At 43.8% G+C, this 144,179-nt stretch overlaps 1 protein-coding gene across 1 annotated transcript; it reads left to right on the forward strand.

Moving 5' to 3' along the window:
- Nucleotides 1–25,303: 25,303 nt before the first annotated feature.
- LOC130119766 (uncharacterized) lies at nt 25,304–87,787 on the forward strand. Its single transcript, XM_056288367.1, has 4 exons — nt 25,304–25,670; nt 25,815–26,086; nt 85,312–85,467; nt 87,491–87,787. The coding sequence occupies exons 1-4, from the start codon at nt 25,304–25,306 to the stop codon at nt 87,785–87,787; spliced, it is 1,092 nt and encodes a 363-aa protein (XP_056144342.1).
- The last annotated feature ends 56,392 nt before the right edge of the window (nt 87,788–144,179 follow it).

The raw sequence follows: 144,179 nt of genomic DNA on the forward strand, positions 1-144,179 counted from the left end.
GCATCTGGGTTGAACTCCACAACCCTCACATCGCTCAACAGCAGGGCAGCACAGTGATAATGTGAAGGACAAAGATTGAAACAAGCAGCACAACCACACTAACTCCAACATTTAATACGCATCTCAAGCTCGGGTGCACAAGGCCACTTGGGACGAAGTGTTTTGTTTGGCTTTACGATCTAAATGGCTGATAGGCAACAAATTAGACGAATTAGCACGGAATTATGCTCTTATTTTTATTTAATTTGATTTTTTGTCCCCCTTTTTCTCTCCAATTGCACTTGCCCAATTACCCCACTCTTCCGAGCCGCCCCGGTCGCTGCACCACCCCCTCTACCGATCCGGGGAGGGTTGTAGACTACCACATGCTTCCTCCGATACATGTTGAGTCACCAGCCGCTGCTTTTCACCTGACAGTAAGGAGTTTCGCCAGAGGGACGTGGCGTGTGGGAGGATCACGCTATCCCTTACCCAGTTCCCCCTCCCCCCTGAAGAGGCGCCCCGACCGACCGACCGACCGACCGACCGACCGACCGACCGACCGACCGACCGACCAGAGGAGGCGCTAGTGCGGCGGCCAGGACACATACCCACATCCGGCTTCCCACCCGCAGACACGGCCAATTGTGTCTGTAGGGACGCCCGATCAAGCCGGAGGTAACACGGGGATTCGAACTAGCAATCCCCGTGTTGGTAGGCAACGGAATAGACCGCTACGCGACCCGGATGCCCCACGAATTATGCTCTTTTAAGTATATACCTTGAATGACTGCCAGCCACGAACCGAAAGTAAGGTTGGGTTAAATGTTGTGGGGTGGAGTTTATGCGCGTGCAGTCTTCCAGACATACGGCACATTCTAAGTGACGTCACTTTGGAGACTAAAGACTCCGCTTTCTTTCCTTCTGCGATGTCAACGCGATGTGATTCTGTTGCTCAGCTTTGGCCAGGTAGTTTTCCACATCATTTACGGAGTCACAGTAAATCCAAAAAAAACTACCCCCACCGCCCCCACACCGCCCGACACTACCGATGCAAGGTGGCCCACAGAACCGGGACGCTTTTAAGGTGTTACGGTCGAGTGAAAGAAAACAATAAAGGATGACAGGAAAATACTGCGGGAGGAGGAGAGCAGGCTTTCTGCAGGGAAGCTGTGAAATTATAATTACTGGCTCCCCGGATAAAGCAATGTGAGAGACAGGGAGAGAGAGAAAAGCGAGACAGACAGACAAAAGGAAAGAGGAAATTAGGAGAGACAGACAGAAAGAAAGAGAGATAGACACAGATGGTGAGAGATAGAGAATGACCATATGTGGCTAATGTTACACTTAAATAATGCGAGTAATGAGCTGTGTTCTCAGACATTAAACCATAAATATATATCTATTTTTCTCATTTTGAGGCAATTGCAAAGAAAAGACATTTGTTAAGTGTGCTGGCCTGTGTGCAACAAAACAGATAGAGGTTAATTAGCCGTGGCTTTGGATACGAAGCTAATTGTTTAATTAACGTCCACATTTACACAAGCACAGATGCGGAGATACAGACGCAAACATAGACACAAATAAACAGACGAAGACAGAGTAAATACACAGACACACGTAAGCCCCCCCCCCACACACACACACACACAAACACACACACATACACACCATCTTCGTCATCGGCGGTCACTCGGGGTCGAGCATGACTGTCCTCCCTCTGGGTCTTCAGGTGGGCGTTGAGGCCGATCCTGGAGCCGCATAACGGGAGGACGCCAGCGCGTGACAGCTTTTTACGTGGGGAGGCTGATGCCCCTGCAGCCACCACACGGTCCTTGGCAAGGGGGATGGTCAGAGTCCAGTGGCATGGAGAACCAAGACGATTGGGGACCACCCTCTGTTGCAGCCTTCATCCGCCTTCACAGCTGGAGACATCTTCCGCCACTTCCGCCGTTGAGGTCTTTGCTGGATCTTCTCCTGGACATGTCTGTGAATATTCTCATTCAGCCAGGTCATGGTTATCCTGGACCGCCATCGTGCTGTGGTGGAGAAGCTAGAAAGATCCCAAAAGCTATGCCGTCTGGAGCTTGGCTCCTGGTTAGTGCGATGCAAGACACACAAGATAGACCCTTAGCATAGAAATTTATTCCCATTAGGATAGAAAAGAATGGAGTGCACGTGCACACACATCCACGCACGCACGCGCACGCACACCCACACACACACACACACACACACACACACACACACACACACACACACACACACACACGAGCAGCTCCAGCCCTGAGAGGGAATACAATCAGGCCAACCACTTTTAGCAACTATAGAGGTGCTCTTCAGCAAGGCACTGAATGCCCAGGGGCAATTTCGGGTTGCTGAGTTTCGGATGCTGTCCTGTGGTGAGCAGCAGCCGTGAACGTGTGTGTAAGTGTTTGAGTGTGAAGCAGAATGTTGCTGAGATGGAAGAGGAGGGCTCGGTAAATATTCCCTGAACAACCGGAGTTAAATACAACAGAACACATACAGTATCTGACTCTCTCTCTCTCTCTCTCTCTCTCTCTCTCTCTCTCTCTCTCTCTCTCTCTCTCTCTCTCTCTCTCACACACACACACACACACACACACACACACACACACAGTAACCTGCAGGTAGAAAGACATCCATGCTAGCCAGCCACAACTTAACACTGCTGACTTCTCTGTCTCACACACACACCATGTCTTGCTATCGTTTCGTCTTTGTCTCCGTCTCCTTGTCATCCTCTCTCAGTCCCTCTGCCTCTTTTTTCTCTTTCCGCTTCTTGGTCATACAGTTTTTCTATTCTCTTATTTCCTCTATTTCTGTCTCGATATGGTTCTATCTCTTTCTCAAGCTTCCCGTGTGTTTTGAAACAACATGAAGCAGATAAACAGCAATAAAACAGAAAGAAAGAAAGAAAGAAAGAAAGAAAGAAAGAAAGAAAGAAAGAAAGAAAGAAAGAAAGAAAGAAAGAAAGAAAGAAAGAAAGAAAGAAAGAAAGAAAGAAAGAAAGACAGGTCAGTTTTATTTGTGTAGCCCAATGTCACAAATTACAAATTAGCCTCAAGAGGCTTTACAGCAGCTCAACATCCTGCCCCTAGACCCTCACGTAAGCTCAGCTGGGTACTGGTTGCGAGGGTCCCTTGTATCAGTGGGGTCATGATCTGTCTGTCCCATCATCAGTGTGTGTTCAGTGTGCACTTCCAGGCAATCCCTGGCCACAGCCTCTGCACCTTTTGGAGAAAGAAAGAAAGAAAGATAAAGAAACAAACAAATAACTAATATAGCCACTTTAAAGGTCACTTATTGCCGAGCATTTTTTGGTTTCTGTTCACATCAACATGTGTGAGTGTGTGTGTGTGTGTGTCTGTGTGTGTGTGTGTGTGTCTGTGTGTGTGTGTTTGCATGTATCTGTCTTCTCTGTATGTGTACATTAGCTTGCACTGCATGCCTGATTGTGCATCTGTGTGTGTGTGTTTGTGTGTGTGTGTGTGTGTGTGTGTTTGTGTGTGTGTGTGTGTTTGTGTGTGTGTGTGTGTGTGTGTGTGTGTGTGTTTGTGTGTGTGTGTGTGTGTGTGTGTGTGTGTGTGTGTGTGTGTGTGTGTGTGTGTGTGTGTGTGTGTGGGCATAAATGAAAGTGTGTGTCCAAACATTCTATTCTTTCACTGCATGGTCATTTTGTACATGTGTGTGTGTGTGTGTGTGTGTGTGTGTGTGTGTGTGTGTGTGTGTGTGTGTGTGTGTGTGTGTGTGTGTGTGTGTGTGACGGGGACTGTGCAGATCCAACCCCCTGGGGTGTGTGTGATACAGGCAACGTGAAAAAAAAGATGGAGAGTGGATGACAAAGGCTGATGGGGAATGAGGACAGGGAGAGGGAGAAGGAAAGACAGGGAGAGAGAGAGAGAGATCCGTACGAGATGAAAGGGATGATATTTTGTTTTTAAAAAGGGGAAGGAGATAATGGACAGAGCAGAAAAAAAAACTGGGACAGAGAGGGGGGCAGTACAGAGACCAAGCGAGGGAAAGAGAAGTAGAGAGAGAGATGGAGAGGGAGGGAGGTGAGGAAGACTTTGATTGTCGGTTCATATTGTCAAACACAACCTGGGAATCAGACGAATTCGCAATTGCTAATTAGTCTGGCTCCTCTCAGTTCATTTTCAATTACCGAGAGTCGTTATCAACGGGCACAGACTAAAATGCATCTGGACACAATCGGCTCTGTGCATAACTGTAGTCCACTGACTTCCGGTTTCTACTGCAGCGGTCATACCAGTTTCCTGTTTGTTGGCGTGTGCTGTTGACAATGGCATATTTTTCGCGATGCCTGAATGACGAGGAGAAATGCTGGGTATACTGGGAGAAGGATGCTGAATATGGAGCTGCCAGGGAAGAGGAAAAGAGGAAGGCCAAAGAGGAGGTTTATGGATGTGGTGAGGGAGGACATGCAGGTGGCCGGTGTGACAGAGGAAGGTGCAGAGGACAGGAAGAGAGGAAAACGGATGATCCGCTGTGGCGACCCCTAACAGGAGCAGCCGAAAGTAGTAGTAGATATTTTTCGCGATGCCTGCACGATTTACCATGGACATGTCAACGACATTGGTACATATAAGTTCCATCAGTCTGGACGTAACTTGATATGTACAACTTGAAACTTTTTACCCGTTTGCTGGTAGGTGTAGGTGAAAGTTTGTCCACAGTTCTGTGCATGTCGTTGACATTTATCCATGATAAATCTTGCAAGCATCGCGAAACATATGCCTGATATGATCGCCGGAAACCGGAAGTGAGTGGACTACAGTAATGCACAGAGTGGATTAGATAGTTCTACAACCAATCAGAGCAATGTAACGTGTGACGCAGCGCTTAAACTTCCTACCAGAAGCACGGCGAACACATCTTTCTTATCAACACGAGTTTTAAGTGCAGTTGTTTGTTCTTTTGGAGAAAATGTACCATCCAGTTCGTTTAATATGTGGCGGTAGCGGAGGATTCCACAGACCGTTCCGCACCAGCGGCGTTCCTCCTCTGAAGGCACGGCCCCTTCATATGGGCAGATGGGGCAGCACCCCAGTAAAAAAAAAATTCATCCACCCAAAAACATAGCTCCTCCTCATAAACTTTTTTTTGCCACGTTAATACATCATAATTTACATAGCAACAAATATTAAATGAATCAAACTAGTCAACAGCTTTTGCTCTTTGAAAGTTAAAATGGTCATTTCAGTGATGCGGTCTCAATTTAATGCTTTGCGCAATATTGGGGCAGGAGACCTCAGCGCCCCACTTTCGCTGGCAGATTTAATATAGCACCTTGTGGTCAAAGATGGGAACTGCAATAAATGCCAATAGCGACTCATTGGGCCAGAAATGAGTCTGCCCTACTCCCGTGCTCTGCAGCCCTCTACCGTTTTCTTGACTAAGTCCGCACGTTAAGATTACTGCAGACAAGTCAACCAGGATTGCTGCACCTGCTGTGGCTAACAGTGTAGAGTTTATTTAAAAATATATATATATGAATGACTACAATTACAAGACAAGTTGCTGTATGTCATCGTATCAAACACGCCCCATATAAGATAAAGGGTTGTGATTGGCCCGACCCAGGCCAGGTCGGCTGGAGATCTGTCTGAACGGGAGGGTGGCCAGATGTAGGTATATGCCAGAGCAAACGTAAAACATGAGCTCACAGATTCATCTGGTTCCCAGGCTTTCAAACAAAAGGATTGGACAGGCAGACAGAGAGAGGCAGACAAGAAAGCTGTCAGATAGACAAATAAGAAAAAACATAAATGGATGGAAACTCGTATGGTCAAAAAGACAGACGCAGAGCCACACAGACAAACAGGTGCTCAGACAGACATGCAAACAGAATGAGAAACCGATAAAGATGCAAACAAGATTTTGCTCAGATAGACAAGCTGAAAGCAACACAGAGCAAGAAGTATAATACCTCAACCAAGAGGTCCACAAACAGATGGAGCGACCCTCACACAGATGGTTGATTAAGGAGAGTAAAAGATAGGCAGAGAGAGACGGCAAGACGGAGAGACAGGCAGATGTAGTAAGAGAAAGGGGGAGTCTGTAAGGCAGAGCGCAAAGGAGAAAAAGACACCCAGATAGACAGAAAAAGAGGTAGAAACAGAGAGAAATTGAATTTTAGTTATGGAGCTATTCCGGGCAGTGTTTCCAAACTACTTTTTTCTTTCAATACGTGCCTGAAAGGATGAGTATGTCCTAAACCATTTTAGGCTGAGGAATCAATGCAATAGTATTATATAAGTTATCGTATGTGCGACTCTATATTTTTATTCATACATGTGTAGTGACTACACTCACAAGACACCAGATGTTCCCCTATATGTAATCTGCAATGTCTGCACATTAGATTTTATACAGCTCGATGTGTTATATAGCCTGCTATGTTCTCGTGTTTGCATGATCCACACAGAGCCCGATACCCATGTGATTCTATTAGTACCACGTTTAAAATTACATTCTGGTCTTCACTTTATGGAAAGCCGAAGTTGTGACCTGACCAACTGCACAACTGTGAGTGTGCATACTGCCAAGGACTGTGAAAATATTAGACTAATAACACAAACAAAGAAAACTGCTTTCACCAAAAGTGCAAATGCAGCTTCTATGGGCTTATCTTCCTGAGCCTCAGTCAACACCCTCCAAGTCAAGTCGGGAGGCAGCTGTTAAGAAAGGCATCTACAGGACCACCTTCCTTCCAAAACCTCTAATTCTGAACACTCCTGATCTGCAAATGAGCTCTTCATCTAAATGTTCTGGGTCGTAAACACTCTCACCACTGACTAGCTGTTGTTTTGTCCAGATGCTGCTACATAAAAGGTCTGATGTAGCACAACGCTGACTGAAGAGCATTGAAATGTGTGTAATTTTGTGTGGCTCTGCAAAGATGGATTTCTGCTTCAAGAAGCTGTACAACTCACCACTGTGATGCTTGCTTACAGCTAGCCAGCACTGTAATCTCAAACAGTAATTGCTTCTAAGGTGACCAACCCTCCCTGGCACATCTCTGCTCTCCCGAGCTTTGGCCTAACCCAAACGTGATTTTTAGCTTCCCGTGTCAAACTACACCTCAACTCGGCTAAGTTGCTCCCGCTGAGAGCTTTAACAAAGACGACACCGATTCACCAACATGGCCAGATGTCTGTCAACGGCAATCTGCAACCATCACAGCTATCCCCTCCAGCGGACATTGCCGTGAGCCGAGCACTTCAGAATGAAGACAGTGACTCCTTTCCAACCCAGCTGTACTCACCATTGCTATACAACAGCTTTCTAACCTACGGACATGTGAATAAACAAGGTACTCCATAATGGATGTGTGACTGGCACTGACACGTAATTGAAGTGTTTGTTGTCTACATGCATTCCTCTCTATTCGCTTACTTAACCATTTGCATTCGATTGTGTTGGAAGTTGGCTGCCTTAAGCAATAAGCAAAACATGCTTATTACTAGCCAAATGCCTTAACACCAGTCTACTAAGATTATCTTCCAGTAAATGGTAAATGAATGGTAAATGGACTGCATTTATTTCATGCTTTTCTAGTCTGCCGACCACTCAAAGTGCTTTACAATGTATACCTCACATTCACCTAGTCACACACGGAGGCTGCTATGCAAGGCACCAACCTGCTCATCAGGAGCAGTTAGGGGTTCTGTGTCTTGCTCAAGAACACTTCAACATGCTCTCTGGAGGAGCAGGGGATCAAACCAGCGACCTTCAGATCACTAGACAACCTGCTCTACCTCCTGAGCCATGCCTCCCGCCGGGAGGAGCAATGTTGTAATTTAGGTCATATGTTGCCGGTGAAATCATATGCCGTCATGTTTCCTTTGTCAAGACATTGCATTCATCTATTTCCCCAATTTATCAATTTCTACAATTTAGCCCTTGTATGTATTTATTTTCAGACTCAGAATCAGAATCATGTTTATTGGTCATGTAGGTTTGCACATACATGGAATTTGACTCTGGCTTCATGGCTCTCTCATTGTACTTTAGAATAACAACACAACAATCTTCACATATGTACACAAGAATTGACTTAGACAGGGGAAATAAGCAGTGATAAAGTGCAATGGTGCAGAGAATATATCAGAGATGCTGAAATAGATGTGAGCAGGTTACTTGCATACATGCCTGGGGTAGATGGACATGACACAGCATACCAGTATATGTACAATGTACAGTATAGTTTGAACAAAATGGTTGTATTTATTCGACAATGTTAAGTGTTCATTCATTTGGCCACCTCACAACATGAAGGCCCTGGGTTCAAACCCCGGGGTTGTCCAATCTTGGGGGTCATCCCAGGTCGTGCTCTGTGTGGGTTTCCTGTGGGTGCTCCGGTTTCCTCCCACAGTCCAAAGACATGTAGGTCAGGTGAATCGACCTTACTAAATTGTCCCTAGGTGTGAATGTGTCTGCCCTGTGATGGGCAGGAGGCATGTCCAGGGTGTCTCCCCGCCTGCTGACCAATGATTGCTGGGATAGACTCCAGCATCCCCTGACCCGAATTTGGATAAGCGGCTTGTATAATGGGTGGATGGATGCATTCATTTGAATGACAGCCCACAGAAAGAAACTGTTTTTATATCTGGTTGTATTGGGGTACTGTGCTCTGTAGCGCCTGCCTGAGGGGAGGAGTTGGAATGGGTTGTGACCAGAGTGTGATGGGTCTACAGTGATATTGCCTGCCCATTTCCATTCTGGAGGTGTATAAGTCTTGATAGGAGGGCAGGTTGGCACCAATGATTTTCTCTGCAGATTAACTGTCTGTTGTAGTCTTTCCCTGTCCTGTTTGGTACCTGAAACAAACCACACAGTGATGGTTTTGCAGAGGACAGACTGGATTATTGCTGCGTAGAACTGAATCAGCAGTTCCTGAGGCAGGTTGAATTTCTTGCGCTGGCAGAGAAAGTATATCCTCTGCTGGGCCTTTTTGATGATTGTGTCTGTTGGATGCCCACCTTAGGTTGCTGGGAGACTGTGGAACCCAGAAATCTGTAGGTTTTCACCATAGACACTGTGCTGTTGAGTATAGTGAGGGAGGGCAGTGTTGGGGGACTCCCCCTGAAGTCCACTCTCATCTCCAAAGTTTTGAACGTGTTCCATTTCAGGTTGTTATGGCTGCACCAGAGGGCCAGTTGACCAACCTCATGTCTATATGTAGACTCGTCACCATCCCGGACACAACCATAATTGTGTGCATCATTGCGGATGACACATCCAGACCTGGCCAATAAGGCCAATGATGGATGACACAACCATCATTGGCCTTATTGGCCAGTGCTGATTGTCCAGGTGCTGGATGTTATTTTCCCTAGCCTCATCAGCTACCTCCTGTCTGTCAGGACGTTTTTAATCCACTGGCAGTTGGGGGCTGGTACAGTGAGCCAGGTCAGTTTGGAGTGGAGGATATCTGGGATGATGGTGTTAAACACTGAGCTGAAATCCACAAACAGGACGCTCGTGTATGTCCCTGGGGAGTTGAGGTGTAATCCCATGTTGAATGCATCATCCACTGACCAGGCAAACTGCAGAGGGTTGAGCAGGGAGCCTGTGATTTCCTTCAGGTGGGCCAAAACCAGTATCTCAAAGGATTTTATGATGACAGACGTAAGGGCAATGGACCTGTAGTCATTTAATCCTGTGATACAGGGTTTCTTGGGGACCGTGATGACAGTGGAGCTCTTGAAGCAGAAGGGGACTTCACACAGCTCCAGTGATCTGCTGAAGAGCAGTGTGAAAATGGGGGCCAGCTGGTCAGCACAGACTTTAAGACAGGAGGATGATATGCCATCCATGCACGGTGCCTTCTTGGTCTTCTGTATCTGGAAGAGCTGGTGCACATTCTCAACGCAGATCCTGAGTGCATGTGGTGGTTTGGTGGGGAGGGGAGAGTGGCTGGCAGGGAGTGCAGTTGGTTGTGTATTGTGGCCGGAGAGGGTGAGGGGTGTGAAAGTTTGCTTTTCAAAGCTACAGTAAAACCCATTTAAGTTGTCAGCCACTTGATGGTTCCCTGCAGTGTGAGGGGGGGGGGGGGGTCTCCTGTAGTTGGTAATGTTTTTCAAACCACTCCAGACTGATGATGGGTCGTTGGCGGAAACCTGTTTTTCAACTTCTCAGAGTAGCACCTTTTTTGCCACTCTGATCTCCTTTGTGAGTGTAATTCTGGCTTGGTTGTACCGGACCCTATCTCCACTCCTGTAGGCATCCTCTTTGGCCTGACGAAGCTGCCTGAGTTTTGTTGTGAATGTGGTGTATGAAAACACTAATACTGTTCTAAACTGTTTAAGTAGATAACTGGAAAGTGCACACGGCAGACTTATGACAGTAAAGTAGTATATGTATTATTACGCTGTAACAACCTAGCTATCCCGAGTAGAGCGGAGTACCAAGAGAACGCCCTGGTGGCGATTCTGCCTTATATACTCTTCAGGAACAACCAATAGCTGACCTCCACCTCATTCAGCACCAATCCCATTGGTCTGTGCACATTCAAAACCAACCAACCCACACTGGTTAATATTCTGTGTTGGGAACACCACAGCTCCTCCCCTGTAAATTCAAACTTCTTTTTTTTCTAGGACTCTAACATATCCTTTTTGCTCTTAAGCTCATAACCATGTACAGTATTTCTTCAGCAGTAACCATACATTACATTACAGATTTCTTTTCTCTCTTTTTTTTTCAATAACCAATCTGCATGTCAGTCACAAGTTCAGTCTATCAGGAGGACGTCTGTCTCTCACAGGACGAGTGTTCCTTTCCACAACTGGCAGTGGTGGTTCTACAGGTCGTTCTTCCACAACCTGTGGTTCAGGATGTTCTGACACATCAGTGTCTGCATTGAAATCATCAATCTCCCAAGAAGCTCCATCACAAGAGTCCATTTGAGTCTGATTTGGATTTCCCTTGACACCCAACATCTGGTTCACATGTCTTTTCACACAATTTCCATGTACTTCAACACTGTATGTGACAGGACCCAACACTTCACTTATAACTCCATTCAACCATTTCTGCCCTCCCCTGTAATTTTTTTACCAACACGTGTTGACCAACCTTAAAAGACCTAACACGGGGAAGATTTGGTTCAGACTCGATCTGCATTCTCTGAGAGAACTTTGGTTTGATAAGACACAACCTGGTTCGCACCTGTCTTCTCAGATATAGCTCAGCTGGGGTCTTTCCTGTCTTAGTATGGGGTGTGTTTCTGTACCCAATCAGAAAATTTGCTACACAGTGCTCAAGCGTCATACCACCAATGGCTCTATTCTTTGCAAGGAATTTCTTAAGATTTTGGACCAATCTTTCAGCTAAACCATTACTTGCAGGATGGTATGCAGGTGACTTGATGTGTTTTACTCCATTTTTAGTCAAAAATGACTCAAACTCTTGCGATACGAACTGAGGTCCGTTATCATTTACAACTTCTTTAGGCAACCCATAAGCTGCAAATAAATTTCTCATTGCTTCAATTGTCTTAGATGAAGTAGTAGTGGTCATGGGAACTATCTCTGGCCATCTAGCATAGGCATCCATCACTACTAAAAACATCTGCTTGTGGTCCTCAGCAAAATCAAGATGTACTCTTTCCCATGGACTCGAAGACCATTTCCATGTATGTATCGGTGCGGTAGCAGGCATACTACGCTGCTGCTGACAAATAGTACACTGATTCACTTCACGTTCAATACTGTCATCTAATGTAGGCCACCAGAATAAACTTCTGGCGAGGGACTTCATTTTAACTATTCTCCAGTGGTGCTCATGTAATTCCGACAATAGCCTGTCTCTTAGTTTATCAGGTACTACCACACGGTAACCCCATAATAAACAATCATCCTCAATGCTAAGCTCTAATTTTCTCTGAAAATAAGGCTTCAGTGACTCATCCTGTACATGTTTAGGCCGTCCAGTTAACACCAACTGTTTAACCACTCTTAACACAGGATCTCTGTCTGTTTCTTTGGCTATTTCTCTAGCAGTAAGAGGTAAGTCTTCCAGGTAAGACACTCTGTAAATTGGGTTTGACACCACATCTGCATCAGGCTTCACAGGTAATCTTGATAGAGCATCAGCATTGCTATGCTGCTCTGACTTCTTGTACTGGATTTCGTATGTATACGCTGCCAAAATTAGAGCCCACCTTTGTAATCTAGCAGTGGCCAGTGTTGGCACACCTGTTTTAGGCCCCAGAATTGTCAACAGTGGCTTGTGGTCTGTCAATAACAAGAATTTCCTTCCATAAAGATACTCATGGAATTTCATAACTCCAAAAACAAGACCCAGTGCCTCTTTTTCCAGTTGAGAGTAATTCTGTTCTGCTTTAGTTAACATTCTGGATGCAAATGCGATAGGTCTCTCACTTCCATCTTTCATTTTGTGGCTGATTACAGCACCAACTTCATAAGGAGAAGCATCACATGCTAGTATTATATGTAACTCTGCATCAAAATGTACTAACGATTTATCTGACTGAAGAGACTTCTTTGCACTATCAAATGCACTTTGACATTTCTCTGACCATTCCCAGTTTGCATCTTTATGCAGCAATGCTGTCATTGGATGAATCAGAGTAGATAGATTAGGGATAAACTTCCCATAGTAGTTTAACAGAGCTAAGAATGACTTGAGTTCAGTTACATTTTTCGGAACTGGAGCCCTCTGAATAGCATCTGTCTTTTCCTTCATTGGATGCATGCCCACGGCATCAATGACATGCCCTAAGTATGAAACGCTGTTCTGCATGAATGCACACTTCTCTCTTTTAACCCTGAGACTTTAAGTTTCAAGTCTACTAAGCACCTCTTCCAAGTTAGTCAAGTGCCTTTCTGTATCTTTTCCAGTAATTAAGATGTCATCTAAATAACAGATGACCCCTTCCATGCCCTGAAGAACCTGATCCATAATCTTTTGAAAAATAGCAGGGGCGCTAGCAACACCGTAGGGTAACCTATTGTAGTGATACAACCCTCTGTGTGTGTTGATAGTTAGGTAATGTCTCGAATTGTCCTCTAACAGAACTTGCTGATAAGCCTGCAACAAGTCTAATTTGGTAAACTGCTGACCTCCTGCTAGTTTAGCAAATAAATCTTGGGTTTTGGGTAGTGGATACTGTTCCACATTCAACCATGGATTGATGGTGACCTTGTAGTCTCCACATATTCTCACACTATCATCCTTTTTAGGCACACAAACTATTGGAGCTGCCCACTCACCGTAATTAATGGGTGAGATGACACCTTCAGCTTCCAATTTTGCCAGTTCTCTCTCTACGGCTTCTCTTAATGCATAAGGCACGTTTCTAGGCTTACAGAACTTGGGCACTGCATCTGGAACTACATGTAGTCTGGCTTCAATACCTTTTAACTTGCCTAGCTCAGGTTTGAACACTGATGCATGTCTGGCACACACATCATCCACTGTATCAGGAGCCACTCTGTTGACTCTTGACCAGTCTAGCTTTAATTGACTTATCCAGTCTCTGCCCATTAATGCAGGACCCCTTCCTTTCACGACTAGTTGTTCTAGCTTTTCTGAGCGTTCCTTGCATTTCACCTTTGCTGCGAATTTTCCTATCAACGGCAATGATTCCTCACTGTAGGTTTTCAGCACACAATTTGCAGGACTTAGTTTCACATCTTTAAACCTGCGTTTAAGTAGAGTTTCAGATATCACTGACACGGCTGCGCCAGTGTCTACATCCATTTTCACCCGTGTACCATTTACACTGACATACACATAGTAGGGTTTCACAATGTCACCTTTACCCGTGTCCATTGCAAAAAGTTCGGCCCCTCCACTATCCAATGTCTGACCAGTGTCAATGTTCTGTACAGCATCCACCATGCGCCTTGTCGGCACACAGCAGTCGTCTCTGGCACTGCAGAGCTGAGGCTGGATAGGATCTCCATCTGCCCGAAGACTGTGAGCGTTGCTCTGGTCCACGTGCTTGAGAGCGTGGCAACCAAGTCTTCCCTGCTGCTTGATAGCGCTGGAATTTGTACATGTCCCGTGCTGGAGAGCGTGGCAACATTCCAAATGCCTGGTCCCTTTCGATGCATTGCCATAGCTTCCTTCTTTAGGGGAACGGCATGCTTTTGCGATGTGTCCCTTTTTCTTGCACTGGTGACACTCTGCGTCCTTGAACCTGTATTCATCCGGTCTGTGGCCTTTTCCATTGCAGCGATAGCAGGGCTTTCCATTAGCTGTAGACTTTACCGTAGCCTCTCTATGCTTTATGTTAGCCTTCTTTTCTACCACATTAGCTTTATAGCCTTTCTGTGCAAACTGTTACGCACTGTTGCCTTTTGTTACCTCAAACGAAAACGCCATTTCAACTGCGAGCTGTAACGTTAAGTCTTTTGTGTGAGCAGCATTGAGTAACCGATCTCTTAGCTCACTGCTCTTAACTCCACAGACAAACCTATCACGCAGTGCTTCATCTAAAAATGTTCCAAATTTGCATGTGGCTGCTACTTTTCTCAAACTTGCAATGTACTCACTTATTGTTTCGTTTTCCTTTTGGTTTCTTCCGTGGAACTTGCATCTCTCGGCAATAAAGTTGGTTTTCGGGATGTAGTGCTTTTCTAGCATTCCCACCAGTACTTCATATGTTTTACCCGATGGCTTATCTGGTGCACACAAATCCATCAGCAAGCTATGCGCCCTTTTTCCTACCACCGTAAGAAACACCGCTTTGGTTCTCTCATCTCGAGTGTCCAATCCATTTGCTGCGAAGTACTGCTCTAACCGCTGGCGATAACTATCAAAACTTTCCTCACTTTCCTCGAAGTGGAAATCTTCTGGCTTACCGAATGCCATTTTCTGTTCGACGGTCCTTTCACTCACCGAACGTCTCCCTGGTTGTTCATCGTTTACTTCTGCCTCGCTGGAGCTGCTTGACCTGCTAACTCTGTGACTTTCAACTTAAACATCCCATCCTCGTCGCCAAACTGTCGTGTATGAAACACTAATACTGTTCTAAACTGTTTAAGTAGATAACTGGAAAGTGCACACGGCAGACTTATGACAGTAACGTAGTATATTTATTATTATGCTGTAACAACCTAGCTATCCCGAGTAGAGCGGAGTACCAAGAGAGCGCCCTTATATACTCTTCAGGAATAATCAATAGCTGACCTCCACCTCATTCAGCACCAATCCCATTGGTCTGTGCACATTCAAAACCAACCAACCCATACTGGTTAATATTCTGTGTTGGGAACACCCCAGTGAACCAGTGCTTATTGTTATTAAAGGTACAGAAGGTCTTGGTGGGCACACACATGCCCTCAGAAAAGCTGATTGAAGGTGCAAACCACTGGGGAACTTGGACATGAGCTCCCCTAAAAACATGATTTGTGAATTTCTTTTTTTTGGGGGGGGGGTCTTTGAAATATTGACACTGTAAACTACTAATAAGACACATTAGTCCCAATTTAACCGGTCTGACCCTTTAGCCGAACGGTTAGCGATGTCACCTTGTGGTGCAATACACCCCGTATCGAATCCCGCACCGGGCAAGAAAATAACCGGTTACAACAATATGCAATGTATTTCTATTCTTCTGTGTCCGGGCTTCCCGCGGGGTCTTAAAAAGTCTTACATTTGATAATAAGAATTTTAGGCCACAAAAAGTCTTAAATTTGATCTAAAATGTGTCTTTTGGTCTTGGTTGTTTTACTCAGCCATTATCGAGTCCATCATAATGTAACCGGTCATTTTCTTGCCCGGTGCGGGATTCGACACGGGGTGTACTGCACCACAAGGCGACATCACTAACCACTCGGCTAAAGGGTCAGACCCATTAACCAGGGGCTAACGTGTCTTATTAGTAGTTTACAGTCTTCACCCTCCCCGGAATCGCGCCCGCGCGCTTTGTTATTCCCGCGCTCCGAAGAGACTTCTGAGGATCTGCACATTTCCGGATCCCACCGCTGCCACCAATGTAACCGGTTATTTTCTTGCCCGGTGCGGGATTCGATACGGGGTGTACAGCGCCACAAGGCGACATCACTAATCGCTCGGCTAAAGGGTCAGACCCGTTAGCTAGGGACTAACGTGTCTGATTAGTAGTTTACAATAACATAAATCACTCCCCTCAGCTGAATCTCTACATACTAACCGGGCGAACAAGGAAGACCCCTCACATCCTGCTCATCACCTCTTCAAGTTCCTACCCTCAGGGAGTCACCGTTCACTAAGACTAAACCCTTCACAAAGTTTTTCCCCCCTAGCCATCAAGACTCGGAATTCCTCGCTATAGTCCCCTCCTCATTCACCATTGGCATAGATACCACCATTCACCTAATTGTTATGCGTGATATGTTTATTTCTGTTATTGTGTGACTGTATTGTTCATGATAATATGTGGAGTATCTGTTGTTGTCCATGTGTATATTGTGCTGCAGAGTTTTATGTGTACCAAAAAACAATCTCTCTCTCTCTCTCTCAATATGATTTGGATAGGTATTAAAAATATAACTGTTCTGATCTGTTATTCCCACCTATATGCTTATTTAGGTGTCATTAATTATAAATGATTAGGCACACCGTTATTACGCAATACCTAACGTGGCTTGCTTTATTCCCCCGTATTGCAAGACTGCCCGAACAATATTCCTCGCGCTTCTCCCCACGTCAACAGTTGACGTCACATACATACGGGTGCCCTTACATGCCAAACCGGTACATGACATCCCTCCTTTTCTGGGAAATATACTTCAGGTTATTTTCAATTAAAAAATATGAACCCATATAATGACAGTATCAAAACATTCCTAACCAAAACACATACCACATATTCTGTATGCTTTCACCTTAATTAGAACCATGTATTAATTCTCCATTAACACATATTCACTTATGAACAGTCCGTAAACATATAAGACCTTTTAACATGTTAATTTCACATTTGCATCATCAAACAACAATCGTCACTGAACTTGACCCAACAGTTTTTTTTTTTACATTTATCCAGTCTATGTCATATCATAATCTGCCAGCCTCGATAGCAAGCGTCTCTCTCTTGGAGGCCTGTCTGCCCCCGGGGCGTCATTGCTGGTGTTGCTCCGCTCTGCGTTTTGAGCACCCAGTGTCTCTCTGTTTGATGTGCAGTCCTCGGCATCCTGTGATGCTTCTGTTCCGGCAGGTGTCTCCTGAGTACTGGTGTATCGCTTCACGAATGTTGTGTTCCGTGTGTATCTGGCTCCGGTTGGAGATTCGACGACAACTTGGTTTCCTGATTTGCTCACCACCTTGTGTGGCGTTGTGTTGTTAGTTTATCAGTCTTTTCTTGTCTCACCAGGACCGTGTCACCGACATTGACATCCGAGTACCTGGCGTGACGCCGTTCGTCTGCATAGATCTTTGATTGTCCTTTCTGTTCTGCATCTCTGTCTCTTACCTCCAGATCAGTGTGTGCTGCTGTGATGCTTGGCAGCTTCCCCCTCATCTTTCTTTTGAAGAGCAACTCCGCGGGACTCTTCCCTGTGGTCGCGTGATCGATGCTCCGGTATACCGTCACATACTTTCTGAGTTCTCGCTTCCAATTGAGTCCATCTGAAACAGTGATGCGAATCCTCTTCATCAGCGAGGCGTTTTGACGTTCTACCTCGCCGTTCGCCTGCGCCCATCGTGGCGTTGTTTTCTTATGCTTGATTCCGTTGGTGTCACAGTACTCACTGAACTCCTCTGATTTGAACTGAGTACCCTGTTCCGACCTCAGTGTGACGGGAAGTCCATGTCGACTGAAGATTGTCTCTAGACTGTCTATCACTTTTGACGTGGTTGTGGACTTTAACACGTCATACTCATAGTAGCGGCTGTAGTAATCAACTACAACTAGAATCGAGTCACCTGTCGGCAGGGGTCCGAGTAAGTCAATGGCAATATCTTGCCAGGGCCCCCCTGGTAACTCTGTTGGTCTTAACGGTTCCGGTGCGTCTGGCCGAGCAACAACTTGACATCCGTGGCATGACCTGCAATGTCTCTCGGCTGCTCTGTCCATTGTTGGCCACCAGACTTTGCTCCTGAGGTGCTGTTTAGTTCCGACAATTCCTAAGTGTCCTTCGTGTGCTAGTGAGAGAGCGCGTGCCCGCAGTACTTGTGGCAGCACAATACACGTTCCACGTAGAACCGACTGTCCTATTACACATAACTCACTAGCCACCGCGGCATATGCTGCGCACTTCTCAAAGTGTCCACTCTCAATAGCTTTACACACCTCGATCAGCTCCTCGTCGTGGGCTGATGCCTCCTCCACCTCGCGGGTTGTCAATGCTCTGGGTGTGGCACTCACTGCAACGAATCTCACGTACTTGTCGGATCCGTGTGCATGTTTCTGTTTCAGTGCGCTGGTCCCCGGCAGACGTGATAGTGGGTCTGCTATGTTCTTTTTGCCTGAGATATGTACTACTTTAAAATCATAAGGCTGTAACCTTAGGACCGATCGCTCTATACGAGCGCATGGTTTCGAGTGTGGGCTGTAGATTCAAGAGGTTTGTGGTCTGTAACCAAGTCAAGTCGTCTACCATAGATGTATGGGTGTAACCTTTCACACGCCCATACCAGACCTAAGGCCTCTTTCTCTGTCTGAGAATACCTGCGTTCACAGTCGGTTAGACCACGACTGACATAACAAATGGGAACATTTTCTCCATTCTGGGTCTGTACTAACACTGCTCCTAATCCCACTGGACTAGCATCTGCAATGATTTTGGTCGGTGCATCTTTGTTAAAGTAGGCTAGTGTCCCTGCTTTGGCTAAGCCCTCTTTCAGCACCTCAAACGCTTGTTTCTGTTCTGGACCGAATTCAAACGGAGTGTCTTTTATCTTGGCCTCCACAGGCGCCCGTAGGTTGAAGGGTATACGCCTGAGTGGCTGTGCTACTGGTGTCACCTCTGGGTCTATGTGTAGCTTTATCTGTTTTGTTTTCAGCTTCCCTACCCCCTGAAATACAGTCGGGTACTGCTGCTGAAGTGATTGGTTCATGTCTCTGACGGCTGATATGTTGGCACCTATTTTCAGTACACCTAGTTTCATGGCCAACTCTTTTCCTAGTAGTGGTTCTCCATCACCTCTGATTACTATGAATTCTGCTTGTTCACAGCGTTCTCCTATTTTTACTTTGCATGTGAACGCCCCTTTAATGGGTAGAGGTTGGTTAGATGAATAGGAAAATAGTTTCCTTTCCGGCTTTGGGACATAAGAGTGGCACCTAATTTTCTCTGACTTTAAACCCTCCCAGGTCTTTTCGTCTATCACATTGCAAGTAGCCCCGGAGTCGACAAGCATCTTCAAGCTAACTCCTCCCACATTTATGTTGAGCCTATCTGAGTTGTTTGTATCACTCAATACAAAGGCATAATTATGTTCTTCTATCTCTATTTTATGCACTTTTTCCTTTCCTGTTGCACCTTTTTTTTTGCATTGCTTTGCGAAATGGTCTCTACCATTGCATTTGCGACACGTTTGGCCGCGCGCGGGACAATTGGGGTCTTTCCCAAAGTGGTCTGGATGTCCACATCTAAAACACGTTTTGTCCATTTTGTCCGTTTTTCCTCTATCCGCGCCCGGTCTCCCTTGTCCTCTCTTCTGATATTTCCCTCCTTTCTGTGAGACACGACTCACAGTCGCCTCTGCTTTCCCCTCCCTCACAGGCATCTCCGCCATTTGTTCTTCAATTTGTTCACACTGTGCCGCCAACTCGAGAGCGCGAGCAAGCACCAAACCACGTTCCTCAAGGAGTCTACGGCGAATATAACTTGACGTGCATTTGCTTACAATTGCGTCTCTAATTTGATCGTCTGTGTCTCCACCAAAACCGCAGTCTTTTGCCGCACGTCTCAAGCGTGTAGCGAATTGTTGTACTGTCTCCTCCTGATTCTGGGAGATTTTCTGAAATGTCTGGCGGGCGAATGTAGAATTTACCTGAGGCACGAAATATCGGTTCAAAGCTGCAACAGCGGCATCATAATCAGTCACCTCTCCGGTGCCGTCCAAAGTTGAAAAGATGTCCTGTGTGTCTGGACCTGCGTGATGCAAAAGAAGTGCTCTCCGGCGTTGCTTCACTGCATCCTCGGTGTTATCATCGATGATCAGACCTTTCCCATCAGCAAAGAGTTCAAATGACATTAGCCATCTTGTCCACCGCGGCCCCAAAGTCGCCGGGTCGGAGTAGCAATCAAACGCCGGTACGCATGCTGTCTTTTCCATGCTGCCGCGCTAGCTAGCTACAACTGTTAGCTACACTTCAGATCTAACTAAACGGTACGAACCTAGCTCATCGCTTAGCTTAGGCTCGGTACATCACTCGTCGCCATTGTTCTGATCTGTTATTCCCACCTATATGCGTATTTAGGTGTCATTAATTATAAATGATTAGGCACACCGTTATTACACAATACCTAACGTGGCTTGCTTTATTTCCCCGTATTGCAAGACTGCCCGAACAATATTCCTCGCGCTTCTCCCCGCGTCAACAGGTGACGTCACATACATACGGGTGCCCTTACATGCCAAACCTGTACATGACATCAACTTCTCTGACAGGTTAAATGTGTTTGATAGAAATGTCCGGGCTGCAACGTAAGCGCTACAGTAATAGTCAGTTCCGCTCCAATAATCCGTATTGACAAAAAACAACATGGAACCAATAGTCATTACTTTGCAGCTCCCCAGTCAATTTATGGGAGAACACTGAACCAGGGGTTTGCGTTTGTGTGCTGTAGCGTGTGAGTGTGTCATGCTGTCAGTCCGAGCCAAGAGGTAAATGACTGCTAAAGTTTTTAACTTCTGTCTGTTACTTTTCTAACTTCATTGGGAAGTGCAAATTCAACTACCAGTGGTTGGGGGAAAAGCACGTTTAGTGCTTGGTTGAAACCGGTGCAGGGGGATGTTTTTGAAGCCCGCTGTTATGCAAGAAAACTGTTAAACTCGGGGACATCGCGGGTAAAGGCTTTAGAACCGCATGGCCAGTCAGAGAAACGAGAGCCAACTGAGAAGCCAACGACAAACGGCTGCCATCTGTTCGGTGTTCCCCACTGCTGCGGGAGCATCAAGTGCAGCAGCTCCCGTAACAACATCAGGGATAATCGACCTCCGGACGACGTTTGGGTCTACGCCAACCCTAAAAGCGGATGTGCTCTGGACGCTAAATCCTGTAGCTGAACGCCATTCCTACAGAACCAACGAGGGCATAGGTGAGGTTTTTAGAGGCATGTTCCCGGATTCAGAAATAGCGAAAACATTCGCGAGCGGTGGTGACAAAACTGCCTGCGTCACGAAATTTGGTTTAGCGGAATACACCAAGAGAGACCTCCTCTCTAAAGTAAACAACGGCCCGTTCCTTCTCATGTTTGATGAAAGGTTGAACCAGACGACCAAAGCCAAGCAGCTACGTTTCTGGGAGGAGGGGCAAGTTCAGTCGACGTATCTGGTGTCGCAGTTTATAATGATAATAATACATTTTATTTATGGGCGCCTTTCAGAGCACTCAAGTACACCTTACAGAACACAGTATCAAACAGCATAAAATCAAAACAAAACAGGGTAGACTGGATAAGCGTTTCGGATAATGGATGTGGATGGATGGATGGTCTTAAAAAGTCTTAATTTTAACCTGTTGAAACCTGCAGGAACCCTGGTGTCTTGATCATGGATCATGTGTAAAATTAGGCTATTATTGATGCATGATTCATACCTGATCATCACTAATTCACTTTTAATAAAGATACTGGCATACATGCAATTCTTGCCATCACCATCGAAGCATGGTGGCACAATCAGAAAAAAAAACTATGAAAAAAAGCTCTTTTAGTCTCACTCAGTCTGTGCGCCGAATCACCATTATCATTTTTATTTTGTAGTCAGCATAAAGATTGTTATGGCATAAAGATTGTTATGTCATAAAGGAAACAAGGGAGCTTAGCCGCAAATCTTACGATTTACTAAAAAAACCTAAGCCAATCGATGAGCAACCAGAGCAAGAGGCATCTTCTACAACTTGACACTGATGCTACACCTGCTGGGATTGCTGTCACCATAAACCCACCAACGCCCGGTGTGACAACGCAGGACAAGCCGACAGAAGAAGCTGGAGACGGGGGTAACGGCTCGAAAGAGGAAGAGGCCGATGATGATGCTAACCCCACCTGCCCCTCTCTCCCGCCTAACTGGACCAGCCAGCAGTGGAGGGAATTGAAGACTCGTAACACATGGCTATTCGTTAAGGGTGGAAGCTTGGGATGCACAATATGCAGAGATGCAAAAACCCTTCTACTTTCTGAAAAGGTAACTGGCACACACTTATCTGAAGACTAGATTAACAGGGATGTAAGCAGCCGTGCACAGAACCAGTTACGCAGAAAAATCTACACACATTGTGATAGCATAGCACACAAAAGGGCTTTTGAAGTCGCAGCAACCAAGCAAAAGGAGATTCTGCCAAACAAGGTACTCGAGATCAATTCCAAGTTAATGGAAGAAACAGCAACTTCATTCAGATCCACCTATATGGTGGCCAAGGAAAGGCTGGCTTATAAAAGGTCCCTCCTTTGATGAAGCTTCAGCAGCTCAATGGCGCAAAAGTAGGAACTGTACACAAGTGAGGTCACTTGTGTGCTGAAATTGTAGGCCATATTGCACAGTAAATGCGAAAGAAGTTTGTTTCAAATATTAGAGATCAATTCAAAAATCAGCATCACCATTGATGACGGCACAGTACACGGGTGTGCTTATCTCATTATATATGTGAGGTGAGTGGGAAAGGAGATGTGGACAGTGCATTTTTAGACATTGCAGAACTGACACAGGGCACAGATGCAGAATAAATTTACAACAGCTTGCGACAGAGCTTTCACTGCACGAGATTAGATGAGTTTTTGGGGAAGCACCTCATCAGCATCGCCACAGATAGGGCTTCTCACTGGCATAACCACTGGAGTGATTATAAGGCTTAAACGCAAATTCCCAAACATCCAGTCCATACATTGATTGCCTGGCCCACCGCCTTGAATTAGCAGTCCTTGACTCTCTCAGAGAGGTTGCTGGATGTAACCACTTCAAGTTGTTTATCTCGAAGCTGTACTCTCTGTGCCACCAGTCCGCAAAGAAGACGAGATTGCTCAAGGAAGCAATTGCAGATTCTGATGCTCAGATTCAATGTCAGGTAGTTGATGAGTAGTTGTAATACTGTAAAAGCAGTCTGGAATAACTATCCTGCTTTAGCGCACCACTTCAAAACAGCAAGTTAGGATGCATCTCGCAGTGACAGAGGAAGAAATTCCTGGAGCTACACAAACACCTCACAAACTCTGGGTTTTTACTGGATCTGGCTTGCATGAAAGACATACTCGATGAGCTGCAGGGCCTCTCACTGAAACTTCAGCAAAGAGCCATGTCTAATGGATGCCAGTCACCACATTCAGCAGACTATTGATATACTTACAGCCATGAAAGCGAGCGGAGGTAAATCCACACTGAAGGTCAAACAGCGCAGGTCCTGTTTGGCCTGTTCAAAGATGTTGAACTCCTTGAGGGCAGGGACAAGATTAACGAGTTAGTTTTATCAATCCATGATTAACAGTATCACAAAGTGAATGCCAGAATCAGACCTTGTCCAGATGCTGAAACCTCTGCATATGCACTTTTGGCCACAGGACCACAATGCATTGATCCTGTATGGAGAAAACAAGGTACAGGCACTTGCTAAAACACTTGGCGAACCAGCCAGAGAGGCAGTTGAGGAGTTCTGTGACTGGAAGTTATGATAAAGCACCAGGCAAAATGTTGGAAAAGCTTTGCACAGCAAGCAGTACATACCTTCCTACCCCATCTGAGTGTGAGAGGGGGTTTTCTGCAGTTTATAGTACTGATAGCAGAACCCACAGTAGGTTGCATGAAAACAGCCTCTTATCGCTCATTTTTGTGGATGATAATGGACCCTCTCTGAAGAGATTTGACCCAACGCCCTTTTCACATCTTGGATTAAATCGGGTCATCGCCAGTCCACATCATGGGCTTCTGGACAAACAGTAAAGGCAAGGCAGCTGATCCCAGGCATCTGTGGTCACTTCTGTTTTAAGGTAAGGGCTATTCCCAATTAACTGTATTATTCCCTGTTAGTACTGTATTGTATGTGATGGGTGTTGATGAGGACTTGATCTCTTGTAGACAGCCTGGCCTATTTATGTTGGTATTTACAATGCTCATGCATGTGTGTGTTGTTATAGGCTGGTGTGTTGATATGTGACCCTTGCATTTGATGTCTTAATTGTACCGAGAAATTATTGTGCTCATCTGTATGCGATGGGTAACTTCAACTGTTGTTGATGAGGACTCAATCCCTTGTTGGCAGGCTGACATGCTCTGTTTTTGATTTAATGCTCATACATGTGTGTGTTTTGTTTTGCTATATGACCTATCTGTGTCTTATTTGTGCCGAGAAACTATGCAGAGTATACTGTGCCCTGCTTTAGTTGGCCATATAGTAGCATACTGTAATGTTTGGTTTTGATACCCGTGTGGAGGTTTGATGTGGTCATTAACTGAATACGTTATATTATGTTATTTTCGTTGAATTCGTGGTTCACCTTATCCAGACGATATGGAACTACAAGACAATAAAGCCAGGCCACATTACATCCATCCATACATCCATCAATCCGTTATCCAAACCGCTTATCCTATTCAGGGTACGGGGATACTGGAGCCTATCCCAGCAGTCACTGGGCGGCAGGCAGGGAGACACCCCAGACAGGCCACCAGTCCATCACAGGGCCGACACACGTGCACACAAACATTCACACCTAGGGACAATTTATTACGCCGATTCACCTGACCTACACTACCGTTCAAAAGTTTGGGATCACATTGAAATGTCCATATTTTTGAAGGAAAAGCACTGTACTTTTCAATGAAGATAACTTTAAACTAGTCTTAACTTTAAAGAAATACACTCTATACATTGCTAATGTGGTAAATGACTATTCTAGCTGCAAATGTCTGGTTTTTTGGTGCAATATCTACATAGGTGTATAGAGGCCCATTTCAAGCAACTATCACTCCAGTGTTCTAATGGTACAATGTGTTTGCTCATTGGCTCAGAAGGCTAATTGATGATTAGAAAACCCTTGTGCAATCATGTTCACACATCTGAAAACAGTTTAGCTTGTTACAGAAGTTACAAAACTGACCTTCCTTTGAGCAGATTGAGTTTCTGGAGCATCACATTTGTGGGGTCAATTAAACGCTCAAAATGGCCAGAAAAAGAGAACTTTCATCTGAAACTCGACAGTCTATTCTTGTTCTTAGAAATGAAGGCAATTCCATGCGAGAAATTGCTAAGAAATTGAAGATTTCCTACACCGGTGTATACTACTCCCTTCAGAGGACAGCACAAACAGGCTCTAACCAGAGTAGAAAAAGAAGTGGGAGGCCGCGTTGCACAACTGAGCAAGAAGATAAGTACATTAGAGTCTCTAGTTTGAGAAACAGACACCTCACAGGTCCCCAACTGACATCTTCATTAAATAGTACCCGCAAAACACCAGTGTCAACATCTACAGTGAAGAGGCGGCTGCGGGATTCTGGGCTTCAGGGCAGAGTGGCAAAGAAAAAGCCATATCTGAGACTGACCAATAAAAGAAAAAGATTAAGATGGGCAAAAGAACACAGACATTGGACAGAGGAAGACTGGAAAAAAGTGTTGTGGACGGATGAATCCAAGTTTGAGGTGTTTGGATCACAAAGAAGAACGTTTGTGAGACGCAGAACAAATGAAAAGATGCTGGAAGAATGCCTGACGCCATCTGTTAAGCATGGTGGAGGTAATGTGATGGTCTGGGGTTGCTTTGGTGCTGGTAAGGTGGGAGATTTGTACAGGGTAAAAGGGATTCTGAATAAGGAAGGCTATCACTCCATTTTGCAACGCCATGCCATACCCAGTGGACAGCGCTTGATTGGAGCCAATTTCATCCTACAACAGGACAATGACCCTAAACACACCTCCAAATTGTGCAAGAACTATTTAGAGCAGAAGCAGGCAGCTGGTATTCTATCGGTAATGGAGTGGCCAGCGCAGTCACCAGATCTGAACCCCATTGAGCTGTTGTGGGAGCAGCTTGACCGTATGGTACGCAAGAAGTGCCCATCCAACCAATCCAACTTGTGGGAGCTGCTTCTGGAAGCGTGGGGTGCAATTTCTCCAGATTACCTCAACAAATTAACAGCTAGAATGCCAAAGGTCTGCAATGCTGTAATTGCTGCAAATGGAGGATTCTTTGACGAAAGCAAAGTTTGATGTAAAAAAAATCTTATTTCAAATACAAATCATTATTTCTAACCTTGTCAATGTCTTGACTCTATTTTCTATTCATTTCACAACATATGGTGGTGAATAAGTGTGACTTTTCATGGAAAACACAAAATTGTTTGGGTGATCCCAAACTTTTGAACGGTAGTGTACATGTCTTTGGACTGTGGGAGGAAACCGGAGCCCCCGGAGGAAACCCACGCAGACACGGGGAGAACATGCAAACTCCACATAGAGGACGACCCGGGATGACCCACCAAGGTGGGTCTACCCGGGGCTCGAACCCAGGAACGTCTTGCTGTGAGGCGACCCCGCTAACCACTGCGCCACCATGCCGCCCCACATTACATGAGTCAAAATAAATTCATTTTGAGTGTTTTCAGCGAACAGATCGCTCATAGTTTGCTTTGTTAAGACTCATTTTTACATGCCTAACAGAGCACATTCCTATCAAGATGGCATCCCCCTTGCAACATACAACATGGGTGGCGTACCTTCACATCCCCTATATATCATACATGAAGACATAAAGCAAGTAGACTTACATGCTTGCAGCTATTGCAACAAGAGTCACAGTCAACCCTTTCTTTGAGGCACGTGCAAGCGCCCCCCCCCCACCCCACGGTAAAAAATGTGAACTCCCTCCAAAGCCATGGTATAGTTTGCACACTGCATAAGATGCCAGTGTCAGTAAGTTTGTCCAGATCTGTAGATGTGGCCTCAAAAACACACCAATCAGTACAGTCAAGGCAGGCCTGGAGCTCCAGTTTTGACTCATTGATCCATTTATTTTATTCATATTTTCTTCACTTTCATGTTTTTTTACTATACTTTTATTTCTTTCATTTCTTCACCTGGTTGTTTCTTTTCATGTAGTAATTTCACCAAATATCTAGCTTCTTTTACATCTCGTCTTAAAACATTTCTTTTTATGAGAGCTTTTACAAATGTTTTGATATTCGTTTTTATTTATTTATACTGTTTTTATTTTTACTGTTGGGCTTACTCTTATTTTTGCCTTGTCTTGTTTTATTTCTTTGTAAAACACTTTGTAACATTGTTTTAGAAAAGTGCTATATAAATAAAGTTACTATCATTATTTAGTTAAATTACTATTTGTGTATTTGTGCATCTGTGTTTTGATGTATGGACTGAAGCAATCACTACAGCTCAACTCAATGCACCCTGTGATTATAAGACCTAGTTAAATAAGTGACACTTAAAGGTCTCACTCCCTTTTAGTTAAATTATGATCTCTTAGGTTGAAACACCTCAACACAATACAGTGCTATGGAGTCAAGTCTTACCGCAAGACAAGTACAGCACATTATCAGAGTTTTGTTACTATTGGAGAATTAAGTTAAGCCTTGCTCATTGGTCACATTGACCTGCTGTGGGAATCAGTCGGGTTTCCCTCTCATCAGCAAAAACAAGACAGTCCAATCATAGCTTTGAATAGTGATCCAAGATGCACACAACAGAATTGTATGGGGAGAGGAGAGAAGAAGAAGGGACGGGAAGAGAGGCTGAAGGAGAAGGGGGTAGAGGAAAGGTCTGGGAGAAAACAGAACTGAAAGACGTTTGTAACACAGAGACAGGTACATAATATTCCAGGATCACTGATCTCCAAAGAATACTATGTATAGCGCTCGCTCGCTCTCTCTCTCTCTCTCTCTCTCTCTCTCTCTCTCTCTCTCTCTCTCTCTCTCTCTCTCTCTCTCTCTCTCTCTCTCTCTCTCTCTCTCTCTCTCTCTCTCTCTCTCTTAGTCTCTTTCTGCTTCAGGCTATCTCACAAAAACTATGCAATAGCTAACTGCTATCAAGGGAATGTTGAGATGCAATTTGAAAACAAACAAAAAAATAAAAAAGCTGTTTCCCATTGATTGGTTTAAGCAAAGGATATAGGCTTCTTGAAAATGCGTCTTCTGGAAAAATGAAACTCTTTGAAAAGTCGTGCAAGAGGAGGGCAAGTGTTTTTCTTTTTCTTTTTTGTTTTTTTTTCTCATGTCAGCTTGCATACAACCCAAAAACAAGAGCAAAGGGATGCACTTTACAATATGTTAATGCTGCAGCTAATGGCCATAGAGACCATGGTCTCAAGGAGCATCGGCTCAAAATATACTCTGTGTGTGTATGTGAATACAAATAACTCCAGTTTTGGTTGTTTTTCAGCACAACTAATTTCTCCATCAGTTCAGCTGTTAATCACCTTCTGTGAGGGTTGTAAACCATGCCTGCAAAGGAGAAGAGATGCTCAACTGGTGCCGATGATGGCAAAGTGGTGTTGAATCTCACAAAGAGTAGCTTGATCAGTGGATAGGAATCCAGTGAGGAGAGGTCCTTTCTGAGGTCCTTCAGAAAGTGAAGGGTCTCCAACTCTGCTTTGCTGTGACTGGGCAACATCTCTCTGCCCAACTGGCTCTCAGTTCGTGTTGTTGGGATTGGAAACAGTAGAGGCAAACAGGGAAAGAAGGTTATTATTAATTTACATTAAATTCAAAGATTTTCAGTATCACAAAAATATTTAAAAATGTGATGAAACTAGCTACTAATCTATTTTTTAGCTGATGAATATTCATTTCTAATGATTAATTCATGAAATTGCAGTTTAATCTTAAGACACTGAAGTGAGAGTAGTTTACCCATACCCTGGTCAGAGAAGATGAAGAAATTGTCTTGATTCTTGCCAGCGGTGTTTGATGAGGCAGTCTCACTTTCTGACACAAGCACAAGCTCTTCCACTGAGTGCAGAAAAAGTTGATGTATCCTCTTCTTCACTGCAGCTAATTTGGGGGTCAACCACCTCATCTTGAAAAACGGGTGGGTTGCTGTAGCCAGGATGGCTTCACTGACATCAGTCTTCAGTTGTAAGAAGCTACCGAAACTTTTCTCAAAGCCAGCTATGGTGGCTTGCAAGATATGTGAGCAGTATTGCAGGTTTGAAGCTTGCAGATCATGTAGTTTAGCCTGAACAGCAAAGAGGGTAGGTATGAGCTCACCATAGTAGCATGAGGTCTGACCTTGAAGGTGGTCAATTGCAATGGCAATGGGGTTGAGGACACTGCAGTATTCCTCAAGGAAATCAATGTCTACCTCTTTGAACAGTGGGAGTTACAGGCAGGCATGATTTTAGGAAGCTTCTTCCGAAGAAATGTCAGCTGACTGAAACACTCATAAAGATAATTCCACCTACAAACGCAGGGTGTCTTCAGTTGCTCGTTGGTCAAGTCATTGAGAATTTCCACATATTTTGGTCTGCCAGAAGCATTTCATAGGGCTGAACACTTTGCCATGGATCAATGATTCAGCCTGGAGAGAGTTGAATTATCTTTAATTGCTCTTTTGGCATTAGTGGTTTAAACAAAACTCAGTGTGTGAGTGGAACACCTGACATGAGGCGGTAAAATGATGGCACACTCTGACACTTCTTCTCCCTCTGTATCTGTTATTGCAAATGAAAGATCGTGTTCCCGCTCATCTATCTCATCCTGTTCCTCTGAAATGACTGTGATATTGAACTCTCGAAATGCTTTTGAAAAGTTTGATGCATTGTTAGTTACAGTAACCACAACAGTTTCAGTTGTGAGTCCATATTCTGAATGGATTTCCTCCAGTAGTTCTGCAGTGTGATTGTAGGTATGTGGACTGGGAAAATGTCTGCAAGCAAGAGCAGCTGATTCACGTTCTAGTGTGTCTGTTTGTATGTAATGCACAGTGACTCCCATATAACTTGTTTTTTTATTTGACCTATAGTTTTCAGTTGAATCTGCAGTGGTGCAAACATATTTTATGTACTTAAGTATCTCCTTCAGATTTGCTGTTTTATTATTAAAGTCTTCATCAATTCTTCTTCCAAGTGTCCTCCTAGCCATAACTTTAGCACCTTGGCAAAATCCCTGTACCAACTCTATGAATTCTTTATGTCAACAGTGGCTAACGAGGACATGCCTTTAGTGAGAAAGGCTGTGACAAGAGAGTCAGTTTTATTTTGTGTCAGTGGACCACGTTCAGAGAGAGTAGTTTGTGTGTATGAGGTCCTGGTTTTTTGCTTTTCCCATTGGCAAATTCCTTTTTGTGGTCTTCAAATTCCTTAATTTTGTCAGGGTGCCTTCGTTTCAAGTGGGTTTTAAAATTTGATGTCGCTGCAAGAGAGCCACATATTGTAACCTTTTTGTTAGTGCACAGCTGACACTCAGCCTCTATCTTTCCGTTTGGAAACTGCTTCACTATTTGGAAGTATTCCCCATCCAGCATTGCAAATTTGAGCATTGGTGTGGCTTCTGCAGATGTGGCAGATGATGGGCCAGCCTGGTCAGGCTCTAATGGCTCATTGCCACTCACCCTCTGAGAGGACTGACTTCTGCCTCAAGAAAAAATGTATAAAGATACCATTAAATTGATTAGGCCTACCATTTGTAACTTAAAACCAACAGCATTCAAAAACCACTAACAACTCTCATAATACAAACATAAAATACAGTCATTTATGTGTTACTTAAACATTATTCAGGAATGGAGTCAATGCACTTTGAATTGTATTAACTCTCTATAATCCATATTGTAAAACGTTTTGTACAAAAAGATGAAGAACATTTAGCTTTAAAGATCAGAATAAAAGATTTTTAACTGATACATGCTTTGCTATGTTTTTTTTAACCTAAATATTAACCTGACCTTCCCCTGGCATAGCAAACACTGTAAAATGTTGTACTTATCCTCAAGAGGACTGCACAAGCTATTTCCCTGACAACTATTAAGAATGGCCATTATCCATCCATCCATTGTCTTAACCACTTATCCTGCTCTCAGGGGCGCAGGAATGCTGGAGCCTATTCTTGCAGTCATTGGGCGGCAGGTGGGGAGACACCCTGGACAGGCTGCCAGGCCATCACAGGGCCCACACACACACACACACACACACACACACACACACACACACACACACACACACACACACACACATTAGCGCAGTCGCCTCACAGCAAGAAGGTCCTGGGTTCGAGCCCCGGGGTAATCCAACCTTGAGGGTCGTTCCGGGTCGTCCTCTGTGTGGAGTTTGCATGTTCTCCCTGTGTGTGTGTGTGTGTGTGTGTGTGTGTGTGTGTGTGTGTGTGTGTGTGTGTGTGTGTGTGTGTGTGTGTGTGTGTGTGTGTGTGTGTGTGTGTGTCGGCCCTGTGTGATGGTCTGGTGGCCTGTCCAGGGTGTCTCCCCGCCTGCCACCCAATGACTGCTGAGATAGGCTCCAGCATCCCCGCGAACCTGAGAGCAGGATAAGCGATTCGGATAATGGATGGATGGATGATTAGGCTAATTGTACAGTTTTTTTTTTCCTACAGTTTAAACCTAGGGATAAAAGTTTCTTATTTGGGAATAAAATGACATATTCAATAATGCATTTTAAGTATTTCAAATACACAATTACAAACTATTAACGTATTTTGTTAAAAATTGCATTTTTTTTCCATCCAGCAAAATACAAATTACAAAATACTCAAAAGTAATTAAATATATATTTTATATACATTTAATTGAAAAACTGCCCATCTCTGCCACTAGCTGTTTCCATTTCAATAGTTAAGGGAATTTTACTACAGTTGCAGAAATTAAAATTCACATTAGGTGTGTAGTTCTTCATGTCATATGTCCATACTTCAACACCCAACAGAAAGATGGGCAAGTTGCATTTTTTTTATTTGAAAAATTAATTTCAATCTTCCATTTAGCACATAGTCTTTATTGAAAAAAAAAGCAAAAACCACTTCAAGCAGGCATAAACTTTTTTTGCGATGTTGAGGAAGTTTTACTGAAATTTGTCATTTACATCCAGCTTTTCTAATGTGATGCTTCTTAATGAGCTCAAAATGCTTTGTCAGAAACATGGCTTCTAAATCACTCTTGGTGGACAGATGAGACTCCCTGTATATAAGCCATTTCACCCGGATGACACCACTTTAACCATTTCCGACCTAATCATTTTTAACCTTAACCCTCACCTTAACCTTAACGTTAACCCTAATCTTTACCTAACCTTAATCATTATATTAATGTAATGTTAAATCCCCGGGGCGAGATGTCGCACAAATAGGGGGTCCCGTGGAAAAAGAGGCATTTTTGTTTATTCAATAACAATAAGCAAATGTTCAATCTTGGTAACAAATGCCAACTATATTTTGAATAACTGCAGACACCACTTCAAACCTTCAATGCTCGTGATCAACTTCCTTCATGGCCCTCCTTTACAACACTGCCCCTACAGTATTCTTCTTCTTCTTCTTCTTTCAGCTTGTTTCCCTGTTTCCTGATTCTCAGGGGTCGCCACAGCGGATTGTACAACTCTCATCGGTACCCTGTGAAGGTACAGCACCAATGGCGGCCATTGTTTACATATACATACATAGTACATACATACAAACATATATATATCAGTTTGATATTTGAGACACACAAACAAGATAAAACAAAACAAAAATTAACAGACAAAAAACAAAAAGGAAAAAAAAAGGGGGGGGAAAGCTGCCAGACATATATAGGTACTTGATTCACAGCCGTTTTCAAGAAATTACACAGTTATTACAAGAGTACAGATAAAAGGTAAACATTACCGGGTTGCATCACTACAGTCTGTAATTAAAAAAGACATTTTTCTTTGAGATAGTCAATGAATGGACCCCATATGCTCAGGATTCTATTGGGTGCTTTAGATTTATGGAAGCATATTCTCTCCATCTGTATGATTATGACCATTTAATTGAGCCATTTCTGAAAGCAGGGGGGTGTAGGTGATTTCCAATCTGTTAGGATCATTTTCTTGGCAGCTATCATGCCAACCATCAATGCCGGTTGTTCCTCAGGTGTATTGCTTAAAGCAGTCTCTGAGCATCCAAAGAGGGCCAGTTCTGGATCAGGAGAAATGTCCCTTTCATAGACTCTGGACAACCACTGGAATATTTCACACCAAAATTTGTGTAAGTGAGGACAGAGCCAGAAAGGATGCATGAGAGAACCTTCTTCAACTTTGTATCTATCACACAATGGAGAAATAGATGGGTAAATTTTGTTTAGTTTGGTCTGGGTCTGGTTGAGTCTATGAATGACTTTAAATTGGATCAGTGTATAGCTGACATTGGTTGAGCAAGTTTGGATTCTACTCAAACCTTTATTCCAAATGTTGTCAGACACTCCAAGATTCGGCTCAGTGGACCAGGCTTCCTTCAGATGGTTAGTAGATACAGAGGTGGTAAACAAACACACAAAGTGAGATATCAGAAGTTTGGAGTCCGGAGGAAGCTGCAGGAGGTCATAGAATGAGCAACTCTCTGGCCTGTTTTCAAAAGTTGGAATTTTGTCTTTGACATGATGCTTAAATTGGAGATAATGAAAGAAGTACGAGTTAGGGATGTTGAATTTTGTTTTCATCTGATTAAATAACACAAACTTTTTATCTATATATAAATATCCAAGGGTCGCAATACCTCTGTCCCTCCAGACAGCAAACGCCCCATCCATCTGAGCTGGCAAAAGGGAATGGTTATTACATATAGGAGTGTATATTGAGACATTAGGCAGTTTGTTAACATTTCTGATCTGATTCAGAATCCTAAGAGAGTTTCTTAGAATAAAATTATTACCAATCAATTTATCAGGGGATTCTGTTTGGAAAAAAGAGTACAAAGGGAAGAGTTGTTTTTTTGTACTGCTGTAGTTTCAAAGCTTAGCCACAAGGGGAGTTGTCTCCCTTCTGAGATGCCTTATCTGGGAATCCCCATTGCCAGCAAATCAAAGCCCTTGTGCAATAATAGTTCCTAAATACAGGAAGGCCTAAGCCTCCCTCATTTATTGGCTTTTGCAGATGTGCTTTAGCTATGCAATGAGCTTTATATCCTAAAACAAATGGAAAGAAAAGATAATGGAGCCCAGTTTCTTAAAAAATGATGACACCAGAAAGATTGGCAGATTCTGAAGTAAGTACAAAAAAGTGGGGAGAGACACCATCTTAATTGCGCTGATATGCCCCACCATAGACAATGGCAGAATCCTCCACTTCTCTGTATTCAGTTTAAGCTTTGTGAGCATATCGGCATAATTGAGTTTAAATAAGAGTTTGGTATTCCGTGGTATGATGAGCCCTAGATATTTCTCATGATCGTACTTTAGTTTAAATGGTAGAGCATTAAGGAAATCTGAATCTATACTGTCTGGTAGTGGCATGAACTCACTCTTACCCCATTTAATTGTGTAAACAGGGAGTTTGCCAAACGATTTAACAAAATCTAACAAGGGACGAACAGAGGTTTCTGGGTCGGTGAGACATATCAATGTATCATCAGCATAAAGGCTCACATGGCTTTCCATGTTTCCTATCTGAATATCTCTGATACCGGAATGATTCCTAATTCCTATTGCAAGGGGCTCAAGGGCTATGTCAAAAAGTAAGGGAGATATAGGATCCCCCTATCTGACCCCATTCTGTAAGTCAAAAAGCTCAGATATGTCACTATTGGTGAGGATAGAGGGTGATGGGCAAAGATACAGCATTTTGACCCTTGCAATAAAGGAATCCCCAAACCCAAATCTTTGAAGTGTTTCAAACATATAGGGCCACTCTATCTGATCAAATGCCTTTTCAGCATCGAGGGACAAGATGGCCGCTCCAGAGTCCCCGAATTGGTTGGTATATAAATTGTTCAGAAGCCTACATACACTGCAAAATAAGAATCTACCTGGGATAAACCCTGTTTGGTCAGGGTGTATAATTGACGAATTATGCCTCCCCTATCTGGTAGCTAGTATTTTTGTAACCAACTTTTGATCAAAGTTGCGGAGCGCGATGGGTCTGTAACTTTCGGGGTCTGTTTCCTCCTTACCTTTTTTAAACAAAATACATATATTTGCCTTGTATAGGGATTTATTCAATCTGTTATTTTTAATGGAGTCGCTAATCAGCCAGACTAAAAGTGGGGCAAATGTCTTATGAAATACCTTGTAAATTCACAACCAAACCCATCTGGGCCTGACGCTTTACCAGAGGGAAACGTTTTAATTGTCTCTATTAATTCGCTCTCTGAAAAATGTGAATCTAATTCTAACATAGCTGACTTACCCAATTTTGGCAAATTAAGAGAGTCGAAGAAGCTGGCGATGTCTGCACTAGTAGCCTGAGACTTAGCGGTGTATAATTCTGAATAAAATTCCTTAAATCGGTTGTTTATTTCTCTATGGCTAATTAACAAATTATCTGTTTTGGATTTAATTTTGAGAATTGCACGGCTTGCCTGTGTCCCTTTAATTGTCTGGCCAACAGCCTCTCCGGTTTGTCGCACAACTCGAAATGTCTCTGTCTGAGCTTGAGTAAGTGTTTGCTAATGTTTCCGCTGAGAATACAGTTCCACTCATATTTTAACTTCAATATCTAGGACTGTTCAAGAGTTGAGAGTATATTTTCAATCTCCACCAACCGATGGCGCTGTTCCCTTTTTCGTTTTTCTTTTGGAGGCTTTAAATGAAATTATATAATCCCTCATTACTACTTTGAGGGTCTTCCAGAGTATGGAATCTGACACCTCCCCAGTATCATTAGTCTCAAGGAACTCCTTGAACCGTGCTGCCATATATTTAATAAACCCTTGGTCTGTGAGCAACCATGGGTTAAAGCGCCAGTAATAACTTTGTTTGGGCAAATCAAGCTTCAGTTTTAGTGATACTGGACTATGATCTGATATTAATACATTGTGATATTTAGTATGATCAATGTTAGATACTAATTTTGCATCCACTAGAAAATAATCAATTCTCGTATATGACTTATGGACGTGAGAGAAAAACGAGTAGTCTCTGTCTGTTGGGTGTTGTAGTCTCCAGATGTCAACCACATTTCTTTATTTAATTAGGTTATTTAATGTTTGGACAGATGTAATGGCAGGTGGGATGTGGGAGGAGAGCCTATCAAGATATGGATCAACGTAACAGTTAAAATCGCCTCCCATTAACAGATTGGTGGTGCTGAGATCTGGAATCTGGAATTATATCAAACACTTTACGGAAAAAGTTTGGATCATCAATATTTGGGCCGTATATTATATTTGACCATCACTTGGGTGCAACCTGTGGCGGATCCCATCGTCTTCACTCTTGTGTTGCCATGGAATGAGATCCTCCCAGGCCAAGCAGTGTGGACCAGCGTCGCGACCTGATCACCACTTTAATGAAGGCTTTACCGAATGGCTCCGAGAGTTTTTCAAGGAATTTTTCAAGTATATTCAATAATGTGACAGAGAGTGAATGTATAGTTCCAGTAATCATAATATACGTGCCATCTGGATCTGTGACCATAGAAACAAGCTGAAATTGAATATTCTTGCGAAAAGGAATGGCAACACCCCTAGCTGTTAATGTAAAAGGTAATTGATAAACTTGAGAAATCCAGTTAGCTCTCAGTCGCCTCTGCTCTTTAGCTTTAATATGAGTTTCTTGTAGAAACATTATGTCAGCTTTGAAGGATATTAAATGTGCAGACACTTTACCCCGCTTGACAGTGTGACCAAGCCCCCATACACTCCATGAAACCGGCGTTATATTCAAGTATGTTTCTCTCATCTGCCATAGGCCCTTTTCACATGACGTCAGAGAACTTCCGTTCTGACTCCTTGCAGGGTATGCTAACTTCCGGACGGACTATGGAGTTTACACAGTCGCTCACAAACCTGCCTGAAATACGGCTAGATGATGTACCACGGATTGCCGAAACATTTGCATTAACCAAATGGTCCAAACTCGACAAAGGCTACAAATTCTTCATCGAACGGCACCTGTTTGATTATGCTAAATAACTTATGTTAAAGGCAATAACTTTAAATCATAGTCAGAAAAAAAACGAGATCTTGAGAGAGAGAGAGAGAGAGAGAGAGAGAGAGAGAGAGAGAGAGAGAGAGAGAGAGAGAGAGAGAGAGAGAGAGAGAGAGAGAGAGATCTTGAATCCAACTAAATAACTTATGGAAAGATTGCACCATGTTAACCAATCTGAAACTTAATATACTACAAACAGTCATATGGCCAGTCATGACATACGGAAGTGAAGGATAGACTTTGCCTAAAATAGATGAAAAGAAAATCAGTGGTGCCGAAATTTGGTTTGCTGAGAATAGGTTGGATAGAAAAACAAACAAATGAAAGTGTGCTGCAGCAACTTGGAACAAATATGATCCTTCTGTCGACCATTCAGAGACGAAAACCAAACTATTTCAGCCATGCTATGTGTCATAAGACCTGCAGTATTATGATAGATAGATAGATAGATAGATAGATAGATAGATAGATAGATAGATAGATAGATAGATAGATAGATAGATAGATAGATAGATAGATAGATAGATAGATAGATAGATAGATAGATAGATAGATAGATAGATAGATAGATAGATAGATAGATAGATAGATAGATAGATAGGTAGGTAGGTAGGTAGGTAGGTAGATGGATGGATGGATGGGTCGGCGGATGGACGGACGGACAGTCAGAAAAAAATTACTTTAAAGAAAGACAGACAGAATCATAGTCATAATCATATGACTATGATTAGCTAGTCTTAATGTTACCTTTGGAAATGACTTCAGGCTGAGCATTCCTGCATTTTCAGAAGTCGTCTCTACATCCATGAGTCATCTACGGCGCAAACGGAAGTGAAGATAACCTGCTTCGCGGAAAGGCAGAAGTTAATCGACATCATTGTGAAAAGGGCCTATTACAGTCGTGAATGAGAACGAGCAGAAATCAAAGAAGACAGTTTCCTCCTGCTGTTGCCTGCTATAGCGCCCCCTAGCTGCAACGCTTGAGACTGCCTCTGACACTTGGTCTGAGTTCAGAATGTCAGGTGACACGTTTTAGAACGCAGCCACGCCTGATGTCGACTTTGCGAGAGCTCAAAGCGTCCGTGTTACGTGTAGTATGTTTTGGGCCTTAGTGCTGAGAACAGTTGGTAGTAGATGTGGTTGACAGACACTCTGCCTATGGCTGCAACATCTCAGCATGTCCGAAGAGTGGTTTGGAGATTGCCAGGTCATTCGTTTATTTGACAAATGTGTTTTACTCTCCACAGCTCTTTGTTGCATAAAGACAATCAGCAAAACGTTTTTCACAATGTTGAGCATGTTCAATAAATCTTTGCCATCGTGCCATTGATGTTTGATACTCCATTAATCACAATAGCATATGGATTAAACCCAGCACACGTTTCCCATTTTCTTTTACGAGCACTCCTTATAGTGTTTGTCCCCATGCTGTTATTCTCAGTCAAATCTCGTTTCTGCTCTCTCCTCTACCTCCATTCTCCCTCTTATCACTCTCTTCTCTTCTATCCTCTTTCCCTGGTCTCACTCTCCTCTCTTTCTCTGTAACCCAGTTTCTTACCCCCCCCCCACACACACACTTCACTCTATGTCCCCTCCTCCCCCAATATAAAAAGAGATATCTATCAGGCCGTAAGGCATTCACATCAGACACGTCTATCTGTAGACACACTCTCACATATACACATGTATACATAAACACATTAATGTTGTTGACACATGTCCACACTTTACACACACACACACACACACACACACACACACACACACACACACACACACACACACACACACACACACACACACACACACACACACACACACACACACAGTGAAGGACTTCCCTCCAGAGGGATTTAAAAAGATCTCAGCTAGGAACTAAGAATGTCTATTCAATAGCGCTCCCCTTACAGCCTGTGTATGCTGTTGAAGAAATAATTGCCGTTTGGGTCTTTTCTTCTGCTTTTCTTTTTCCTTCCAAGTTAATTTACCAATAAAAATTAACAAACCACATAATTAACCATGTTGTGAAAAAACAAAAGACAAACAAACAAAAGTCCTCCTTTAAATACTTCAATTGGCAGTTCCCACAATCGAGCCTTCATTTTTTTTTCCCCTTCCTCTCCTGGAGACTATTAGGTTCTGTAGACATGTGGTTTTGCAGTATGTTTAGCTCAGTTTGGTGTAGGCTAATTAAATGGTCCAGCTAATGAGTCATTGTTATCAGTGGAGCCAGTGTCAGTTGGTGGCAAATGTACAATAACAAACACCAGACTGCTGTCGCTCTGCCACAGCCAGAGAGAGAGAGAGACAGAGACAGAGAGACAGACAGACAGAGAGACACAGAAAGAGAGAGAGAGAGACACACACACAGAGAGAAACATAAGAGACACAGAGAGACAGAGAGAGAGACAGAGACAGAGAGACAGATAGAGAGAGACACAGAGAGACACAGAGACAGAGACAGAGAGAGGGTATGTGAGAGTGTAAGTCACTGAGAAAGTACTCATCTTTTTTAGATTAGGGGTTTTTGACCTGACACCAGTTTAAGGGGTCTCAAGAATTGTATATCAAGTCAGAGCTCACTCCCTTTCCCTCTCTCTTTCTGTCTTTCAGCCATTACTCTTCCCATCCATTCCTCCTTCCCTCTTTCTCCCTTCTCTCCTTTCATTTGGTCTTTCCCATGCCATTTCTTGTCTTCACTCTCCTGCCTTCGTTTTCCTTTTTCTTTTTCCTTCCTTCTTTTTCCACTTCTTACCCCCCCCCCCTTTCTTCCTTTCCATCTCCCCCTGTCTGTACTTAAAAGGGGGAAGCCTCCATCCGGTGTACATGTCTCTCCACCATCAAGTCCGGCCAAGAAGCTAAAGGACGTTGACTGCTGATATTTGGCTGTTTGGTGTGTGTGTGTGTGTGTGCGTGTGTGTGTGTGTGTGTGTGTGTGTGTGTGTGTGTGTGTGTGTGTGTGTGTGTGTGCGCGCATCTGTGTGCTTCTAGTTGGATGTTGGGGGAAAAAAACAAAACAAGAAAGCGGTTGTCAGAAAGGGGGCATGCAGTGTTGCAACTGCCTGTGTTCAGAGATGGACAGTATTTTAATCAGAATTATTTGAAACATGCATTTAATTACTTTTGAGTATTTTGTGATTCAAATTTGGTCAGTCTGGAAAAAGTAATAATGATAATGATAATGATTACAATACATATTATTTGTATAGCGCTTTGCAAGGTACTCAAAGATACTTTACATCGGGCAGCACGGTGGCCCAGTGGGTAGCGCTGTTGCCTATCAGCAAGAGGGTCCTGGGTTCGAACCCCGGGGTTATCCAACCTTGGAGGTAAAAAAAAAAAAAGGTGGCACGGTGGCCCAGTGGTTAGTGCTGTCACTTCACAACAAGAGGGTCCTCGGTTCAAACCCCGGGCTTGGCCAACCTTGGGGGTCATCCCGGGGTTTTCTCCGGGTGCTCCGGTCCCCCCCCCCCATCAAAAAGACATGCATGTTAGGGTCAATACTCCTGTCTGTGTCCCTGACCGAGGCATGGCAAGACGAACTGGAGTTGGTCCCCGGGTGCTGCACGGCGGCTGCCCACTGCTCCTAGCTACACAGCCATGATGGCTTAAATGCAGAGCAGAATTTGCCCACGGGGATTACATTAAAGTATATCAAAATCAAAAAAAAAAAGATAAAATAAACATAAAAACGACACACCAACAGCATGTAACACACAATAATCGTACATTAAAAACAATTCTGAAAAGGAGAGTTTTGGTTAGTGATTTGCACGTGGAGAGATCGGTGCAGTCTCTGATGTGATTGGGGAGGGAGTTCCAGAGGAAGGGGTCATATACGGAGAAGGCTCTGTCGCCCCCAGGTCCAGTCCTGTGTGGTGGAGACAGGAGGTTGGCATCGGAGGAGCGAAGGCTGCAAGATGGAGTATGGTAGTGGAGCAGGTCGGTGAGGTCGGAAGGGGCCTGATTATGGGGGGCTTTGTGAGTGAGGAGACGGACTTTGAATTGGGTCCGTTGTGGGACGGGGAGCCAGTGGAAGTCCTGGAGAAGAGAGGTGATGTGGTTGGGGGAGTGGGTGAGCTGGCGAGCAGCAGAGTTCGTGATGTACTGAAGTTTGTTTAGGACTTTGGATGATGAGCCGTAGAGACTGCTGTCTCAGTAGTCAATTCTGGATGTGAAGAAGGCTTGGATCAGAGTCTTGGCAGCAGGGAAGGGGAGGGATGGGCAGAGACGAGCTATGTTTTTTTTGGGGGGGGGTGGAAAAAGGCAGTTCTGGAGCCTCATTTATAAAACTGTGCAGAGGATTCACATCAAAAGGTTGAGTACGGATGAAACATAGAAAGTGCTGAAGCCCAAAAATAGTCTGATTTATAACACAGTGCGTACACACGTCCCATGCCAATGTCCCTTTATAAATCACATGCAACCCAAAATGTGGCACACCTTTGCGAGCTTCATGTCCTACCCTTGTAAAGCCCAGTTGCCTATATATAGTCAGTGAGACACCCCTAATTAATACTCATTTATACTGACGGCATAAAGACGATCATGGCAAATGCAGACAGAAAGGCCAGAAAAATTGAAATTTCACACAGTGTGAAATCAAAGTTCTTGTTGGGGTGGTTGAGACAAGAAAAAAGATCAACCATTGTGTGTCATTATGCATTGTGATTACATGCCATTTTATACCCACCCATTTGATTGTATCTGAAAAGCTACAGGTGTGGGAATTGCGCTGATTGTAAATGACAAACAGTTCTGCGCAAGAATCATGTAACAATAATAATCATAATAATAATAATAATAATAAACTTTATTTGTATAGTACCTTTCAAAACAGTTACAAAGCACTTTACCTCTTTGTCTTTCTGCTGCTCCCGTTAGGGGTCACCACAGCAGATTTTCCATCTCTTTAGGTCCTCTGCATCTTCCTCTGTCAAACCAGCCACCTGCATGTCTTCCCTCACCACATCCATAGACCTCCTCTTTGGCCTTCCTCTTTTCCTCGTCCCTGGCCGCTCCATATTCAGCATCCTTCTCCCAATATACCCAGCATCTCTCCTCTGCACATGAGCAAACCATCTCAATTTCGCCTCTCTTGCTTTGTTCCCAAACCGTCCAACCTGAGCTGTCCGTCTGATATACTCACTCATCTTCCTCACTCCCAACAAAAATCTTTGCATCTTCAACTTTGCCACCTCCCGCTCCACCGCCTGTCTTTTGGTCAGTGCCACCATCTCCAAACCATACAACATAGCTGGTCTCACAACCATCTTGTAAACCTTCCCTTTAAATCTTGCTGGTACCCTTCTGTTGTAAAACACTCCTAACACCCCTCTCCACCCACTGCACCCTCCCTGCACTCTCTTCTTCACCTCTCTTCCGCACTCCCCATTACTTTGTACAGTTGACCCCAAGTACTTAAACTTAGCCACCTTCGCCACCTCTACTCCTTGCGTCCTCACCATTCTGCTTGTTCACGCATATGTATTCTGTCTTACTCCTACTGACTTTCATTCCTCTTCTCTCCAGTGCATACCTCCACCTCTCCCATTTTTGCAAATGATTTCTTCATATATGATAAGTGAGAGGTAGTATTTCGATTTATTTTACACAACAGTATCAATTTTTCACCATTTCTCGCATTTTATCATTCTGCCATCGGAGTCGTACATTCTCATTTCTCCAATATATGTGCGTACATGTTCAGGTATAGCGTCGACTACTACTACTACTTCTACTATTACTACTACTACTACTACTACTTTTGGGTTTATCTTCTACTCAACAGCAATTACACACTTTGACTGTATCTGCTGTTGAAACTGTTGCTGCTATGTTTTGTTCACTGAATGTGAGGTCCCTTGCGAACCAGTCTTTTTTATGCCAAGATGTTATCTTGACCAATAATATTGATGTTGTATTCATTACTGAGTCCTGTGTAAGCCCTGGATACTTTATCCTGCTAACTGAGGCATGTCCGTCTAATTACTCCTGTTTTAATCAACCCAGGCCGTCCGGCCGTGGAGGTGGGATAGCTGTCATTTTTAATAATGATTACAAATGCTCCTCTGTCTCTCTTAATACTTTTTCGTCTTTCGAATCTCTGGGTTTTCTTTTAAATGGCCACCATCCAATACCCTGTATTTTAATCTGTAGACCACCTAAGACTAACACTAATTTTAATCAAGAATTTTCTGAACTTCTTTCTTTTATTATGGGCAAAAACAACACCCCAGAGAACATTCACAGACAACGACAGCATTCTTATCCTCGGTGATTTTAATAAACGTGTTTGCTGCCCTTCCATGTCTTGCTTTATCACTGATTTTGTTAACCTCTTCAATCTTTTAATCTTGAACAATCTCTTAAGGAGCCAACTCACAATAAGGGGCATACTCGTGGTCTGGTGTTGTCTTATAATGTTTCTCTTAATATTGAACTGCTAGATTTTAATGTCTCTGATCTCAAAGCTGTGATTTTTCACACCCAGCTCCCGCTCCCTGCTCACTAGCCGTCTATCTATATCCACGCTCAGTCTTTTAATTCCAGTTTTAGAAAAAAGCTTTAATCGGCTCCGGCTAGTAATACCTTTAACCAGAAGGATCACTCTGTAAATTATTTATTGAATAATTTTAATAATACCTGTTGGACGATCCTTGATGGCACTGCCCCTATTAAAGTTAAATGTGTCAAACATAATGCCCTCCCCTGGCTTAATGACCACACAAGGGATTTAAAGAGGCAGTGCAGGAAAGCCAAGAGAAAATGGAAGAAGGACCAACTCAAGGCATCGCTTAATAGACTGAAAAGTTGGATGCTGGCTTCTCAGAACGCAGTGAAGGAAGTAAGGCATTCCTACTTCTCTAATTTAATTGCTGGTAGCTGCCACAACCCCAGGGTTTTATTCCAGGCTATAAATTCAGTGGTTACCCCCCCCCCTCAGCCAACCTTTGGATGCATCCACTGGAAAATGCAAGGAGTTTCTTCACCACTTTATTAAGAAAATAGATAAAAATAGAAAGAAGAGGGATTGGGTCCCCTGGCACAAACAGAGCAATATAGTGTATACTGTTAAGTACCGGGAAGATTGGGGAAACTAAACAGACACTGGCAAAGAGGATGGCACGACAGGTTGCTGTGTGTGGTGTCCTAAAAGGAAAGAGTTGCACTTGTTAACTTTGAAGGAACTGGAGGTACTGTCACTAGATTTGAGGAGGTTGTTTATTGTGGAAAAGAAAGCCTTGGGGTTGATGGAGCCAGAGTGTATGCGGTGTGAGTAGTGGGTGGACCGGGCTGTGATGCAAGCATCTTTGTATTGTTGAAGGTAGTCTGAGTAGGCTTGGCGATGCACTGTTAAACCAGTTTTCTTGGAGAGTCTTTTGAGCTGGCGTTTATGGGATTTCATTTGATGGAGTTCAGGAGTATACCAAGGAGCTGAGTGTGTGAATGAAATTGTTTTGGTTTTAATGGGGGCCAGTGGATCAAGACAGGAGGAAAATGTGTGATTATAACAGCTGACATGATCAGAGGAACTTATCAGCCAGTTTCGGGAGGGGAGGCAGACATTTTATTGGCAAGAGAGGCAGAAGCAGACGGGGAGATCGAGCTGAGATTTCTGAAGGATATTATGCATTTGACTTTTGGGATGGGGATAGGGATGTCGATGTCCATGGTGATTGCCAGGTGGTCAGAGATATTGAGGTTGAGGTTGGAGAGTTGATGTATTGTGAGACCAGTGGAGCAGACCAAATCCAGGATGTGACCGCGGCTGTGAGTCGGGAAGTTGACATGTTGTGTGAAGTTGAAGCATCGAAGCAGTTCCAGGAATTCTATGGCAGGTTTACAGTCAGCGTCATCAATGTGGGTATTAAAATCACCCAGGAGGAGAACAGAAGGTGAGATGAAACATAGCTGGGTCAGAAAATCAGAGAGGTTAGAGAAAATGGAGGGGTTTGGCTTGCAGGGAGCGGTAGATAGCAACAGTGTCCAAGAGAGTGGGGCCAGAGAGTTTGAAGGCAAGGTGTTTGGAAGGATGAGCAACTGGAATGGAAATGGTGGTTGTTTTAATCTCTATTACTACTACTTTCAGCTGCTCCTGTTAGGGGTCACCACAGCAGATCATTCATTTCCATCTCTTCCTGTCCTCTGCATCTTCCTCTGTCACACCAGCCACCTTCATGTCCTACCTCACCACATCCATAAACCTCCTCTTTGGTCTTCCTCTTTTCCTCTTCCCTGGCAGCTCCATATGCAGCATCCTTCTCCCAATATACCCAGCATCTTTCCTCCACACATGTCCAAGCCATCTCAGTCTTGCCTCTCTTGCTTTGTCTCCAAACCGTCCAACCTGAGCTGCCCCTCTAATATACTCATTCCTAATCCTGTCCTTTTTCGTCACTCCCAATGACAATCTCAGCATCTTCAACTCTGGTTGTTTTAATCTCCTTCCTGTAAAAAGCACCACCACCACCTCCCTGCCCCTCAAGATGAGGTTTATCAATGCATGTGAATCCTGTGGATGTGGTCAGGTTTAGTGAGAAATAGTTCGGGGTTTATGCCAGGTTTCAGTAGAATGTAGAATGTAGTAGAATGATGTTTGGAGAAATTCTAACACCCCAGCTGCGATGCATTTTTTTTTTTTTTGCATTTGAAATGTAAAATACATGTATTTTATTCAGATACATATTTACACCAGGAATTTGTCCATTATTTTGATAAATTTAACTAAGACGTATTTGTATTTTGTAATATGTGAGATTAGGAAGTGTGTTTGCTCATCTCTGCCTGTGCGTATGCCTATGTGTAAGTATGTGTATGCTTGCATGGTTATGTTTGCATATTTATGTGTGTGTGTGTGTGTGTGTGTGTGTGTGTGTGTGTGTGTATGCATGTATATAAGAATCTGTGTATCTGTTCATGCATATGTGTGTGTGTGTGCGTGTGCGTGTGCGTGTGTGTGTGTGTGTGTGTGTGTGAGAGAGAGAGAGAGTGTGTGCGTGTGTGTGTGTGCATGTGTGTGTGTGTGCGCGTGTGTGTGAGAGAGAGAGCGAGAGAGTGTGTGCGTGTGTGTGTGTGTGTGTGTGTGTGTGAGAGAGAGAGAGAGAGAGAGAGAGAGAGAGAGAGAGAGAGAGAGAGAGAGAGAGAGAGAGAGAGAGAGAGTGTGTGTGTGCGTGTGTGTGTGTGTGTGTGCGTGTGTGCGTGTGTGTGTGTGTGTGGCTGATGGCAAGGCAAAGCATTAGGCACTGAGAGGAGAATAGTAAATAGGAAGTAGTGAAGAGAGGACAAGGTGGTGGGGGGTGCAGATAATGAGGGAGAGGAGATACTGGGTGGGAGCTAAGGAAAGGAGAGGACGGGTGTGTAGAAGAGATGGAGTAAGGAGGGTTAAGAGTCGTCTTCTGTATATGCAATGATATTATTGGTGTAGCTGGTCTTGGAAAAGGATCTAGCGTGACTGTACTGTCCAAAGGAGAAATAATGAATTTAGCATACTACTCACGCACATTGCTAGCCTCTATGTGTAATTTCTATTTAAGAGCTGATCTCTATGATTCAGCAACGTGAATAACAATGAGCCATTAAAAAAAAAACATTTGGCCCAAATGACAGTAGAGAGGTCGTGAATATCCCAACATGTTTGCCAACACCTGCCATTTTTGAACAGCCCCATTGTCCGTCAGTTTGTTCTGGTAGCGCTATGATTTGCTGAGAACACAAAGTGTGAGCCGAGTCTGTGTTTCCCTATGCGGCCGTCTGGGGTAATTTATGCATTTATGCAGGTATGTGAATGCACTAATGGGCAACGTTAAAGCAGATTATGGACCTGGGCTAAGGTAAGGGTGGGGGGGTTGGTAGCAGTTGGTGAGCTCGGATGTATGCAAACCCGAGTCAGGGTAATAGTAATACGTCTGAGTGTGTGCATGTTGAATGAATAAATGCCTTTATTTGTCATTGCACAGCTGTACAACGGAATTAAGTGCAACTCCCCAGTGGTACAAACAAGATAAAATAATAAGAAGAAAAATGAATAAATTATATTTAAATAGGCACACATTTGCAGCACAATCAATATACAGATAATGTATGCATAAGTGGAAAAACAAGTGTAATATTTATTACACTAGATGAATAGTGCAAATAGTCAGTCTGTGTGTTGCACTAACCTGAGTCAGCATATTTTATTGCGCATGCCAAAATGGGCAGGTGTTATTGCACAGTTTCAGGATATTATTGCAACCTTAGAATTGGATAACAGAGTTCAGTTCTTTAATGGCACTTGGGTAGAAACTGTTCAAAAGTCTGGAGGTATGGGTCTTGAAAGACCGTGTCGATGGGTTAATGGTCAAGTTGGGATGGGGGGGTGGATCCTACAATACAGGAAATAAAGTGCAGGAAGTAAATGAGCTCAGCTTAGCCTAAAAACGTCAATTGATTAATAATGATGACAATGATGAAGATGAACATAGTAGGTAACAAAGTAGAAACTGTCACTTAGTAAAGGTAAGGTTTAGGGCCAAAGTTGATGGGAAACATTTTGCAGTTCTTTCTAAGCCACAAACATCCTCACAAATTAACAAACAATTTACCATCCGAGCTCCCTGCCACTGGTTTAAACCCTGTGAGGATAATCAGACAGCCAGAAATGCAATTTTCCATTTGGATCAATGTACCATGTTTATAACTAAGCACTTCATTTGCATAATGTGGATGGGAGAGGTGTTGCATTCATACTCACTTGTCGCATAGGGTTGTGGGATGCTGGAGCCTATCCCAGCAGTCATTGGGCGGCAGGCAGGGAGACACCCTGGACAGGCCATCAGTCCATCACAAGGCCAACACACACACCTATGGACAATTTAGTGTGGCCAGTTCAGCTGGCCTACATGTCTTTGGACTGTGGGAGGAAACCGGAGAACCCAGGGAAATCCATGCACACACAGGGAGAACATGCAAACGCCACAAAGAAGACGATCTGGGATGACCCCCAATGTTGGGCAACCCTGGAGCTTGAACCCAGGATCTTCTTGCTGTGAGGCGACCGCGCTAACCACTGCACCACTGGGTGCCCCTAATTAATAAATAAATAAATAAACATGAGTAAAGTTTCCAGATCACAATGATGCTGTTTTTATGTCATATTTAAAGAGGTGGAGGATCACATCTCACAACTTGTTGCTACAACTAAGAGGCATTCACGCATTTGACATGCTGGAAACACCCATGTCTGAGGTCAGTTGTAAGGCCAGTGTTACTGATGCTATTTAACATCGTGGTAACATATTTTATTTACCCTTAACCAATATTGTAATCACCTCCTGAAAGACCTCGGGGAACAAAGGGAATTAAGTCTGAGTAAATTATGGAAGAAATATGAATAAAAATGCATTTATATTTAAGAGCTTCAACATGGGCATCTGGGTAGCACAGCGGTCTAGTCCATTGCCTACAAACTCGGAGATCGCCGATTCGAATCCCCGTGTTACCTCGAGCTTGGTCGGGCGTCCCTGTAGACACAATTGGCCGTGTCTGCGGGTGGGAAGCCGGATGTGGATGTAGATGTGGATGTGGATGTGGATGTGGGTGTGGGTCCCAGTCACTACACTAGCGCCTCCTCTGGTCGATCGGGGCGGCCACTCTTCCGAGCCGTCCTAGTCGCTGCTCCACCCCTTCTGCCGATCTGGGGAGGGCTGCAGACTACCACATGCCTCCTCCTATACATGTGGAGTCGTCAGCTGCTTCTTTTCACCTGACAGTGAGGAGTTTCGCCAGGGGGACATAGCACGTGGGAGGATCACGCCATTCCCCCCAGTCCCCCGAACAGGCGCCCCGAATGACCAGAGGAGGTGCTAGTGCAGCGACCAGGAGACATACCCACATCCGGCTTCCCACCCGCAGACACGGCCAATTGTGTCTGTAGGGATGCCTGACCAAGCCGGAGGTAACTCGGGGATTCAAACCGGCGATCCCCGTGGTGGCAAGCAACGGACTAGACCGCCACGCCACCCGGACGCCCCTCATGTTTATATATTTGTATATTTTTTTCGGTTGTGTCCAAATCAGAATCAGCATCATGTTTATTGGCCATGTAGGTCTGCACATATATGGAATTTGACTCTGGTCTCGTGGCTCTCTCAGTGTACCTAACATAGAGTAACATCACTACAACACAACAATCTTCACATATACACACAAGGATTGACTTATACAGGCGAAATAAGAGGCGATAAGGTGCAATGGTGCAGAGAATAAGTCTTTATGCATTTCAATATTATGACTTGAAGTTGTGTTGAACTAGTGTAGATATTTTCCAGTTAATTTACACATATCCATGCTTTATGTGAATAAAGCTAATGCAGGTGTATGTTTGATGTAAACAGACCTCTTAGTCGTTTGGCCCTGAAACAGGAGCCGCGCCTACCACTGCACAGTACCTGGAGCCTCATCCTTGTGACGCACGACGTCCTAACAATGATATGTAACTCACCACAAGGAAGCATGACTCAAACTTAATGTGCAAGAACAGACAGAGAGAAGAAAGAAGAGGCAAAGAGAGAGAGAGAGTGAGAGAGAGAGAGAGTGAGAAAAAGAGACACAGAAGGAGAGAAGAAGAGGGAGAGAGGACAGACAGAGATGTCTGGGATGTCCTTCAGGGATTAGAGCCCAGGGAACTGACCCCTAGCATTACAGGCAATGCAAGGTGTGTGTGTGTGTGTGTGTGTGTGTGATTGCTCTCCATGATGAGGTGCCTTGCCACACCCCATAAAGTCCTGTTATCGTCTCGTCTCTCTGACATCAATCTGCCCTGTGTGTGCGAGTGTGTGTGTTGGTGTGTAAATGTGTTTGTAGGTATGCATCCATCAGTGTACACGCGTGTTTGGCGCGGAGACGGATCGTGTGTGTGTGTGTGTGTGTGTGTGTGTGTGTGAGGGAGAGAGAGAGACAACAGACAGACAAACATACAGACAGACACAGAGAGAGCGACAGACAGAGAGAGGGACAGAGAGAGGGGGGGGGACAGAGACAGAGGGACAGAGAGAGAGAGGGGGACATAGAGAGAGGGACAGAGGCAGAGAGAGCGAGAGAGAGGGACAGAGAAAGAGGGAGTTTGTGCTGGTGGCCATATCTTTGTATGAAAGCATACCTGTGCAGGAGAGATGCAATCTGTTTCTTGCAGGTGTGTTTGTCTGTGCATTTGTGATACATGTATGTAAGTGCGTGCATGAGTGTGTGTGTACATTTAGGTGAGTGTATGTGTGTGTGTGTATGTGTGTGTGTGTGCTTGTGTGTGTGTGTGTGCGTGTGTGTGTGTGTGTGTGTGTGTTTCAGGCTGGTATGTAAATAAATCAACACTACCAGTGAGCGCGACAGCATTTTATTCTAAGCTGTACATTTAAAAGATAAGTGAGTTGGTGTTTATTTTCAAGACTGTTGCTTGTTGCCAAAAATAGTATTTTTATAGTCTTGTATATTTTCAAGATTTTAATTTAAAAAAAGAAAGAAAGAAAAAAAACTTGTACCCAAAAACAGTCACATTATCTTTGAGAATCGGTGCCCTCTATGAGAATAATCGACTCATTCATGTCAATTTGTTGCATTAAAACCTATTGCAAGTTTCTCTTACGGAAAATAAATAAACTTGATGGGATTAGTTTTTGATTTTGTCTTCCAGACTTTAATTTTCTGGTTCAGAAAAAGCTGCATCTCCACTGCATTATGTGAGGACCCCCCCCCTTTTTTTTCTCCCCAGTTGTACCTGGCCAATTACCCCACTCTTTCGAGCCGTCCCGGTCGCGGCTCCACCCCCTCTACCGATCCGGGAAGGGCTGCAGACTACCACACGTCTCCTCCGACACATGTGGAGTCACCAGCCGCTGCTTTTCCCCTGACAGTGAGGAGTTTCACCAGGGGGACGTAGCATGTGGGGGATCACGCTATTCCCCCCACTTCCCCCTCCACCCTGAACAGGCGCCCCGACCGACCAGAGGAGGCGCTAGTGCCGCCACCAGGACACATACCCACATCCGGCTTCCCACCCGCAGAGACGGCCAATTGTATCTGTAGGGACGCCCGACCAAGCCGGAGGTAACACGGGGATTCGAACCGGTGATCCCTGTGTTGATAGGCAACGGGATAGACCGCCATGCCACCCGGACGCCCCAAGTCAAGTTGTTTTAATAGACAAGTAGGTTGGGACATACAATTAATGTGACTTGTTGGGATGCTCACATAAAACACATAGAACATAACAACATGACATCATAGTGTAGAATATACATGTGTAGTTGCACACAGTCAGTAATAATTGCAAGGATATCCAAGTGTACTAAACAAGGGGGTAAAGTTGTATTGGGGATAATAATGGAAATGCAGGCAGGCTGCAGTAGATGCCATTATCAACAAACAGCAAAAAACTAAATATGAATGAAAGCAACATTTTATCCATCAGAGTTGTATGCAAGAGACCTAAAAAAAATACACCAAATGCCAGCGTAATGCCTTGACTACGTTGACGTGGTTGCTCTTTAAATGGCAACACTGAGCATTCAGATGGGGAGTATTGCTCATCTCCTGAAGGTTAACCATCACCGGAAGGATGCTTAAAACCACTCGAGTGAGATTGTTACCAAAACTATTTCCTTCTTCCTGAAAAATGACCGATAATAGCGTTACAACCTCAGGCTTGAAAGTAAAGATGGTGGATGGATGAGAGCTGGTTCACCAGAGAATCGGAGGGAGGGTAAGGTTGGGGGACAGATAAGACAATTTGCCGCCTAAGCAGCTGTGACTGTGTAGAGGACTTACAAGACGCATGAAGAGGAAGACGTGAGTGAAACATGAGGAAAGGGTAGATGACGCCGGACAGAGGAGAACTTCTGTCTTACTTGACTGGCAAATTTGAACATTTGAACATTTGAAACATAAAATTACATTCCAAACGTAAGCTCCCCAAACTTCTCTATCTTAACCTTTGTCACAGGCTTAGTCGCACCATCTGCCACCATCTCTGTTGTTGGACAATATTTCATTGTTATTTTACCATCATTGAGTGCTGATGGAACGAAATGAAATCGAATATCAACATATTTACATCTCTGGCTTTGGATAAAGCAATGACACCTTGGTTGTCCCCCAAGACTTTGACTGGTACATATTTGCGCTCATTATCTATCCAATTTAACAGTTGTACAAGATATAGACATTCCTCAGTAGTCACAGCCAAAGCCATATATTCAGCTTCACGAGTAGATAATGCAACTGTTGGCTGCTTTTTTGATTTCCACGATACAGCAGGACCTTTTTCAGTAAGACTTAAACAGTACCCTGTTGTACTATCACTCAGATCTGCTGCCCAATCAGCATCACTACATGCCACTAGTTTGAATGCTTCTTCGCTTTCTTGTAGCATTACTCCTTGTTGATCATGCCTTTCAAGTACCTCATCACATGTTTGGCTGCTATCATGTGTTTCCATTTTGGCTGTGATAGTGTATTGTGACAGCTTGCTGACTATCCAGCTTAGATCTGGCCTTGTACACATCATTACACAAATCAAGCTGCCTATCACCTCCCGATGTCTCCTAGGATCAGTAAGTTCACCGTCATCATCTAAGTTCAGTTTCTGTTCACATGGAGTTGACCTCCAGTATTTTTGATATGTACCTCTTTTGGTTCATCCTTACTTCTCCCTCACTCTGATCAAAATCAATGCCTAGAAAGAGCTTAAGCTTCCTGAGATCTTTCGTTTTGAACTTTGCTGTCAACAATTTCTTCACATCCTTGAGATAATCATTGTCCCTGGCTGCAATGAGTAGATCATCAACCCAAATGATCAGTATGATCCTATCACTCCCTGTTCCTTTGGTGTATACACAGTGGTCTGCTGGATTCTGTGTGAATCCATTTTCACTGAGGTGATCGTGTAACACTTTGTTCCAATTTCATCCTGACTCTTTCAGACCATAAAGTGACTTGTCCAGTTTACTGACTAGTTTTTCACCTGTCTCTAATTTGACTTCAAATCCTTCTGGTTGCTATATGTACACCTAACAATCAATAGGAGCATTTAGATAAGCTGTCTTAACATCCATTTGATGGAGTTCAAGGTCATATTGTGCTGCCATTTGCATCAGGGTACGCATTAATGTTATATTCACAGGTGGAGAGAAAGTCTCCTTGTAGTCTATTCCAGCTACTTGGCCGTAACCTTTTGCAACATATCTATGTCTCTGACTCGTCTGCATTGCTTTTAACTGCATAAATCCATCTGCCCCCCCACTGCATGTTTACCCTCTGGCAGTGTGGTCAATGTGTATGTGTCATTTTCTATGAGAGAATTAATCTCCTCTTTCATAGCACTATACCAATTCTGTGAATTTGATGAGTCCATGGCTTTATCAAAAGTTTGTGGTACACTACTGCACACCATCCTGTAGCAATAGTCAACATTGGCTAATATTTGGTCATCGTTGTCAACATCAGATACATAGTCATTCACCCAGCAAACATGCCTCTTTGGGGCCCATGTGGGGCCACTGCGGGCAAGAACAGAGGGCCCACAGTGGGGCCCTGTTACCGGCATGAATTGCGGGGCACATGTGGGCCCCACACTAAAGGCCTCTGGTGGGGCCCCAGTGGGCAGCCCAGAGTGTGGGCTGAGTGTGGGCTGCCCACACTAAGCAGAGTGGGCCCTTAGTAGGACCCATTGTAGGCACGCAGCATGCCCATAGTATGCCCACACTTTGGGCTGCAACAGTGGTCCCACACGGGCCCATAGTGCCCCATGTGTACCTGGTATGCTAGTGACATTTATTGACAGCCAGCTCAAAAAAAATACTGTTCTTTCTCTTAACTATAATATGAAACAGCTGCGACAAACCAAAAAGTTGAGACAGTACTTGTCTTGTTGGATGGGCAGTTTTAGTTAAGTATGGGATGGACCGGTTATACCTTGGACAACTTGTTTCGATTTTACTGTCATTTTTGCAGAGGTCTGACTATATGCATATGGGCTTACTGTGGGCAAGAGCATAGTTGGGCTTGCCCACAACAAGCCCATATAGGGGCCTCAAAGGGCAAAACTACTGTGGGCCCCGCATGGGCTAACCACATGGGGCCCATGTGGGATTAGTGTGGGTTTGTCCCTGCCCACATTGCCCCACAGTAAACCCACACCTACCCACAGTGGGCCCGCACGGGCATGTTTGCTGGGCAAGTATTTAGGAGCATTCTTATCCCTTCTGGGGTAGCACGTACTATGACTATCTCCTGTCATCCCTGTCGGCGTCTCTTTTGTCTGTTTCTCATTTGAGAGTCATTTCTGGATTTGCCATGTTAGATTGTTGGTTCCCTTTTTGTGTCTGCTCAGCTATCTGAGGTTTTGGCATGGGGGATGCCCATCTCTCTTCCAGTGAACATCATCTGTCATCATCAGGTCAGTCTGAGTATCATGTTCAACTACTCTCTTTGTAATAAACTTCACAAGCCTGTGCTTGAGTACTTTCCCTGTGTCTGAGTTGCAGACTAGGTGCGCTGGGCTGTTCTTGTCAAATCTTACAAACACTCCCTTCTCGCATCTGGAGTCTAGCTTTTTCTTGTTTTGTTTGTATGCCTAGCACACCGTTCCAAACACGCTCATTTTAGAGAGGTCAGGCATGTTGCCTGTCAGCATGTAGTTTGGGGTTTGCTTGAGCTGATTATTGTAGCACCTGTTGCGAATTACTGCAGCAGTCATCACAGCATATGTCCACAACTCCTTAGGCAAGCTGATCTCAATAGTCATACACCTAGCCATTTCAAATAGTGTTCCCCAATTTATCTCAGCAATCCCGTTTTGATGGGCTGAGTAAGGTGCCCAGGTGTCATGTCGTATGCTATTCTTACTCAGTAGCACTTGGAACTCTTTAGCTGTGTACTCTGTGCCATTATCTGACCTATTACACTTGATCTTCCCATAGGAGGTAGTGTCCCATATCAACCATCAGGCCTCTCTGCCTCGATCTGTTGAGCTGACTGTCACTTCTTTTGAATACATAGCCATGTTCTTCTTCACCACCAGTCACTTGCTTTACATTATCTCTCTTTCTCCATCTGCATGCGGCATCTTTGTGTGTTGCACTTTTGCAAAAACTGCACCACTGCTTCGGTCGCTGGTTCTGCTCCAACCCTGCCCTAGCTATATGTCCTTTCTGGTTGCAGTTGTATCAAGTAATATTCTCTCCCCACCCCGCTCCCAAAGTGGAGGCAGTCACATTCATTGCACCATCATCATTTGAATTAGTACTTAGCTTCTCAGTGCTCTCGAAACTTCTCAACTTTGTTTGAAGTCAGCAAGCGTTATTTTCTTATCACCCTGGGTTATGTGGATGGCAAATGGTTTAAATGACTCCGGCAACCCTTTCAGAATCATTGCTATCAAAAGTCCATCACTAAGAGTCTCTTCAACATTTCTCAGTGCTGTCGTACAGTGGTGCTTGAAAGTTTGTGAATGAACCCTTTAGAATTTTATAGATTTCTGCATAAATATGACCTAAAACATCATCAGATTTTCACACAAGTCCTAAAAGTAGATAAAGAGAACCCAGTTAAACAAATGAGACAAAAATATTATACTTGGTCATTTATTTATTGAGGAAAATGATCCAATATTTCATATCTGTGATAAAAGTATGTGAACCTTTGCTTTCAATATCCAGTGTGACCGCCCCCCGCCCCTTTGTGCAACAATAACTGCAACTAAATGTATCTGGTAACTGTTGATCAGTCCTGCACATTGGCTTGGAGGAATTTTAGCCCATTCCTCCGTACAGAACAGCTTCAACTCTGGGTTGCTGGTGGGTTTCCTCACATGAACTGCTCACTTCAGGTCCTTCCACAAAATTTCGATTGGATTAAGGTCAGGACTTTGACCAGGCCATTCCAAAACTTTAACTTCATTCTTTTTTAATCATTCTTTGATAGAACGACTTGTGTGTTTAGGGTTGTTGTCTTGCCCACATTCTCTTGAGATTCAGTTCATGGGCAGATGTCCTGACATTTTCCTTAAGAATTTGCTGGTATAATTCAGAATTCATTGTTCCATCAATGATGGCAAGCCGTCCTGGCTCAGATGCAGCAAAACAGGACCAAACCATGAAACTACCACCACCATGTTTCACATATGGGATAAGGTTCTTATGCTGGAATGGAGTGTTTTGGAGTGAATCTGTCTGACTGTGGATTGGTGGAGTCCAAAGTCTTTAGAGATGGTTTTGTCACTTTTTCCAGCCTGATGAGCATCAACAACGCTTTTTCTGAGGTTCTCAGAAATCTCCTTTGTTCTTTTCATGACACACTTCCACAAACATGTGTTGTGAAGATCAGACATTGATAGATCCCTGTTCTTTAAATAAATCAGGGCGCCCACTCACACCTGTTTCTAATTTCAGTTTTAAGTTGACCTCTAATCCTAGAGGTTCACATACTTTTGCCCCTCATAGATGTGTAATATTGGGTCATTTTCCTCAGTAAATAAACAATCAAGTATTATACTTTTGTCTCATTTGTTTAACTGGGTTCTCTTTATCTACTTTTCGGATTTGTGTGACAATCTGTTGATGTTTTAGGTCATATTTATGAAAAAAAATATAGACAATTCTAAAGGGTTCACAAACTTTCAAGCACCACTGTAGCTGTCTCTGCCCGAATAATATAGTCCATGACACTCTCATTAACAGCTTTCTGCAGAGAAGTTAGCTCAGTGTATAGGCTAATCACACGTGGTTTGCCTTTACCTGCATAGTGGTCCCTCAATATTTTCAGAGCTTTTCGTCCATCATCAGCTGCATCTCTCATGACCAGAAAGAGACTTTTATCATCCAAAAACTGTATCAATTTGGCATACGCTTCTTCGTTTTTATTAGCGTCATCTTCTTCATCTGCAGCAGCTGGATCGTGCAGTATGGTGTCTTTCAGCCCTTGCAGACGCAGGTGGCCCAAAAACTTTGTCCTCTACAACTCATAATTTTTCTCATCTCCGTCAAAACACAACCTACTTCATCGGTTTCCAACTTCCCTCCTGGGCCCTTAACCTGTTGGTGTGGTCATTTTAGGGCAGGATAACCGGTTTACCAATTATTATAAACGGAGGAATATAATACACAGCTCGTCACCAGAATCAGCTGAACCAGAAAGAGAAGTTTTTTTATTCGCGCTCCTGCACATATATAACAATCACTCAAGTGAGCCATTGCAGCGCCACCACTGGCCAGGAGGCAGTGCAAATTAAATCACTGCATGAGAGCACAACAATCAACATGGAAAACAAATAAGTGATTACAGACACAATCGAAGGCGAGAGAAAATTCGCTGAGGGGAGAACCCATCTTTACCCTTCTATGACAAACAGGAAGTACGTCAGCCATGTTTGTGAGAAAGGTCTATTGGATGGTGCAGATAAACATGAGTGTCAGTGCCAGGAGCAGGTTCGTGAGATGTTTCAGATCTAAAGAAACGGACAAATACAGAAAGTGGCAAAACAAGGATACGAGAGAAAAAGACAGACACCACGATAGACAGACAAAGACAGAGCGACAAACCACCGGGACTAAGATATGCAGGGGGCAGGGCGAGAGAGAGAAAACAAGGCCTCTGAAAGGGATGTCTCCATGTGAATGAAGGAGTGTGAATGAGGAAGAGCTGTGTATTTTCCAAGAAGCCAGCCCCCCACCCCCAACCCCCAGGGTTCTTTCAGCCCGCATGGACGGTCCTGATAAGGGAGGCAGGCAGAGAGAGACTGAGGAAGAGGAGAAGGAGGAGGAGAGGAGAAGAGAGGGAAGAAGGAATAATGACAGAAAGGAGGCTGGAGGCTTGATAAGGGAACTCATATTCAGTCATATTCACATGCACCGCTGCTCAGGAACACCCGCAAACACACATTTATGTATCCCTCGCACATCGAGAAACACAAAACACACACAAACACACAAAAGTATTTGTATGCATGCAAAAAAATATTTTCCATCAGTCTGCTAACACGCTTATGCACACAGGAATGTATTTGCACACAATAATGTGCCTTCATCCACACACACACACACACACACACACACACACACACACACACACACACACACACACACACACACACACACACACACACACCAACACATATATACAGACTTGCACATACAAATCTCCATCCTTTCACTGCCACTTTCACACCAAAACCCCCACACACAAAAAACCCATTCCTATGTATACAAATGCACACAAACATAAGTCAAGTCTGCCAAAAATATATGAAATCATACACACAAATAATAAAGGCACACAAAACAGAGGTGCACACTGTCACATGTTGACTCACACATACACGAATATCACTCATCCTCTGTCACTTTGTTGCTAATAGCAATGTACGAACACACACACACACACACACACACACACACACACACACACACACACACACACACACACACACACACACACACACACACACACAACGACATTAGCCTGCAATATGACTGTCACTTCTTCAACCTTTTTCTCACATGCACATTTATTTTACCTTGCAATCTGTCACTCTTGTCACTCAGACACTTTTCTAGGGTTATTATTCCTGTGGGGACAAGTAGAACGTTTCTGAGACTAAAAAAAAGCAGCTTTCTTTCTTTCATACACAAACACAAAACACACACACACACACGCACACACATAAGGATGAAACAAATGTACCAAAACTGCATTTTAGTGCATGCACCTACACAGAAACACTCCTTTTTCTTTCAAGGTGCGAGAGCTCCAGTGAAAAGGGGAAGAATTTGCTAACCTCGGAGGTCTGTAATTTAGTGTATTTTAGACTGCAAATTGGACTCATTTATTCTAATATTATTTTTTCATTAGCGATGCTAAAGCTATGTAAATATAATTTTTTGACTATTAATTCATTCATTCATCTTCAGCCGCTTCTCCAGAGTGAGGTCGCGGTGGCAGCAAGCTAAGTATTGGGCACTCCAGATGTTCCTCTCCCCAGTAATGCCCTTCAGCTCCTGGGGGATCCCAAGGGGTTCCCAAGCCAGATTGGACATGTAGTCCCTCCAGCGAGTTCTGGGTCTACCTTGGAGTCTCCTCCCAGTTGATCGTGCCCGGAAAACCTCCAAAGGAAGGCGCCTACTAGGCATCATAATTAGATGCCCGAGCCACCTCAACTGACTCCTTTCGACGCAAAAGAGCAGCGGCTCTACTCCGAGCTCCCTCCAGATGTCCGAGCTCCTCACCCTATCTCTAAGGCTGAGCCCAGATATCCTATGGAGGAAACTAATTTCAGCCACTTGTATCCGCGATCTCACCCTTTCGGTAACTACCCAAAGCTCATGAGCATAGGTGAGGGTTGGAACGAAGATTGACTGATAAATTGAGAGTTTTGCATTCCGGCTCAGCTCCCTCTTCGCCACAATGGTCTGGTACAACGTCCGCATTACTGCTGATGTTGCACCAATCCGCCTGTCAATCTCCCGCTCCATCATACCCTCACTCGTGAACAAGACCCCGATATACTTGAACTCCTTCACTTGAGGTAACAACTTATCCCCAGCCCAGAGGGAGCAATCCACTGTTCTCTGGTAGAGAACCATGGCGTCAGACTTGGAGGTGCTGACTCTCATCTCGGCCATTTCACACTCAGCTGCAAACCGCCCCAGTGTGCACTGGAAGTCGCGTTCTGATGAAGCCAGCAAAACTACATCATCTGCGAAGAGCGGAGATGCAATTCTGAGGTTCCTAAAATGGACACACTCCTCACCTTGGCTGCACCTTGAGATCCTGTACATGGATATCACAAACAGAATCGGAGACAAGGGACAACCTTGGTGGAGTCTGACACCCACCAGAAGCGTGTTTGACTTTGTGCCAAGAATGCGGACACTTTGGTTATACAAGGACCGGATGGCTTGTAGCAACTGCTCCGGTACCCCATACACCCATAGTACCCCCCATTGAGTGCCCCGGGGTACACGGTCGTAAGCCTTCTCCAAATCCACAAAACACATGTAGACTGGCTGGTCAAACTCCCATGCCCTCAGCATGCCCTCAGCACTTCCGTAAGGGTAAAGAGTTGGTCTGATGTTCCATGGCCAAGACGGTATCCACATTGTTCCTCCTGGGTCCAAGGTTCGACAATCGGTCAGAGCCTCCTTTCCAGCACCCTAGAGTAGACTTTCCCAGGGAGGCTGAGCAATGTGATGCCCCGATAATTGGAGCACACCCTCCGGTCCCCCTTTTTAAATATGGGAACCACTACCCCAGTCTGCCACTCCACGGATACTGTCCCTGACCTCCACGTGAAACTGAAGAGGCGAGTCAACCAAGACAGCCCAACAATGTCCAGAGCCTTCAGCATTTCAGGGTGAATCTCATCGACACCTGGCGCCTTGCCACTGAGGAGCTTCTTAACTACCTCAGAGACCTCTGCCAGGGGGGCCTCCACCAGACATTCCCAGTTCGCCCTCACTATATGTTTGGGTTTGCCAGGTCTGTCCGGCAGCCTTCCCCGCCATCTGAACCAACTCATCACCAGGTGGTGATCAGCTGACAACTCTGCTCCTCTCTTCACCCGAGTGTCCAAAACATACGGCCGCAGAACTGATGATATGACCACAAAGTCTATCATCGATCTTCGGCCTAAGGTGTTCTGGTACCAAGTCCTCTTATGAACTACCTTATGTTTGAACATGGTGTTTGTTATGGCCAATCCATGACTCACACAGATGTTCAATAACAAGGGACCGCTGAGTTCGGATCGGGGAGGCCGTTCCAGTCACGCCCTACCAGGTTTCTCCATCATTGCCCACATCAGCGTTGAAGTCTTACAGCAGAACTGTAGAGTCCCAAGGTGCGCCGTATCCAGGACAAGGCCGGATACTCTAAACTGCTATTCGGTGCAGCACACACAACAGTCAGAACCTTCCCCGCAGCGACTCGCAGTTATATAGAAGCGACCCTCTCATTCCCAGGGAGAACTCCAACATGGCGGCGCTCAACCGGGGTCTTGTGAGTATCCCCACACCCACCCGGCGCTTGGCACTCTGGCTGGTGCTAACAATGTGGGGGGGGAGGGGTGCAATTTACCTTGGCGCAGCACACCTGACAGCTGCTTTAATGTCCACACAGTCACAAAGTTAAGATTAAGAAGCACAATGTAGCCTATAGATTTTATCAGGGTTCGTAGACAGTGGATAATTGGCAGTTGAGACAAGGCGTTGTGGTGGGTGTGAACATGATTGACAGCTACGAGAATTGTCCAATCACTTTTTTTTTCATTCCATTATCTGAACCACTTATCCTGCTCTCAGGATTGCGGGGATGCTGGAGCCTATCCCAGCAGTCATTGGGCAGCAGGCAGTGAGACACCCTAGACAGGCCTCCAGACCATCATACAGGGCCGACATACACACACACACACACACACACACCCACACACATTCATGTAGGGACAATTTAATATGGCCGATTCACCTGACCTACATGTCTTTGGACTGAGGGAGGAAACGCACGCAGACATGGGGAGAACATGCAAACTCCACACAGAGGACGACCCGGGACGACCACCAAGGTTGGACTACCCTGGCCCCCAGGGCTCGAACGCAGCACCTTCTTGCTGTGAGGCGACCGCACCAACCACTGCGCCACTGTGCCGCACCGCTGCCAATAAAAGTGGAAATATCTGGGGCGCACAGAACGCGCCAAGCTGAAGAAACCAATTAGACAGCAGGCTTAGGTCACCTGCTCACCAAAAGTTTGAGGGCTTACATAAGGTATCTTTTGGCCAGCGCCCCTCACCCAGGATGTATATGTATTCAGACAGAAATCAACCAAATACCATTTTGAACCAATATTTAATGGTTGTTGACAGGAGCTGAAAAACAGACTGAAAAACACTTTTATTTCATAATTATTTGCATTATACAACTGAATTATATTTAACATGTTTAAGTAGATTTTCATCTCTTGGTATTTGAAGGGGTAGTCGCCCCAGCGCCCTGTATTGGCCAGTCACCACTGGTGTGGAGATGAGCCCAACTACATCTAGTTGGTACCGCTCCACCTTCAGCACCAGCTCAGGCTCCTTCTCTGCCAGAGAGGGGACATTCCACATCCCGAGGATCAATCTGCGATGCCGGAAGACAGCATGCTCCGGTCCCCGCCTTTGCCTGCTGCCAAAATTGCACCCTACCCCAATGCTCATCTCCGCGTGTGGTGGGTCCACAGTGTGGTGGCTCCATTTTGTGTTTTCGGGCTGGGCCCGATGGGGCCCCATGGGCCTAGGCCCGGCCACCAGATGCTCACCGGCGAGCTCCCTTCCCAGGTCTGGCTCCAGGAGGGGGCCCCGGTTTGTCTTTTCCGGGAGAGGTGCTGTAACTCTGCTGGTGTAATTTCATTGGGTTTCACTGGGTTTTGACTAACAAACATTCAATGAAAATGACAAGATATTTAATAAAAAAAAGGGGAAAAAAACGCAATTGCAACAGATTTTCACCAATAAAGCTTTATTCCAAGGGATGTTTCCTGTAATAAAGACCAGACAATTAAAACTTATATGCATTTATATGAACAGTTGTGTTGTAGGTGGCAGGATGTAGGCAGCAACCCCTACATCCTGCACCCAGACCTCGCAGGACTCTGACTAAACCCTCCTTACTATATTTACGTTTTTGTTTGTGCTTACCGTCACAAGCTATAACCTGTCTACATTTAATTTAAAGCAGTTTTGATCTTTAGGTGTTGTGTAACTTGCCATGGAAGGTACTAAAGTCAAGTTCTTTGTGCACATGCTGTAAAAGTGATTGTGAAGGAAGGGAGACCAGGAGCAGAAATGTGCAACCCATTTATATCACTCCAAATTATGCATACAGCTTGGAACGTCGTGCAGTTTTCCATCGACATGCACAGTATAGATCTCTGTCATTATTTTCACATCAGTGTAATCCATAACCTCCTTATAGTCTAATCAATCAGGTGCAAGAGACTGTTTGGATACTAAACAGATTAAACTCAGTTTCCTTATTTTTGGTATCAGCAAATCAAACACAGGGATTGAACATGTGTGAGTTGATAACACTGCAAAACTTACATAATAATGTTACATTTACGGAAAAAATGGATCTTGAGCTGATCGGGCTCCTCAGTGCCAACCTCAGTGAGAGAATAACAAATACATAGCTTATGCTGGCCGTCCGTGTCATCTTGCTACAGAATGGTGCAGATGACAACAACTCCAAATTAATACTTGTTCTAGCAATGATCACAGGCTGAGCTTTTTAAGAAACCTCATTCACAGCAAATACATCGCTGGTGTGTTACTAACAATAGTTTATCATTAGAGTTGAATGGGAATGGTGTCACCAATGGGGTCAACTTCCCATGCTGGGTGAATGGTGAATAATACAGAGCTAAATTCAAAATGCAGCTCCTCTCAAAACGGGCACTGCAAAGCGACGTAACACCTGGCATAATGTACCAATCTAGTATTTTCTGATCAAGAATATAAGAGTTGCCAGAGATACAATAATTATTGTGTTTGTATGATAATTTCACCCTCTGCGCAATCTAAAATCAATCATGCCAAAATATGCTCAAATACAGAGAGTCCCCGGGTTGCGAACACCCAATTTACGAACTTCCGTACTTACGAACCGACCTCCGCACAGCCTATTATTTTCAGAAAATCGAGTTACACACAATAGTTCGTACTAACGAACAGATGGGCTATGTTCTGACAAGATAAATACCCAATTAAAATATTAATGCATTGCATGTGTTGGTATGTCTGTTAGAAAACGACTGACACCAAAATTAAAATTCTAATAACTACAATACTATTTTAAACAATTTAAACTTCAGAGAGACATGGTCGAACTTGAATATGAAAATTGAAAAAGTGAAAATATTACCTGAAAAACAAAACGGAAAGCACATATTGCTAATCTAACAAACGTTACAAGGCTTGATGTGCAATGTTAAACAAGAACTGAAAATAAATATTGGAACAGTCCCAAACAACGACCCGAACTTAAAAACTACTAGAACGACAATGGGCCTTCAAAATGACCGCCCCCGGTTTGTCAAGTCAATTTTATTCGACTTGGCTTGCAAGTCAAGATCACGGTTGTCAATATAAATTCCTAAATGAGATGTTAATTCATTGTATACTGCAGCAAATTGGAGGGGGGGCAGTTTGGGACGCAAACCCGTATCTCCTAGCAGCGCAGGCGACAACGTTAACCAATCGACTAAAGGGTCCGACGCGTTAGCCAAGGGCTAATGTGTCTATTTACCCATGCACGTTACAATATCTTAGTATGTCTGTTAAGAAACGACTGACACCAAAATTAACATTTTAACATCTGTAATACCATTTTTCCAAACAATTTAAATTCACCGCTGTCCAACGCCTGTAAATACTGCAACACCTCTGTGGTAGTCATGGTGCGTCTGAAACGGCATCTGTCAATAGACACGTTGGCAGTATCCAAAAATCAAGTTTAGACTATTACTCTGCACTGGAGAATGCTAGTGTGTTTCTAGGACAGAGCGATTAACTTCGAAGAAAATGACAAGACCAACACACGTCGTTAATAGTGACATGACGCACACAATCACGCGAAAATTACGAGCCATGATTTTGACCGCTCATGGTAATTTTAGGTCGATCCTATCATAACTTTTTTTGTGCAATTGATCTAAGACGTATTTTAATGCAATTTTAGGAGCATTCGCGGAGCGACAGGTCTGTATCTTTTTTCTTTTAATTTTTCCACAACGTTGTTAAACTTTGAAAATCCAAAACCAAAAGTTTTTTATACCTATACATGCCTTATCTCTCTCAATTATATGTACTGTACTGTAGTTACACGTATCATTGTAGCTGCATTATATATATATATATATATATATATATATATATATATATATATATATATATATATATATATATATATATGATGTTTTAGGTCAAATATATCCTAAGACAAACATCTGACTAATTGACACTAGACGTGAACGGTACATAACTGTTCCGACTCACATACAAATTCGACTTACAAACAGACTCAAAAACGGAAGTTGTTCATAATTACAAATATGATGTCTATAATTATTAAGCTGCTCCTGGCGGCTGACCCAGGATCAGATTTGCTTTCAGCTGTAGTTGAATTTGAATTGGGAAATCAAGATTCAAGATGACTTTGTTTGTCCCGAGGGAAATTTCCCTTGGACATAAAGGCTGGCACATAAAAATACATCCATTATAGTGCAGAAACAGACATGCACTGGAGAGAAGAGGAATGGAAGTCAGCAGGAGCAAGATGGAATACATATGCTTGAACGAGAGGGAGGATGGCGGAACGGTGAGGACAGAAAGAGTAGAGGTGACGAAGGCGTATGAGTTTAAATACTTGGGGTCAATTGTTCTAAGTAACTGAGTGTGGAACAGAGGTGGAGAAGAGAGTGCAGGCATGGTGGAGTGGGTGGAGAAGTGTCAGGAGTGATTTGCGACAGAAGGGTATCAGGTGAAAGGGAAAGTTTACAAGATGGTAGTGAGACCAGCTATGTTTTTCCCCCCTCCATGTTCTCCCAAATTGTACTTTTGGCCAATTGCCCTACTCTTCACATCTGCCCCCCCGCAAACACAGCCAATTGTGTCTGTAGAGATGCCCAAACAAGCCGGAGGTAACACGGGGATTCGAACCGCTGACCCTCGTGTTAGTAGGCAACGGAATGGACCACTATGCTACCCGGACGCCGAGAACAACTATGTTAGATGGTTTGGAGACAGCGGCACTGATGAAAAGACAGGGGGTGGAGCTGGAGGTAGCAGAGTTGAAAATGTTAAGATTTCATTGGGAGGGTGTCTGAGTAGCGTTGCGGTCTATTCCGTTGCCTACCAACACGGCAAATCAAATATCAAATCAATCAAATCAACACAGGGCTCACCAGGTCACATCCCTGTCTTACCTCCGGCTTGGTCAGGCGTCCCTACAGACACAATTGGCCGTGTCTGTGGGTGGGAATCAGATGTGGGTATGTGTCCTGGTCACTGCACTAGCGCCTCTTCTGGTCGGTCGGGGCGCCGGTTGGGGGGGGGGGGCTGGGGGGAATAGCGTGATCCTTCCACGTGCTATGTCCCCCCTGGTGAAACTCCTCACTGTCAGGTGAAAGCAGCTGGCGACTCCACATGTGTCGGAGGAGGCATGTGGTAGTCTGCAGCCCTCTTCGGATCGGCAGAGGGGGTGGAGCAGCACCTGGGATGACTCGGAAGAGTAGGGTAGTAGGGTAATCGGCCAGATACAACGGGGGAAAAAGGGGAAACATTTTAAGAAAGAGTAATTTGGAGTGACGAAGAAGGACATGATTAGGAACGAGTGTATTAGAGGGACAGCTCAGGCTAGACGGTTTGGAGACAAAGCAAGAGAGACAAGATTGAGATGGTTTGGACATATGCGGAAGAGAGATGCTGGGTATATTGGGAGAAGGATGCTGAATATGGAGCTGCCAGGCAATAGGAAAAGAGGAAGGCCAAAGAGGAGGTTTATGGATGTGGTGAGGGAAGACATGCAGGTAGATGGCTGGTGTGACAGAGGAAGATGCAGAGGACAGGAAGAAATGGAAACTGACGATCCCCTGTGGCGACCCCTAACGGGATCAGCCGAAAGTAGTAGTAGTAGTAGTAGTAGTAGTAGTAGTAGTAGTAGTAGTAGTAGTAGTAGTAGTAGCAGTGATTAAAGTGGGCCGGAGCTACCCGGATCCCGACACCGGCACTTCCCCTCCTCCCCCAAGTCAACCGGAGCTGAGATCCGGCACTCTGTAGACAGGAGTAATTTCAACCTTTTTGTCACAGTAAAATTTAAAACAAAAAACATGATGCAGCCAATTCACAAGCATTACAAAATAAATCGCAAATAAAGTCGTTCTTCTATTTTTATACTACTTTACTTTTTCTAAAAGTTTGAATGATATCGCGTCCTCACGTGACCCGCACCTGCCTGCTGTGTGGCTTCACCAGACTTGACATCAAAAGAGACTGGCTTCACACTCACGGGTCAGGGTAAGTTCACCGCACCAGGCAGACCAGACTCGAGAGAGCGTCAACCTGCTACCTGCACTATTATCTTGGATTGGGGAGCATAAAGAGTGAGTATCTTCAGTGTATTTCCAATAGTTTTGTCTAGCTCTGCTGTGGTTTTCATTCAAGCAACTAACGTTAGCGAATGTAACGTTAGCTAGCTAGCTAATGTAACCGGTTATTTTCTTACCCGGTGCGGGATTCGATACGGCGTGTACTGCACCACAAGGCGACATCACTAACCGCTCGGCTAAAGGGTCGGGCCCGTTAGCTAGGGACTAACGTGTTTTATTAGAAGTTTACACTAACTAGCTATCTTCCACCTGGTAACGTTGCTAGCTAGTTGCTGACGTTGCTGGCTAGTTGTTTGAATGCTGCTAGGCAAGCTTACTTTCGGTAGCGTCCTGTAACGTTACCGGTAGCTAGATAGTTATGTTTGTCCAACCTTAGCTCTGTCCATGCAATATTTTCATTCAAATAACTAACTAGCTAGCAAACGTTAGCTACCGGTAGCTATTATTAGCTAACAATGCTAACGTCGGGACTACTGGACCAGTGGTCAGCTAGCCTAACGTTAGCTAGCTACCTATCACTCCCGCACTTTTGCCCACCTCTCTAATACAGAGATCCCCCACTTACCAAATCCCACTCTAACCCCTGAGTAGTAGTAGTAGATAGCGCCATAACAGACATAAAGTGAATTCAAATATGTGCAACACAGCCCCTCATTTTGCATCCTCCTTATGCCCTGAGTTTAGGAGATTCACTGATGGAGGGGTGAAAGTGTTTTTATACCTCAATGCATGTCGTGTTAGTCTCGTTCTAACATTCCTATGTTGTCCAACATGTTCAATTTTCTTAAACATTTTCTATAGACGGGGCTCTTGTTATATAGTCAACGGTGTGAGTCTCATTCATTTGAGCACATTCGTCTTTAGTAGACCAGAAAGTTGCCAGCTTCTGTGCAGTTTATGCTGTGCCAACCTGAGGGCATGTGGAGAAATAAGATGGGCAGAACTGTGAAAGACGGAATGAAATCTTAAACCGAGGACATAGGTCAAAAGCTGTGATATAAAAAGTGTCTCAGTTTTTACTCATGTCGAATATCAATCTGCTTCCTTCTGGAGGCTCACTAATAGCCTACAAGGTACTCTTTAGGAAATGGGTTACGGATACAGAAAGCCATGTAAGGGGGGAAAAAAGTTTCCTTTGTCATCACACCTTGACAAAGACGGCAACGGTTGCGATGCATAAGTGCAATTTCACGGGGACCTTAACGAAAAAGCCATATGCACACATCCAAACAGAGGATTTGTTTCTTTAATCTCGAAAAAATCTTGAAGAATAAGTGTCCATTATTTGAAATGAGCCTTTTACGCTAAGTTTATCAACACTTTGCTAGGTGCTTGGTCTCACATGGAACCAAGAGTTCAAGATTCAACATCCTTTATTGTCACATCTCATTACACAAGTACGAGAGAGTCAAATTCTTGGGTTTCGGCTCCTCAACACTGCAGCAACAATAGCAATAAAATAACAATAAATAATAAATAATAATAAATAGTGTGCAGTGCATGTAAGGTGCTGTGTGTGTGTAGGCTCTGCCTTAATAAATGTACGTGTGTGTGTGTGTGTGTGTGTGTGTGTGTGTGTGTGTGTGTGTGTGTGTGTGTGTGTGTGTGTGTGTGTGTGTGTGTGTGTGTGTGTGTGTGTGTGTGTGTGTGTGTGTGTGTGTGTAAACTGATGATCCGCTGTCCGGCAACAGGCTTAGTGTCTTTAATGTTCTTCATTCACTGCGGTACCGCTTGCCTGACGGTAGCAGCTGGAACAGTCCATAGTTGGGCTGGCTGGGGTCTTTGATAATCCTACAGGCTTTGCTGACACAACGTCTGTTATATATATGTCCTGGATGGAGGGAAACTCACATCCACCGATGTCCTGGGCCGTCCGCACAACCCTCTGCAGTGTTTTGCATTTGTGGGCAGTACAACAGCAAAACCTCCAGTCAGGATGCTCTCGGTTGTGCCTCTGTAGGAGGCCCGCAGAATCCTGGGCCCCATGCTGAACTTCTTCAGTCGCCTGAGGGGAAAGAGGCGTTGCTGTGCCTTTTTCACCACATGGCCGGTGTGTTCATCCCAGGTGAGGTCCTCGGCAATGTGGTCTCCGAGGAACTTGAAGCTCTTGACTCTCTCTACAGCAGTCCCGTTGATGGTGATGGGGTCCAGCCTCCCCCCTCTCTTCCTAAACCACACCGGGTCATTCATAACTGATTTCTCGCTAGTGCTTTCTACTTCTGTCTCTCTCACACACACTCACATACGCACACATACACACAACTGCATGCTGGGATATTGTTGATACACTGGTGAGTCTGTCATTAGAAATGGATTTTAAATCATGACTAAACAGCAATTTGCTAAGCTCATGTACAGACAGGCACAGACTCATGCCTCAGAGTAGATAAGATGCCATTCATTAGCCAAGCATAGCCCTGACAAAAGAGTTTAGTTGACATTAGTATAATGATTTCTATTTACACTATTACATTTCCATCATTGTAAAGACACAGGCAGACAGTCAGGTAGATGAACAGACACACTTACAGACAGGAAGAGGAACTGAAAATCAGGCAGACAAACAGACTGGAAGGCCACTTACCAGTCTCTGGCAGTCATCCACTCACTGGCATACAGCCGTATATGGTTGGTCCTGTCACTCCCCTTCCTCTATTTGACATTACCTTATATGACACTGTCGATATCCGCCAGCTCAGCATTCTCACCATCATGCATTGAAACATTACCATATGTGGCTCCTCCTGTCTTTGCCCCATCTCAGCATGGTGAAGGAACCCAGTGGTTTCTCCTGGCAGCTCCCAGAGCCCTCCACATCTGCAGCCCTCTAGCTTGCCTGGTCAAAAAAGGGAGGAGATTGGGTTCCTCCCCTTATATCTTTTTTGCCAGCAGAGGTGTAAAAATCAGGTCCAGAAAGTAAAAATCCAAACCATGTATTTGCTCCACTCATGCACTACACCTGCAGATTCTAGTCAACACCACTCCTCAACTAGGTAGGGAAAACTAACTAATGAAATCAGCTGGTTTAGTAACATGGGTGGAGCAAATACACGGTTTGGACTATTACTTTCTGGACCTGGTTTTTACAACTCTGGGCACCAGTGCTCTGCGCTGTCAAACACCAACACCAACCTGGCCATAAGAGGAAGAGGACGCTTGGTTTTATTAACATGATCGAACCCTAAAAGTCAACTTAAACACGCTCCCCAGGAACAAACATGAACTTTTTTTTTTTCATTTAGAAATGGAATAGATATCTCTCACACCTCCTCTGTGTTTTGCAGTCAGTAAAGCTTGCAAGTCCAGCAGGTGAATACGTAAAAGTTTGTATTCTATCCAGGTGTTAGTTATATATGTCCTACTGGATAGGCTTGTTTAGTGCATATGGCAACAACATTTATTGATTTACAACTGTTCGTTTTTGATCCATCTATATATTAAGTTTTTAGTGCTTTTGTCTCTGCATTGTATTGTCATTTGCACGGTTTATGCCTGCTGCACACTGCACTTTCTCTACTGGCATAAATTAAGTGTATCTCATCTTTTATTGTTCTGCATCTGAATGACAATTGATGAGATTTTGCTTCCCCGTACTTACTGAACAAAAAACAAAAAAACAAAACAAAACGAGACAATAGCTTGTATATCAGAAAGTGAGAGCCAAATCAAAGCACACACTGATCGTAAATGTCTTATGCATAAATATAGATGGAAGATGATAAAGCATGGGATGACATTTTAGAGGAATCCGACAGAGAAACACCATAAATGTATCTGCTGATCTCAGTCTGATTAGTGTCTTGGCCCACATGGGTTGGGTCTCAAATGTCATAAATGCACTTAAACACTGCTTTCATAGAGACATGCACCCCCCCCCCCATTTAATCCTTGCCTGGACTTGGAGCCTATCCCTGTATGCAGGTCATCAGTCTACACCAATGCCAAGAGATAAGCACATAATCACTCAAAATCCTATTAATGCTGCACAAATATGGTCAATTTAGAGCATCCAGTTCAGCTCTCATGCTGTCTTTGTCACTCTGGAGGGAAACCAGAGTGAACAAGGGGACTGCCAACACAGCCATGTTAAAGGGAAAGTTCACCCCAAAATCAAAAATACATGTTTTTCCACACGGGGATTGCTAGTTTGAATCCCCGTGTTACTTCCGGCTTGGTTGGGCATCCCTACAGAGACAATTGGCCGTGTCTGCAGGTGGGAAGCCGGCAGTGGGTATGTGTTCTGGTCGCTGCACTAGCACCTGCTGTGGTCGGTTGGGGCACCTGTTTGGGGGGGGATAACGCGATCCTCCCACGCACTATGCCCCCCCCCGGCGAAACTCCTCTGTCAGGTAAAAAGAAGCAGCTGGTAACTTCACATGTATCAGAGGAGGGATGTGGTAGTTTGCAGCCCTACATATATGTGTGTGTGTGTGTGTGTGTGTGTGTGTGTATATATATATAATTTATTGTCATTAAAAACAATGTGCAGGCACATGTTAAAAATGAAATGAGGGCTGTGGCTTCACCAAACAGTTCAAGACAGACACAGACAAACACAGCAAACACTGTATAAGATATACACACATGAAGACCAAAAGCTAAAAATAACCAAGAGTACGAAATATTTAAAAATATCTACAGACATTCAGTGGGTAGCCAGGTTCAGGTGGGCAACAGCTTGTGGAAAGAAGCTGTTTTTGAGCCTGGCAGTGCGGGCTCTGAGGCTCCTGTAGCGCCTCCCAGAGTGCAGGGGGGAGAACAGTCCGTGGTTGGGGTGGGTGGGATCTCTGCTGATGGTCAGACCCCTTCGAAGGCAGCGTTTGTGATAAATGTCTTTTATGGCTGGGAGCTGGGTACCGGTGGTATGCTGAGCCGCCTTGACGATCCGCTGCAGAGCTTTCTGGTCTACTGAGGTGCAGTTGCCGTACCACACTGAGATGCAGATGGTCAGGATGCTCTCTATGGTGCAGTGGTAGAAGTAGGTGAGAATTTTGGGGGGTAGACGGGCACTCCTCAGCCTCCTCAGGAAATGCAGGCGTTGTTGGGCCTTTTTCACAAGGGCCTGGGTGTTTAATGTCCATGAAAGGTCCTCGCTGATGTGGACTCCAAGGAATTTAAAGCTGGAAACACGCTCCACTTTCACCCCATTGATGTGTATGGGGGAGTGGCTGCAGCTTCTAGACCTCCTGAAGTCCACAATCAGCTCCTTCGTCTTCTGCACATTGAGGACAATATTGTTGGTAGTACACCATGATGTGAGATGCTGAATCTCATCACTGTAGGCTGTCTCGTCATTGTTGGTGATACGGCCAATGACTGTGGTGTCATCTGCAAACTTAACTATAACATTTGAAGGGTGAGTTGGCAGGCAGTCGTGGGTAAAGAGGGAGAAAAGGAGGGGGCTCAGAACACAGCCTTGAAGGGCACCTGTGCTGAGGGTCAGGGTGGAGGAGGTGTGGTCACCTAACCTAACAGACTGAGTTCTCTTGGTCAGGAAGTCCAGGGTCCAGATACAGAGGGAGGGGTTGAGGCCAATGGAGAGGAGTTTGGTGGTTAGTTTGGCGGGAATGATAGTGTTGAAGGCAGAGCTGTAATCTATAAACAGCATCCGGATGTATGTGTTGTTAAATTCGAGGTGGGTCAGAGCAACGTGCAGGGCAGTGGCAATGGCATCCTCAGTAGACCTTTTGGGACAGTAGGCGAACGGATGTGGGTCGAATGTGGGGGGGATAATGTTTTTGATGTGAGCCAGAATCAGTCTCTCAAAGCCCTTCATGGCAATGGGGGTGAGTGCTATGGGTCGGTAGTCATTCAGACATGTGGATGTTGGTTTCTTGGGGGCAGGAATGATAGAGGTGGTCTTAAAGCATATATATATATATATATATATATACACACACAATATATATATAGCTTATGGCATGAAACAGGCTTGTACTGTCTCATATGGAATTTACTTGACTCACTGGATTATTTTGTTCCTTATTTGTTGAGCACTTTCCCTACTATTGAGCCTTTCTTTTCACAAAGTTGTATATATATACACTACCGTTCAAAAGTTTGGGATCACCCAAACAATTTTGTGTTTTCCATGAAAAGTCACACTTATTCACCACCATATGTTGTGAAATGAATAGAAAATAGAGTCAAGACATTGACAAGGTTAGAAATAATGATTTGTATTTGAAATAAGATTTTTTTTACATCAAACTTTGCTTTCGTCAAAGAATCCTCCATTTGCAGCAATTACAGCATTGCAGACCTTTGGCATTCTAGCTGTTAATTTGTTGAGGTAATCTGGAGAAATTGCACCCCACGCTTCCAGAAGCAGCTCCCACAAGTTGGATTGGTTGGATGGGCACTTCTTTGAGCAGATTGAGTTTCTGGAGCATCACATTTGTGGGTCAATTAAACGCTCAAAATGGCCAGAAAAAGAGAACTTTCATCTGAAACTCGACAGTCTATTCTTGTTCTTAGAAATGAAGGCTATTCCATGCGAGAAATTGCTAAGAAATTGAAGATTTCCTACACCGGTGTGTACTACTCCCTTCAGAGGACAGCACAAACAGGCTCTAACAGGTACTATTTAATGAAGATGCCAGTTGGGGACCTGTGAGGCGTCTGTTTCTCAAACTAGAGACTCTAATGTACTTATCTTCTTGCTCAGTTGTGCAACGCGGCCTCCCACTTCTTTTTCTACTCTGGTTAGAGCCTGTGTGTGTGTGTGTGTGTGTGTGTGTGTGTGTGTGTGTGTGTGTGTGTGTGTGTGTGTGTGTGTCAGCCCTGTGATGGCCTAGTGGCCTGTCCAGGATGTCTCCCTGCCTGCCACCCAATGACAGCTGGGATAGGCTCTTGCATCCATACAACTTGCCTGCTCACAACAAGGTGCGTGGATTATCTCGAGCAACCTGGTCATGTCAAAGAAGGTTGAATCAGTTCATTTGGATACAATGTTTATCAACAGATACGTTTCATAACTCATCTAAGTGACCTCTTCAGTCACTTAGATGAGTAATGAAACAAATCTGTCAATAAACGTTGTATCCAGATGAACTGATTCAACCTTCTTTGATTTTTTTTAAAAAAAATTTTTTGTACCTGGATTATTGAGCATGCATCAAGACATAACCGTGTCATGATTTCTGGAAAGCGACATCTGTTGAGTTTTTCCAAAAAAAAATTTGTTTCCGTTTTGAGCAACACACAGTACCATCCTGTTCCATTGTATTGGAGAGAAGGCAGACATCTCTACGACCGATATCTCCACAATTCGGCAACTCACACCAAAACAATCTAGATGGATAAATAGCGCTGCAGGTAAGAGGAAAAACATGTATTTTTGATTTTGGGGTGAGCAGCCCCTTTAATTATCCCCATTAAATGATCCATCCATCCATTATCCAAACCGCTTATCCTGCTCTCAGGGTCGCAGGGATGCTGGAGCCTATCCCAGCAGTCATTGGGCGGCAGAGGGGTAGACACCCTGGATAGGCCCCCAGGCCATCACAGGGCTGCTCTATATCTATACTCTGGAAACAGGGCGCAACACATCATTGATGGTCTCTGGCATCAAAGGTACAGAATAGCCAGGAAATACAAAACTGAAGAGATATGTTTTGAAGCTAAACTTAATATCAAAAGCCTCTCACCCTAGCTTGCTCGAGTTAAGATCCACTGAGTCTGAATTGTTTTCATTTCTAGAATACATTCAAATGCAAAGGAAAGCAAAAAGATTAATTAACTCATTAAAGCATCAAGGAAGTATTTGTCTTGCTAGTTAGTAGCTTTTTGGGTAAAGATTTTTTTTTCTTCTTTTCTGATTGTAATAGTCGAGTTTCTGCAGGTGTAATGCTATCTTTTATACTGGGGTTTGTGCTATCTTTAGAGTCTATGGGAGTGTTCTACATTGTTTCTACACATGCTACACACAAATTTGTGTTTTTCCATTTTCCCCCCCTCTTTTAAAGTGGACATGAAGCAGTCAATCAAGTTAACATGATTTACTAAATTTATTTTTCACTCTAATCAACAATTGTAACAAACATGACAAAAAAAGAAGCCCCATTATATCTTTCATGGATCCCCGTTATACCGTTCACAGATATATACCAAGTCCAGTTGCACTTAATTCAACTCCTTTGGATAACCATGACCTGGATGAATGAGAACATTCACAGATATATCTTTCATGGCAAGAGTGCCATCATCTTGCAGTACAATAACCTGTGACGTTACGGGGTTGGTTGGCTTGGCCGAGTTCGACGGATACAATGGTAAAAAAGATAGAGAAAGTTTGAGAGTGAGGAGCCACAGGACAGATGAAGGCAAAAGGGAGGACACTATTGTATTGCTCCAGGATGAAAAAATGAGTATCCACAGGGTTACAGCCAAGGACAAAACAGTCAATTTTCATAAACCGCTGCTGAAACGGAGAACAGTACTGAAACACTATCATTTCTGTGCTGTCAGATTTCTTCGGCCGGTCAGATCCCAGAATACGCCCACTGCGTATTGATGACCTCACTCACAAGTTATTGAGGATGAACCCGGCTCAATGTCTGAACATAGAAAAACAAAAAGGTGTGTGTGTGTGTGGGGGGGGGTTCTTACACACCCATCGATTTTTTTTAGCTATCAAGGTTGTCTGACAATCATAAGCAAAGCCTGATGGTTATTTGTAATTCCTTCCCCCTAACATCTATTGTCTACCCCTCGCAACGAGTAATCACCCAGGCTTGCAAAGGCATCCGTGTTAGCCCACTGGTGTCTAAATTCAGGGGTTACCCAGGGTCTACACTGATCTCTGAGACAAACACCAGGGCTAAAAAAAATTCCATGGGTTTGTAAGGACAAATTTATACATATTAACAATTAAAGAATGGGGCCCATTCTTCGCACTGTATGTCATCATGTTCCTGTCTTTGACCAACACCGTGTAGCGTGTATTTGTTTTATTAACTGCACAAGGTTAACACTATTAGTTCATTCACCGGTGGATACAGCTACCTTGACTTACCTGCTACTGACAGGGTGCTCCAGTGTTTCAGCTCAGACATCTTTCAGTGAAAGCATTGCCACCTCCAACACATCCACCTCCCGGCATAGTACGCTGAATGTGCAAACCATGGTGATGCGTGACTACGCAAGCTGCCTCCTGACAACAAATGGACTTGGGCGTCCGGGTAGCATAGCGGTCTATTCCGTTGTCTACCAACACGGGATCTCCGGTTCAAATCCCCGTGTTACCTCTGGCTTGGTCGGGCCTGCCTGTAGACACAATTGGTCGTGTCTGCAGGTGGGAAACCGGATGTGGGTAAGAGTGGAATAATTGGCTATGTACATTTGGGGGGAAAAAGCCACACTGACACCCACCGAGAAGTGTTGCCGACCCGCTCTTCACCCCAAAGCACTGGCTGCAGGTGCCGACCCACTCTTCACCCCAAAGCAGCGGCTGCAGGACTCCCAGTTCCCAAGCCATATCAGCTCCAATGCATACGCAACCTGACAGAATGAAGAATTCGGACAGTGCAGAAATCACTCTACTGTTCTCTGTTTCGGCAGCAGGTTATGAAAATGGACTGCTTCGTCCTTGGCTGTAACCCTGTGAAAACTAATTTTTTACATCCAGGAGCAATACAATAGTGGCCTTGCTTTAGTCATCTTCTGTCCTGTGGCCCCTCAGTCTCAGACTTTATCTATCTTTTACCGTTGTGTCTGTTGAACTCAGCCAAGCCAAGCCAACCCCGTGATGTCACAGGTTATTGTACAGCAAGATGATGGCGCTCTTGCGACGAAAGATATAACAGGGATTTTTTTTCTTTTATATTGCAACGACCACGGATGACTAGACTCGCTGGCCCTTGGCTAACGGGTCGGACCCTTTAGTCGACTGGTTAACGTAGTCGCCTGTGGCGCGGGAGACCCGGGTTTGCGTCCCAGCTGCAGCGGTTCCCGGCTGCCCCCTGAATTCGCTACAATATGTTTACATTTGTCATGTTATAAAGTTGTCGATTAAAATGGAAACATGTAGTAAATCATGTTCACTTAACTGACTGTTTCATGTCTACTTTAAGGTTAGTCACAACTGAGGTTTGGGGTTAGGTTAGGGCCACATGTTTAGTATGAGTTAAGAATCTGGTCTGGGAGCAGCATCGACAGGCAACTTCACCTTTGAGCACTATAAGATGCCATGCTGTGTTTATCTATACACTGCCATGCCACACCAGACTGTCAGGCTGCTGCGTACCAGGCCAAACAAAATGCAGCTGTAAGTAGCTGCAGTGGAGCCATGAGGGGACTTGCCAAGGAGCTCTTTGATTGGAGTGGCTGGTTTTCTCTCCCCCAATTTCTGTTCTTTCTCTGGGTCTCAGACAACGGCAAAACACAAGTGTGGTGATGCATGTCTTTGTGTGTGTGTGTGTGTGTGTGTGTGTGTATGTGAGAGAGAGTATGGTGCGAAAGTACAAAAGACAAAAGGAAAAAGGAGTAGAAGAACGGTGAGAGGGCGGGAGGGAAGTAGAGAGAAAGGGTCACAGGGTCTTTGCTGATATGATTTACCGTTCTCCATTAAATGCACGGTCACTTTGTGTGTGTGTGTGCGTGTGTGTGTGTGTGTGTGTGTGCGTATGTGTGTGTGTGTGTGCGCATGCACTCGTGTGTCTGTCAAAGAGTGTGCATGTCTATGCATGAGCCTGTACATACCTTTGTATAAGTCCCTGTTTTGGACCTTGCATGTGTGTGTGTGTGTGTGTGTGTGTGTGTGTGTGTGTGTGTGTGTGTGTGTGTGTGTGTGTGTGTGTGTGTGTGTGTGTGTGTGTGTGTGTGTGTGTGTGTGTGTGTGTGTGAAGGTTAGAGGATAGTTGAGACAGCTTGCCCAGAGGACTGAGGAGTTTCAGACACTCCTAGACAATCCAGGTCATTAACTGGTCTGATAGGAGAGAACAACCACATAAAATACCAGAGAGAGAGAGAGAGAGCAAGAGAGAGAGAGAGAGAGAGAGAGAGTGAGAGCGAGAGAGAGAGAGAGAGAGAGAGAGAGAGAGAGAGAGAGAGAGAGAGAGAGAGAGAGAGAGAGAGAGAGAGAGAGAGAGAGAGAGAGAGAGAGATAGACCTACTTCATAAAATGTCATCTACATAAAGGCGGAGGGAGAGTGGGATGGAGAGATAAGTGGAAAATGGACAGAAATGGGGAGAAGAAGCAAAAGACAAAAATATTGGGAGACAGTAGAGAGAGAAAAAACAAAAGACGGGGAGGAAGGAAGAGAACGTCAGGAAGTAATAAAGGAGCTGGACTCCCGCAAAAGAGAAAGGGAGAAAAAGAAGGTGAACATGAAGGAGGAAGAGAGAAAGAATTGGATCGGAAGAGAAAGTAAAAAGAAAGTGGCAGAGAGTGAGAGAGACAGCGAGGGAGGGGGGGAGAAAGGGAGAGAGAGGTTAAGAGACAGAGAAAACAGAGACTGACAGCAGGAGTTTTAGAAAGCCAAGCGGAGAATGACGGCGGCAAATCCTTCCTTTCAAGGACAAGGACGCTCCCTCCGTTGTCATTTTCTCCTCAACTCTCTGAACCTGAAGGAGGAGTGTGGGAGGATTTCCATTCGCACGTTACATTTCAGAGCTTAAGCTGGTGTTCTTATCCGCAAACAACTGACCAAGAGTCCAGCAGCAGAATAAGCTCTAATCCCCTAACATTATCACCGTTTTACACCCAAAAAAAATACGTAAGGAGGTCAAAAGTCATGGGCGACTTTCCTGTACTGAGACAGCTGAAAAACACAGGGAACGAGGGAAGAGAATTATAAAAGAGAGGTTGGATGATTTGTTTTTTTCTGCCACATCTATAAGTGAAGAAGAAGAGACGTTGTTCAGCAGAAAGACGGCGGGGACATTTTGGAACGATGGCTTTAGGCCTCGCGTCAGATATGCCATGTTTAATATTTTGTCTTTAATCAAGTGCAGGTGGAACAAAAGACATAGTCAAAGCACTCAGTGCCATGCTAGAAACAAGCTGATGCAGGAGGTTGAGGTGCCCTTGCTCAAGGGCAGCCTGCTCTCTGTTAAGAGTAAGTAAGCACTGGGTTTTTAACCTGTCTCTGCCTACTCACATTGAGGGCCCTGAGATGCCCCCAATGCAGAATCACAGAATTTCAGATAGAAACATCAAAGTGGGCTGAATTTTGAGATTTTTGGGGGGATCATTACAAAATGTGTCAACATATTGAAAATGGACCCCAAGGCCCGATGACATATTTTTAATGCATCAAATGCCTTTGCACGCTTCCCATAAAAATGAGCATGTTTCAAAAACATTACAAGATTGACAGGCGGACTGGTGCAGCATCAGCAGTGATGCGGACGTTGTACCGGACCGTTGTGGTGAAGAGGGAGCTGAGCCGGAAGGCAAAGCTCTCAATTTACCAGTAAGGCTTCGTTCCAACCCTCACTTATGCTCATGAGCTTTGGGTAGTGACCGAAAAGGTGAGATTGCGGATAAAGGCGACTGAAATGAGTTTCCTCCGTAGGGTGTCTGGGCTCAGCCGTAGAGATAGGGTGAGGAGCTCGGACATCCGGAGGGAGCTCGGAGTAGAGCCACTGCTCCTTTGTGTCTGAAGGAGCCAATTGAGGTGTTTCAGGCTTCTGATTAGGATGCCTGCTGGGCACCTTTCTTTGGAGGTTTTCCGGAAACGTCAAACTGGGAGGAGACCCTGGGGTAGATCCAGAACTCGCTGAAGGGGACTACATGTCCAATCTGACCTGGGAATGCCTTAGGATCCCCCAGGAGGAGCTGGAGGGGATTGCTGGGGAGAGTTTTTTTTATGACATAATTTCAATACTTTTAGGCTGTACAAATGTTTAGGATATAAGGCAGTTGAAAATGCTCCAATAAATGACATCCATCCATCCATCCATTGCCAAATCACTTGTACTGCTCTTAGAGTCGCGGGGATGCTATCCTCGCAGTCATTGGGCGGCAGGCGGGGAGACACCCCAGTAAGCAAAACAAACCAATGTAGGCATTGGTGGACCATTCAAAGGTTTAAGTAATTTGTCCTCAGAGGCCATCCGGCACCCTCCTTCATGGCAACCCTGTTGCTTTCTTTGTCTTTGTGCACGTGAGTGTGCTCATCCCAGCATGTCAGTAAACACAGTTAGAGTTGTTGTATGGGGATAGAACAAAATGTTGACGTGACCAGCATCACAGGAGACAGCATCCTCAACAAACTAAAGGAGCAGGGCATTAAAGGCAAAATTCAGGTTAGAATGTTATCCAAATGAATTTGATGGATTGGGAAAACGGCAGTTTTGCAAGTTTTGCCAATTCGGCTCGTAAGCACGACGTCACGACGCACGACGCGACGTCACGTGTGGGCGGAGTTATACTTCCGGTGCCTTGGGGAATCTCACTGCATTATTTTCCACTCAAAACAATATGTCTGAACCCGTAAATATATTTACATTAACGTCTTTTTTTAAAGACGAACCTCTCAGGGTGAAAAAGGGTCTCAATGCTTTCAATTCAGATAGAGTTGTGAACGTAAATGTTTCAGGGGGCATTATAAAAGGCAAGGTACAGGCTTCCATGAAACAGAAAGTTTATCAGGTTGAGGTGAGTGAGCTAACAGGGTTAGCTAGCGTTAGCTTGGTAATGTTGGGTATTCTGGCTTCTGATGTTATATCCCACGTTTACTGGCGATTCATAAGCCTTGGATAAAGACTGCCAGTGCTTTATTTTGTCGGTAGATAATTGTTTTCCGACGTTTGACTTGTTAAAATAACTCTGACGTTCTTGGATCCAAGGCTAGCTTTTCATGTGTCTAGCTCCAGAATGGCTATGATCGTACATACTGTAACGCTGTAAAGGTTTAATGAATTTAAAATACATATTAGGAATTAATTAAATATAGACCTACATGTAAGATCACAGCCATTTTAGGGCTACCATGTGTGCTACGATCTGTTTCTTATTAACGTTATAGGCCACGTTGGATACAGGTCAGCTGGGCACCAGGAAATCTCTGGGCACCTTGATGTGAACTGTTCTATTTTGTCCAAAATGTTTGGAAACATGTAATATTAGAAGAATGGTCTTAACCACATGAACCCCAGCATTCATTTAGTCATCCTCAGACGAGTTTGCCAAGGGTTTTAATTAAATTTAATTAATCAAATTAATCAAATTTAAACCTTTGTGCGTATTTAAGGACTGTGGGGCACAACTCCTCACAGCTCTTGAACCATTCTTAGTCTGTTCCCTCCTAGACCAGTTTGCCATGTGTGACCCTACAGTAGCGCAAGGCTACAGACAACATAGCTCTCGGGATTCATGGGGTCACTCAAACCTCTCCACCACGTTAAGGTGATGGTTCGAGGAGAGCATAACATAATAACATAAAACACAAGACACTTAGTTAGAGCCCTGAAGGACTCTGTCCAACCATATGGGTTGGATAAGTGGTTAAGTAATGTAAAGTATACATGATGTGAACATGCACGGTACATCATTATCAGGCTTAATTTTACCCACGTGACCCAGTACTGGTCAGCTCCCAGTACAACAGCAGTAAACTGAAGTTGTACTGGTCAGGTCCCAGTACAACAATATTGCACTTTGGTTGTGGGTTGGTCAGCTCCAGTATCAGAATTATTTTAATACTGTTTTGCATGAAATACCCAATTTTACATTGAGGATTCGGATTTCCCTAGTGCCCATCTGAACTGCAACTCGATGTTCAGGTTTATAACATTATAAGCCATGTTACCTGGCTTTGCGAATAAAAAGCCACCCCCCTGGGCTAGTTGCTTATGTCTGGTAGGCACTGTGATGTCTAGGGTTGTTGTGAGGGTTAAGTTGTGTTTAATACAGGTACATGTAGAAAGTCAGAAAGTGAGCTACAGCACGTGCGAGTGCCCTATCGGCAAGGACAAGTGCCATCACATGGCAGCATTGCTGATTTGGGTGGAGAAAAATGTGTCCCGGACAGACGTGAAATGTATGTGGAAGAGGGCGAAGACACCAAAATCGGATGATATCGTTGCCAAGAGAGTGTCTGTGATGGCACCATCCACATCACAAGGTAAGTAATTGAAGTTAAATTGTTTAATTTGTAGTGTACATACTGTTCCTTTTAAATTATAATTAGGAAGTCTTATCGCAACGATGAAGAACAATTATTAATTAGACTTTGCATTTTATTTCAGCTGGAATCAAAACACCTGTAACACAGGAGGTCAAGGATTGGACTGTGTCATCCTTGTCTCAGCTCGGTCGTTTTACTGGCATGTGGTGGATCTTGAGTCCAGAAACACCTCAGGTAGGACTTCTATCTTCTTTACTTTGATTTGGCCCCCGGGGACAATTCAGCCAGGTTGAAATCATCCCAACATTCAACAAGTGCAATGTAATTTGAACCAGGGTTGTCTAAATTTGTGTAATGTGTAATAAAAAAAACAATGACCAATTAAAGGGGAATTTCGGTTTTTAAGACCCTGGACCCTATTTTTTCATCTGCTTTTATCTAAATAAATGGTGGTATTTTCAATTTTTGCAGTCGCTCCTGTCGAGCGTGAGAGATCACCAAAGTAACTGAATTTATTCCCCTAGTGGCCTGTTTTAAATGCATTTCAATGGGGCATATTTTAAAAATCAAAATACCTCACAAAAAGTGATTTTCTACAAATTCCAAACTTATAATAATGTTGAAAATAATTTTTTGTTGACGTGTTTTGATTTCTAAAATATGCCCCAATTGAAATGCATTGAAAACAGGCCACTAGGGGCAGACATTCGGTAACTTTGGTGATCCATCACTCTTGACAGGAGCGATTGCAAAAATTGAAAATACCACCATTCATTTCAATAAAAGCAGTTGTAAAAATAGGGTCCAGGGTCTTAAAAACCAAAATTCCCCTTTAAGTCTGACATGATGTAAACAACACAGATGTACAGTTACAGTATGTAATCTGTTGCCATTCACAATATTATATGCTATGCCAAATAATAAATATGTGCATGCACTGTGTGCTTCACTTTAAATATAGTCACTCCCTATCAAGACATGGGATGGATTGGTGACCAGTCCAGGTTTTACTGAAGCCGAGGACAAGGCTCTTTATGTGTTGGCATCGCTTGCCGTCACTGATACTGAGAAGCAGAAGATTGAGAGAGACACCGTTTTCCAAGCAAAGAACCAATTATGGTAAGTATTTCATCATGAGAGGAAACAAATCAAGAGTGTTAAGTTACTTTACAAGACAGATGGTTGCTGCACTAGAACATGATAAACTAGTTGAAGAGTATCACAATAGTCACATCTGGAGTTCTAAACTTTATATAGCATTTTATCACAAGAAGAAGGAAACTGGATTCCTAGATCAAATCAATGTCAAGATTACAGTCATTGACAGAAGTCTTGTCGCCCCTGCACTTCTGTCAGGTAATGCACTTCTCCCAGAAAATTGTTACAATTACAAATTCTTTGGTATTCACATATTCCTTTATTTTGTTTGCATTGGACCAACCTGGAGAAAACCCCCCAAATCTGACATATTTCCACATCCAAACTCCACACTCCAAAAATGGGCTAGACAAAAGTCGTGTCGCCCCATTCACTCGCATGTGGAAAAAAATGTGAAAAAAATTCATGGAGAACTCCCCCTTCCCCCAAACAACCCCTCCAATCACCTCCAAATCCCGATGGTTGAAGTCTGAATTGCTGGCAAGGAAAACGGGGACGGACAGACCGACAAAGCCTGTCCGTCCCCGTTTTCCTTCCCAGCAATTCAGACTTCAACCATCGGGGGTTGGAGGGGTTGTTTGGGGGAAGGGGGAGTTCTCCATGCATTTTTTCACAATTTTTTTCACATGTGAGTGAATGGGGCGACACAACTTTTGTCTAGCCCATTTTTGGAGTGTGGAGTTTGGATGTGGAAATATGTCAGATTTGGGGGGTTTTCTCCAGGTTTTTTTGTGTTGGTCCAATGCAAACAAAGTAAAGGAATACGTGAATACCAAAGAATTTGTAATTGTAACAATTTTCTGGGAGAAGTGGTGCATTACCTGACCGAAGTGCCGGGGCGACAAGACTTCTGTTAATGACTGTAGAGATAGGGTCTAAAATCAAAGTCCTCATATGTCACCCCTTGGTGTCATAGTACCTAGAAAGTCAATCCCCCATAGTTCTCTCCTTAGGAGTAGATTATCTATGTCTCCCCCTTGTAATAAATACCACTGATCCATTAATAAAGTATTGTAGTTCATGTTAAAGCATTGAACATTTATGAATGACTATTTCAATCCAGTGGTATGAGCACCTAATGTTTATAATACAGCATAGACATAGGATGCTTGTCTATGTGAGCTGTATCTTTTGGATGTCTTTATAACAGGATGGCTTATCGCAAGAAGCGAATCACCGCCAGCAACTTTGGTTTGGTCTTGGCTGCAGTCAAGCGCAACCGGTACCCACCGTCCTTGTTCAAAACCCTGCTTGGCCAGTAGAACTTCAAAGAAGGTTCTAAAGTAAGTTATGCTGTAATAATGATTTCAACTTAAGACGTCATTGTATCAGGGGGCACGGTGACAAAATGGTAACACTGTCGCCTCACAGCGAGTAGGTCGTGGGATCGATACCCGCAGAGGACCTTGTGGGCACTGTGTGACGTGTTCACTCCTCCATGTCATCGGTGCCCACACCTTGGGTGGGGTCGGTGAAAGGGCCTTTCTGTGTGGAGTTTGCATGGTCTCCCCGTGCCCCCAGGGGTTTCCTGCATAGGCCCCCATTTCACAAAGGCATGCAAAATCATGTGTACTATACTGCCTCCCTCTGGTCTGAACGGGCGCCTGATGGGAGAGATTGCCTTGGCATCAACGCACCCACTTTTGGGAAACCCTGCTCTAACGATTATGAATTGAGTGGTATGTTTTTCCCACTCACTTTCTCAAGGCCTGTGACTGGGGAATCACTCATAAAGCCACGGCAAAGCAGGACTACACCAAGATAACCGGTCTGGTCGTCCAGGAGAGGGGGGTCTTCCTGTCGAACAGTGGCCTGTTGGGTGCATCTCCAGATGGGACAGTGTCTGACGAGTGCATTATTGAGGTACAGTTATATTTAGTCAATATACATTATACTAGGCCAGTGGTTCTCAACCTGTGGTACATGTACCACTGGTGGTACTCAGGAGTCTCTACCCTGTATTTTACCATTATGGTGTTACTTAGAGAGACACTTGGTGTAAAAAGGTTGAGAACCACTGTACTAGGCAATTAATCAAAAAATTAAGCTGAAACAGAGATAATGAACCACCCTAATTTCAAATCTCACGGGGGGCCGATAACTGTAAAGATAAGTATGATATTGTTCACCATTGTATAATTGTTATAGTCTATGTGAACACTGTCATCCACTTGACTTGATCATTGTAACTAACTGCTCAGTGAGAACTTTATACTTCATTCTCCGATGGTGATGTACAAGTGATGTAAAAGTTAGGACATTGTATAAAATGTAAATAAAAGCTGAATACATCTATTTGCTAATCTTTTTCAACCTGTATTCAATTGGGTACAGTGCAAAGACAAGTTTTTTTTTTTTAACTTTGTTCTTTTCGGGCATTTGCCTTTATTTGTAGAGAGATAGGATAGAGTTGAAAGGGGGGGATATAGAGTAGAGACCAGCGGTAAAGCTGGCCAAACGGGAAAATGGTAGGGGGTCGTCATGCTTGGGCATCCTGGATGAGTTATGAAAGTCACATGAGCACAAAAAATGAAAACCTTATTGTTAAAACCATCCTGCAGCTGTCCACCAAGTTTGGTTCAGATCGGTCAAGTAGTTAAAAGCAGTTGGAAGGTCACAAAAAAAGGAAAAGCCTTGCACCCAGAATTGCAGCAGGCAATTGTATTGGGCAGCAAGACTCTAAATGGCTTTTTTTTTAACTTTGTTCTTTTTAGGCATTTTGCCTTTATTGTAGAGAGAAAGGACAGAGTTGAAAGGGGGGATATAGAGAAGAGACCAGCGGTAAAGCTGGCCGAACGGCCCCAACTGGGGTCGCCGCCAACCGCTACTTGGGGTTTATGCTTCGACCGGGTATCGAACCCGGGTCTGTGGCGTCCCAAGCAAAATGTCTTACTGACGCGCCACGCCGGCAGACTGTAAATGGCTTTTACTTTTTGTGTTACCTTCAACTGCTTAACTACTTGATCGCTCTGGACCAAACTTGGTGGACAGCTGCAGGATGGTCGTAACGATAAGGTTTTCAATTTTTGTGCACATGTCACTTTCATAACTCGTCCAGGATGCCCAAACATGACGACATTCATTCTTTCTTGTTAGGAAGCATTCATTCCTTCTTGTTACCACAATTCTGCAAAAAATATGGGGCCGATTAGCACAGACCTTGGTTGGAAGACAGATTATAGTGTCTTTGATTCAAAGTGCGGTTTGTCGGGAGAAAGTGATGTAACACATCAGTAGACTAGACATGCGCCTGTCCCCCCCTCCTGTCCCAAGTTTTTCGGAACGTGTTGCAGCCACAAAGTGAATATTTGCATAAAAACAACAGTTTGTCAGTTTGCTCTTAAAACCAACATTGCCATGCCATGGTAGTCCCAATCGAGAAACGGCTCAGCAAAATCAAAGAAAATTCGCTTGCATGATGTGCTCTTGTAATCGTTTTCAGAATATCTGCGTTGGTTTGGCTACAGTCTTAGCTTTTAGACTACTGGATACCTTTCTCGGCGGGGAGGATGTTGGCTGCATAGCTCCATACTTCTCATGTCCTCCCGGCTGAGAAAGGTATCCGCTGTCTAAAAGCCATGACTGTAGCCAAACCAACGCAGATATTCTGAAAACGATTACAAGAGCACATCATGCAAGCTATTTTCTTTGATTTTGCTGAGCCGTTTCTCGATCAGGACTACCATGGCATGGCAATGTTGGTTTTAAGAGCATCTCTCCTATCCCTCCCATGTTTAAAGAGAGGAAAGTGGCCGTAGTGGGCGGGGGAACGGCTGATCACGTGACATGGGGGAGGAGCTGACTTTACCTTCTTTTTTAAGTACCTTGGTCCACTGCTTGCCTTTACACAATAAATTGTGATGTTTTTCATAATACCCACCTCTAGGTCAAATGTCCCTGGTCAGTGAAAAACCTGACAGTCCGACAGGCAGCAGCAGAGAAAGGGGACTTCTTTCTGCAGCTGGATGGAGAGTCTGGTTCCCTGACACTACGGCCAACACATCCATACTGGCATCAGATCCAGGGCAACCTACAGCTGACTGGAGCCAGCACTTGCCACCTGGTTGTATGGACCCTTTCTGATCTCGTCATCCTGCCAGTGCTGAAAGACCCAACATGGGCACGTAACATAGATGTTCTGGAAACATTTTACAAGGATATTTTCCTACCAAAAATTCTGTAGAGACCCTAGGGACATGAATGAGGAACTGGACCTAAGGGTCTTTCAGCACTGGCAGGATGACTACACTATTATACCCCACTACAACACTATTCGGAACACACACAACACATTTCATTGCACACGGTAAATCTCATTGCAAATTTGCATATTTAAATGTTGTATTCATCATATGGTGATCCTCTTCTTTACGTTGACAGTAGTTTTTGCACTATGCATTTTGTTACCAATGTTGATGTTTTGCACTTTATACATTTTACGTTGACAGTAGTTTTTGCACTATGCGTTTTGTTACCAATGTTGATGTTTTGCACTTTATACTTTTTACAGTGACATTAGTTTTTGCACTATGCATTTTGTTACAAATGTGTTTTGATTAAAAAAATCAAGCAGTGTTCTTAATTCAGTATTACTTTATTAAAAGTATAAATACATGAATCTGATTCTGCTTACATTTATTCAAGTCATTTCATGCTATTTCCCGAAGAATTGGTGTTTGTAGGTTGGTAAGACACACGCACACTTTCAGTATTTTGTTTATGTTTTTAGTGAACTGATATGGGATATTGTCCAAAATGTTGAACAATTTCAACCTCTGAATGGAGCGCTCCACATGGATCCTAGCACTGGATATGAGTTTGTTTTTCTTAACTTCTTCTTGTGTGAACTGTCCATTAACAAGGAAAGACGGGATGTTGAGTGAAACCCCTTCTGGCAAGATGTCCCGGATGGTGAAGCCTTTATCTGCCATCACCATGTCTCCTGGGCGTAGATGATTGAGAACTCCAGAATCTAATGTAATAGCCTTGTTTGAGGCACTTCCACCATAATAGTCACTGACAAATGTTATCACTCCATTAGGAGCCACACCTATTAAGGCTTTGTGTGTGGTCCGTTTTTTGTACTGGCTCCATAAATGATTCTGTTTGTCAAGCCTCTCTGTCCTGGAGACTGCTAACTCTGTGCAATCGAGCACAATCCTACAGTTAGGAAACGGACGGAAACACTCTGGCAACGATGCCTGGTTCTTCTCTATGGAGGGGATGTTGTTCTCATGCATACCAACATATAAAATTTCATACAGGGCACTGACAATGGTGATAAAAATGTTGGTAACTGTGGCTGTACTGCAATTAAACCTGGTTGCAAGGTCTTCATGAACAGAATTAAGTTTGAGCTTCATCAAAGTCAGTAGCAACTGATCGACTAGTGGCATAGACTGGACTGTCCAATTCGAATGATATTGTAGCTCAAACTTAGATAAGAGTGCTTCCAAAACCAGGACGGTAGCAACATCTGGTAAGCCAGTGAAATATTTTACTTTGACACGATTGGAAGATATTTGGCTGAAGGAAAAGGTCTGTTTTTGTTTCTCCAATTCTCTTTTCAATTTTTCATTCTCTCTTCTCAACATGTCAACCTCTATCTCTAGCAGCGCAACACTGTTAAAAGGGTTGTCTGAAGTACGAGGGGTGTCTGCAGTTGGGTTGTCTGAAGTACTAGGGGGCTCTGCGGTTGCAATGTCAGAATTTTGTAATTCAAGTTCATTTGTCCCTTCTTCACCACTGGGAGGGAGTGTTACTGTTTTTCTCTTCTTGTGTGGAAGGCTGAGGTGGCCTGGGAAAGTCTTCCCCTCGTTCCAAGCAAAACGTGATGGGCCAGCAGCTTTGCCATTTGGAAAATGCCAACTGCACACCCTTGAGCAGGGGCTTGGTGTAAAGACATCACGCCTGTAAAAAAAAAAAGAATGAGAGATATAGAAATGATTGGCAATGAAAACTTGAAGCTGCATTGTAACTTATCGTCTGCCCTGGATTTGAACAATTAAAGTGGCATTCTTTAACTTTTTTCGATAAAAAATAAAGTTGATTTTGGTCAAGATTTACCACTATCTTTCACTGAAGGAGGTAACACTGTACTAATTCAGCCTATTTCCCATTCATGAAATCTTCAGCATCTGCTACAATGCCCATTTTTGTGTCTGTGTCTGGTTAGACACAGTCACAAACATGGGCATTGTAACAGATGGTGAAGGATTTGTGAATGGGAAATAGGCTAAATCAGTCCTCTGTTACCTCCTTCAGTGAAAGATAGTGGTAAATTGTGACCAAAATCAACTTCATTTTTTATCAAAAAAAGTTAAAGAATGCCACTTTAACCGTCAATTATTTAAAACACAATTTCTATTGTGTTAACATACTCTACTGTAAAGATTGTATAATGATATTATACAAACAGTCTACCATACAGATTGGGCAAGTTATATTGTATTCACATACTATACAATACAGATTTTTTTGGGGGGGGGGCAAATATTATAGCCTTTTCATAGCCTTTTCATAAAGGAAAGGTTACATAGTAAGGCTTTAGAATTAGATGTCAGTCTCCCTACAGAAACATTATTTTTTGTAGACATGAAGTTTCATTGTTTGATTTATATATGGGAAAAGTCAGAAGTGAAACTACTGTAACAAAACAGGCAGAAACAGCACATTCACCTGGACTATCTAACGTTATGTACCCCTGCTTATTCATGCATTTACTCCAAGTCTCTTTAATGATAATCCCCTTGAGATGCATCATCTCGTTTTAGATAATCATGGGCTAACAATGCATAGAATAATGCAGTTTTCCGAGTGTGTAGCTGACATAATGCTTGCTTACAGTAACTGTATGTCTTCACAGACAGGGTTGTAGTAGTAACAACATAAGTGGCTAACCGATGGTTGTTTACCCTCCACTACACTCTGATTAAAGCCTTATTGAGCAGAAAAACATATGGAAAAGCACATATATTGATCCTCGCTTGTTGAATTAGCTAAAAATCTAAATACCTGTCTAGTATGTAACGTGAATTTCGGTAACAAGAGGGTAGCTACCGGTAGTAGCTAGTCTGCAGTGCAGGGTAGCTAGTCTGCACTTAGCACAAAAGTCGGCGCCAAACTTCGATTTTCAATGCATTTCTTCAATAGCAACTTACCGTATTAACTGCAGCCACCTCTTCTTATCTTTCTCTTTCGGAGGAAAGCGATAGAAAGACAGTTTGGTCTCAGTTTTACTCTCTGATCGATTTAAACAAAGGGGGACACAGCAGTGAGGCATATTGTCAACAAGTCGATGGAGCCGGAAGCAAATTCGCGCGCGCGCGCCTACGCAACAGGGACGTGCCTACGTCATAGCTTAAGACGCGAATGCTGTTCATCATTTATAAATCTCTTACGCAAGCTCTATGATTAAAATGGACTCAAACGTTCATTTTGCTTTTGTTTTATAATAGATGATTAGACGAACTTTCTTACAGTAAGAGTGGGTATAAAAATCAAAAATCTGAGTAAAAGAAAGTAAAACTGAGAAAACCAAAAGAGGGGAAAAATAGTATTGATTTAATAGGGCACTATGTATTGAACATTGGGTGGCACGGTGGCCCAGCTGTCAGCGCTGTCGCCTCACAGCAAGAAGGTCCTGGGTTCGAACCCCGGGGTTGTCCAAGCTTGGGGCTCATCCCAGGTCTTCCTCTGTGTGGAGTTTGCATGTTCTTCCCGTGTCTGTGGTGGGTTTTCTCCGGGTGCTCCTGTTTCCCCAACCATCAAAGGAAACATGCGTGTTAGGGTTAATACTCCTGTCTGTGCCCCTGACCAACGCAAGGGGGAAAGAACTGGAGTTGGTACGCGGGCCACACTTGGAAGGCGGCAGCCCACTGCTGCTAGCTACACAGATCACAGCTAGGATGGGTTAATTTGCAGTAACTGAATTTCCCCCAAGGGGATTAATAAAGGAAACTTAAATATACCCAGCATCCCTCCTCCGCACATGTCCAAACCATCTCAATCTCGCTTCTCTTGCTTTGTCTCCAAACCGTCCAACCTGAGCTGTCCCTCTAATATACTCGTTTCTAATCCTGTCCTTCTTCGTCACTCCCAATTAAAATCTTAGCATCTTCAGCTCTGCCACCTCCAGCTCCACCTCCTGTCTTTTCATCAGTGCCACTGTCTCCAAACCATATAACATAGCTGGTCTCACTACCGTCTTGTAAACCTTCCCTTTAGTGCTTGCTGGTACCCAGAGGTGAAACTACCATGTGATGCAGCTGTATTGGGACCCGCAACAGTTTACGAACCCCTCTTCATCTCGCCACTATCGCATCAGACATCTGGAGCACTGGGTCTACGGTATACAGCATGGTTATAAATGTACAAAGTGTGCCCGCATGTTATTATGGACATGTGTAGTACCGTGTAGCAAAATCCACACAGACGCGTTAGCTAGCTGGTGAAGTGTTAAGACTTCACGCACATAGTGCGTGGGAGGATCACGCTATACCCCCACCCCCCCCGAACAGTTACCCCGACCAACCAGACGAGGCGCTAGTGCAGCGACCAGGATATATCCCCACATCCGCCTTCCCACCTGCAGACACGGCCAATTGTGTCTGTAGGGGCGCCCGACCAAGCAGGATTTAACACAGGGATTCGATCCGGCGATCCCTGTGTTGGTGGGCAACGGAATAGACCGCTATGCTACCCGGACGCCCTGCAATACAGTTTTCTGGCCTTTTATGATAAACAAATGAATAAATAAAAGACTTTGGCTGGTAAATTTCTCTCTTAAGCAGCCTTTGGCACTTGGACCTAACTGTTGAATTTGGACGTTGTATGTACGTATGGAATATGTATCTAACTACATGTATGTATGTATGACGAGGAGGAGCATCTCATCTGATCCTAGAGAACTCCTCTGTCCAGTCACATGTGTGTGTCTCAGCAGGCGGATAGAGAAGCCTGTGGCCTTGCCTTCACACTGGAGTCCAGAGAGCCTTACCACACATGTTTCACTGACGTGAGCATGTATTATGGAATAAAGGGAATACAGTTGTTTGAGTCCCAGGCTCTGAACCCGAGACTCACCGTGCATGCATCTATTGAGGTGACATTTACTGTTACACATAGCTAATAAATACATACAAGTATGTATTAATGAATTTATACGTAGTAGTGTTTGATCATTTACACAGCAGTACAGTATCTAGGTATGTATTAGCGTCTATATACACACACGTGCTTTTATGTAGATGCAGTACATGTGTGTTATTTATTTTTAATTTATTTTATGTTATTTATTTTATTTATTTCTATTCTTCTTTTTTTTACTTTTTACTTTTTTATTTGTTAATGCTGTGATTTGACAGTTCAAAGCACAGTCAACACAAATATCCAAAGTATATTATGAATAAGGAGTAGATAACAGATGAAAAACCAACAGTATGGTAAAATAACGACAATATTGATGAACATTTATCAAAGTAATAACAGTATAATTGTAATACTAATATTAATATTAATAATAATAATAATAGTATGCACAATAATAGTAATAATAGTAGTACCCCCCCTCTCTTCTCTCTAGGTCCTTCATCCTCCCAGTCACTCTGCAGATGTTGCATTGGAGCAGGAATGCCATAAATTACATCTCTCTTCTGTGGTTATAAAAATAACACCAGCTATGATGTTCTCGCTGACGGGTAATGGCATCCTTATCTGGGTTCTCTGTAGTCTGGAATTAAATTAAATCCAACATACATATGCAGAAATATATCCTCTGAATACACACACACACACACACACACACACACACACACACACACACACACACATACACTAGTCTTGCACACACGCCCATACTTAAACACACACACACACACACACACACACACACACACACACATACACTAGTCTTGCACACACGCCCATACTTAAACACAAACACACAAACCCGCATGCAGAGGCACACACTCAAACACACAGAAACACACAGTCATGCCCAGAATGGCGTGCATGTACACGCACGTTTCACTAATAAATGCAACGTCTCGCCAAAGTCAAGCAAACACGCACACACGTGCACACACAAACAGCGAGCCAAAGCTAATTAACCATGAGCTAGTAATGTTAGCCAACAGCTTGGGCTCAGCTATTTCCACCCAGGACACATTATTTACACAAGCCACGTCCTTATTTATAGCTGAGGTTTCTAAAGCAACAGCAGACCATGTGACTGCACCGCTGCACCGCGAGGGGGCAGACCTGAGGCCGCGTGACTTCAGTAAGCATCGAGCGCTTTCATAAATCTTTAAACACAACGATGCACGCGTTGTGACTGATGTATAGCTATAGAATATGCGATGATGGCCCGTTGCACTAACAACAAACTGTGTAATGTCCGCCACGTTCGGTGTTTGAGGATGAGGTGGTCGTGTGCTGCAGCTACCTCTTCCTCACTGTGGGACTCTGAAGACCTCTGATACTCTTAACTGCGATTTAAGGCTGTATGGCTATCCCTGGTTGGACTATGTAAATGCTCTCACCCTGCCAGGTTGACCTGAGGCTGTATGACTTCAACCAACCATCAGCAGGTTCCAAACCCCTTACACGGGGAGCGTCGTTTAATTTCATTAAAAAAACAAAACACAAAAAACGAACTCTTAGAAAATGATGCAACACATTACAGCCGAGTACAAACCACACCAGCATATTACTGAAGCTATCAACCAAATGAATCTTAATTTATGAACGAGGCTTGCATGACTACAAATAAAGCATGAGAGGTGATTAACCTTATTCACTGCACCATTATGAATAAGCTACAGATTTTTAACTGCTAATTGAATAAATCACATTAATTGATTTTGGCACAGTAAATAGGAAGGCCGTTCTTCAACAGCAGGACTTGGCTGCAGGGGCGTTTTACCCTCTCGGCTGAAGTCCACCCATCTTCGGGGGGGAGGGGGTCTACTTCTACATCGTTAACATGGTGCTCTGACATAAGTTGCAGTCATTGTTTCCATTAGCCGAGAAAAACACTCCTTATATAATGGGTGTTTGGATGCTGACCCACGGCTGTCTGAGGTTAACCATTCACCAAGCCATTTCATTTTATTTTATTTTATTTTTTTGGATTTTTCCCAGTTTTTCTCCCCAATTGTACTAGGCCAATTAACCCGCTCTTCTGAGCTGCCCCGGTCGCTGCTCCACCCCCTCTGCTGATCCGGGTAGGGCTGCAGACTACTGCATGCCTCCTCCAATACATGTGGAGTCGCCAGCCGCTTATTTTCACCTGACAGTGAGGAGTTTCGCCAGGGGGGCGTAGCATGTGGGAGGATCACGCTATTTCCCCCAGTTTTCCCCACCCCTCTTGAACGGGCACCCCAGCTTACCTGAGGAGGCGCTAGTTTAGCGACCAGAACACATCCCCACATCCGGCTTCCCACCCGCAGACACGACCAATTGTGTCTGTAGGGACTCCCGACCAAGCTGGAGGTCACACAGGGATTTGAACCGGTGATCTCCGCGTTGGTAGGCAACGGAACAGACCGCCACACCACCCGGACGCCCCAAGCCGTTTAATTTTCAGCGTGACAAGCTGGCAGCAGTTTAACAGTCTTATATTTTCCAAGACAGCACAAACATACAGCATATCACCATATCTGCTTACATACCCACAAATCCAGCTGGGCTCCTTCACGTTGAAACCGTTTGGTAAAGTAAAGTATGATATCAAAACAAACCCATTTTTCAAATTGAACCCCCTCAATTATTTTGGGACCTCGGTTTGTGGAAAAACGTAGGTGGTTGATAACGCAAAGTGAAAGCTACAGGTGTCTCTCCTACTTTCTGCTGACTTGTTGTGCAGTGGGCTGTGCTCGTTTTAAAAGCTGCCAGACTGATGGGGGAGGAAAAGGGGGGAGAATGTTGGTTTTAGTCCTGGCAGAAGGCAATGATGGAGAAAAGAAAAAAAAATCCAAATCTACATGCGTGAATGGATACTGATGTAAAACTGCTCTGCAGTAAGGTACCGGCCCGTTTAAAAACTTCTCCGGGAACGCGACACCCAGTGGCGACCGCTGACCCTCACACAAGCATGTGTGAGGTCTTGTGCCAGTGTGTTGGTCAGCTTCACGCGAATGCCCGTTTGGTAGGAAAATAGGAAAATGACAGACTGTGCGCAAACTTGCAAATAAAAGGGGGTTTTGCAGAGGAAATGAGAAAAACAATGGTCTTTTTACAAACCTCTCGGCCTTTTGGAGTCACGGTTGGGTAGTTCAGGTAACACAATGCTCACATGCTCCTCCCTTCCTCTGCTTTAAGAGGAGACAAAGACAATGAGTCAGAGCTGGACTCCGCTGAAAGCGGTCTGACGCCTGTATCACTGTGGCCCGCGCTGTCCGTCCCTAAGGCCCAGAGTAAGGCATTGACTGACCCCTCTCTCTCTCTCTCTCTCTCTCTCTCTCTCTCTCTCTCTCTCTCTCTCTGTAGCGTATTTGGAATAAATGTACCTTTTAAAAATAAAAAAAAATCTCTCTCTCTCTCTCCTACACCTCTCGCTCTTTATTAATCTGTAACAGGGTTTTAACAGGGATATGGAGGAACGTGGTCTGTTTTTTGTTCAGTATATTTTTGATCTTTTCTCTCTCACTCTCTCTCTCTCTCTCTCTCTCTCTCTCTCTCTCTCTCTCTCTCTCTCTCTCTCTCTCTCTCTCTCTCTCTCTCTCTCCAGATATTGAGATCAGGACAAATATTGTACGAGGATTCGCTTGGGCTGAATACCGTGCTGACATCTCAGAAAAGGTGTCAGAAGAGCTGGAAAAAGGAGGCCGTTTGGGCTGTCAGTGAGTTGGAAGAGGAAGAATCAGACACGAATTCGATGCCAAGAAGATCCATGTCTATGGCTACTCAATGGATTTGGAAAAGCGGACCGTGTTGTGTCAACAGAGAAACTGAAGGCCCATCCTCGCCTTTCAGTACGACGTTAACTGCAACTGCAGTTGTCACTGACAGATCATCACTATCTCATCCCTCTGAAACTACTGGAACAACTGACACCAAGTCAGAAGAAGAGCTTGTTACTACTTGCCTCATTATCTAATCGCCAGATTGTCAGACAGTGGCTAGACGGACGTTTTTGTTTTGTTTTTGTTTTTTTGTCTCAAAGTCAAGTGCAATGATGAGGAGATGAGCACGCTAAACTTTTTTTCAAATATATTTTTACTTTAGGTTGAATAGATTTCATGATGAAATGTGCAATTGTTCTAATATGAAGAATCATTTATCAGGAAATTGAGTTTGGACAATAGAATAAAGAAATTATTTGATCTCAAACTCTCCCTCTCTCTTGCTCTCTCTCTCTCCTCCCCCACTCTCTTCTGTCTTTTGTTCGTTTTTCTTCCTGTAGAGGATGGTCTGCTGTTCTCCAGCTCTCTTTTTTCCATCCCATCTCTTTCTATTTCTATAATTATATATATATATATATCCGTCTCTTTGCCTTCTCCTTGTCTCTCTTTCAATTCATTGCTCTCTCTCTCTCTCTCTCTCTCTCTCTCTCTCTCTCTCTCTCTCTCTCTCTCTCTCTCTCTCTCACTCTCTCTCACTCTCTCGCTCTCACTCACTCCCCCTGCTCTCTTCCGTCTTTTGTTTATTGTTTTTCTTCCTGTAGAGGACGGTCTTCTCCGTTCTCCAGCTCTCTTTTTTCCATCCCATCTCTTTCTATTTCTATAATTATATATATATACGTTTCTTTGCCTTCTCCCTGTCTCTCTGTCAATTCCTCCCTCTCTCCCTCTCTCTCTTTCTCTCTCTCTCTCTCTCTCTCTCTCTCTCTCTCTCTCTCTCTCTCTCTCTCTCTCTCCTCTCAATTCAATTCAATTCAGTTCAATTCAATTCAATTCAATTCACTTCATTGGCATAACAAATTGTTCATCTGTTTTGCCAAAGCTTTTGATACATTAAAATGTATTTAAATTGAAAAATAAGAAACTAGAAATAACGATAAGTGATAGCAATTAACATTAAAAATCCACCCATTATCCAAACCGCGTATCCTGCTCTCAGGGTCGCGGGGCTGCTGGAGCCTATCCCAGCAGTCATTGGGTGGCAGGCGGGGAGACACCCTGGACAGGCCGCCAGGCCATCACAGGGCTACACGTTTCTGTCAGAAGTGGTAAATATTATTTTTCAGGTTCTAATTCATCCATTCATCCATTGTCTTAACCACTTATCCTGCTCTCAGGGTCGCAGGGATGTTGAATTATCCCTAGAAATGAATGGGTGTGCGTGTGTGTGGGTTCTAATTCAACTTTTCGCTAAATTTTCCATCCATTAATTTCTCTGCTTCTCTTCTAACATTAAAGATCTGCACAGTAAATGAACATTAACATGGTAACATATATGTATTTGTGTGTGTGTGTGTGTGTGTGTGTGTGTGTGTGTGTGTGTGTGTGTGTGTATGTAAATAATATAACATTAATATTACGCGTATGATAAAAAAATAAATAATAAAAAATAAAAATAAATAATATATATACACTACCGTTCAAAAGTTTGGGATCACCCAAACAATTTTGTGTTTTCCATGAAAAGTCACACTTATTCACCACCATATGTTGTGAAATGAATAGAAAATAGAGTCAAGACATTGACAAGGTTAGAAATAATGATTTGTATTTGAAATAAGATTTTTTTTACATCAAACTTTGCTTTCGTCAAAGAATCCTCCATTTGCAGCAATTACAGCATTGCAGACCTTTGGCATTCTAGCTGTTAATTTGTTGAGGTAATCTGGAGAAATTGCACCCCACGCTTCCAGAAGCAGCTCCCACAAGTTGGATTGGTTGGATGGGCACTTCTTGGGTACCATACGGTCAAGCTGCTCCCACAACAGCTCAATGGGGTTCAGATCTGGTGACTGCGCTGGCCACTCCATTACCGATAGAATACCAGCTGCCTGCTTCTGCTCTAAATAGTTCTTGCACAATTTGGAGGTGTGTTTAGGGTCATTGTCCTGTTGTAGGATGAAATTGGCTCCAATCAAGCGCTGTCCACTGGGTATGGCATGGCGTTGCAAAATGGAGTGATAGCCTTCCTTATTCAGAATCCCTTTTACCCTGTACAAATCTCCCACCTTACCAGCACCAAAGCAACCCCAGACCATCACATTACCTCCACCATGCTTAACAGATGGCGTCAGGCATTCTTCCAGCATTTTTTCATTTGTTCTGCGTCTCACAAACGTTCTTCTTTGTGATCCAAACACCTCAAACTTGGATTCATCCGTCCACAACACTTTTTTCCAGTCTTCCTCTGTCCAATGTCTGTGTTCTTTTGCCCATCTTAATCTTTTTCTTTTATTGGTCAGTCTCAGATATGGCTTTTTCTTTGCCACTCTGCCCTGAAGCCCAGAATCCCGCAGCCGCCTCTTCACTGTAGATGTTGACACTGGTGTTTTGCGGGTACTATTTAATGAAGATGCCAGTTGGGGACCTGTGAGGCGTCTGTTTCTCAAACTAGAGACTCTAATGTACTTATCTTCTTGCTCAGTTGTGCAACGCGGCCTCCCACTTCTTTTTCTACTCTGGTTAGAGCCTGTTTGTGCTGTCCTCTGAAGGGAGTAGTACACACCGGTGTAGGAAATCTTCAATTTCTTAGCAATTTCTCGCATGGAATAGCCTTCATTTCTAAGAACAAGAATAGACTGTCGAGTTTCAGATGAAAGTTCTCTTTTTCTGGCCATTTTGAGCGTTTAATTGACCCCACAAATGTGATGCTCCAGAAACTCAATCTGCTCAAAGGAAGGTCAGTTTTGTAGCTTCTGTAACGAGCTAAACTGTTTTCAGATGTGTGAACATGATTGCACAAGGGTTTTCTAATCATCAATTAGCCTTCTGAGCCAATGAGCAAACACATTGTACCATTAGAACACTGGAGTGATAGTTGCTTGAAATGGGCCTCTATACACCTATGTAGATATTGCACCAAAAACCAGACATTTGCAGCTAGAATAGTCATTTACCACATTAGCAATGTATAGAGTGTATTTCTTTAAAGTTAAGACTAGTTTAAAGTTATCTTCATTGAACAGTACAGTGCTTTTCCTTCAAAAATATGGACATTTCAATGTGATCCCAAACTTTTGAACGGTAGTGTATATATATATATATATATACACACACAGTATAACATTAGTACAGTAATAGATGTATGTGTGTCTGTGTCTGTGTGTGTAAATAATATTAACATTAGTGACATTTACAATAATAGTAATAAAATAAATAATAATCTCTCTCTCTCTCTCTCTCTCTCTAGATATATATATATATATATATATATACACACACATTATAACATCAGTACAGTAATACAGTAATAGATGTATGTGTGTGTTTGTGTGTAAGTAAATAGGTGTGTTGTGGCGTTGTGGTTGTGTTCCATCACTCACTGTGCCTCGGATTTCGGCAGGCAGCAAGGAACTGTGCTGCAAGTGTGGAGCACTCTGCTCTTTCCCTCAAGAGTAGCTTGAAATTTTCTTCATCAGGAAGGTCGTTGAAAATTGGGCAGAATCAGATGAATTTAGGGAAGTAGATTTTTCTGATGTGTTTATATTTTCCACATGTGGTTGTGAATCGCAGCTGTCTCTACTTCCCTCAGAGAGCAGTGTTGACACAACCGTTCATCAACAGGTAGCCACGATTTTCGGTGGCCAGGCTGTGCTCACTGAGTCTGTACTTGGTGGTTCTCAATTTTGTATCAGTTACCCTGGTCAGATAATCTGCCAGTGTGCACTGTCTATTTAGGGCCAGATAGCACTGCATTTTGCTTTGTGTTTGTGTTTGAGTGTTCCAATAGGTGATGTAATTTTGTTTTTGATGTGTTATAATTTGGTTGACTCTAATTGATTTTGTATCAATGTGCTGGTCTTGAGGCTGTGGGTTGTTAATATTGTTGAGTGAACTAAGCGTCAAGACCAGCTGTCAGAGGGGACTCTTTTCTTTGCTCAACTCTTGGCATTTCAGGGCTTTGAGTGGGGGCTCACTGTTTTTTTAAATGTTTCCAAAATTTTATTGCCCTCTTTTGAGTTTTGATTAATAATGGATATTGACATAATTCTGCCCTGCATGCATTTTTTGTTGTTTTGCTTTGTACATGCAAGATGTTCTCGCAAAACTCTGCATGCAGGGTTTCAATTGGGTGTTTGTCCCATTTTCCAAAGTTTTGATTTGCAAATGGACCCCACACTTCACTGCCATAGGGGGCAATTGGTTCAATTACTGATTCAAATAGTTTGAGCCAAATTCTAATTGGGATTTCAGTGCAAATCTGTCGTTTTATGGCATAAAAAGCCCTGCGTGCTTTCTCTTTCAGTTCCTTCACTGCAGGATTAAAATGTCCTGTGGAATTTATTTTTTCAGGCCTAAATAATTGTATTGTGAGGATGATTCTATTTGATTGTTTCCTACAGTGAGCTTTGTAGTTCCCTGAAATTTTGATCTTCTTTGGAATATCATGGTTCTGGTCTTATCCATGTTTACTGCCAGGGCTCAGGTCAGGCAGAGCTGTTCCAGCAGATTCAAGTTCTGTTGTAGCCCTTGGAGAGTGGGCAACACCCGGACCAGGTCATCTGCATAGAGCAGGAGTTTGATTTCTGTGTCATAAAGGATAAAACCAGATGCTGCAGATTGCTCCAACTTAGTGGCCAGTTCATTGATATATATGTTAAATAGAGTTGGGCTTATTCTGTCCTACATGTTTGTGTCCATGTATAAATAGGCCGACAGATAGCCAACATGAATAATCCCAATGAAATATAGAGTCCCAGTCCAAGTTGAGGAACTTTACTGAAGAACTTTGAGAATTCAAACCTTTTTTTTAAAAACTGTATAAGGGGGCAATACAGAGAATGTTTCAATAAACATTGCATAAATTATAAAATGTTATCACATGTCTATGACATAACTACATAACACATGTAAATAACTGCACATGACTGCATGTAAATAATAATTGTAGGCTACATAACTGCATGTAAATAGCTGCATGTAACCTAGGAATTACGAAATCACACATGACTTATGAATGACTTATGAACTAATTGTAAATAATGTACATATAACATAGATCAGTATGCTATAATATAGGCGGAATACGGGCAGACAGAATAACGTGACATTTCTACCACGGAGCTGACACAGCTAACTAGTGTAACCGGTTATTTTTTTGCCCGGTGCGGGATTTGATACGAGGTGTACTGCACCACAAGGCGACATCACTAACCGCTCGGCAAAAGGGTCAGACCCGTTAGCTAGGGACTAACGTGTCTTATTAGTAGTGTACAGTCGTCACCCTCCCCGGAAGTGCGCCCTCGCGCTTTGTTATTCCCGCGCTCCGAAGAGACTTCTGAGGCTCTGCACACTTCCGGATCCCACCGCTGCCACCAATGTGACCGGTTATTTTTTTGCCCGGTGAGGGATTCGATACGAGGTGTATTGCACCACAAGGCGAGATCACTAACCGCTCGGCTAAAGGGTCGGACCCGTTAGCTAGGGACTAACGTGCCTTATTACTAGTTTACACTAGCAACCGAAAGCCTGGCTGGCTAACTAGCTAACAGAAATAATGTTACACATAGCTATATTCATATTAACATGAATACAACGAAGTTCTTATAACAGACATCATCGATCACTTAAATGTCACAACTGAACTTACAGACGATGCTCTCCAAGGCACAAACGTAGATAGAAGCAATAAACACAGGAGCTGGGCAAACATATGGGAAAGCTGGACTGTACTGTTACCATGACTATCAGGCAGCAAACTATTTCCTGAATTAAAGTCACGTGAGGAAGGCTAGAGGGAGCAAATAAACTTCAAAATAAAAGTACTCTTCTCACATTCTGATAAAGTAACGTCACAGGGCTTAAGTTGCTACCTTGCTTTACCCCACATCTCTGAGTGAATGAATGTGTTCTTTTGTTGCCAATTTTGATACTGCATTTATTGTCTGTATACATTTAATTCATTATGTTGTATGTTTTACCCCCTACACCACTTTCAATAACTTTATAAAGAACACCTTCGTGCCAAACTGAATCAAATGCCTTTTGGAAATCTATAAAGCAGGTGTAGCCGAGTGGTAAATCTGTTAAATATGTTAAATGATTTTCCACTTAAATTTAGTATAGTTTAACTGTGAATATATGTAATTGTTACACTGTCAAGCCATGTAAAATGTCATTTCATGTATTTAAATTGTGAAGCAGATTGTGAGTGTATTTTTATAGTTTTGGTTGTCATTGCATATTTTGACCAGTAAGTGGCAGTGTTGCGGACTTTTATTGTAACTCCGTGCAAGTTATCCAAGTGCATCTTAGGTATTCTTTCTTTTTTCTTGTGTGAACCACCTGAAGATTGCGGTGTGACGGTGCTCTGACTCCGTATTAAGTAGGTGTAAATATTTTGTGAAATATACCTGTAACATTATTCCAAACAATATTGTATGTCGGTAATTTGACACGATGGTTTGATTTAGACGCTACTGGAGTTGATGTTCGGTGATTTTGGGCGCGAGCCGTCGACCACTGTTCGCCATTGCAGGCATGACAAGGTAATGTTGGCGTGCATAAAGCCACACCATGCCATTGTATTTGGGTAGTAAGGGAAATGTAAAGGTTTTATATGCATTTTAATTCTGTTTAAAGGTAACTGACAGAGTGAGAAGTTGCGCAATCTTCAGGAAGTTCCACATGTCTTTGCTAAACCCTGTTTAACATACATAGTCCACTGCCGTATTTTGCACCCTATTTTGTATTTTGTATTTATCATTTTCCTTTTAAAATCTTTTCTGTTAAACTTGCCACATCTGTGAACATTTATGAGCTGTTTGCTCGAAAGACACAGGAATTTATGCACTCAGTAAAACGATCTGCATTCGAAGGTTCAAACAATAAAATTAAAGCTACAAGAACCCCGGAAGTAATTGTGTCCTGTGTGGTATCTAATTCCACGGGCTACATAATTTTGGTTCGAGGAGTGGGGTGTAGCTAAAACATTTTTTTTTAAATTGGAAACAGAGTGGCTAATTTTTACTTAAAATTTTTTTAAAAACATGCGGCAGTGGTGAAGATTGCTGGTGACGTCCGTTGGTGTTGAGTCTGAAGCCATCCTGCTGTGGAGTAGGTGACCAGCGAGAGACGACGTGAGGGGCTCTACGAGGTTCTGGTGCTTCCTGTTTCACACGACTCAGCCGTACCAGCGCAGAGGACTCCAGCGCTAACTTCAGCTACAAAGACCAAGATCCAGCAAGGCTCCAAGTTAAAGACTGTCCTTGTAGTATCCTTGAACCAGGTTTTGAACTAAATATCCTCATTTCTACTGGACTGAGTAAAGATTAATATATCATTATGTCTAGTGATTCTGGTGATGAAGGGAGTTCACGTAATGATAATGGCCACACCTCAGGTGGCATAATGGGTATAGGTGAAGGTGCTACAGAAGAAATGCAGACCACCATGCAAGAGCTCGCCAGACTGCGAGATGAGCTCACCAGGTTAAATGGTGAAGCAAGGGCTCAGAGAGCAAGTGATAACAGTGCACCCACACGTTCATACATCTACGTTCCAAGAGAACGCCAGATCCAAGCATTTAGTGGGGAGTGTGGTACAGACAGGAGATCTGTCGAAGAGTTTATTGAAGAGGTTGAAAGGGTTTTAAGATACAGAGAGCAAACAACAGAAGAACAATGTGACTACATACTATCTCTATTGCGTGGCCCTGCATTAGAAGAGGTGAGACTATGCATGAGGGGTCAGTCAGTGGGGCCCAGTGATTTATACTCTTACCTGAGCAATGCATTTGGGGAAAAGCGCAGTTCCACACAGCTTTTGCAGACCTTTTACAACCGTAACCAAACTGATGGAGAAGACCTCCGTGACTACTCCCATGCACTATCCCAGATTTTGAGCTCTGTAGTGAAACAGTCCACAGATGCAATACTTAATGAGAAAACTGTGCTCAGAGACCGGTTTATTGAGGGTTTAAGAGAAGCAGCACTCAGGCGTGAACTCAGGAAAATGGTTAGGGACAAACCAGAGAGCAGTCTTCTAGATGTGAGGAACGAGGCCCTCCTGTGGGAGATGGAGGACAGCAGGTCTCATCGTCCCAGGGTCATAAAGAGCAACCAAGTTACATCAGAGGTTCCAGAAACCCAGTGCTCTACCATTAAAACAAACAATGACCAAGGTACTGCATTAAATGATGTTCGGAGAGCAGTAGCCCATCAGGAAAAACAGCTAGCAGAGTAAGGCAAAACACTCGCTGATCTAGCCTTTGCTGTAGGTGAACTGAGTAAGCGCAGCACTCAACAGACATTCCTAGAGCCCAAGCCACGACCTAGACCCCAGCCAAAGTTCACACCAGATGGTCAGCCTATCTGTTTCAAGTGTAGAGGCATAGGTCACATTGCAAGAAAATGCCCACAGGCCAGAGGGGGTCAAGGGGACGCAACACCTAGTTCTTCTGTAGTGCAGGAAAACTTGCACCCTCAGTTGTCATGAGCCACACAACTCGAGGGGAGGAAGCTGGCGCACCAAAAGAGACACCAGACAGAAGCAGGATCTTAGAGCGTGCAGTCGGAGAATGTAAAACTGTTGAGGTGAAACTACGAGGTGTTACAGTGTCCTGCTTACTTGACACTGGTAGCCAGGTCAGTACAATTTCTGAGAGTTTTTTCAGGGAACATCTGTCAGTGAAAGGCGAAGACATTCACCCGGCATTTGAGTGGTTAAAGATCACTGCAGCTAATGGATTAGACATACCCTATATGGGCTATGTGGAGCTTGATGTAGAAGCCATGGGTCTGACTATCCCAGAGCGAGGTTTTCTGATAGTTAAAGATTCTGAACACTCTTCCTCTGTTCCAGGTCTAATAGGGATGAACATTGTCAAAAAATGCAGAGAGCTAGTACACACTGAGTTTGACACCACACTGCAGGAGAGGTTTGACTCAAACTGGAGAGAGGCTTTTAATCATCTTCATGCAGTACATGCAACAGACAGACTCTCTTTCGCTAGGGTAGCTGGTAAGGATGTAGTCCATATACCTGCTTCATCTGCTGCTACAGTTATGGCCAGGGGACTCAGGACCGTGAGTGAGGATGGTTCTTTTTTGTTGCTGGAGTCTGTGGGTGTCCCCGTTCCTGGAGGTTTGGTTGTTGTGCCTACTTTGGTTTCGTCGGGCAATCACATTTTTCCAGTCCGAGTCATGAACATGTCTGATGAAGATATCTGGCTAGGGCCACAGACTAGGCTAGGGGTTTTGACTCAGGTAGATTGTGTGAAAAGTGATGAGCTTTGTGAGGTACAGTTCCAGAGAATCTCAGCAGACACTGAACAAGTGAGTATCAGTGAACACCCTGAAACACCGACAGATGTGCAGGAAATTCTCGGCAAGCTCAATTTTTGTGGTAGCCCAGAACAGCAAGCACAGCTGACTTTGTTACTGGAGAAGTACTCTTTTGTGTTTGCAACAGAAGATGAAGATCTAGGCCACACTGACAAAGTACAACATGAGATCCATCTGACAGATGACATACCTGTAACACAGCCATACAGACAAATCCCCCCCACACAGTACAGTGAAGTCAGGGAACATATTGGCAAGCTACTAAAAAAAGGGGTCATTCAAGAAAGCTACAGTGCTTATGCTTCGCCCATAGTACTAGTGAGAAAGGCAGATGGTAGTCTGAGGCTATGTGTCGATTACAGGAAACTCAACTCAAAGACAAGACGTGATGCATTCCCGCTCCCGAGAATTGATGAGAGTTTTGATGTGCTGAGAGGGACAAAGTTTATTTCGACCATAGATCTGGCGAGCGGATACCACCAAGTAGCTATGCATGAGAGAGATCGGACTAAGACTGCATTTACTACACCGTTTGGTCTGTATGAGTATGTGAGAATGCCTTTTGGTGTTTGTAATGGTCCAGCTACATTTCAGAGACTTATGCAAGTTACTATGAATGATCTCATTTTTCAGATACTCCTGGTCTACCTAGATGACATCTTGGTTTTTTCAGAGACATTTGAGCAGCATTTGGAGAGACTTGAGACTGTGTTTAATAGACTGGCAGAGACGGGCCTTAAGGTGAAGTTACAGAAGTGTGCTTTTCTACAACAGTCAGTAAAGTTTTTGGGTCATCAGGTGTCAGCAGAAGGTATAGGAACTGACCCCTCCAAGGTCTCTGCTGTTAAGAACTGGAAGGTCCCAACCACTGCCAAAGAGCTGCAGTCGTTCTTGGGTTTCTGTAGTTACTACAGGAGATTCATTCGAGGCTTCTCACAGATTGCTGGGCCACTGCATGACCTAGTCAACAAATGTTCAGGTGTGAAGAAAACAGGGAAAGTAGGTCACCAGTTTTGTAATATGTGGACACCAGAGTGTGACTCTTCCTTTGAGCAGTTAAAGGAAAAATTTACCTCTGCTCCCATTTTGGGTTTTGCCGACTTCACACAACCATTCGTAGTTGAGGCAGATGCTAGTCAGCATGGATTAGGCGCTGTATTGTCAGCAGCAAGGTGACACCAGACGTGTCATAGCATATGCTAGCCGCAGACTACGCCAGGCTAAGAATGACCGTAATTATAGTAGCATGAAGTTGGAGTTGCGTGCCTTAAAATGGGCAGTTGCTGAAAAATTCAGGGGTTACTTGCTTGGTTCAAAGTTTGTTGTCCTGACTGATAACAATCCCCTCTGCCACCTCAAGACAGCCAAGTTAGATGCTTTAGAGCAGAGGTGGGTAGCGCAACTGTCTGTTATTGATTTCGAGGTTAAGTACCGTCCTGGTTGCGGTAATGCCGCCGCAGATGCTCTCTCTAGGCAGGAGTTTGCAGGGGAGCCTGAAACAGACCCTGACTCGGATTTTGACAACTGTATCGCTGTGTGTAACCTGATTGAGCGAGGAACAGTTCTGGATCCTGGTCTTGTCTCTAGAGGTCTGGAGTGTTACAAAGTGAGACAGATCAGTGCTGGGGAGTCGAGGTCTGGTGAGACAGATACTAAACAGGGCAACACCCCCACACTGCCAGATTATACCAGAGAGGAGCTGGTAGGTTTTCAGGCCAGTGACCCCACCCTAAAAGAGTTTAGGGCATTTTGGGATCGGGAGAGGAGGCCATGTCCCAGAGAGAGAGCAGCCCTGTCTAGTCAAGTGAAAAGATTGTTGAAACAATGGAGATGCATACAACAACGAGAAGGGTTGATGTACAGGGTTATCACAGACCCACGTCATGGAGAAGTGTGGCAGTTACTCGTGCCTAGTTGTTTGAGGGACCAAGTTCTAGAAAATTTACATAACAACATGGGACATCAGGGCATAGAGTGCACTGTAAACTTGCTAGGAGGGAGGTGTTTTTGGGTAGGGCTATGAGAGGATGTTGAAAGCTGAGTTAAAAACTGCGAGCAGTGCATTTTGACCAAGATGTCTCAGCCAAAAATCCATGCTCCAGTTCAGGCATTCCTGGCCTCCCGACCTCTAGAAGTGGTGGCTGTTGATTTTACAGTGTTGGAGGCAGCTTCAGATGGCCGTGAAAATGTCCTTGTTGTGACCGATGTGTTTACAAAGTTCACACAAGCGTATGCTACCAAAGACCAGAAGGCTGACACTACAGCTAAAGTTTTGCTCAGGGAGTGGTTCATGAAATATGGGGTCCCAGAGAGACTGCACTCAGACCAAGGTCAAAATTTTGAGAGTGAAATTATAGCAGAGCTGTGCAAACTTTATGGGGTTAAAAAGACACGGATAACTCCCTACAGGCCACAGGGAAACGGTCAGTGTGAAAGATACAACCGCACACTCCATGACTTGTTAAGGACACGCCCACCAGAGAAAAAAAGCGTTGGCCAGAGCATCTGTCTGAAGTAGTATATGCCTATAATGTCACTCCTCATTCCACCACAGGGTACTCGCCTTATTATTTGCTTTTCGGGGTACAGCCACATCTCCTAGTAGATGTTTTATTAGGGCGTGAGTGTGTGTCAGACAGGAAACAGGATTGGTTGTCTGTTCATCAGGAGAGACTCAGACAGGCACACGAGAGAGCCAGAGAGTACTCAGAGCAGAAGGCAGCTGAGAGGATCTCACTGCAAAATGAGAAGGTGTATTGTCCTCCTGTGGACATTGGTCAGTTGGTTTTCCTACGTCACAGACCCCAGGTAGACATAAGATTCAGGACACATGGACCTCAACAGTCTACAAGGTAGTTGACATCCAGGGTACCACACACACCGTTGAACCTTTTGAGGGAGGTCCCATTAAAAGAGTTCATAGGTCAGAGTTGCGACCTTGTGCAAAACCAGTTCCCAAACTCAGAACTAGATACTAGGTTACAGACCACTACACAGCCTGTAGCTGAGGATGAGCCTGAGTCACCTGAGGCTGATTTTGTTATTGTTGAGGAGGTCATCCCTCGCCGGCTTGTGCAAGTACCTAACCTGCCTCTTGCAGCAGAAAGTGTTAGTTTACCTGTGACAGCACCCACAGATGAGAGTGACGGTGAAGGACCTGAGGAAGGTTATTCAGATATGAGAAATTGTGGCACAGAAACAGAATGTGTTAAGGATGTGCATCCAGACATTAGCGACAGTGACTTGCCCATTATTGAAAACAGGGACAGGCCCGCACTAACAGATGATGCTGGTGGAGCGGGACGTAGAACCTATGCGCCTAAAATGGCCATTAGGAAAAGCAAGCGGGAAATGGCTGGATCTCATTCAAACCCATTTCATCTGCCAAAGTCAGCCTGTATTGCAGTCTCAGTCAGCACAGACATGGTCTCTAAGGTTTTGACAAGCCTGGGTGCTGCTCTCTTTGAAAAGGCCTTGCAGGGAGTATTTGAGTCAGTTCATGTTTCGTAGTCACCGAGGACGTTGACTATATTTGCAGGGGAGTATGTAGCCGGGTGGTAAATCTGTTAAATCTGTTAAATGATTTTCCACTTAAATTTAGTATAGTTTAACTGTTGATATATGTAATTGTTAAACTGTCAAGCCATGTAAAATGTCATTTGATGTATTTAAATTGTGAAGCAGATTGTGAGTGTATTTTTATAGTTTTGGTTGTCATTGCATGTTTTGACCAGTAAGTGGCAGTGTTGCGGACTTTTATTGTAACTCCGTGCAAGTTATCCAAGTGCATCTTGGGTATTCTTTCTTTTTTCTTGTGTGAACCACCTGAAGATTGCGGTGTGACGGTGCTCTGACTCCGTAGTAAGTAGGTGTAAATATCTTGTGAAATATACCTGTAACATTATTCCAAACAATATTGTATGTCGGTAATTTGACACGATGGTTTGATTTAGACGCTACTGGAGTTGATGTTCGGTGATTTTGGGCGCGAGCCGTCGACCACTGTTCGCCATTGCAGGCATGACAAGGTAATGTTGGCGTGCATAAAGCCACACCATGCCATTGTATTTGGGTAGTAAGGGAAATGTAAAGGTTTTATATGCATTTTAATTCTTTTTAAAGGTAGAGTGAGACGTTGCGCAATCTTCAGGAAGTTCCACATGTCTTTGTTAAACCCTGTTTGACATACATAGTCCACTGCCGTATTTTGCACCCTATTTTGTATTTTGTATTTATTATTTTCCTTTTAAAATCTTTTCTGTTAAACTTGCCACATCTGTGAACATTTATGAGCTGTTTGCTCGAAAGACACAGGAATTTATCCACTCAGTAAAACGATCTGCATTCTAAGGTTCAAACAATAAAATTAAAACTACAAGAACCCCGGAAGTAATTGTGTCCTGTGTGGTATCTAATTCCACGGGCTACACAGGCATATATTTTTTTCTTTTCTTTCTTTTTTTTTTTTTTTTTGGTTATCATGTATGCCAATTAGTGTGTAAGTGTGATCAGACGTTCTGCAGTTTGGGAGGAATCCAATTTGACTTTTGCTCAAGACATTGTGTTTAGTAAAGAAGTCTATAAGTTGTGCATTAATAATGCTACAAAGAACCTTCCCCAGGTTACTGTTCACACAAATGCTTCAGTAGTTGTTGGGGGTTGAATTTATCACCTTTTTTACAAATGGGGGCAATGAGTCCATGATTCCAAATATCAGGGAAGAAACCTACACTCGGAACCAAATTAAACAATTTGAGGATAGCCAATTGGAATTTTTTACTGAAATGTTTCAGCATCTCATTTAGGATAGCATCAGGGCCACTTGATTTATTTGTTTTGAGAGTCTGAAGTCTTTCCTTCAGCTCCTGCTTAGTAATGGGAGAGTCCAGTGGGTTTTGATTATCTTTTAGAGCCCTTCAAGTTCATGTAATTTTTCCTGGGTATGATTTTGGTTAGAATTTGTACTTAATTGTATTGTTTCATACAATGTTTTAAAATGGTTAATCCATATGTCTTCATATGTATGTGGCCAATTCTTCTGGTTTACCTTTACGGAGTTTTTTCCAGTTTTCCCAGAAATTGTTTGTGTTTATGGACTCTTCATTTAATGTCATATATTGTGCCTTTTTTGTTCTGAGTATGTTTGTCTTGATTTATGGTTTCACAGTAATCAAGGTGTAAATCCACATTGTTTGGGTCTCAATGTTTTTGATTTGATAACTTTCTCAGTTCTTTTCTAATAATTCTACAGTCCAAATCAAACCAGTTATCCTCATTGTTTTGGTTTGCTTTTTTTATTGTTTGAGTTGGGCTATTTTTGCAGTTTTTCCAAATACGTAATTAATATTTTTCACTGCTAGATTGATGCCTTCCTTACTGTAAATGTATGTGGTGTCCAGAAAGCTGCTTAATAGTGTTTGGATGTTTTGGCTGCTGATTACTTTTTGGAACTCTTCTGTGCTGTTTTTGGCCCATCTGTATGATGTAGGAAGGTTGAACAGCTTGTGTGTGTGTGTGTGTGTGTGTGTGTGTGTGTGTGTGTGTGTGTGTGTGTGTGTGTGTGTGTGTGTGTGGTGAGGTTAGTTTCTGTCTTTTTGAAGCATAGGGTAATTTGGCTGTGATCAGACAGAGGGGTTAGTGCTTTAACAGTGAATGCTCTGAAAGAGGAAGGGTCTAGGTCTGCGACCATCTAATCAACAGTACTACTGCCAAGAGGAGAGCAATAGGTGTTTCTCCCCAGAGAGTCCCCTCGTAACCTACCATTGACAATGTACAGACCCAGGCTTCGACAGAGCTGCAGGAGGTCCTTCCCGGCCCTGTTTACCTGTGGGTCAGAGCTGTTTCTAGGGAGATTAGTGACATTTTTAATGTAATTGTGACTCATTGTGTGACTATTACCTTAGTCATTATTGAAATCGGGTAGGGAGCCTGTTCGAGCGTTCATATCTCCACATCTCTCTCTCTTGCTCTCTCACTCACTCTCTCTCTCCCTCTCTCTCTCTCTCTCTTACTCTTTCTTTCTCCTTGCTGGCGAAGCTAAACTGTCAATATATATCACCAGAAAGAACAAAAAAGAAGGTAAACTGCATGTGTGAATAAATAGTCCATGTGTTCACCTCTCCCATAAAAGCCAGAGTTTTGATTGATTTTAAATTTCATAAATTAATGGATAGCATGGTTGTGTTTGTAAATTAGTGGTGTTATAATGATGTAATTTGTTCAGTGATGAATGATGAATTAACGTTTAGTGATGTTTTCAGATAATGTTATGTCTGGCTTTTTCTGTGAGTCTTTGTTTCAAAGCTGCTGTAAATTTGTGACATTTATATTAAAGTTTTTTTAAAGTCAAAAAGTCTTTCTCTCTCTCTCTCTCTCTCTCTCTCTCTCTCTCTCTCTCTCTCTCTCTCTCTCTGTGCATGCTGGGAGTCTGTGTGTGAGTGAGCGTTTGGTGAGAGCGACCTGCTGTTAGTAAGTTTTATTTATTCATCCATTTTATAGTAGTTTTTTTTAGGGCTGATAGTTTTACATTGAGTTTGTTTATTGGTCGTGAACTACGTTTGCTGTAGTCTGTGTGTTTGTCATAATTTGTTTTCAGTGTGAGAGGGATGGCGTTCTCTGAGACACTTCCTCTCGCTATCGGACATGAAGTGCGGGTTCAGTCCCCGCTCACCGTGCCTTTCATCCGGGTCACTATCTCCGGTGTCCGCCTGTTCATTCTCAATGAGGTGTTGGAGTGGGAGCTGCAGTGCTTCGGGAAGTTGGCGAGCAATTTGGGACTGTGGGGTTTGGCTGTAAGTGTGATAAACTGAAACATGTCCAATCCCTCCAGAGAGAGGCGTTCATATTTCTGAATCGTCCGTCAAAGACGCTGGAGGTTTTCTTCAGAGCGAAACATGGCGAGGGACACTACATAGTGTACGCCAGCACAGGCAGCATGAAATGCATTTAGTGTGAGGATGTGGGGCACAAGCAGATCGCTTGTCCTCACAGGCTAGCCGAGGGACACCCCGAGCCGGGCCGGCCCAGTAGTGCACTAACACCGGTACTCCGCTGGATGAGGAGCCAGCAGATGCCGCTGCTCTGGGGGGCGCCGACTGAGCCTGAAGCAGGAGAGGGATACAGCGGGCAGACAAATAATCAGGTGGGGGAACAGCGAGCTTATTCAGGACCTGACCAAAGTCAGGCTGGTGGTGCAAAGGAGAAAAAGGGTGAGTCTTGTGTTATGGAGAGTGGTGCTGGTGTGAATAAGGTGTAGGAAATAGGGTATGACACTGACTCTGACTGTATCTGTTACAGACTCACAGTCACACAGTGGAGATCTGTACATGCTAGTCAAGTCAATTCAAGTCAATTTTATTTGTATAGCCCAATATCACAAATTGCAAATTTGCCTCAGTGGGCTTAACAGCAACACAACATCCTGTCCTTAGATGCTCTCATCAGATAAGGAACAACTACCTAAAAAAAAAAAGTAAAAAAAAAAAACCTTTCACAGGGAGAAAAAATAGGAGGAAACCTCAGGGAGAGCAACAGAGGAGGGATTTGTCTCTCAAGTCGGACAACTTGCAATGGATGTTGTGTTTACACAATTAACAGAACACAACACTGAAAGAGGATAAAACAATTAATAATGGACTTATAAAATGTATGAAGAATATGATGCACAGGATGCCAAGCAGTGTTCAGACGCCACTGGAACAGTCCAGGACCCAAGCCATGCGACCAGCATCATCATGTTAAAAAAATTACGTAGATTTATAAGATATATAAAAAGAAAATGTGATGAGGGGAATGCCAGGCAGCATCCAAGTGGCGACCACCATCACCATGGAGACCTGGGAAGAGGACTGCACTTGCACACAAGGGAGACTCACATGACACCATTCACAAACAGAAAAAGAGAAAGGAGAAGACATCATTCAGAGAGAGAGAGAAAAGACGTGAGAGAAGAGAACAGTTTGCAATAGTCATTAGTCAATTAAGTCATCAATTAGCCATAATCTATATGCTATAATCTCGTCGGCAGAACAGTGGTTGGTAAATTTATTGTGACAGAAAACCGACCGGCCATCCAGTACAGGTTGTGAAGCATTCAATTTAAAGGCAACTAATAGTAAGCTAAAGCGAAAAGATGAGTTTTAAGTTTGGATTTAAAGGACTCAACAGACCCTGATTGTCTGATAGCAGCAGGCAGGTTATTCCACAAGAACGGGGCCTGATAGGAAAAGGCCCTGCCACCAGCTGACTTCTTTTTAACTTTGGGTACACACAGGAGCCCTGTATTTTGAGAGCGAAGAGCTTTAGGTGGAATGTACGGTTTAAGGAGATCAGACAGGTAAGATGGGGCCAGCCCATTTAGGGTTTTATAAGTCAGCAGAAGCACCTTGTAGTCTGATCTAACATGGATAGGAAGCCAATGAAGGGTGGCTAGAATTGGTGTAATATGGTCAAATTTCCTAGATTTAGTTAGGATTCTAGCAGCAGCATTCTGAACCATCTGAAGACTTCTCGTACTAGAATGTGGCAGACCTGAAAACAGAACATTACAATAATCAAGTCTGGATGAAACAAATGTATGTATTAGAGTCTCTGCATCAGCCATGAACAGAAAAGACTGAGCTAGAGGAAATTAATGGTTTCCTGGATGACCCCTTTGGGAAATCTGTGAAAGTATCTGAGTATTTTCCAGATACAGGAAAAAATATTGAAAGCATGTTGACTTTGCAGAAAGTGGTTGGTTTTAATTTGTTAGATGAAAAAAGATGCTTAAGACTGATAAAGGAAAAGTTTCAAAAAAGTTAAAGAGTATATAAGGTCATGATGAGTGTGTTGCACTGGATGATCTTCCTCTTACTGTTTTCTCTACCTGTTTATATTATTTCTCTCTCTCAGTCTTCTATGCAAAAGGTGAGGGTCAGCTCTTTGAATATTAATGGTTGGAGGGATCGACAGAAGAGGGCAGTCATTTCAGATGAAATGGCTTTCAAATGGTCACACAGAAAAGATTAGACAGTTGTTTTTTTGTTTTTTTGCAGGAAACACACAGCAACAAAGAGAATGAGATAGACTGGGGTTTGTGGTGGAAGGGCCCGTATTTTCTGTCTCATAGGAGTAATTTCTCTGCTGGTATAGCCATTCTATTTTCTCCAGGGCTTAATGTTTATATCACCTCTACTACAGAGATAGTGACAGGCAGGGCTTTAGTAGCAGGGACGTACAGTCAGGGGAGGCAGGTGAGGCAGAGCCTTACCTTTCATCATGAAAAGAAAAAACAAATGATAAAATAAAATAAATATTAATATTTGTCTACTGATCTGTGCTATAAATGTAATTTATGTACAATTCCAATAATTTAAATCCTTTTTTATTATCAAAATCGCTGAATTTGCATATTTCCTGTTCAATTAGAGGGCAGATACGCGAGTTGAGGCAGCGAGGAGTGGAGCAATCCCTCACAAACTGGGTTGAGCGCATGCCTTTTGCTTTCTCACTGTTTGTCACCAATGTAATGTTTGTAGACACGTTTATTATATGTCCTCACTTTCCGTAAAATAGTTAATGTATTTCATGTATGTGTATAACATATTTGGTCTTGCTGATCTTACATAAAACCGCACTGAAAAAGCATGAGATGAGGCAGCCAGTACCTCTGCCTCACTGAAGGGGGCGTATGCGTGAGACCACGGGTTTACAGGACGGAAAGACTTCTAAAACTAAAAGAAGATAAGGAGGATGTTTACAACAAAGTCACGGAGATTTTTGTCTAGAAGGATAGGAGAACGGACTTCATTTTCAAGTAAAGGTAAGCCCATGCATACACTGCAGTACATCATTTTATTTGTATTGAATGAGTATGTAATTAATTAAATACTAATAGTAGTAATAATAATAATACATTTTATTTATAAGCGCCTTTCTGGACACTCAAGGACACTGTACAAAGATAAACAAATACAAAAAGCAACAACAGATAAAAACTACACAATATAAAAAGTAGTAATAGTAATTGTGGAATTACGATGGCAAATTAGGAAAACACGCACGGTGCAGCGCAAATGCGCTCTTTCTCTGAGCCGCTCCTTGTCCAAATTTGTACCTTATATGTGTGTGTAAAGAAGGCTGATGAGATATGAAACACAAGCAGTAGTCAATGTGCAAGCTACCAAATGAATGGTGAATTGAAGCTACTATACTGGGTTCATATATTTGTAAATCTGAATCTGAAAAAGTCAGTGCCTCACCAGCCACGAACCTCACCGCACGTCACTGTTTAGTAGTCAGAGCAAAAATACAAGACCTATCTTTCTGTTTATTTATTATATATATGCTCTGAATCAGGGCTCAGAAAGGCTGGACATCGTCAGAAAATAAAGGTTTTCTTAAAACAGTGTGATCAGAGTGAATGTGTAGTGATTGGGGGGACTGAAATTTTACTATAAATTTTACATTGGACAGAACAAAAGAACCCCACTTACAGTCATCCACCACTTTATCACAGGTGATTTCAGAATCAGGTGTAGTAGATGTATGGAGGGTCAAACATCCCCAGGTTAGGCAGTATACATGGATTAAGGTGCTAGATGGGAATGTGAGTGCAGTCAGACTGGATAGGGTTTACATATCACATAGGTTTAGCAACAGGTTATTGAACAGTGACATTTACCTAGTAGGTTTCACTGACCATCACTTAGTCACCGTAGAGTTTCACATCTCACCAACCACTAAAGGCAGCTCATACTGGCACTTTAATGTTAAGCTGTTTCAGGAAAGTGATTTCTGTCAGAAATTTGAGACGTTCTGGGGAATCTGGAAAGAAAAGAAGAGGGACTCTGAGTCCCTAAGTCAGTGGTGGAAAGTGGGTAAAACACATAGATGAGTTTTCTGTCAACATTGTGGGAGGCAAGTTACATTTATATATGTTTTGTTCTATAAATAAGCGCAGTCTGTATTGGGTAAATAGCTTATGTAAATTGAGATAAATAAGTAATTTCATTGAATAAGTCAATTAATAGTAGTTGTTAAAAGTTAGCTAATATTAATTTGATTTAATTCATGTTGATGTAAGCGTGATATTTTGTAAAAGGCAACAATACTACGTGAGCTTTCTGTTAGAATGGTGATTTAGGTTACTGTCACTTTAAGAGATAGGTCTTGTGGGTTCACAATGGGAGCTTGGGAGAGGACACATTTTTGTTTTGTGGAGTTGAGGCTCAAGTAGCGACAGAACCACACGTGTTTCTTACCGTAGTACAGTTGCTGATTAAGGAGAAGTTTGAATATTCTTGTAAGAAGATACCACAGACTGTGGAAAAAAATACTTGTTTTATCCTTTCTTACATTGGAGTCCTGTGGAAGTTTTTTTTTTCTTTCTCAAGTTAATGTACACAAGTTAAGTCTTGGCAATCGTTGAGCTTCAACCCTCACAGTATGCAAGCCATTCCACAGTGAGAGTCAAAAGAGTCATTCAGGATTTAGAAAAAGAAATCAGGGATTTAGGAAACAGTCGATTCACTCACAACAGCACAGATAGTCACAGCCTTCAACAAAAGAAACATGAATTACGTTAATTTTTACATGAAGGAGTTAAAAGGGCTTTGGTCAGGTCAAGGGTCGCCAGTATTACAGACATGGATGCTCCCACCTCTTTCTTCTTTAACCTGGAGCAGTCCGTCTCTCAGACCAAACAAATGGTCTGTCCCCACCTCCCTGATGGTATGGTGACGACAGACCTGGTTGAAATAAGACAACATGCCGTAGAGTTCTACAGCGCCCTCCTCAGGATGGAGGAGTGTAACAGAGTGTGCGGACGAGCTGCTGCAGGAGCTTCCTCAGTTGAGCTCAGAGGACAGAGCCATCCTAGATGCCAACATCTCCCTGGAGGAGCTCACAGCTGCCGTGGGTCAGATGGCTTCTGGTTGAGCTCATGGACTGGATGAACTGCCTGCAGACTTTTATAAGCACTTCTGGAGGTGTTTGGGAGCTGAACTGTGGGAAGTGTTTCAGGAGTGTTCTCAGACCGACCTGTTACCGGCATCCTGTCGACATGCAGTTCTTTCACTTTTACCCAACAAAGGAGATTTGGCTTTACTTAAGAACCGGAGAGGATTGGCTTTGTTGTGTACAGATTATAAATGTCTTTCAAAAGTGCTTGTCAATAGGCTTAAAAACTTTCTGAATTTAATAATTCACAGAGACTAGTCATACTGTGTACCAGACAGATCCATTATGGATGATATTTTTCTCACGAGAGACTTATTTGACATTTGTAAACTGTACAATTTTGGTGTAGGAATTATATCATTAGATCAGGGGAAAGCGTTTGATAGGGTTGACCATGGTTTTCTTTTTTCCACTATAAGAGCTTTTGGTTTTGGAGATGGCTTTCTGTCACTGCTGGGTTTGTTGTATAAGGAAGCTTTCTGTTTGGTGAAACTGGGTGGTGGGCTGAGCTATCCAGTACAGGTTCAGCAAAGCATTAGAAAAGTGTGTCCTATCTCTGGACAGCTATATTCTTTAGCTATATTGAGCCTCTTCTGAATAGATTAAGATCCAGGTTATTGGGACTTCAGGGTTGCCTTAGTGCCCCTGGCTGGTTGTGTCAGCGTATGCTGATGACATTACTGTTTATCAGAAACCAGAAAGATGTGGGGTTCCTGGTAGTAGTTTAGACATGTATGAAAGGGCATCTTCCACAAAAGTGAGCTAAGAAAAAAGTGAACCTCTGCAGGTTGGGCAGTGGGTAGACTAGGACAGACCAAAGCTATCAGGCAACCTCAGATGGAGAAGGCAGGGCGTGAACACTTTAGGTGTTTTTCTGGGAACAGCAGAGTTTCAGAGGAACAACTGAGAGGGTACTATGGAGAGAGTGTGTGCCAAACTGTCTAAATGGAAATTGCTGCTACCTCCACTTTCCTACAGGGAAGGGTCCTGATCATCAATTACTTGGTTGCATCGATCCTTTGGCTTAAACTGATAGTCTTACCTCCACCGAGGGGTCTGATTGAAGGAATTCAGAAGGCAGTTGTGGATTTTGTCTGCTCAGGGCAGTACTGGCTGATATCAGCAATACTGTACCTGCCAGTACTGGAGGGGGGGGGGCAGGGCTTGGCAGACATTGAATCATGGCTGACAGCCTTCAAGCTGCAGACAGCTTAGAGACTGCTTTACAGCTTTGGCCTGCCATGGACAGATACTGCCTGTTTGCTGTCAAGGAGGACTGGACGCCTAGGCTATGGCAAACAACAGTCAGTTACAGGTGTGGCAGGTTTTAACATTCCACCGGGAAGCTGTGTTGACACCAGGGATGTGGCTCTTTGACAAGCACTTGTTTGGAAACAGTTTCATCACCTCTCAGGTTTTGTCTTCTGTTAGCCTTAGATCCAGACTGAGAGAGGCTGCTTGTGTTAAGCTAGGTCATCTCATGAAGACACCCATCACCTATCTAGTTGAACTGCTCAACATCAGGTCCAATAGATTGCTGCTCAGGCTGGTGGAGGAGGTCTGCTCCTGTTTGCCAGATGCCCTCAGAGCATTTGCTGAAGATAACTCTATGATGACTGCAATACCACGGTGAAGTGTATTGTTGTGAAATGTTTGTTTTATTGCTGGAAGAGCAGATTGAGTGAGGTTGCAGTCCGGGTTTGATGTAACATTCAACGTCTGGTTTTCGGGGGTAATCAGGGCATTAGGGTTACATTCTGGAAGCGCAGCCTTAAGCTGCCTTCGTCTTTTGTCTCAGTAGCAGAGTAAGGCAATTTAGGAAGGAATGTCATAGGGAAACTCCACTGGTGTGAGAAAAACAGTGCATTTATTCCATTATCCAAACCGCTTATCCTGCTGTCAGGGTCGCGGGGACGCTGAGCCTATCCCAGCAGTCATTGGGCAGCAGGCGGGGATACAACCTGGACAGGACGCCAGGCCATCACGTGTGCATTTATTGATTTAAGTTTAAATACATGTGTAGGGCTGAAACGATTCATCGAGTAATTCCAATAATTCGGTTACAAAAATTAATCGAGGCAAAGACGCCTCATTTAGTGAAGCTACTGTTCACTGGTCATCATGTTCAGAACGGACAATTATAACTGTTGCACAACGTGCTCGCGCTACGTCTATGTGACGTCTAGCTGTTTTGATAGTTGGCGCGATGGAGAGTACGGGAGGCCAATATTTTTTTCCTAGGAAGAATCCGGAAAGTTTCCGCCCTCAGGCGATAGGATTGGTCAGATCTTCCTGTCAGTCAACGCATATGCGGCTGCTCTGGAACGCAACGTTGTTACCGTACACGCACAGTTAAGTTGGCACAGTTAGCTTGGTTCTATACGTGGCTAATGGCTAACAGTTAGCTAGCAAACGTGGCTAGGGTTAGGGTTGTTGCGCGTTCGCATTGGCCTTGACTGACAGGCAGATCTGGCCAATCCTAGCGCCTGAGGGCGGGAACTTTCCGGATTCATCTCGGGTGGGGGATACGGGAGGAGACGCTCAAGAGACTTTAAAACTCTCCAAAGTGTGGGACCATTTCAACTTAAACAAAGCCGAAAAAACTGCGCAATGTGTACATTGCAAAACCGAACTAGCGTATCATAAGAGCACATCGTCCGTGTTGCAGCACCTTAACCGAAAGCACCCCAGCTATGCATCCAGTTCTCAGGGCGGAACCGACACAAGGTAACGTTTATCTTTTTAGCCCAAATTAACATGATTGCTAGTTGAGATGAACGCGAATGAAGGACATAGGTGTGGCTGTATGTATTGGCTAGTTATGAACATAAATCAATATGGAAGCTAGTTATGTTGTGTTCCGTACTTTATTTAGCTTAGTTTAGCTCAGGTAAAACTTGTTTTGAAAGCCATTCATATAGCCCATAGCTGCCAACTTTCAAGGCTGACGTGGAGTGAGATTAACGAAGATTGACAAAAACTCATCTAAACGGCAGCATTTGTTTGGCGTGAAATTGACTTTTTTTGTATACTAACATGTCTCGCGCTGAATGTGTGAGAGTTGTCGGTCCAGTGACGTCACGTTACGTCACCGCCGCCATCACTGTTTGACTGGAGCTAAAATCAAAATAATGCGAATTTTGCGTGTTTTCACAGTGTTTTCATGGTTTGTCAGTCATAATGAGTTGCGAAAATGCTGTTGTCGTTCGTAAAGGGGCTAATTACTGCCATGGCATCCACTGCAGTAGTAACAGCAAAGACCGATCGAGCCGAGTACGGGTAGACTCGTTCGATTCCATCTGTGAATTTTGCGTCTTTTTATTGCATCATAGTACAAAACATTATCTCGATGTTAATGTTACTGACTGTATATTGATGTTTTGAGTTGAATGGTGCATTTGAATGGTTTTTCCTGCAAGGTTTAATCTCAAAGGGTCAATTTACTTGAAAAAGGGATTTTAGAGTGTAGACTTACCTGATTCACCTGAAACTAAAAAAAGAGTTTAACTCAAAGGATAAAATAACTGACACAAAATAGGTCTAGGTTGATAAACTAGACTATTATCCTAGGAAAAATATAGACCGGTCTCACCTTAATTGGAAAATATAAAGTAGATAATGGGCTAAACTAATTAGAAACCTGAACCTAAAACAGCCTAATTGCAATTAAAAAGGGATTCAAACCAGGGATTTCAGTATATCTAAATGTATGAATGTGTGACACATAGCTGCGAATAGTTTTCATGTTTCAAGTGAATTTACACTATCATTAAATTGACAGCTTTTTCATCTTGTAGCCCTAGTCTCTGGTCTGCTATTTTGTTGCTCAACCACTCCTTAAGAGCCTAAATCTTTGCAGGAAAAACCATTCAAATTCACCATTCAACTCAAAACATCAATGTACAGTCAGTAACATTAACAATTTAACCTTAATAAATGCAATCTTACACTTAACAGGGTATCCATTTCTTTTCAGTTCAGTTCAGCGTCAACAGTTCAGTTTAAGTCTCACTCTGAGTGAGGTCTGATGGCGTTTTGCGTCTTTTTATTGCATCACAGTACAAAATATTCTGTCTATTTGAGTGATATTTCTACAGTTTGCCCATAATAATATTTGTAAACAAAGGGGCTGAGAAGAAATGGTAATATCCCGTTGAGATCACTTCTGTGCTGATGTTTCGGGACAAATGCTGCCTATTTCACCACTAATAATGTGTGATATTAAATACTCTTTATTGTCGATTAGGCCGGGTTAACTCTTTGAAGCTTTGCATTTGTGATAAATTAACACAGATTTGAATTGATTGAAACGAGACAATCTTCGTCGTGGCGCCATTGAATTACTGACAGCGCGTGATCACCGGCCGCTCCAGGTAAACAACAATGGCGGACGCGCTTGCATCTTTACATCTTTTGTGACGTAGAACAGCTCATTGGTACTTCTTTAGATCTCTATTCTGTGGTGACTTGTCGAGTTTGTGCCATGTGTTGTGTTTGACATGAGCACTAACCTCTTTAAGGATTGGATCTTTAAGTGTCTCTGCCTTGATCTCAGTAAGTGTCATGGCTTTAGGTGTTGCATGACTCACGATGAAGTTCACATACTCTTCTGTTACTTTTGCTGCACGTGTGCTGCCAACTGTCTGAGATTCTATATCCCACTTTGAAGTTGTAGGGCTGAAGCCTCAGTCCCCCTCTCTCAATCCTGGCAGATGGTTTTGACCTGGGATTGTTCCATATGATTTCCAGTGCTTTGTGATCGGTCACAAGAGTTAAAGGATGACCATAGGCGTACAGGTGGAAATGCTCACAGCTCCACACAATAGCCAGCACTTCCTTTTCTGTCTGTGAGTATTTCCTCTCCATATCGCTGAGAGACCAACTACCATATGCTATTCTGTACTTCACCCCTTTTTTAGCTTTTTGACAGAGGATTGTACCCAGTCCAACAAAGCTAGCATCCACAGTAAGTTATGTCTCTCTGCCTGGGTAAAGTGTGACATCGTGGTGTCATTAGTTAGACTGTCTTTCAGTGTCTGTAATGCAGCTTGCTGTTCTGGGTCCCATACCCATGGTGTGTCTTTTCTGGTGAGCTTGCGCAATGGTTCTGAGATTGAGGAGAAGTCTTTGATAAACGTGGAGCAATAATTGGCCATACCCAGCAGACTTTTGGTTTCACTTGGACTCTGGGGATTTGCAGCATGCTGAACTGCAGCAACTTTCTTAGGATCAGCTGAACCACCTTGTGTAGAGAAAATGAAACCAAAGAACTCGAACCTTGATTTGTTGAACTCACATTTTTCATGATTGAGTGTGAGGCCACTTTCTCTGTGTCTCTGGAACAGCGCTCGGAGGTTGTTTCCATGTTCAGTCTGTGAGGCACCATAGACAATGATGTCATTGCTGAGGTTCTTCACACCAGTGAGACCTTGCAGTGTTTGGCATATGGCATTTTGAAATACCTCAGCAGCGGAAGATATGCCAAAACTTAGTCTTTTGTAGCGTCTTAATCCAAGGTGAGTAGTGAATGTGGTGATGGTGACATCATTCTTCTCAGTGACCGTTTTTGGCTGATGTTTGTACCACTTCTCAGTCGTCTTGATCTTGTAACTCCTACAGATCTTCCAGTGCAGGTATGCTGCTGCCTTGTTATGCCTGTATATGTACTCAGTCTTTGCCAATTCTGGGCAGCCTGAGACAATGTGGTTGATGGTTTCTTCGTACATTCCACAGATTCTGCATTTTGGGTCTGTTCCATCTTTGATGATGCAATGGTGATAGGATCTGGTTGCCAGGCTCTAGTCTTGTGCAGCGATTAGCAGGCCCTCCGTCTCTGCTTTCAGTCCGGTGCTCCTCAGCCACTGGTGTGTCTTTTGTTGGTCCACATCTGCGTCTTTCATTCTTTTTGGGTACTTCCCATGCATTGCTTTGTCCTCCCAGGTTTTTTGCAGTTGCTGCTGGCCATGGTGTTTTTCCTTCTGCTTCACTTGTTTGGTGTAGATGGTAGTTGCCTCATTTGCTGTTGGTGGGGTTTCTGGGACATCAAGCACTTACTTAAATTGTGCAGCTTCTTTATTGATGGAGTAGATCTGATGTTTTATTTGAGGAGTGGGTCATCTAGGTCTTGTCGCTAACCAGTCAAGCGGTTAGCGATGTCTCCTGCGGTGCGGGCGATACGGGTTCGCTTCCCGGCCGCGGCAGTTCCTGTGGTTGCGTTGTCCCCCGAATTCGCTACAATATATATATGAAGAATATATAAAGAAAAATAAAGTGTTTAAAGTGCCTGACGCTGAAATGCAGCTGGGAGAGGGGCCACTGTATTTACACACTTGTCACGGCATGTAGTATGCTTTTTGGCCAATTATGCTTTTTTAATGTCTCGATCCGAAACGTTGTCAACTCTCCGACGAATTCACTATTACCGGCCATACTCTGACCACACTCCCGACAGTAAACGCAGTGCATTGCGTTCCGTTCTTTGTCGTACCTCAGCCAGGGAAATTGTTTTAACCAGTCACGCCTGAAAGAATATATTTTGGGCTTTTTGATTTGACTCTCGGGGCCGGGCTCTATCTCAGACTCGGTTGTCTCCTCTGGTTCCGAGTCTGATGTTATCACGGAAGGACCGGGGCTTGGCATTCTCCCAGGGACCGTCACCGAGGCCGAGGGCTCCGTGTCGTTGCTGGATGTAGGCCTACTCTCAGTAGATGAGATGGATGGAGTGACAGTAGGGCTGGTTGAAGGAGTAGGTTTCGTTTTTTTAATGGAAAAAACTTTCAATGGCTGTACCTCTCTTCATTTTCACTCGTTTTGTCACATAGACCTATAGGCTATTATTTTCCCATTCAAGTTTTCTGGTGCTCAGCCTGCTCAGGTCGCTCGCATTTTTTGAACTGACACTACTTAGAGCAGTGAAAAGGACCACAGCCAATCAGAGGCAAGGACCCGCCTGAGCTCGGTCTCTTATTGGTTTAGACCATGATACCATCAGGAGAACAGAGAGATGCTGCGCTTGTGAAAGCGATTTCAGTGTTCTCTTGAGCAGCATCGGGTGCACCAGTGCGACCTATAATTTTTCTCAGTCGCACTCTTAAAAATGTTGGTCGCACTCTCGAGCCCTGGTCTGTATCCCTGTTTCTTTAATAGCATGACAGAAAAAGCACATATGTAACCAAAGTGTTAATAACACATCAGTAAACATGAACAAATAATAATAGATATTAATAATAACGATATTGTGAGTATCAATAACATAAATCAGTTCAGTTCAAAAACCTTTAAATTCAACAATTCACTCCAGTTTATGACAATCCAGGACGGTGATAATGTGCTCAGTATATATGATAGGTGAACTGAGAGAATAGTGTCGTGGCACTGGAGGAGGTCTGGGATGATGTGTTAACGGACGGAGTCTTTCTCCCTCTATCGATCTCTCTCTCCCTGCGTCAGTCATTACATGAAATCATTACTTCCCAATGTTTTGCTCTTCGTATTTCTCTCTTTGTCTTTATTGTCTTTGATTCTGATAGGGATGCATTCTGCAGCTTAGTCATTTCAGACTCATCCTGAGGTTGTTAGCCAGTCAAAGCTATTGTCACTTTGGCTTTAGTGTTCTCTCTGCACAATGGAAAGGAGGACAGACTTGATTTCCTCTCCCTCTCGTTTTCTCTTTTACTCCATGTCTCTCTCTATATGTTCCACCTTCTCTGACGCCTTCTCACTCCTCTCGCTTCTTTTACTTGTCTCCGTCTCATGTTTTTCTCATTGTTATTTTTTTCCTTCTCTTTCTTGTTCTTTCACTCTATCTGTTTACCTTCTGCACTCCCTTCTCTCCAAAACCATTACCACGTTCTCTCTCTCTGTCTCTGTCTCTGTCTCTGTCTCTCTCTCTCTCTCTCTCTCTCTCTCTCTCTCTCTCTCTCTCTCTCTCTCTCTCTCTCTCTCTCTCTGTCAGCTTTCAGAGTGATGAGAAGCAGTTATCAATCTGTTTCTTCTCTCTGAGCGTGCCCAGTATTATGTTCGCTTCAGCGAGGTTGGACAAACGCTGTCACTGCCAAAAGGATTTTATTCAGTATCACTGAAATGGTGTCTGATATTGTAACACGATCTTAACTTACCCAATGTCTTTCAAACAGAGCCGTGGTATGATTGCATTTTAAGAGAGACTATTCATCTTACAGCTACACATAAGGGAGCGGTGGCTGGAGTGGTGTTCTTCTGCATTTTTCCCCATCCTGCCGTCCTTCCTCCAGGGACATCCAGGAGCAGTAGTCGGCCCCATCCTTGGGTGCCCAGGGACCATTTCCAGATGAATATCCATGTCATGGACAGGGCAGGAGAGTGTTCTGCATGTTTTTGTTGGGGGTCTTTTTTATGTTGGAGGAAACCCATGTGAGCACAGGGAGAACATACAAATTCCACACAGAAATGCTCCTAGCCGAGAGATAACCCACCTGAGAACATGCAACGTAGACACAGACAGCCACTGCACACCAACGGGCCTGAGGAGAACATGCAGTCCCCCAGTGCCAACTCCACCCCAAGCGGGAGTCAAACCCAGGACCTTCTTGCTGTGAGGCATTTAGTTTTGCTCATCATTTTATAAGACATAGGTGTTTATTACAAAATGCAAGTTTTGTCAGATAACCTTAGTTGACCTGATCAGCCTCATCCACATATCAACCATAAGCCAATCCTAGTCACCCCCTACTAAAGGGCAGAATTTGAATTGGAAAAAGAGTTTGTGATGCTCATTGAACCCCCCCCCCACACACACACACACACATATGTTCCCTGTTTGGATCTGCTTCTGTGTACTAAAGTCAGTGAGTTAATGATTTGTTTTAGGTATAGGCCATTCTAGATAGATAGACACAAGCCAAAAATTCATTCCCATTTTAACTCAGTAAAGTATACTTTTTTTTTATTGTCCTAAAATGAGTTTCGTAAAGAAGGTAGAATTTGTGGATAAGTTGAGCAGCTTCACAATGGACCGTGATGTGTTTTAATGGTGTGATGTGAATCATTTATATCTCAGAGTAAGACATCATTCCTCACAAAGCAGAGATGTCCTCACCCTACGTTTAGGTCTCATTTACACCGAGCATTTCATGCAACATGTAGACTGTATCAAAATGTGTTTTATCCACATTATATTTACACCTGAATTTCAAAAATGCATCTCTCATAGCTTAACTGATGTGAAAAGAAATCAAAATGATGCTCTACTGACATTAGATGTTTGAAACCCTTTGAATTGGGATTTGCAGATTCATGTGTGCAAGTAGGTACAGAAAGCTCGATTTGAACAGTGATGTGAAAGTGGACGTGCGACAGTCGAGTCTGTTGTCTGCAGAGCCTCGACAGATGGCAGAATGAATGCCGCTGAAACGGGACAGAGGTTCCTCTGGTGCACAGCAAGGTTACGTATCATCTTGAAGCATAAACTTAAATGGATATAATAATTTTATTTTATAGCACTTTTCAAAAACAACTTACAAAGCGCCTTACAAAGACATAAACATGAGCGTTTACCAGAAAAAAGTAGAATTGAAAAGGTAATAGCGACAAGGTGCTAACACACAGTAAACATATGTAAAGGAAAAATGGAAGAACAGCCAATTCAAGAGAAAGCAATTGTGCTTTTTTTTTTGAGTGAGATTTAAAAGAAGAAACAGGGCTAGCCTGCCTGATCAGGTCGTTCCAGAGTCGTGGGTCTCTGACTCCAAAGGCTTGGCCTCATCTGGTTTTTTGCCTTGACCTATGAATTGCTGACAGACCTGCCGGAGGGTCTCAGGCTGCATGCAGGCTCGTAAGGGGTTAGTAAGTCAGTGGTATGATGAGGGGCCAAGCCCAAACATGCTTTAAAGGTAGTCATTGTGGCGTGGCGATCTATTACGTTGCCTACCAACATGGGGATCGCCAGTTCGAATCCCTGTGTTACCTCCGGCTTGGTCGAGCGTCCCTACAGACACAATTGGCTGTGTCTGCGGGTGGGAAGCCAGATGTGGGTATGTGTCCTGGTCGCTGCACTACCGCCTCCTCTGGTTGGTCGAGATGCCTGTTCGGGGGGGGGGGGACTGGGGGGAATAGCGTGATCCTCCCATGCACTACGTCCCCCTGGTGAAACTCCTCACTGTCAGGTGAAAAGAAGCGGGCTGGCTACTCCACATGTATTGGAGGAGACGTGGTAGTCTGCAGCCCTTCCTTGGTCGGCAGAGGGGGTGAGCAACGATCGGGACGAATTGGAAGAGTGGGGTAATTGGCCGGATACAATTGGGGAGAAAAGGGGGGGGGGTAATCATTAAACATTTTTCAGTAAGTTTTAAAACGCATGGGTAATGTAGAGATGCTAAAATAGGCGCTATGTGGACTTCTATTGGATTTTGTAAGTAAGTAGTCTTGCTACAGCATTTTGAACTAATTGGAGTTTGGAGAGGTTATATCGAGGGAGACAGCAATACAGCGAGTTACATGTAATGAAAGCGTGGATGAAAGTTTGCCGATTCTTAGCGGATAAAAAAGATCTAATTTTCGAAGCACAATTTAACGACTGACTTCAGCTGTTGGTCAAAGTTAAGTTTGTTAGCAAAGATAACACCCAGATTTCTGCACTGGGTTTTGATGCAGTAGGAAAGAGAACCTGAGACATGAAGCAGAGACATTGGGGCCAGGGGGACGTTGTCGAGACCGTGACTGCAGATGTACACAGTGGTGGTGCCAGATAGACACAGGGTTGAAGAACATCAGGAAGGGTTAATAATAAGCTTTTATTTTGGCCCAAAGCCCATGATACTTCATGGCTCCTGGCCCTAAAGGGAGCAAGCCTCATCTGATAGCAAATACATCAAGGGGTGTGTGTGTGTGTGTGTGTGTGTGTGTGTGTGTGTGTGTGTGTGTGTGTGTGTGTGCGTGTGTGCGTGTGTGTGCGCGCGCACACGTGTGAGACAGACCGAGAGAGAGAGAAAGTGAAAGGACGGAAGAGAAATACACTGACACACCTAGAAACGGTTCAACTGGTACAGAGAGCGATGTGGAGAGGAGTGCATCCATTGTCCTATTTTTAATGTGATGACAGGCACCCTTGGATACACAAGTAATCCTGTCTACTCCCTGTTTCACCACTACGTGCATGCGCGCGCACACACACACACGCACTGTGCCTATAACTGCACCATCACAAACTGTACCAACTAAGGCTTTTACTTTAGTAATAGATCTTCTAACGATTATGAACGGTGGAAATGTGTAAAATAAATGTTGCAATGGTTGTGTGGGGAGTAGCGTAGTGTAGGGATGTTGAAAAGGCAACAAGTAACAAACCAAACCCACAAAACAAACAAAAGGTGTGAAGCCTGTGGAGGAGGAGGCAACAGGCGTCGGTGGCCAGCTTAATATCAGCTAAAGGTCAACCAAGTATTAACTCTGGAGATTGTTTCTTATTCAACCCAATTATTCCAGTTGACTTTTCTCTCTTTCGCTCCAGAAATGTTGCTATATTTTTTTTAATTGGATATTGCGAGGTAAAATGATGTAAATAAAGCTGGATGAAGTCAGACTCGTGTTTATTAAAGGTTAACATTTTAGAATGTGGAGGTAATCTTCTTAATGTTCACCGCTTGTTGCCTTCTAGCCCAAATAGGAAACACATTAAATCAGACTTATTCCATCTTTGTTTAAACTTAAATAACTGGGTTGGAGCGTCCGGGTAGTGTAGCAGTCTATTACGTTGCCTATCAACACAGGCATCGCTTGTTCAAATCCCCTGGTTACCTGCGGCTTGGTCGGGCGTCCCTACAGACACAATTGGCTGTCTCTGGGCGTGGGAAGCCACATGTGGGTATGTGTCGTGGTCGCTGCACTAACACCTCCTCTGGTCGGTCGGGGCACCTGTTCGCGCGGGGGGGGGGGGGTAGCGTGATCCTCTCACGAGTGACGTCCCCCTGGTGAAACTCCTCACTGTCAAGTGAAAAGCAGCGGCTGGCGACTCCACATGTGTCGGAGGAGGCATGTGGTAGTCTGCAGCCCTTCCCGGATTGGCAGAGGGGGTGGATCAGAAATTGGGACGGCTCGGAAGGGTGGGGTAATTGGTCGGATACAATTAGGGAGAAAGAGGGGGAAAATAATAATAATAATGATAATTATAATAATATTAACTGGGTTGGATAAGAGAACACATCCCTTAGTCAGTCCACGGTGGAGGCACCTTTTGCTTGAATTACAGCCATGAGTCTGTTTGGATTTTTCTTTAACGGCTTTGCACTCCTGCACTGCCCATTCTACCCTATAGAAATGTGCATCAGCAGTCAAAATGTATGGCAACCGCTGACATACTGCACCCAGTGAATCTTAAATAGGACTTGGGACGGATCACCTTGCCGTTGTGCTATGGGTGCCATGTCAAAATGTCTGCAATGCAACAAAAGGTACACATTTTGAAAGAGAGTGGTGACTTCCTATACCCACTCTATACATACAGCACACCCATGCTTTGGTAAGTGGGCGAATTAATACAAACAAAAGTACACATCTTTTCTCATATATGCAAACATACATACTCAAAATCCCCATGGTGGTTGTGCTATTTATTTTCTGTGACCAGAAGTCCTTCTAGCAAACCACATCCCTGACCCAGAAATGCACTCACACAAACACTCAACAGCACACTCTCTCTCTCTCTCTCTCTCTCTCTCTCTCTCTCTCTCTCTCTCTCTCTCTCTCTCTCTCTCTCTCTCTCTCTCTCTCTCGCTCTTTCTCTTGCATACACACACATCACTGATAAAGCCACTGTCCCTAGTGTCTGTCTGAAGCATTGCTGCTTCGTTTTAACGCAGCAATAAAGAAATGGAGAGAGAGAGAGGGAGAGAAGATGAAGAGTCTAAAATAAATATGGAGGTTGGAACAAAGGAGGTAAAGAGGTAAGACAGTTAAATTGCCCGACAGAGACAGAGAAACTGAGAGGAAGGCATGAGAAGTGGTGGGCTGTCAGGGCCATCAGGGCATTCTCTGCTGGCCCTGTCAAAATCATAAATTTTCTATTCATAGTTAAATTGAAGTGTGCCTGAAATGTGTCTGAATTCAATTACTTGTTTCCTCGTTGGGCTGAGCAGAGATTTCCTGTATCATCTAAACACATCCCAGCTCCTTGGACCAGCTTTAGTGGTATTGATAGCCTTTCTTTGAAGCCTGAAGCTGCAAACTGTTTACAACTTCGAGTGACAGTATCATCGGCAAATTAAATTTTGATGTGTAGTGACAGAATGCCCCAGGGCCCTGCGATATATCGATGGGCTAGCCCCCGGAGTCATCAACGACTTGAGCTTGACTGGCTAACAGATGGAAAATGCAGTGGCCGCCGCATTCACAGAACTTGTTGCCGATCTACTTCGGGTGCCTTTTTCAAGTTGACCACTTGAAGAAAAGATAGAAATCATTAGAGGAAGACCTACAACTAAGATGGATGGGCTTACCAAGGCTAGCAAAGGTTTTGTGCAGCACTTCACTAAGAGCAACAATGACCGTTATGCCTGGCTAACAGCTAGCACAGAGCGGAAAAAGCTATTTTGCTGGTCATGTTTACTTTTAATACCAGTGTGGGTATATGGAATAGCACTGGTTTTAGCAGCCTGAACAGTTTAGCCAAGGCAGCAATCAAACATCATGAGGGCTGCAACAACGAATCAATGAAATCGATAAAATTTGATTATAAAAATTGTTGGCTACAAACTTCATTATCGATTCATTAGGTCCATGTTGGTGCAAACTGGATCAGAGCTGGCCACATCACTTCAAGAAAAAAAAATGTAAAAAAAAAAATATATATTTTAACATAGTGGAGGTGGAGAAAACTGTTCAACCAAAATTATCTACTGGAGCACTCCACATTAAACCGCAGTCTGTTAGCCACAGATTATCTAAAACCGACCTTGCATGGCATGGGGACTCAACAACAGGGTAAGCATAAAATCTTAATTAAACAAGTTTGGATCCATGGGATCCATTGCGTTTTGAAGTGAGGAATTGTTCGTCTCTGTTATATCCTGTAGTTAGTCTGCCGCCCACTTGGGGGGCAGTAGAAGGGAGAAGTAAGAAAAAGACATGTAAAAACAAGAGGAAAATAAACAGAGCTGATGTGGGCGGTTACTGAGCAGTCGTGTCGTTTCTGCTGTGTAATATTTGGATAAATAACATTGGCGACAAGGTAAAGCAACACTAAGAGCTAATTTACCATATCGTGAACTACGTGAACGACGTGAAGGCAAAGTTACATCACGAGTGAGTAGACGGCGTAGTCAGAGTGAAACCAAGTGAAGCATCGGTGATGGTACAGGTCGGTCTTTGGAAAAGGAGATGCACTTGATCAAACTTCGGAACGTTGGAGTAGATACGTGAACAGACTGGAGTTTTATTTCGAGGCAAATGAGGTAACGGAAGAAAAGACAAAAGGGGCCATTCTTCTTTCTGCATGCGGCAGCACACTGTACGGGCTAATAACAGTGGATCTGATTGCGCCACTGAAACCTACTGAAGTCACGTTTGTGATCCTAGTTAAACGTGTAGGTGAGCATTTTGATCCCAGCCAAATGAAATTGTGGAGAGATTTAAATTTCAGTCCTGTGTAAGAGGGACAGGTGAAGCTGTTTTGTCATATGTGGTTGGATTGAAACATCAGGCCTCACAGTGTGGCATCGGTAATACATTAGAAGAGCGACTGAGAGATCAGTTCGTTTGGGGCATAGGCTGTGAACAGGGACAGCGCTGCCTACTGGCAGTCTTGATTTGACATGGAAGTCTGCCCATGATACAGCCATAGCACGGGAAGCAGCAGATAAAGGTGCACAAACCCTGCAGCCTGTACCCCAAGTTAATTGGGTAGCAAACGCAGTGTCACTTACACATGCATGACAAAGGAAAAAGTCAACAACATGCTACCGCTGTGGGGATCCACACACAGCTGATAACTGCAGGTTTAAAGACTTGGAGCACTGTTACTGTAAAAACCAGGGTCATATTGCCCGTGTGTGTAGGCAGCGGATAAAGGACAAAGGCAAGCAGACTCGGACACTGGGCTCAAGGAAAGCTCCTCTCATGTCAAAGTGTTCTCCGTCGTCGGCTGTAGAGGAAGGGGAGGAACAGACTGATTACCCTTTGGCTCTGAAAGAGAGACCAAATGGTCCACTGATGTTAAAAGTGGAGCTGGCCAACTGCCCAGTGCATTTTGAAGTGGACACGGGAGCATCTCGTATGGTCATAGGTGAGTAATGTTTTACCAGACTACAAGCCACCATCCCAGGGTTGGAGTTGCAGCCTCCCGCAGCTGTGCTGAGGTCTATCACGGGGGAGAAGGTCGATGTCCAAGGCAAAACTAAGGTGAATGTGCACAATTAGGGCCAAACATTACAGCTGAACGTGCTGGTAGTCTGCAGCCGAGGTCCGAATCTGCTGGGCCGGGACTGGATGGGTGTGTTGCGGCTCAACTGGAAAGAGCTTTTCAAGCCAATTTTCAGAGTCGCAGAAAGCGAGCTGCAACATGTTCTCTTCAAACATGATGATATCATCAGAGAGGAACTTGGGACATTAAAGGGGATGGAAGTGCGTTTCCATATTGATCAGACTTTAAACCCTCGCTATTGTAAGGCCAGACCTGTACCATTTACCATGCGATCAAAGATTGAAGCAGAGCTAGACTGACTACAAGCAACAGGGGTCATCGAACCTGTGACATACTCAGACTGGGCTGCGCCAATCATGCCTGTACTGAAGCCAGACAATACAGTCAGAATTTGCGAAGACTATAAGCTGACTGCAAACTTAGCTTCAGGACTGGAGCAATACCCCTTTCCACGAACCGAGGAGCTTTTTGCCAAACTGGCAGGAGGCAGAAGCTACTCCAAACTAGACATGTCCCATGCCTATCAACAGTTGGTGTTGACGGAAGACTCACACAAGCTGGTGATGATTAACACTCACAGGGGTTTATTCCAGTATCATGTCTCCCTTTTGGGGTTTCATCAGCCTGTGCAACTTTTCAGAGGACAATGGAGAACTTACTGGCCGGGATCCCACACACAGCGGTATACCTGGATGACGTGCTTATCACAGGAGCAACAGAGGAAGATCACCTTCGAAATCTTGACCTTGTCTTAACACGACTAGAGGAAGCAGGACTCAGGCTGAAGAAGTCCAAATGTGAGTTCATGGCGCCAGCAGTTGAATATCTTGGACACAGGGTATCTGCTGCCGGTCTCCAGCCCCTGGAGAAGAAAGTAAGACCCATCAAAGAGGCCCAGAGCCCAAAAATGTAACAGAGCTGCGGGTTTACTTAGGAATAATTAATTGCTATGGACTGTTTCTTCAGGATTTGTCATTAGTCTTAGCCCCACTTCATTATCTCCTCAGAACAGGTGTAAAATAGGTGTGGGTTCTCAACAGCATGTAGCATTCCAGAGGTCCAAGGACCTACTGTCAGCATCGACACTGCTGGTGCATTATGACCCATAGTAGCCCCTAATCATAACATGTTATGGCTCCCCGTCTAGATTTGGAGCAGTTTTGTCACATAGGATGAAGAACAACTCTGAGAGGCCCATCTGCTTTGTGTCCCGCTCTTTGTCGCCTGCAGACAAGAACTGCTCTCAACTGGAGAAAGAAGTTCCGCCAATATATGTATGACCAAAACTGCACCATCCAAACTGACCACAAGGTGAGCTTAAAAACATTCGGCCAGCTGCATCACCGCACCTTCAATGCTGGGCACCACTACTGACTCAATATCAATACATCCTCAGATACAGACCAGGACCCTCCATTGCAAACGCTGATGGCCTCAGCAGGCTTCCCCTCCCAGAAATGTCAAAGGACACACACAAGCCAACTGAGCTGACATGCTTATTGAAACAGTTTCAGACTGCTCCTATTACCAGTAATCGGCTGAAGCAGTGGACTTGTAGGGATCCTCTGCTTGCTAAAGTGTATCACTTCTTCAAAGAGGGACAGCCTGCACCTGCCCACCTGAGGTTTTATGTCCGTTCTTTAGAAGGCAGGCTGAGCTCTGTGTAGAAGATGGCATTTTGCTGTTGGGGCTCTGTGATGTGGTGCCACCACAAGCTCGTGAAACCCTGCCGGAGGAGCTTCATGAACCACACCCAGGAATCTCTAGAATGAGGGCAACAGCCAGAGCTCATATGTGGTGGCCTGGATTGGATAATGAAATAGAATTGAAAGTGCAAGCCTGTATCACATGTCAACAGGTATACAACACCCCTCCCCAAGCATCAGTCTCACCTTGTGAATGGCCTGGCAAACCATGGACACACATTCACATAGACTATGCAAGTCCATTTCTGGGGGAAGGGTTCCTTATAGCAGTAGACATGCATTTGAAATGGCTTGAAATTTGCCCTGTCTGAATAGCCACATCAGCAGCAACAATTGAGCACCTAAGGGAGATGTTTGGCACTCATGGCCTTCCCCATACAGTCGTGTCAGACAATGCAGCAATTTTCACGAGTGCTGAGTTTAAGGGATTTTTGACATCCAATGGCATAAGACACATAACATCTGCCCGCTACAAGCCTTCCACAAATGGGTTAGTTGAAAGAGCTGTCCAAACAGTTAAGAGGGCCCTGAAGAAAACTGTGGGATCAGGAGGATCGCTAAAGACACACATATCAAGGTTCTTGGCAGCATACAGATCAACACCACATGCAGCAACAGGCAGGTCACCAGCAGAGATGTTATTCGACCATCCGGTCAGAACCAGGTTTGACCTGCTAAGACTCGATGCTCATGCTAAAGTATTCCAGAACCAAGAGCGCATGATCTGTAGAAAAAACAGCACCAAGCCAACCAGAACACTGGCATCAGTTGCAGAAGTGTGGGTAAGGGATTTCACAAACCATAAGAAATGGCTACCCGGGGTGGTGATCACCAGCACAGGTCCTCTCTCCTACAGAGTGGAGGTGGAAGGCCAGGTGCTTAGGCATCATGTGGACCACCTATTACTAAGAAGGGAGTCAGACAGATGCCAACTGCTCTATGAAGACCAGCAGCAAAACCCTGAGGCCGACTGGGACACTGATGGCTATGGAGCTGAGCAGTCAACTCAGCCACCGTATACAGAGCCTGACGACCAGGTACAACGACCACAAGCTGTTGGGGGGGGGGGGTGAAGCTGAGCAGCCTCCTCAGCTGCCCAATACTGGGCCTGGTGTTAGGGAGGAAGAGAGCCGTTGCCATTCCTGTAAGTCAGGAAAACCCCCTGAAAAACTTGATTTGTAGTTAGAGTTGGCAGAACTTGTTGGGGCACAATAATCCCTGTTCTGAGTCCACCAGAGCAGGGGCAGACTACCCCCAATCTGATTTAGCTGCTTTTATATTGTTGTTTCACTGACTATGATGTTATTTGGTTAGACCCATATTTACTTATCTGTGAATGTTTGTGGGAGTTTATTTCAAAGTAATGGTTATGCTCAACAGGGGTGGAGGGATGTTATATCCTGTAGTTAGTCCGCACTAGGGGGAGGGGGCAGTAGAAGGGAGAAGTAAGAAAAAGACGTAAAAAAGAGAGGAAAATAAACTGCTGATGTAGACGGTTACTGAGCAGTCGTGTCATTTCTGCTGTATAATATATGGATATATAAGTCTCACAGCAGGTAGTTCTTCTTGTTTATCTACACTATCCGGTGGTAGCTCGCAATCAAGCTTGAATGGTCTATTGAGTAAAATTTCAAAGAAGAGCGCTAGCCTTAGCAAGGAGCATGTGGGCATGCTTACGTTTTTGTGTTAGCATGTGTGTGTTTTTTACTGCAGTGTTACTGTTGTTAAAGCTAATTGATGTAGCAAAGAATCAGAATACTTTATTCATCCCGAGGGGAAATTGGGTAGTTCAAAGTCTGTTAACACTTAGTTTGGGTTTTACTTTTTTATTATTTATTACTAACAGCTCAGATCCATTCAAGCAATGTAAAAATTACCTGTTTTTGTGTATTTTATCCGATTCATCGAAGATATAATCGACAGATTAATCGATTATTGAAATAGTTGTTAGTTGCAACCCTAAACATCAGGCCTCTGAGTGTCACCTCGTGGTGGTGGATTTGCAGCTTGATGAGCAGCGGAGATGAGCGAGAGAGTTAAAAATAACGAGACATACTGAAGCCTCTTATCGATTGTATTGTGTCGTTGAGACAGGAACCATTATCTTTCTGGGGACACGACGATGGGAAAGAGTCCCGGAATCGAGGTATTTACTTGGAATTTCCAACTTTGTTATCAGAATACGATGCCGACTTGCAACACCACCTTGCCACTGCCACAGTTTTTACAGGGACAAAGGGGAAAATTCAAAATGAGCTAATAAATGCTGTTGCTGAGTTGCTAAATGATGCCATCAAGAAAGAGATCAACCACACCAAGTTCATGGCAGTTGTGATCGATGAGACCACCAATATCAGCAATACAGCACAGCTGTCATTTGTCCTCAGGTATGTTACTTAAATAGGTGTAAAAGAGTGATTTTGTTTAAAATTCAAGGACATTACAGAGAGAGAGAGAAGAAAAAAAAACGAGCCCATGATATAGCTGCTTAAGTGTTGGACAGCTATGATTGCAAAACAAAGTTAGTGGCTCATTGCTATGATGGAGCTGCTGTAATGGCATCAGGACTTAATGAAGTACAGGCTCGCATAAAAGAATCAATCCTCCACGCTCTAGTTGTGCACTATTGTGCACACACATTCAATCGTGTGATGTCACAGGGAGCGTCAAATATTAAAGGCTGCAAGATTTATTTTGTTTTTTATTTTTTGAATCAGGGAGAGTTGTTTGCCTTTTTCCCGTTATCCCATGTGGACTAAATTATTGGATGAGTTTTGCAAGAAAAGGATGCCACAAGTCTCTCAAATGAGGTGGAACTTCAACTCCAGGTTGGGGTGCACGGTCCAAGAGAGTTGATCTGGTTGAGCTGTTCCAGAACATCCTTGACCACGCCGAGGATTTTGACCGTGAAATAGTACATTGTGCATCAGGACCTTGAGAAGATCCCCCCCCCCTCCAATTGTACTTGGCCAATTACCTCACTCTTCCGAGCCTTCCTGGTCGCTGTTCCACCCCTTCTGCCGATCCGGCGCCCCGACCAACCAGAGGAGGCGGTAGTGCAGCGACCAGGACACAAACCCACATCTGGCTTCCCACCAGCAGACACGGCCAATTGTGTCTGTAGGGACATGCGAGGCAACACAGGGACTCGAACCGGGATCCCCGTGTTAGGAATAGAGCACTACACTACCCGCACGCCCTTTCACAGTTGAGAATTTTTGACTTTCCTGATGTGCTCTTTGGGATGCTTCAAAATAAGAACTTAGACGTGCAGTTCACTCTGGCCAGAATTGCAGATTTTTGCCAGAGCTTTGAAGGTGAGCTGGGAAAATTTGATGACATATTTGAGAAGATAGTGGAAGCCATGGGACAGCCAAACGCAGCTAGAGGAAGACCAAACCCTCACACGCACTACAGAGAGCCCCATGCCCATGCTTGATCCTAACGATACCAGTGTCCACAGTCTCAGCTGACTGAACTTTCTTGCCCCTCAAACATAAAAATGCATGCAAGGAATACAACCAGACAAACGTGACTCTGCACTGGCATTGTAAATAAACTTTAATTGAGTTATATTATTATTTTGCTAAGTGCCCTTTTTGCGCTCATGCATATTTGTTTATGACAGCATCTTATTTCTTAAAACACGCTTTTATTTTGAAATTGAATTATACTTCCTGATGCTCATGTGACGTTGTTGTGTGAAGCCGGAACGAGGAGAATCAAAGCTAAAAGGAAGTGGATAAACTAGGGAAAAGGTTTGCAAAATACTGGCGGATGAAATTAATCACCATCGAAGTGCTGTAGGTCTACAGGCATCTGTCTCCATAGAGAAGGGGCTATTAATTATACCCATGAAGCACATTAAGTGAGCTCACTCTCAATTACACCTGCCAAAAGGCTTACTTTTCTGGCTGGACTATTATATATAGTGAAAGCTTCAGCATAAAGGCTTGTGATTCATTTTCTTTATTGAACGGAAGGCAGTGCACTAATATTTTGGCTATACTTTATTGAATTTCTTGAAGTTGCACGAGTGACTGGTGAACACTGTTACATCACTGTTACATTGTTACACTGTTACATTGGCACAGTGGTGCAGTGGTTAGTGCTGTCGCCTCACAGCAAGAAGGTCCTGGGTTCGAACCCCGAGGTTGTCCAACCTTGTGGTCATCCCAGGTTGTCCTCTGTATGGAGTTTGCATGTTCTCCCCTTGTCTGCGGTGGGTTTTCTCCGGGCATGCATGTTAGGGTTAATACTCCTGTCTGTGCCCCTGACCGAGGCATGGCAAGACGAACTGGAGTTGGTCCCCGGGTGCTGCACGGCGGCTGCCCACTGCTCCTAGCTACACAGCTAGGATGGGTTAAACGCAGAGCCTAATTTCCCTACGGGGATCATTAAAGTATATCCAAAAAAAAAAAAACTAACTGGTGGAACTTGTTTGTTCTTTTAGTGCCACGTGGTGTGCGTGTGCAATTTGGTTGTTGAGTGACATAAAGGAATATCTGATGGTGATGCTGCAATAGCTGCTGCAGTGCAAAGTCATGTGTGTGTGCATTGTGGTTGTTGAAGATCAGCTGTCTTTTTGGTGTTGATGCAGTAGTGCATGATAGTGTATTTTGTATGTGTTTGTGTGTGTGTGTGTGTGTGTGTGTGTGTGTGTGTGTGTATTTTATTTAATTGTCTGCCTCCTCGTGAGTTCAACTCCATAAATGCGAGTAGGAACTGGCAGCAGGAGTTGGGCCATATGCACGTTCCTGGTGCACTGATTTCCAACAAGTCTTCCACAAAACAGGACAGTGACTATGATTGTTAAGTTTTCTTTAGTGGTTGCTATCCGATCAATTGGTGCTGAAAAGCTACGGCAACTCATAATTTGAGAACCTGACCAAAATCTGTATGTGCAGTTGTGCGCCCTAATCATTTAACAGCATTGTTATGTTCCCCTCACCTTTTTGCTCATTCTGAGGCTGCAAGTGGGGGCGTCCTTCACCTGACGCCATCGCATTCATCTGACATTTAGGTCCTTTGGCTTGCCGCCTGCGTCCGGTTTAAAACCAAAATAATCCCAAATAGAGGACTTTGTATTATTTTTCACAACGACCCATCTCTCTTGATAATGAGACCCCGTGTCTCGGTGAGATTACCCATCTAAATAAACGTTAAATACAAATAAAAAAGGAGCTCTTCTGTGATTGCATTTGCTTAAAATGTTACTGAAGGCCCTGACTGAAACCCCAGGGTACACTACTGCAGGCGAGGACGTACAAATACAGGAGCTGGAGAACGAGCTGTTTACACCTGGCATCAACATGTGTCTTTGGGTGAGCCGATCACAAGTGGACAGGTGTGAATGCACCCAATGCGTCCTCAGTGCACCTTGAGATCCGATCACTCAGGCCACATTCAGAGGTGGCCTGGGATGCATTTGTCCACATCGCATTTGAAGTGTAAACGTGCATGTGTCCCAGGCCACACTGAAGGACCGCCTACTCAATTGATGTCCTCTGCCTACCTCCTCTGGGTTTAGTTTTTTTTTTTTACCTCGTGTAATTTCTACACACATCAGACCCACAGCTGTGGAAGAGCCCTCGCCCGCTTGCATTTTCAAATTCAACTTCAGGTTCAAGTTCATTTATCCATGGCAGGACGGAGCCCGACCCTCTCAAACCTGCTGGAATAATTAAATAATCTGAGCCTGGACCGGCGTGATCGGGTCGAGCCTGACAGGGTTCGGGTTGAGAACTACAAACTCTAGTGATCAGATGTTTACACTTCCCCACATATCAAGTTAAGAGAACGAGTTTCAACCTTTACTGTGTATTTTGAGCAAAAAATGAAAGACGGCGAACAATCAGAGCCTGATGCTCATAATTCACTCAGGTCATTTTCCTCATCACATTGTTTGTCTCCATCTGGCATGACACGCATTTGCTGCATGCATGTCACTGTAATAATTTGAAGCTATTTACCCACAACAGACTATGTCTTAAAAGCAATATATCAGGCCAGGGGTCGGAAGGCTTTCAGACAGAGCTACAGCATCACCATCATCATCATCATCGTCAGAATAATAACGTTTATTTTACACAGCACTTTTTAACAACCTGTTGTGCGTCACAACAAAGTGGAGAGGAAATAAAAGAAAAGTGAAGTTGGGATATGGGATGATTTATTGTATTTCTCTAAGAGCACTTCACATTTTCTGTAACAACATAATTTGGTGGAATAATTGACAGCAATAATTCAGACATGTGACGTACGTCATACTAATTGATGGCGCATAAAAATGGGGCTGGAGTGAGCAGGGATGTCTCATTTCGTTAAATGCCCGGTGCTTTACCTCCTCTCTCCTCGTGTTTCTGTACGTGTGTATTTGTTTATTTTACGTGATTGTGACACGTGCTATGGGGACGGTTCGAGACGAAGGCTGACAGGCGATTCACACAGGCTTTATTTAATAATGTCTTTCATTCGTTCACTCGCACGGGCCAGTGCTCCCCTCTCTCGCGAGCCACTCCCCCCTCTCTCCGCTTGCAGCCGAGGCTAAACCACGCCCCCCTACCACGGTGACGCACGTCTTTATTTGCATATAGAGCGGGGAAGTGAGATCCGATCACAAGTGGTCAGTGGAGATGAATGCGGAGATGCGTTCTAATGCCAGGTTTGAACTGACGTACTTAGAGCTGTCCTCTTATGATCGGATCACCCAAGACGCATGTAATTACATGCGTGTCCAGTTACACAACCGGTGTTCAGTGAAAGTGAAAGAGGAGACAAGAGCCATTTTAATAGCCAAATTACACATGGTGAAACAAACAAGTGCTAGGGATTTTTCATTTTTCAAACCTCCAAAGTGACAATCCCACAAACACAGTTTATGAACACACACACAAAGCCATGCACAGTCGGTCTTCAAATGAGGCCAGTTTGCAGGGTCACTTTCAGTGTGGGGGTCCCTTAAGCAGGTTACGAGGATTTAGTGATTTGCTCAAGAAAACAGACCCTCCACCCCGTCCCCCCGTTGATGCTGAGATTCAGTCCTACTTTCCTACCTGTGCTGCCAGAAGGGGGCATGTCTTTAAAACCAAATCCTGACAGTTCAGTTTTTCAGTAGTGAAGTGCAGACCTCAGTACATTATGAAGCATAACGTTTTCTATGTTGTGTGTTGTTGCTGCCGAGTTCACGCATTAACGTTACACTGGAGAATTTACTTTGGGGGCAGTGCGAAGCTTTTACAGCGCTTACAGTAACATAGCGAGTGTAGTTGTCATCAACTCGAGTAACACTATCTTCACTGGCTTTTTCATCATGGCTTTTCAATGACTTGTTTGTCCATGACTTACCCTAACATTTAGCTTAATTTCCATGTCCAAAAGAAACTTTTAATTTTTTAGAGTTGCCTCTGAAAAGTTGTATTTTTAATATGTCAAAATGAGTCCATTTTTTAAATACTGTATTTAAGCCACTTTGTTCTCCACAACTTTTGCAAGCCATATTTATCACTTGTTCATTTGATGCCACTGATTGTTGAAACTTTATTTTGCTCAGTATGTTGTCAACAAGGTAGCTAGCTAACGAATACGAAGGCCAACCAGCGGAAGCACGTGAAAGCATACCGACACACATGCTTGCATGCACAGGTGCACCAGAAATTGTGTATTTGCATGCAACCGCCACAATGGCTGTACCTGCTGTTAGCGATAATGACACAATGCAAAAACGAAAAGTGGATTCTTGGACAGCACTGCATGCAGAAGCATATGAGGCATCCTCCCACATTTCTGTTTCATGCAGCATCACTAGCCGAGTGCCAAAGGGCCCTGGCAAAAGTGAATACAGAGCGCAGATTGAGAATGCTGCAAAAGTGAAGCTGTCGAAAATGATGAAGGAGCGGTGGTAAATAAAAGGCAAAACAAAATGCAGACAGGCGAGCCCAGCATGAGTCAATGTGAGCAGGGGATACAGTGCAGACAGAAGCCCCCAGCTCCCCCCCCCCCCCCATCACCACATTAACAAGCTGTTGTACTGGCAAGAGGATAAGAGGGAGTTCAGTTCATATTCCACCACGAAGATGAAGATAAGCAGGATGTTGAAAAACAAGGAACTGGCACTCCTTCAGGACTTTGAGGCAGGCAGAGAAGATTTTTGCCAACCTTTCCCACCCTAAACACCACCTTTTTGAGACACTGATCTCTGACAAGACCCTGAGGTCCATCAAAACCAAAACCTCACGCCACAAGAACAGTTTAATCTCTGTTTTAGTTGGACTAATCAACACGCCGCCTGTACCCCCAGCCCCCCACTGACAGAAACTCTCTTACATACACATGTACATATTGAGATTTGTAAGTAAAATTATACTTTTACTTACCTTTTTACTGCTTATATTTTTATATCTGTATATATATATATATATATATATATAGATGTGTATGTGTGTGTGTGTGTATATATACACACACAGATGCAGGGGGGAAAGTTTTAATACCTAGCAGTATAAGCATGAAACAGGCTTGTAAAAAATAACTTTTAAAAAAATTAAAACTTTTTTTCCCTGCATCTGTATTGATATTCCGCTCCTCATTAGTTGAGCACTTCTATCAACACCATTCACGGTTTTGGAATAAAATGATATATATATAATTATCACTTACTACTGGCATTGTCCCCAACCGCACCTCGATCCAGGGTCTCTTAATAATTATCCACCAGTCTCTAATTGTCCATTCTTTTCTACAGTACTAGAGAAAGTTGTGTATCAACAACTGTTGACCAGTATAGAAGAAAACTATCTTTATAACACTTTTCAACTGGCTTTCAGTGCCTGTCACTCCATAGAAACTTCTCGAACCAGAGTGGTAAAGGATCTTCTACTTGCTATGGATTCTGATGCTACCTCTGTGTTTCTGCTACTGGACCTCAGTGCAGCCTTTGACGCCATTGATCACTGTATACTAAATTGCAATTTTGGTGTATCTGGCCTAGCTCTTGTTTGCCCTAAGTTCTACTCATCTGAAAAACACACAGTGGGTTTGCTATAATAATATTACTTCGAAATTATCTGATGTTTAATATGCCATACCTCAGGGCTCTGTTCTTGGCCCTCTACATTTCTCTCTTTATATTTCG

Source organism: Lampris incognitus, chromosome 10 (assembly GCF_029633865.1).
Source record: "Lampris incognitus isolate fLamInc1 chromosome 10, fLamInc1.hap2, whole genome shotgun sequence".
Classification (NCBI taxonomy): domain Eukaryota; kingdom Metazoa; phylum Chordata; class Actinopteri; order Lampriformes; family Lampridae; genus Lampris; species Lampris incognitus.

Coding starts and splice junctions, on each gene's coding strand:
- LOC130119766 (XM_056288367.1), top strand. CDS start 25,304: ATGGCCAGAAAAAGAGAACTTTCATCTGAAACTCGACAGTCTATTCTT. Junction 25,671..25,814: donor AGTGGCAAAGAAAAAGCCAT/ATCTGAGACTGA, acceptor CGTTTGTGAGAC/GCAGAACAAATGAAAAGATG. Junction 85,468..87,490: donor CTGACGAGTGCATTATTGAG/GTACAGTTATAT, acceptor ACCCACCTCTAG/GTCAAATGTCCCTGGTCAGT.